The sequence below is a fragment of the Pleurodeles waltl genome, chromosome 3_1, assembly GCF_031143425.1.
Source record: "Pleurodeles waltl isolate 20211129_DDA chromosome 3_1, aPleWal1.hap1.20221129, whole genome shotgun sequence".
Lineage (NCBI taxonomy): Eukaryota > Metazoa > Chordata > Amphibia > Caudata > Salamandridae > Pleurodeles > Pleurodeles waltl.
Window position 1 is genome coordinate 894,121,356 of NC_090440.1, and position 144,179 is coordinate 894,265,534.

Here is a 144,179-nt window from a genome sequence, read left to right on the forward strand (position 1 = left end):
GGTGCTGCTGCCAGCAGCAGCGCCACGCCAGCAAAACACCGTTGACCATACCAGGAGCCATGATACGGTCTAGCGGTGTTTTGCTGGCGGACGCTGCTGCTGGCAGCAATGCTGCATCCTGTCTTCTGCCGGAGGACCCCCTGCAAGCAGGTAAGTCAGGTTATCCGACAGGAGAGGGGGGTGAGACGTGGTGTGTGCGTGTGTGCGGCTGTTGTGTGTGTGTGTGGGGGTGTGTGTGTCTGGATTTGTATGCATGCATGAGGGTGTGAGTCGCGTTGAATGCATGCGTGAATGACTGAATGTGAGAGTATGTGTATGTAGTGTGTTGTGAATGCGTGTGTGCGACAATGTATGTTGGTGTGTGTTGTGTGGGTATGTATGTGTACATGTGTGGGTGAATCTGGGTATGCGTGTGTGTGTGATTGTGTACATGTGCGTGTGCGGGTGTGTAAATGTGTGGGGGTGCAAGAGAGAGAGGGGGAGGGTGGAGTAGGGCCCTGGGGAGAGGGGCGGGGGAGACCCCTATCAGTGCCAGATGAGAAATCCCCTGAAACTGATAGTGCCTACGCCATGGTTTTCATGGCAGTAGGCGGGGTCATAATCCTGAGGGTGGGATTGTGACAGCCGCCTGGCTGGAGAGCAAAGTCTCCAGCCCAGCGGTCGTTACCACCCTGGCAGACGGAGTGGTACATTGGCAGTTTGGCTTGAGCCAAACCGCCAATGTCATAATTTGGGAAAATGTACCGCCAGCCTGTTGGCAGTATCTTTCCCCAAATTACCGCCTTCCGCCAAGGTTGTAATGAGGGCCATAGTTTCTTAAATTTCCTCAATTCATCATAATACCAAAACATAACTGAACATTGCTGAGAAGTACTGACTCTAACTGAGACTATTAACAACTTATCTAGAATAGATAATATAATCGTCCTCCTACAGCTACTTCCCGTGAAAATCAATCTCAATTTAGCATCTACTGAGGCCTCTTCAGCACAAGCCAGATGAACAAACCAGAGGGACAACCTATTCATCTTCCCCTGAGAGAGCATAACTTGGCTGTGCCATTATGTCTCTGAAAACATGAAACAAAGGGGAGGTTGTTTTCTGCTTAATGTAAGAAATGTTTCCATTTAAACGTGGTACACAGTGTGACATACAAGTTAAAGTGCACAAATGAATGCAGTTTCATGTTTGCCATATGTTATCATCATTTTGAAAAAATGCATGTGTTATGGTATTTTAGAAATGTTATTCTTTATAATCATCTTATATTTGACATAAGAGATATATAGAAATTATTTAACCTGAGAGTGTATTTGTGCTTAATTAGTTTGGGCAGAGTGAAGACCCATATATTTTGTCTGTGTTTTAACCTTCAATATGAAGTTTACTTTTGAATGTTTTTCTAAAGCTGCAGGCATCAGGATCTGAGACAGGGTGAATAGGGAGCTCATTGTTTGGGAAGATAAGAAAAGTCCAGAGGAACGCTTATCGAGGACGGGAGGAGTATCATGGGTTAACAGCTGTAACTCTTGTGAAATTCCAAAGCGCAAGGGTATACTAAGGTGGATATTGAGAACGTCAAAAGGTTAAAATGTCAATGAGCAACTTGTGATTTGTGATTATGTTTTTGAACTGGTAAAGATATTTGCCTATGACATCACCCTTGGAAGAATCAAGATTTAAGTGTGGTTTAGTTAACAGTATGTTTCAGATTCCCTCTGTCTTTAGCTAGAATGGGCCTTTTTGAGATATATCCCTTGAACTTTAATTTCTATGTGGCTTCATGCCGCCATACCTCTCTTGAAACTTCTACAGACGTTCTGTCATGCTGGCTACTTTCCTGAGCCAATAGAATATTAGCCTAGTTAGGATTTTGGATCAAGTTGCTAGACTCAATGCATCAACAGTATTTTCCTATTTTCTGCATTATCGTGGCATTAGTGGTCTTTTATATATTAATTAAGTTCCATATTGTGCGACACTTTGATTCTCCTTTGGTTATTCGGTTCATTTATACTATGATTTTGAGACACATATGTGTAATGTTGACATTGAGTCTGAAATAAAGCCCTTTTAATTTTAAGTTGGTCTCTAGAATTGAATGTGTGACCATCGAGTTACACTATAATTAATTTGAATAATTTGATGCTTTGTCTCCTCATCCTTCGAAATAGAAGAAAAATTAATTGAACCCCAAATTTCGAAATAGGTCCCATTGCTGGAACACACTTTAGGAATCATCTTTTACACTAAGCAAATCAACATCAGGAAGCACCAGTCAATTATTAAGCACTGGCCCAACCTCATCAAACTCATTTTGAAACTAATCATTTACACAGCAGAAGCAGATATCATAATCTCACCAGACTCCAAGCCTTTTCAGACTTATATTAGTATAAGATGTTTACAAAAATTGATAACACTAGACAAAAATCATGTTACATCAAATGTGGTCACAATTTTGAGCACCACTGATAGTTTGAAGACTCTGAAATCATATCCAATCTTTAACTCTCTGCCAGGGACACCAGAGTTACCACCCCCCCAAACACCTTAGTTAACATATGTGCCAGCATGAATCCTTCCGCCTTATCACAAAATCAACAAGTCAGTGATGTAGAGGTTGGTAACAACTGTATTAAGATCACAATGTATAGTCAAGTGGTGGCCAACAGCAATAGAGAAGCATCCCTAAGGTAGGAGATCTTAGATACACAGATCCTTGATACTGCCCAAGATGCAATGTTATGCATAGGCAAGAAACCTTCACTACCTGCTAACAAATATTTGAAAGTGTTGACAGCTGGCTTTTGGTAAAGGTCAACAAACTGTGCCACCCAAGCTCAATGGATATTAACCTGTTAGCGGTGTTACAGATAAGCTTGATACACCTAAAAGCCTGTATACAAAGATTGCTTAAGAACCTACAGAGGTCATCACCACAATTCTATCCCTCCCTATCCAATTAAGATCAGATCAGAGAGATCTATCTCAGTTCAGTGGCAGCACATATTCAACAGAAAACTCTCTGCTATGCACTGACACCAAACGTGGAATTATAAAGTCTGGATATAACTCACAATTGATGTGTACACAACAAACTACAGTGGATAATTCTTTAGACTTCATATCAATGTACAAATTAAGATGGTTCTGTGATACCTTATATAGGTAGACCAATCTTTTATACTGTGATTCCCTTCACTGAGCTTAAGGAAATATTATTGTAAGTTTTGATAAGTGTGTGGTTAACGGCAGGAACTCACCCATCAACAGAACAAATCAGGACCACGTGGGACTCTGAGCCCACCAGTTCTAGAATTTGGGCTAAATGAGACTCACTGCAGTTGAGATATCCATACTTAAAGATGAAAAACCAATATGCACACCTATGTTTGAACATCTGAGACAAAGAAATTATCTCATGTCAAATCTTTCTGACAGCCGTATTACGAGTAACACAGGTAGGACCGTGGACCACCACCCAAAAAAAGCATCTCATCAGCCAAACATCAATAGCAGCTATCAACTTTCCTAGCAACAATATTAAGAACTAATGTCAATACTGTATTCTGTTCATGGAACACCAACAGCGTTGCTTGGCAACCTAACCCAAACCGATAGGAATTGAAATTATTTCTAATTCATCAATGCATTATCTCTATACAGGAATCTTGGGAAATAGCAAAATTCAATGCGCCCAATATTACATAATAGGAAGAAAAGGCAATGTAACCCAAGTTTGGCTCATCTATTGAATAGTTTATTACATTTATAAATAATAACTCCAACATGCACAGATTTAAGCTCAACAACTGTTTGAAACATATGTTGGCAGTACTAATACAAACATTTATCTACAGATCAAATACTAATAATTAATATTCATCTTCCACCAATTCTGAAGGACCTGAACATGTCTGCTTCCATCTTAGGAGAAGTTGAGACAGTTATTGACTGATAAAACACGTGATGAAACTTTTTTTAGATCTATCCTGGGAAAAACAGACTGATGTACTTTTTTCAAATCGCTCTACCTTGCTAAAGCAATACTAGCAGTAGAAAAAGAAATCAAAACCACTCTGAAATTTACCTCAGAAGCATGGTTCCATTGTCTTAATGGACGCTTAGGTATGGGCCAACCAACAAAAATGATCTTTGTTGCAACCATAACAAAGTCCATTATTGACTTTACTTTAACACGTCTCTAACTATCAAATCTGTAAAAAAAATGAAATTGTGCCAGGGTCTGTGGCAACTGCCACAAACTCAAGGAGGAACAGGGGGGATGGGAGAACAATAAAATACAAAGTAAATTTAAGGAAAACTTACCTGTCTACCCGTTGCCAGCCACCTTGCTCCTCTCCCGATATTCTTGGTGTCCCAGTAGTCCCTGGGACACCAGCACAGGCTCCCCATGCAAACCTGGCACTACTCTCATGCTATACCTAGCATGAGAGAAGCATCAGGATTGTTCTGAGCGGATTGGTGGAGTCTGTGCATTTTCTCCAACCTGGCTGTGCAACACAGCTGGTTTGGACAAAGCTAATTGTGCATGTCAGTTTGACCGGCCTAAGAAGACCATCCAGACTGGCATGCACACTTAGGTGCACTCACTCCACTCTTCCTCCTCCCTCCCATGGGCCAACCCCTCCCTGCACATGCTGACTCAGAGCCAGCAGCTGAAAAATAAAACGATAATCAAATCTTGTTTTAGCTGATGGCTCTCAGTCAGTGAGGGGACGCTCCTAAGCCATTGCGGAGGAGCCGCCCCAGCCAAGACAATAAAATAATCACAACTCAAACCATTTGTAAGCATGGAGGACGGGATGTTAAAAAAACTCAAGACATTTATTTTGAATTGTTGTTTGACTACAAAATTTGCATAGTTAGGAGTCTTCCCAATTATGACTACAGCGTTCATGAAATTAGAACACTCGATCTCCGGTCACACTGTATGGATTGGAATATCGGAGGCAATGTTATAAGCGTTATACAACTTTCTATCCACTTCCTCTTATTACCAAAGGGAGCCTCTGTTAGAAAAACTTGACACAAACATAACTCCTCAAATACTTACAGAGAGAAGAAAATTCTGAAAATGCTTCAGAGAATTGCTTCATTTGTTATCCTCTGACCGTTTTAACCGCATAAGACACCTGAAGCTGGTTTACAGAAGAATTATGAAAATCATAAAACTCAATAGTCATGCAAAAAGGTGGACTGAACTCCTGAAAGCTATTGTTACAAAAAAAATTGAAGAATTTTGAACACTGATTGGCACAGGCAAATCTACCTACAGGCCAGCAACTGATTACTTCATTTCATTTGAAACCTGGGCAACTTATCTGAAACATCAGATTTGCATCTTTAATTTTTCCTTCAACCCCCATGTTTGTCTTACAACTGTAATGGCTTTGCAATTATTGAGGCAGAAGTCTTATCCCTGATTAGCCAATATAGAAATTCTCACAGGCCAGGATTTAATGGTACTCCAGTTGTGGTAATCAATAATAACCCAACTTTGTGTAACCATCTACGGAAATCACTGCTTAATCATATTCTTTCTTCTAGGCAAGTACCTGCTGCTTGTTAAGGGTCAATAATCAAACCCATCCACAAATCAGGTCCTAAAAGTAAACCAGTGTTTACCTTATTGCTCTTTTTAAAGAAGAAGAAAATTGTTTTGCAAAAACACTTATTAAACATCCTGACTAACTGGGTAACCAACACCAATCTTTCTTATGTTTTTCAAGCAGGGTTTTGTTCTGGGTGTGCATGGATCATCAACATAATTGTTTTAACACTACTTGCCCATAAACTTCAATAGTAAAAGAAGGCAGTGTGTGTGTGTGTGTGTGTGTGCTTTGTCAACTATAATGCTGTTTTCAATAAACTGAACTGCAATCTCCTATGGCCAAAGCTTCAATCTTTAGGTATAACCAGCACTTTATTACATCTTATAATAGACCTGGGGCCTCATTATGAGTTTGCGCCAAACAACCATGCTGGCAGTCCCACAAAGACCACCATGTTGGGGGTCTTTCTGACCACCGTATTAGGAGTTACACAAGTAGGACCATTGACCGCCACCCTAAAAAGGCAGATCCGCAGTGGTGTGGAGGCCCAGAAATAGGCAGTCCGACCTCCAGCACAGACAGCACCGTGACCAATCACTGACCATATTACAAGCCCAAAGTCACAGTGGCAGGCCCCCCTGGCCAACAGCCAATGGCTGATCAAACAAAGGCAGTCTGCGGTCACCAAAGTAATACACAACGGCATATTGGATGGATTTGAAAACAACACAGCTGACACACATTGCCACACTGGACACACCTGCAAAGGGCACACACCCCTTCACACCCACAATCCTCTGCATCTTCACTGCTGGACACAGAAGCCAGAACACATAAAAAATTAAACTCCATAGAATATGTACCACTTAATTTTTTTTTCAACATCACATACCACATCCTGGACACACTTCACTCCATTCATGCCCCTTTGCACTACCCCAGTTTAGTTACTGACTGTCACTCGTTTTTCTTAATTTGTTTCCTCTACACCCTTAAGTCACACTCCAAAAACCCATCTTTATTGAGTTGAAAGTCATTGTGGATGAAATCATTAGAGTAGAGCCACAATTGTTTAGAGCACAAGTCCAGCACACTCCGCTATAAAAAAATGGTAATGTAGAAGATACAGTTGACATAGTCTCTCACGTGGGGGGGTTCACATTTGTATAGTGTGTGTAGTAGAGGGAGTGACAGGACTTCTAAGGACAGGACTCTATGCAGCTGACACTCCAGACACAAGCTCAGGATCAATATGCATAAATAGCCATGTCTTTGAAATCCCATTCAATGTTTACTCACCTGGGAGGATTCCATTTGTGAAAGGATGGGAAGTAGAGGGAGTGACCAGAAAGCTAAACCCGGTGGGCCCTGTCCCACAAACTCCAAAACCAAAATCAGTGTTCACTTGCCCAAACCCATCTAGTAGAGAAGTCCTAAATAAACTCCACACACCTTGGATGATATAAATTGTAAAGTGTATGTAGCGGAGACAGTGACATGACTCTTACTCCCAGGAGGCCCTGTTTCTCCAAATATAAAAAAAACACACCAATGGCCACTTGAGCAAATACCCTTGCCTAATATGTCACATTTGAGTTTCACTCCCTGGGAGTGAACAGCATACAGATCATACCCAACTCTGCAATGTGTCTGGCTACCCAACCAACATCTTGACCTACTAACCCAAGATAAAACAATTGAGGACAGGCATGTCAGCCTGCCTAGTGTGCTAAACAATGATCCCAAAAGCCTCAAGAAGCATAACCAGATTGGTATTGGCAGCACACACATTAACACTGCACTAACCACATGATGCCTATTGTCACATAAACTACAAACTCATCAGTGTTCATGTATCGTATTCAACTAGGCATCACAATGGCCAAAACCTAACTTGCATAGCCGCTGTTTGGCCTGCACTGGTGGCAGGTTGACATTCTCAGGCCATACCCCCAAGGGACAAAGATATGCATATCTCAGTAGCTGTGGCAGGCAAGGGGAGCTGGCATGCTCTACAAATGGCATGTCAAAACAACCATTACCATGTGTACCTGTCACAATAGGATTACCTGCTAAACAACTATATACAAGGTCTTTGCGAAATGTCACTGTGAATGATTAGAGGCAGATCTCACAATACAACCAGTAACATTGTATCTTTCACATCAACGGGTCGTGCTGCCACTGGCCACACAGAGGCCACTGAAGAGACTGCCACTATCCCCTAGAATGAAGCCCTCAGTGATGACAATACCTTTGGACATCTGGACATGCAGGACAGTTCTGGCCCATTTGGGCAACCTGGTCAGATGCCACCAGTCAGTCTCACTGTGGCCACATCAACACCTCCCAGCCCGGTTGCCTTAACATCATGGGCAAACATGTGCCCCCGAACCTGTGCCCCTAGAACACTGACAACCATCTTGTGCCCCCCAGTCCTGGATCATGAGTCGCACCACAACATCTCTGACAATAATGGTCCAGTAACCAGTGGGAGAGAGCACCCTGTGCCAAGGGCACTGGTCCGTGGGTATAGGATGCATGGGAGGGATGCTGTGGGCCAGCGGGTTGAGGCCACTGGGGATGCTTCTGGTCAGGACACCATTAGCCACGTCTTGGGGGTCAATGAGAAGTACCAACATGTGATGACCCTGATACTAACTGAACTCTGTGAAATGAAGCAGCTGCAGAGGAAGATCATACAGGAAGTGCATGCACAGTGGGAGGCACATAATACCAACATGGCCTCCTTAACAGGGGTACTGAGGGACATCAACACCACCCTGAGCAGGGATCAACAGCAAGACTCCACTCCTTCCTTTGGCATGTTTATGCCTTGCACCTCAACATCAGTCATTGGACGAGAGGCCCTGCCAGCAGAAGAACCTGCCTCAGACACCTCTGCCTCTGTAGAAGCTGATCACCCCCTGCACAAGCGGGGACATCCAGTGAAGTGTCTGAGAGGTGTGAAAGACGAGACACCTACCACTGCCAGCAAATGATCTCTTCCCAAGTGACCTCCTTTGTGTGCCACATGTTCACTCTGTGGACTGTTTCTCAACCACCTTCAATTTCCAATGGGAGGAGTACACTGGACTTTTGACTTTCAATGCTGTAGCATCTACTACAATGATTTCATCCACCATGACTGAACACTTCACTTTTCTGTTCCGTCATGCCACTTATTATTCTATGCACAATTTTGCAATCAATATCATGTATCACAAAGTTTGTGTCTGTTTGCCTTTGTTCCAAATGTTGCTATGTAGAGATGTAATCCCACATGAAGCAAATTATGAAGACACAAGATACTAATGCAAGGAGGCATGTGTTACAGGTACAGTGTCCAGCTAAGGATTGCAACCAACACACGCAAACACACTGGTACAAGGGTCTGGTCACACCAAACATTTTATTCCACAGTACAGCACCTAGGCTGGTGAAATGTATGGACTGTCATACCCAAGAATGGGTGACTCAAATTGTGTCAAGGTACACAGACCAAGGTGCAGCCCCCCAGACCATGGAAGGAATGGCCTTGTCAGACATTGTCCTGTAGAATATGCAAACAGAAAAGTGGATGGTGACAACAGCTTGAGCCTTATCACATATCATACCAAAACAATACAACATCACATACACCAAGGTACCCACAGAGGGCAGTATACCAGTCCCTGATTACAGGCACAGCATGATCCAATGACCATGCATCTGGTTGTTTGACATAAACATATGTCAGTGTTGTGACACAGGCACTGTGGCCTGTACTCATGAAACACATCTACAGCTACATACAGGTCATACAAGACTAGGATTTAGCCTATGTGAAGGGTGAATGCCTGGGTTTCTCTTGATGACAACATATTTCATGGCCACATGATCACACACATGATGTTATCGCCCCATTACAACACACTAAACAAGCAAAATGTGCACTTCTAACCCTCCACCCATGCAATATTTAAGCTTCTTTGGCACAGGTCTCGTACATCCCAAATCTGTGACCTACATTACCTGGATCAATTTATATCCACTTCCTATGTCGGAATAGCATCAGATACCTGCCAATGTCACAACTCTGAAATGCCCACAAGAGGATGTCATGGTGAAGGTATCTGTACATAGACAAAAAGGAGTATAGGCTTGAAAAAATTCCTATTACACAATTCACATGGCAGCATCTGGAAAATAAATTACATTGCAATGAGACTGACAACAACGATGTAGCTACAACAAGGTGGGGATATGTCAAGGGCTAACTCTTCAAGCATCCTTTGTCTGAATATTGCAGAGTATTTGCCTCCCGGTTTTTGCACACACACTACTACACACATGCTAACAACTGTAGTTCTTTGTACAGTCATTACATCACATGACATACTTACACTCAAGAGAAGTAGGTATTGATGAGATCTTCCTGCAAGTCAGCTTTTTCTGCTGCACCACTGTCATCCTTACTTGGCATTTCAGGAGGCTCACCTGGTGGCACTGCATGCTGCCTATCCTCTGGGATGTATGGGATATTCCTCTGCAGGGCAGTGTTGTGGAGCATGCCTCATCTGTTACACTTTTCGGAGTGAGAGAAGGAGGCCTCCACCAGTCCGGTCCAGACACTTAGGGGGTCATTCTGACCCTGGCGGTCCATGACCGCCATGGCGGAGGGCGGCGGAAGCACCGCCAACAGGCTGGCGGAGCTTCATGGGCAATTCTGACCGCGCGGTAAAGCCGCGGTCAGAAAAGGGGAGCCGGCGGTTTCCCGCCGGTTTCCCGCTGGCCCAGGGTACCCGCCATGGTGGCGCTGCTTGCAGCACCGCCATGGGGATTCCGACCGCCTTCCCGCCAGCCTGTTTCTGGTGTCACAGAGTGCTCCTTACTAGAGCTGCTCTCCACCTAAACTTGGGAACTACCCAGAGTTCTGAGTGGGTGTGTGAGTGTCTGAGTAGGTCCATGAGTGGGTGTGTGAGTGAAATAAATTGATTGAGAGACAGAAAAAGAGAAAGAAAGTGTGTAGGCTTTAATATTTCATATACTTAGAATGAGATATTCTTGTTGGATTTAGCAAACAAAATTATTTAACAATTTTTAAAAAAGTGTAATTTTTTTATTAAAAACAAAAATGAGTCTATGACCCTCACACTGAGCTATGGTGTCTTCTTATTTTTCACTTTGTTTAGCCTTAATTTATATTGTTATTATAAAGCCTAATATGAGCTTTGTGGGACTGCGAGGGAGCCCTTAAGGGCTCCCCCGCAGTACCTACTTTTATTTTATTTTATTTTTATACAAAGCCCTCACGGGCTACCTGGCACTGCAAAAGAAGCCTTAAGGCTACCCTCACAGTGCCAATGTTTCAGCAAGCACCGAACTGCTTTGATAGCAGCTCCCTGCTTGCTAGAGCACTTCATCTCTGTACCCTGCACGCATGCAGGGGACACGGCGGAAACTTTGGATTTTGACAGCGGGACCTGTTTTGAAGGTCCTGCTGTCAAAACCCCAAAGTGTTTGCTGTGGCTTGGCTGACGTGCTGCATGTAGCGCTTCAGCCAAATCGCAGCAAACAACTTTGTCCCGGGAGAGGGCACCCCTGGGCCATGGCAGAAACCGTCCCTGGGGGGTGGTGGTCCCAGAGCCATCAGAGGCCCCTTGAGGGGTTCCTTCCATCCCCCTCCAATGTTTACATAGCCCCAGGGATGTGGTGGTCCCTGGGGCATGGGGGTCTCATAGAGAACCCCTTTCTTTTGGGAACATTTTCCCAGGGGTGGTGGTCCCTGGGACAGCTGGGGTGCCCCTGCATTAATTATATTATATTTAAAAAAAAATATATATATATATATATATATATATATACATATATATATATATATATTACGAACACACTTTCCAACATGGAAAGAAACGCTCAAATCTCCTGTATGTGTGAAGATGATCTTTATTACGACCTCTCCCAACACGTTTCTGTCCCAACTGACCTTTTTCACCGGTACTGAGAGTAAAGTGACCAACACAGATATACATGTAATAGAAATAATAAAAGGACTCATCCAGTGACAATACCATGGGTGCCGTCTTGGAATAGTATTAATATTAGTAAAAAATGCTTGATACATATTGAAAACACTGTCTGTGCTCTACAAAAATACTAAATTGAACATAATATTGAAAATCCTCAATAATATAGTAATTCAATCCAATACACTAGTGTAATATAATTTTTTTTATTTTTTTTATTCTTTTGTAGGTTGTTGTTTTTACCAATATCCTAAATTAGGTATACCATATATAGCTTAGTCCCAAACTTGCATTCCCACAGACCACAGTCAATATGCATACATTTAGAATGTATTTATTTTTTAAAGAATTATACAAAATAGAAAACATAGAGAACACTATATAATTATAAATTATGAACTGTAAATCCTAAATTACACTTATAATTCGCCCAAGTGGGCTTTTACCACATATGTAAACATGACTGTAGCAGTGATTTGTAGTGATCTTAATCTCACCCAAGTGGGCATGCAGAGACTATGCAATTTTCTTTGGCTATTCTTGTTTGTCCACATTACCATGTACTGACCTGAATGAAAAGACAAAATAAAACTGATTAAAACCATAGGTACTAAACTTCCTAATGAAAGAAAGAGATAAGGAAAACACAGCAATTAATCTTCTATATCAATATAAATGGACAGCCATTTCTTCATCTGAATTCAATCCCTGCGGTATCATGGTGTCAAACTGTAAAATGTATCTTGATTCCATTACCCACAGTTCTTTCTCTCTATTTCCTCCTTTACTGTTGACCCCAACTTTATGAATCACCATCAACTGTAACAAGGTTGAGTTACTTGAGTGAAACTCTGCAAAGTGTCTAGCGTCAGGATATGAGGTGTCATTGTGTGTGATAGCTCTCATGTGTTCAAGTACACATTTCTTAGCTTTGTGTATGGCACTACCCACATACATATGTCCACAAGGCCACAATAAGCAATATATTGCATATTCTGTATTACAAGATGTGTGTTTTCTAATCTCAAATTCCTTAACTGTATTGGGTATCAAAAATGTCTTAGTGTTGTGACTTTTCATACATGCTTTTCAGTTTTTACAACAAAAGAAACCTTGTATTTGCTTAGGGGGAATCTGTCTGTTCTAAAGTTTTTACTTAGAGTATCTCTCAATGAACAACATTGTCTAAAAGTGATCTGTGGAGTAGAGGCAATGTATTTGCTAAGAGTATTGTCTGTATGCAATATATGTCAATATTTGGTCAATATCTTCCTCACTCCAGTTGCTTGATCAGAAAAAGTTGCAATAAACCTCAGAGCCCTGGGCTCTTCACTCTGTGATATTGGATCAGGATAGGATATAGTAAGTTACACCGAGATACCTGATCCACCTTACTTATAGCCTAATTTATTATTAGCTTATTTGAGTAACCTCTCTCTTTAAATCTGTTTATCATGATATTTTTCTCAAACTCAAAAGTACTTTCAGAATATATATATATATATATATATATATATATATATATATATAGGAAGAGAGAGAGAGAGAGAGAGAGAGAGAGAGAGAGAGAGAGAGAGGAAAAAAACTTTTTTTTTAACAACATTAGTGTGAAACTATTTTTTTCAATATTTGTGTACTTACTGTTATAAAGATAGGGACACAATATTTTTGTAAATTATATTTTTGACTCAATATTTGTGTTACACGATATTGTTGATTCCGATATTGTGTCAGTGATCCGAGTAAGGTCATAATTGACTTTCCAACCTGCCTGTAGTTTCTCCTCCTTGTCTTGGTGTATCTGAACTCTGTAATGTCCATGGACTGCATGAGTATGTTATACAACAATAAATACAAATAAAAACTATAATAAACAGTGGGGCTGTGTCTTTAGGTGTCTCTCTTTTTCTCTTGCACAATTATACAATATGTTTGCTACACTATTACTAGTAGCAGTATATTATACTCCAAAATCTAACCGAGCTATTTTGGTAGCTGACAAAGAAACACCAAGGTGTCAAGCAAATATCTGTTACAGTTATCCATATATGCAGCTTAGTTATCCAGCTGAAACGCCCAGTAAAGAAATCTACAAGGAAAACTGAACAAGAAAAACAAATTAAAATCTAATAGTTATTCCTAATTCGGATTTAAGGATGAAGACGCCTAGCCTTCTTCAGTTTTTCCGGTCAGAGATTTTTGTGCTTGACGGGGTCTGTTGCACCAACGCAAAGCAAAGCATAAGAAGCACACAATGTGACAATCGGCCACCCGTGAATGATTCCTGATCTACCTTCGGGCTCTATTCATTAAGGATATTTTCTCCAGCGGCGGAACTAAGGAGAAACCCTTTACTGAATAGGCACATTAGAGCTGCAGATTTTTTCCTATTTAGCAGGGCGCATAAGAATTATAATGGTGCGCTAGCATAAAAGACATTTTGAGCTAGACATATTCTGGCAAGTGTAAAATGTTCCCCAGGACTAAGAGGGGCGAGGAAATTAATCTGCTGTGCCACGCTTTTATATTCAGGCCGTGTAGCTTTTCTTTCTTTATATCAGAATATTGCTGGCAGCGAGGCTTTCAAGTTATAATGTAAACCTATAAATCTGCGCGATGACCTATTCTGAATGGAACGCTTAATGAGAGGTGTAGAGCCCAGCAAGCCATCTGCACTCATGCATGTGCTGGGACAGAATACTTCATCGCCAAAAGGCACTGATCACAGGGGCTTATTTATTTGGGGTGCTTTAAAAAGTTGGAGAGCGGTGGGGGTCAGGTGTAGGTCAAAATATGCCAACAGGGAAAAAACAGGAAAGAGAATGCCAAGGATCTGCTGTAAATGCTGCATCACGTTAACCCTCACAGTTAAATAAACATACTTGCTATCTATTGTACAACAGCAACATTATTAACCAAAGCAGAAATAAATGCATATGTTTAAAAGAAAATTTAAGCGTTAAATGTTCCTTCGAGGCTCTGTCCCAAAACATTAGCGTGGCAGCAATTAGCTGACTATAAATATGCCTTAAGAAAGTCTTAAATGTTTTTAAAGTGGACCTATTTTCTTATCACGTTCTTGAAGTGACACCAATGATTTTCTGTAGTAAATAAAGTAGCATCATTATTCAACTGTAATGATGTATTACATGTCAGTCAGTTGTGCCCCCTGCTAGCTTTCAGATATGATAGGGAGTTTTCAACACCTCCTCAGGGGTAGTAAGCGCTACATAAATGCAACGCAATTTCAAGGATCTCTCAAAGGAGTCTCGCAGTCGATCAGTAATTAAAGGGAATACAGCTTTACAAGATGCATAGAAATTCACTGCCTATGTCTAATAAGGAGATATATCAGGAAGTACACAATTTAAACCACAAAATGTGCTTTCAATTTTATCTAAATGAAACTGCTTAAATATTACAAGTTTACATTGGCTCATTTATTTCCACAGTACATTTTCCATAAACATTCGACAATTATGCAATTGAGTGATATGTTTTATCAGATGGAGCAACTGTTGTAAGAGGAGAGGTAGACGATAATGTAAGTAACTATTAACAAGAAAAACAATACTGCATGATACCTCAGAGTCACACAAACTTATAGATGTATTGGTCTTTGTCCTTGTTCCTCGTTTTAATCTCTGTACTCCTCTCTGAGTTATAATATACTTATAATTTATAATAGTGGTAATTGTACCCCTTTTATAACATTTGGAAGCCCATTGTCGTCCTACAAATTGTTGTTCTTCATAAACCTGCGTTTGAAAATGTGTTTTTTTTAATGTAAACTTTCACTGATGCATAAAACAAATCAGTAGTACATTGGCTTACTTGTCAAGTTAACAGTGAACAAATTGACAGAGAACAAACGAACACAAGTCTAAGTAGAATAAACATATTGGGTCCAATTGGCAATTGAAGCAACTCCTTTATGCACCAAACGATCTTTATATGTGCAAGCAAATTAATACATTCTGCACCCTGTGCTCTACCCTCTTCGGTTTGTCCTGCAAGACATTGTGAAGCCATACATTGGCTATCATTCCTCTCAAGAGGCAGAGAACTTCACTGTTAGAGGACAGAGATTTTAAAGAATTATGTTGTGGGTGAAAGCAGACAACTGCGTGGTCTGCCTCCATACACCCACAGTGCTGTTGAGAAGGCAATCAAGTAGCAGGAGGTCAATAAAAGACTGAGGCCCTCATCACAACCCTGTCGGTTGGTGATAAAGTGGCAGTAATACTGCCAACAGGCTGGCGGTAAATATTGCAAAATTATGACCATGGTGGAAACAGCTCAGACAGACACCGACTGCCAGGGCAGGAGCAACAGGCACCACAGCGGTAACTGCCTACAGACAGGAGGAAAACATTGTTCCGCCCACTGTATTAGGACAGTCCAATCCGCCACCTTTTCTAGGGTGGTACCAACAACATTAAAAGCCTGGCAGAAACACTGCACAGAAGGGAAACAACTCACCTGTGGAGACTCAGGGAAGAACCACGCCGCCATGGAGCCCAAGCTGCATATCTTCCCAATTATGTTCTACGTGCTGCTCCACTACGAACACCAAGGATGGCGAAGACGACCACAGTGAGTACAGCCACCAAGCACACACGGGAGGGGGGGAGGAAAAAGAGAGTGACACACACATGCAACACAACCACCCACAACACCATACACACATACAGCTACAGTAACATAACATATACACCCTGTAAACCTCAGGAATAATGTGTCAGAGTCACCAGATCCTCGGGGTCTGCGCACGTTCTCAACATGTCCACCACAAGACAGCTCCAGTACTCTGATTAGAATGTTACAGAGTCTAAGAGAGTCCAAGTGGGGAGAAGGGGATTAGGTAGTGAACAGCTGGGAAGGAGAACTGTTGGAAGCAAAAGGTTAAAACACACAATATCAAGATTATATCCTATTAATCTTTACTAGACTATGATTCTAAGCATTGTCATACTGTAACCATGGATAACTTAAGCATGAACTAAATAACTAGGCCTCAAGATGTCTGGTTACCTGGGAAGGAATCAAGAATGATTAATACAACTTCTCAATGAAACTATTAATGAAATGTTACACATTGACTAAGAATATAAGAACCCTCTAGAACGATGTTTTCAAAATCAAACATGGTCTTTTTGCATAAGGACAAGAAAACAATCTGAACGTTTTCTGGAACACAATAGGAGTTGGACTAAGGGAGTTATTATGCACATATAATGTAACATCTAGAATTTTAACGTTTAGTTTTAAATGCAGAAACATGAATCGCGCACATTGCTGATTTCAACAAGAATATGCAAATGCCATTAAATGATCACGCACACTGCAAGCGATCTGAAACATCAAGTTTTAATTGCAGGAGTGAATTGCGCGTCTTGCCGATTTGAATGTCACCTTGTAAATGCCAAGAAATGGTTGCGCACAATGAGAATCAAGAGTTAAACGCAAGGAATGAATCGCGCGTCTTGCCGATTCAAATGTCACCATGTAAATGCCAAGAAGTGCTTGCGCACAATGCGTATCAAGACTTAAATGCAAGGAAAATAAATCGCGTGTCTTGCCGATTCGAACGCCACCATGTAAATGCCAAGAAGTGGTTGTGCACAATGAGTACCAAGCGTTAAACACAAGGAATGAATCGTGCGTCTTGCCGATTCGAATGTCACCATGTAAATGCCAAGAAATGCATGTGCACAATGCGTATCAAGAGTTAAATGCAAGGAAAATGAATTGCGCGTCTTGCCATTTGGAACTCCACCATGTAAATGCCAAGAAATGGTTGTGCACAATGAGTATCAAGGGTTAAACACAAGGAATGAATTGCATGTCTTCCTGATTCAAATGCCACCATGTAACTGCCAAGAAATGGTAGCACACAATGAATATCAAGAGTTAAACACGAGGAATGAATTGCGCGTCTTGCCGATTCGAATGCCACCATGTAACTTCCAAGAAATGGTAGCACACAATGAATATCAAGAGTTAAACACGAGGAATGAATCGCGCGTCTTGCCGATTCAAATGCCACCATGTAACTGGCAAGAAATGGTAGCGCACAATGAATATCAAGAGTTAAAACACGAGGAACGAATTGCGCGTCTTGCCGATTCGAATATCAACATGTAAATGCCATAAAAAACCAAGAGCACGTTCACACACACAAGGTAAAATCTCTCAACATGAAAATTAGGCCCAAGAACTCGAATGCCTTTGAAAACGGGATTGGGGGCCCAGCCCGACCTCCATCTTACCGCCCTGATCAAGGATCACCAATGTAATGAAGGGCAAAGGCCTGGAAGCTCAAAGTAGGCCTCCGGAACAGGAGCTCAGGAAGTTGCTGCTGCTCTGCACCAGGACCTCTGAATAGTGAGCACATGGAGCTGGACTGGCTCCCTTATATAGAGTCTGGCCCAGCTCACAAACCACACCCAGTCATGCTGCAGAGAAAGCTTCTAGAAAGCCCTGGAAAGGGACCACACCCTGACACACTCTGAGAGCCTGCAGCAACACATTGCAAATGAACAGTATTTATAAGCACCTTGAATATAAGTCTTCAGGATTAAACTCTGCAATGCAAAAGGTTAAAAAACAGCACATTAGCATACTGCATAAATTACGTTATCTTGGAAGTGCTGTTTTTTTGCATTCCAGTCGCCCGTAGAGCGCGCACTGCCCTGATGTTGACATAATGCAAGGACAACTACTATAGATTAAAAAGAGTGTAATAAGATTAAAAAAAGTAGCAATATGTGCATCCAAATCAAAAGGTATATACATTTTTACAAATTTAGGGACACTGCTCAGTCCTCAATGACTGTGGGCCACAGGGCCACATTACAAAGTCCAAGGCCCCACTTCACTCCTGTACCAACACAGAGAGGACACTGAAGGGGCATCATTTGGAAAATAGGCAGGCACCTCAGGGTGAGGGGGAATGGGGGGGCACCTCCGCCAGCAGATGGAACAACATCACTGGTCCTGGAGGGGGCAACATGCCCATTGCTCTTTGTCCTGGGGAGTGCAAGGCCACAGTCTCTCAAGTGGGTGACTTGCCCACTGGCACTGGAGGGGGCATCGTGCCCTGTGCTTTGTCCTGGGGAGTGTAAGGCCACAGTCTCTCAAGTGGGTGACTTGCCCACTGGCACTGGAGGGGGCATCATTCCCTGTGCTTTGTCCTGGAGAGTGCAAGGCCACAATCTTTCAAGTGGGTGACTTGCCCACTGGCAATGGAGGGGTGATCATGTCCTGTGATCTTCATCCTGGGGAGGATGGGTGAGTGGATGGCATCTCCACTGGTTCTGGAGGGGGCATCATGCCCTGTGATCTTCATCCTGGGGGGGATGGGGTGAGTGGATGGCATCTCCACTGGTTCAGCAGGGGGCATTGTGCCCTGTGATATTCATCCTGGGGGGGATGGGGTGAGTGGATGACTTATCCACTGGTTCTGGAGGGGGCATCGTGCCCTGTGATCTTCATCCTGGGGTGGGTGGGGTGAGTGGATGGCATCTCCATTGGTTTTGGAGGGGGCATTGTGCCCTGTGATGCAGATCTGGGAGAGTGCAAGGCCACAGTCTCTCAGCTGGGTGTCATACCCAGTGGATTTGCAGGGGGCAGGCCGCACAACAGCACAAGGATGCTGGTCTACAGAATGTCCGCTGGCGGCGACGGCTGTTCAGTGGTGGCAGTGGTGCTGCTGCAGCTGCTGCTGGTGGGGGGAGGCTCCAGCCCATCCCCTGCAGCCTCGGACAGCTGCCCACTGGTGCTGCTGCTGCTGGTGGTAGTGCAGGTGGCAGTGCTGGTGGTGAGCTGGCGGTGGGGGGAGGCTCCAGCCTATCCCCTGCAGCCTCAGACGGCTGCCCACTGGTGCTGCTGCTGCTGGTGGTAGTGCTTGTGGAGCTGGCAGTGGTGGGAGGTTCCAGCCCATCCCCTGCAGCTTTGGACGGCTGCCCACTGCTGGTGGTACTGGTGCTGCTGGTGGAGATGGTGGTTATGGGAGGAAGCTCCTGCCCATCCCCTGCAGCCTCGGACGGCTGCCCACTGTTGGTGGTGGCAGTGCTGCTGGTGGAGCTGGTGGTGGTGGTTGTGGGGGGAAGGTCCTGCCCATACCCTGCAGCCTCGGATGGCTGCATCACCATGGTTGGTGGTGGGGTCTCCGACTGAGTCCCAGCACAAGACCTCTTTCCCTTACTGCCTGCTGGTGCAGGCCCCTTGCCCTTCCTTCCTGCAGCACCTGGGTCTGGCTCCTTGCCCTTCATTCCTGCAGCACCTGGGGCTGGCTCCTTGCCCTTCTGCAGCACCTGGGGCTGGCTCCTTGCCCTTCTTTCCTGCAGCACTTGGGGCAGGCACCCTTTCCATCTGGCTGGATGGTGGGCAGGATCCTTTCCCACCTGGAGTTGTTGGAGACAAAAATGTGCCCATGGACTGGGTGGTTGAGGTGCTTGCCTGGATTTTGACTAACCTGGCCTGATGGGAAGAACGGGGTGGAGGGGTAAGGAAGAGGTAAATGGTGGAGAGGAAAAGCTTCTTAGGGACATTGGGGCAGGAAGATGGAGAAGGTTTGGGAGTGGAGGAAGAGGGAGTGGTCGTAGGAGGTCTCAGTCTGCTGTGTTTGGGTGCAGGTGTATGGGCTGGATGCTGTTGTGAGGTGGATGGCTGTTGGGTGTCTGAGTGCTTGCATTTGTGTACTTTGGGAGGAGGGGGCACAGACATAGTGTGAGAGGACACAGGGGACGTGTGCATGGATGTGGGGCTTGTGATTGCCAGTGAGGTGTGTGTTCTGATAGATGTGCTGATGATGGGGGTAATGGATGAGGATGTAGTGCATGCAGGTGTGGGTGGAGACGCAACTGGAAGGGAGGTGGAGGACGAGGAGGAGGGGGCCACAGTGGAGGCAGTGGATGTTGTTATGTCTACATCTGGATGGTGTTTGTGTGAGTGACTGTGGGATGAAGTGTGGTGCTTGTGTTTGCCATGTCCACTCTTGTGTGTTGTCCTGTGTGCATGCGTGTCTGCCTGTGTGCTTGGCATAGGTTGGGTTTGAGGGGAATGGGATTGGGGAGAGGAAGTTGGAGGGTGGAAACAGGGACAATGGCTGACATCCAAGAGGAGGCCAGAGCCTGGATTGATCTCTGTTGGTCTGCCAAGCCAGTGTGAATGCCCTCCAGAAATACATTGGACTGTTGCATTTGGGCTGCCAGCCCCTGGATGGCATTCACAATGGTTGACTGCCCAGCAGAGATGGATCGCAGGAGTTCAATAGCCTCCTCACTCAGGGCAGCAGGGCTAACTGGGGAAGGGCCTAAGGTGCCTGGGTCAGCGGGCACGGGCAACTTGCTGATGGGCTGCTGGGAGGGAGGTGCTGGTACGGGGTGGCGGATGTACCTGTAGCTGGGGTGGGCACAGAGGTGTCCACCACCACCAGGCAACTTCCATCGGAGGAGGTATCCGTGTCCAAACTATCCCCTCCAGACTCTGCTATGGTGCTCCCCTCGCCCTCCGTCCCACTGGTGCCCTCAGCATCGGTGGACTCTGCCTCCTGGGTCCTGTGGGATGCAGCTCCCTCCGTCACAGGTGCCACTGCTCCTCTGCCAGATGATGCTAATGCACATAAGGACAGGTGAAAAAACAAAAAGGGGGGGAAGAGACAAAGGATACATTTGGTCAATGGCAGCACCAACACCACGGTTGGCGTACACAACACACTCACACACAGAGAACAGCCATATGCACTAGGCAATGCACTACCAGTTACAGTGCTCGTCACCAGGCCATGGGTAGGGACATATACCGCCAACTGCAGCATACCTGAGACCCACACACCCCTGCCCAGTAGTGGATGCCTACCAGCTAGGTTCGAGGAATTTCCCATCAGAACCCAGGTCAACATGGGACCTACTCTGCTATGTCAGGCCTGGTCTAGGGGCACCCACAGACACACATCCCCCACCCAGATACCACCCCACCAGGCGTAAGTAGAAATAAAGGGCACTGTTGCTGCTCCTGTGATGCCCCCAAGCACCCATCCAGCTCTGGATAGGCCACTGCCAGTATGCGGGCCATCAGGGGGGTCAGGGTTCTACGGGCACCCCTTCCTCATTGGGAGGCCATCCCCAGCTGGGCCTCCACCGTCTTCCGTGCCCAGCATCTCAGGTCCTCCCACCGTTTCCGACAGTGGGTGCGCCGCCTCCCGTAGACCCTCAGGGTGCGCACGTCCTTGGTGATGGCACGCCATATACCCTTCTTTTGATGGGCGCTGACCAGCAGAGAAATACACACAGGGAAAGGTATTAGTCAGACCGTCCTGCCTGTTACACTTATGGCCCCCCATGCCCCTTCTCATCCCCATTAGCACAGACATGGCCCAACATACATGCTGCACGCTGCCCAGGGACCAACCCCCCCCACACAAGGCCTTCACACACAGCACTCCATGCAATCATGCCCCATGCATCGTGCTCACAGTGTACTCACCTGTTAGTCTGGAGGCCCATACAGCAGTCGGTACTGGAGTTGGACCCCATCCACTAATCACTCCAACTCCGCTAAGGTGAAGGCAGGGGCCCTTGCCCCAGTCACATGTGCCATGGTAGGTTCCAGACGCAGGTCACAGCAGCACATGCAGTGTAGGTCCTCTCCTGTTGAAGGTCAGGTAGCAAGTGAGTGAACAGGTAGAAAATGGTGGTCACGTCTGCAGCAGTGCGTACCATCACTGCCGGCGTAGATCACTATTGGCCACTGGGTCCCATAGGGCCCAATGAAAACCAATGAGGATTTGCAGGCTGGATGCCGACCGCCTCCCACAACGGTGCACAACGTCAGCAGAATTACCTCACTTCCACCTGTCCCTCCATACTGGGCAGGCGGATGCCATTTCTAGGGGGGGTGGGGGGGAGTTCATGGATCCTGACTGCATCACAGTTCACATTTTCACAATCTGGACATATTTCACCTAAATATTGTAACTATCACAATATGCATTGAATTGAAGTGGTTACAAAGTACAGATAATGATCAGCTGCTCACTATTTTACTCCATAGATTGCAACTGCTGTGGATGAATAGGAGATAGAGACATCCCCCCGTGTACAGACCCCTGCCGGACTTGGCAACAATGGAGGACAGGCACATTATCCTCGCCTATAGACTGGACAGGGCCACAATCACAGAGCTGTGTGCCCAATTAGAGCCTGACCTGATATCAGCTGTCATCCCACTGGGATCCCCCCTCTTGTGCAAGTGCTATCTGTGCTCCATTTTCTGGCAACAGGTTCTTTCCACGTGACAGTGGGCTTGGCAGCAGGAATGTCACAGCCAATGTTCTCAATCGGGCTGACCAGAGTGCTGTCTGCCCTGATTAAACACATGTGCAGCTACATTGTTTTCCCCCAGGTGGAGGATTTGGCCACAGTGAAGACTGACTCCTATGCAATGGGACTTACCCCAACATCATTGGTATGATTGATAGGACACATATAGCATTTGTCCCCCCCACCCCTGCTGGCGAAATGAACAGGTCTGCAGAAATTGAAAACGTTTTCACTCGATGAATGTGCAGATAGTGTGTTTGGCGGACCACTACCTCTCCCATGTCAATGCTAAGTATCCAGGCTCGGTGCATGATGCTTTTATCTTGAGGAATAGCAGCATCCCAAATGTGATGGGCCAACTCCAGAGGCACAGGGTGTAGCTAATAGGTGAGCCCAGGTTCCCAACCAGTGGATGTTGGTGTTTGGGTATGGTGTGGGTTAGTGTGTGGCTAACAGTTGTCCCACGATATTTGCAGGTGACTCTGGTTATCCCAACCTCTCATGGCTACTGACCCCTGTGAGGAATCCCAGGACAAGGGCAGAGTAATGTTACAATGAGGCACATGGGCGAACAAGAAGGATTATCAAACGTATATTCGGCCTCCAGAAGGCCAGGTTTTGGTGCCTCCATCTAACAGTTGGAGCCCTGTGCTACTCACCCAAGAAGGTCTGCCAGATCATCGTGCCATGCTATATGTTGCACAACCTTGCCTTGAGACGCCATGTGCCTTTTCTGTAGGAGGAGGAGGCTGGAGATGGCCGTGTGGCAGCAAGGGACCCTGTGGACAGTGAAGACGAGGAGGCAGAGGATGAGTTTGAGGACAACAGAAGTGCAGTAATTTGTCAATACTTCCAATGAAACATAGGTAAGGCAGCATTATTTCACAATTCATTGACAGTTTGATGTGTGACATTGTCACTGGCAGGCTGTGAATTCCTACTGCTATGCCCACTCACTGTAACCATTGGCATTTCTTTTTGCAGATGTTGGTGCCCCACTATTGCTCCTGGTGTGTTCACTGCAGGAAACTACAGGACTTTTCAATGTAAAAATTACAGTTGAATTGCAATTTAAGAACCTTGTTAAACAAATAAATTTTTAAATCATTTGACATACTCCATACTTGTATTTTTTCTAAGTGTGTTTATTGCAGTGCGCTGATGAAAAGGGGGCGGCGCAATGGGCTGGGGTGATTATGTAGGAAAGTCCAGGTTAGAGTCCAGTCTATTTGTAGCACAGGTGCATTGTCCAACGGGGCATAGGAAGGGGAGCAATGGCAGTTCAAGGTGGACAGGGGGACAGAGTGGCACACAAGGGTGACATTCAGGAGAGTCTTATTTCCTGGCAGGGGTCTTGGCAATAGTCTCTGGCTTCTGCCTGGATCGCAGGGAATATTTGCGGGGTGGTTCTCCTCCTACATGGGGAGGGGTGCTGGTGGCCTGTTGTTTCTGTGGTGGGGCCTCCTGTCCACTAGCGGCAGCAGAAGTGGAGGGCTGGTCAGTAGTCTCGCTAGTGTCCGGGACCCGCTGGTGCACCACTGCCTCCCTCATACTGTTGGCCATGTCTGACAGCACCTCTGCAATGGAGACCGGGGTGGTATTAATGACCTGCAGGTCCTCCCTGATCCCCAGGTACTGTCCCTCCTGCAGCTGCATGTTCTCCTGCATCTTGTCCATGATCTGGCCCAGCGTCTCCTGGGAATGTTGGGGTGCTCCCAGGATGGCGGTGAGTGCCTCCTGGAGAGTTGGTGTCCCTGGGCCTGTCCTCCCCCTGGCACACAACAGTCCTCCCAGCTTCCCTGTTGTCCTGTGCCTCTGTCCCCTGAACCGTGTGCCCACTGCCACTGACCCCAGGTCTCTGATCGTCATGGGTTTGTGGGGTGACCTGGGGTCCCTATAGTGGTGGACACAGTGCTGACTGATGTGCCCTGGGGACAGAGGTATGGGCCCACTGGGTGCTGTGGTGGTGTTTCCTGAGGGGGGAGGCTCTGTGGTGATGTGAGACTGTGCCTCGGTAACCGACTGTCCGGAGGTCCCTGATGGGCCATGTTGGTCATCCAGATCCAGCTGAGCAGAGCTGCTGTCATCACTGTGGGCCTCTTCTGTGGAGGGACTGGATGTTGCTGGCACCACTTCTCCAGTGACATTGGCTGGGATACCAGTGGGGATGTAAATGCAGTGTTATTGTTTCTGTGTGTGACATATTGTGCATGAGTGGGTTGCCCTCTATGGATGTTATTGCCCTGGCAGCTTTGCCTTGTATGTGTTGTAATTTGGTGGGTTAGCTGATTGTCTCTAGTGTGCATGCTGTAGTGATAGGTGTCCATGCAGGACTGTGAGTGGTCTACATGCATAGGTGTGGCATGCAGGGCTAGGCATTGGGATGAGTGGGATGTAAAGGTGGGGTATGTGGGAGGTGGTGGAGTGATGGGAGTGAGGGTAAGGGTGGGGGTATGTGATGGCATGCAGGTCGGAGGTGATAGTAATAGAGATTTAACTTACCACAGTCCAGTCCTCCTCCTACTCCTGCCAGGCCCTCACGATACATGATTGCCAAAACTCGCTCCTCCCATGTTGCTAGTGGTGGGGGAGGAGGTGGGGGTCCACTGCCAGTTCTCTGTACTACAAGTTGGTGTCTTGCTGCAATGGAACGCACCTTCCCCCTTAGGTCATTCCACTTCTTCCTGATGTCATCCCTTGTTCTGGGGTGCTGTCCCACTGCGTTGACCCTGTCCACAATTCTCTGCCATAGCTCCATCTTCCTAGCAATGGATATCTCTGCACCTGTGATCCAAATAGCTGAGGCTCCACACAGATAATTTCCCCCACCATGACCCTTAGCTCCTCCTCAGAGAATCTGGGGTGTTGTTGCAGTGCCATGAGTGTAGTGTGAGTGGTGTGTATGAGGGTGTGTAGGGTTATGTGTTGGGGTGTGTGATGTAAAGTGCGTGGGTAGTGTATAGGTGAATGTGGTATGTAGCTCTGGTTGTGTGAGTGCTCTTGCTATCTCTCTCTGCTGGCAATTATTTGTATTCATAAAGGGTTGTGGGTAATGTGTGTGTGTGTTTTATAGTGGTGTGGGTGTGGTGGGTGTATGTATGTCAGGTGTGTGTAGTTTGAATTGTCCAATGTGGTGCTGTTTTGTTAGTGTGTGTGTAGTTTGACCGTTGAATGTCTGCCGTGGTGATTTGAGGGTCATAATGTTGTGGGTGTAGTTCTGTTGGCGTAACGGTGTGGGGTTTACCGCCAATGTCATAATGAGGGCCTGAAATGCTTTCGGGATGGGGGCATGCACATGGCAGGAAGAGAGGAGGCGAATTAAGTACAAGCCTGACAAAATAGAGGTGGCAAAGCCTCTACTTGTTGGCAGCCCAAGATTATGTTTCTCAGCCCTCAATGAGCATGTCATGTCCACCAAGCAACCTAACCTGCTGTGTGGCCTGCCTGTTCCAGTCAATTCCAATGTCAGGCTAGCTAACATCAATAAACTAGTATGCTTTAAATATCTCCTGACACCCAACACAGGTCACCCTGTCCACAAATAGCAGCAGTCTCGTTCACACAAAGGCACCTATCCCCCATGTCAGTGACACATACGTAGCCCCATACATGTAAAGATGTGAATGAGGCTGATGCCGTCTACCTTTTCTTTCTCCCTCTCCCATGTCTGCTTCATTGTAGATGACACCACCTGTAGCAGCACTATTTCCAGTCAGCTCCAGCATCACAAGACATCCCTTTTACCCAGCGTGGTATGCCTCACTGCTATGAGTGTCAATACACAAACCTGAGAAATGTCAAGCTTAGAATGTCCTAGGGCACAACTGACCTAAACATTTTTAGTGTGCATATGCCAAACCATCATCCTCACCACACAGAGAGTAAATATGCCCTAAATATGTGCATCTCCAGCATGTATTATTCTCCTTTACGAAACCTGTGTTGCCCTAAACATTTTTAGTCTGCATATGGCAAACCATCATCCTCACCACACAGAGAGTAAATATGCCCTAAATATGTACATCTCCAGCATGTATTATTCTCCTTTACGAAACCTGTGTTGCCCTAAACATTTTTAGTCTGCATATGCGAAACAATCATCCTCACCACATAGAGAGTAAATAGGCCCTAAATATGTACATCTCCAGCATGTATTATTCTCCTTTACGGAACCTGTGTTCCCATCACATCTTCCACCTGTCACTACTTTAACTGTTCCTGCACTTCCGTCACTTCATTTGGGCTGGCTTCTGAAAACACATAGATGACAGAGCCTGGTAAGTCAACCTCCATGTCCTTTGATTATAGTCTGTGCCTGTCTCCTTCTGCATGCATTTGAGAACAATGAAAATGTATTTCACTAATCAACAGCTGCAATGGTGAAAAGAGGTTGTGTTGTCTGAGTACTTAATGAGAAACATACACCCTAACATTTTGAAACATGGTAGACAAATATATGTACATGTTTCTTGTCATCTCACACAGTGTGGATATTCAGTGACTGTGAACAACTGACATGTTCCCACACCTGCATATTGTATACACTCTCTTTATATCGCTCCCCACTGCTGAGTCTAATCAATGTCCCCTGATTACTATACTAAAAACCACTCATTGGCACACATCAAGAGACATTCTTCAAGCAGCATTTTGGCCCTCTGTAATCCATTGCTCAGGAATGTCTGGGGCCTTCGCCCATGAACTACAATATACATCCATCTGCATCTCACAGATCCTCTTTATCAAACAAATGTCTATCTGTTGGAAATTGGATTTCTGGCAAGCAGAAATATGCATTCTGTACAAGCAGGAACTATAATCCTAGTCAGGGTAAGTAATAACCGCATAATAAATTAGCTTGTGTTGACCCTCTGGTAGCTTGGCACAGGGTAGTCAGGCTCAACCTAAGAAGCAATGTGCTAAGTATTTGTGCAACACTTCAAACAGTACAACTGTGAAAACACCACATAAAAAGATACCATACCAGGTTAGAAAAATAGAATTTAACTTAATAAATAAAACAAGTCGAAAACAAGAAAAGTGAGGCCCACTGAACAACAGGACCTTAATCCTGGTTGCGTCGACATTGAGGATGTGAGGAGCAGACTGAAGTGATGCGTCAGTATCAATTCCTGAAGTGGAAGCGAAGCATCAATCCTTTCCACTCATTAATGAAGATGTGTTGATTTTTTTCTACCCAACAGTCGCAAAGCATTGGGTCCAAGATGCAGCGATTATGATGGTGATGTGCTGAGGTTGATACGTGCTGGAAAGGCAACAAGTCTTCTCTGATCCACATAATGGGGTCTGATATTCTGGATTCTATCCATGCAACAGGGTTGATACACCGGTTCCGATCCACGCCAGCGATGCATTGATTTGACTGGAGCAGCACTTTATACCCACTTCCAAGTGCCCTAGACTGGATTGGGACCACTTGATAGAGCAAGCCTCACAGTTGGCAGAGTATAGGTGCTGTAGCAGATGAGTTAGAAGTTGTTTGTCTCCCTGAGACTTCAGAAAACAGGAGGCAAGCTAGCAACCCCTTGTAGTCACTTTGGTTCTGGGTTGGAGAGATGCAGGTCCAGTTCTTGTCACTCCTAGGAAGGAGGGCAGCAGGCAGCAGGTCAGCACAGCAGAGCAAGAGTCATAATAGTAGCGGTCCAGCAGAGTGGCAGTCGTTTCAGCACAACAGTCCTTCCTTGCAAAGTATTCACAGGTCCAGAAGTGTACTGAAAAGGTGGTGTCAGAGATTCAGTACTTATACCCAGTTGTGCCCTTGAAGTGGGGGAGACTTAATAAAGGCCTTTTAAGTGTACAGATTCCCTGTCCCTCCTGCTCTGACTCAAAAATCACTACAGGGAGTATGCAGCCCTTTTTGTGGGGATAGGCCACAGCCTATTCAGGTGTAAGTGGCAGCTCCTCCCTCCGATCCTGCCCAGCTCCCCTTGTGAGTGACTGTCTAAAGGGAATGCACAAGTCCAGCAGTCACCCACTCTAGACATGTATTCATAGTGAGACAGAAAGCACCAAATGATTGAAGTCAGAAAATGCCAACTTTCTAAAAGTGGTATTTTCAGAATTACAACTTAAAATCCTACTTGACCATATGTTGTAATTTAAATTGTGAGTTCAGAGACACCAAACTCAAAATATCTATCTCTTCCCAATTGGAAATGTCACGTATAAAATGTATTAAGGTAATCAGAATGGAAACCTATGGGTCAGATAGGCCTTACAGTAGTGAAAAACAAATGTAAGAGTTTTTCACTACGTGGACATGTAAAACGTAAAAGTAGATTTTCAACTTTTTAAATACACTACTCTCTGCCCTGGGGGCTGTCCAGGGCCTACCTTAGGGGTGAACTATATGTATTGAAAAGGTAGGCTTAGTACTGGTAAGTGGGTTAACTTGCCCGGTCAACATAACAATTTGAAACTGCACACACAGGCTCCGCAATGGCAGGCTTGAGACATGTTTGAAGTGCTACTGAAGTGGGTGGCACAATCAGTGCTGCAGGCCCTCTAGTAGCATTTAATAATTTACAGGCCCTGAGCACAGATAGTGCACTTTAATAGGAACTTATAAGTAAACTAAATATGCAAATTGTGGAGACACCAATGTTACCATGTTTTAGGGGAGTGAGCACATGCACTTTAGCTCTGGTAAGCATAAAGCCAGGTCAACCAAACACAAGGTCTAAAGACAAAAAGTTAGGGGAAACCACACCAAGGATTCCAGATCTAACACGATTAAATTATTAAATTGTGCATGTGTAACAAAATGTTTCATTCTCCTTTGACCTTTATCAGCATTGAGACACTTTGTCACACTTATCACAATTGTCCTCAGTTACACTGTCAGGGCTATGATATCTATCTCTGTTCATTTCTGCAGTGTCAACAATTACGCCCACAACCACCTATAGGTACTGTAGTCATCAGCTGGCAACACAGAGTAGTCCTTTAAAGCAAGCATCAGTGGAATTGTAGGGTAGGAAGCAAACCTTTCTGTTGTCCATTGCCCAATCCAGGCACCATTTACGAACACATGCCTATGAGAAGACCTGTGTTTCTATGTGAAAGTTATATGTCTGCCATAAAAGTGCAATAGCAAGGTATGAAACAATCCTTTCTACTGTTTATTGGCCCAATCCAAGCACAGTTTTGGTATGACCCATGCTTCTTGCACCATTGTAAGCCACAGCCATCATGCCACTTGCCACCCAATTGACCTACATGTCTGGTCTTCTCTCTCTCCCATGATGTGCCATATAGAATGAACCCCTAGGCATGGCCCCTCCTCTCCCATTCATAAAAATTAGGTAATTACCAAGGCTACAGAAATATCACATACTTCTCAGATATGGTGCCATGTCTCCTAGGATTCCCAAGTCCCTTTCCTGTCACCACCCCTCTTATTGAGGCCTCCTTTCAATCCCATTCTTACCTGCAAAGCAAATCTTGAGATCCTGTGAGGTCTTGAGTCCTTGCGAGATTTGGCAGCCATCTTAGAAAGCAGCCTATAAAGACCACACCCTGACTCCCAGGCCTTGCTTGGCTTCAATGCTTACCAGGGAGAAAGATTTCCTGCTTCAGCTCCTGACTTCCGGTGTCCTCGATGGCCCACCGGAGTACCTTTGCTTCCTTCTAATGCCTCTCTTCAAGGACATCAGCTTCCTGTCCCAGACCTGTAAAGAGAAAGAGAAGATTCCAGAGAAGATCTAAGTGCTGTTTCCACAAAAATGTCCTAAAATAACCAATAAACTTGACTTTCTTTGATTTTCTAAAATAGTACAAAAAGACAATTTGTTAAGTAACACAAAAGACAAGGACTACCAAAGAGACTTGGCCTAAAAGCAAGTTGTAAAGACTATTTGTTCTATGCCATGAATAGGATAGGTCTTGCTTCAAAACTTCCTATAGAGTAAATAGGAGAGCCCGAGATCTCCCTGGAAGAGTCATACGTACAAAGACTCAATGGCTGAAGTTTTGGGGTGCATGTCCATTGTGGGAAGCCGTCCTTTGAGAAAGCAACCTCCATTCCAGAAACAACATTGATTCTGCAGATATTGAAAGTGCAAGAAATTCTCTCACCTTTTCCATCCCTCTCCCATCCTACCACCTTTCCCTCAAAGGCTAATTGCCCAAGCTTGCTTTCTCTCTTCAAGTGTTGAGGATTAGTCTGAAGGTGAGAGGGCAGAATATCTTTGTGACTGTGGAACCTGGATTTCAGGTGAGTGGTACCTTGACACATTTACTCACGTATGCCTACATGAAGACTTGTGAGTCTATGTGAAAGTGTTATGTCTGCTATAAAAATGACATAGTGAAAAGCTGTATCAGTTAGCATGTCAATGCAACCTCTCAAATAGCACAGATTGAACAGTTTCCTTTTTCATTCCATCACTGTTTCAGTGGTGATGATCTTGGACCACTTGATTTTACATGAGCTAAGATACAACAAATAAAAAACTTTGCAGTATACGAAGTTAACCCAAGCGAGAATCAGCCTTTTTTGGCTTGTAATCAAACAGAGGATTTTCTTGCCTCTGTCTCAGATTAGTTTGTCTTCATAGTGGAAGACAGAGTGGAAAACCAAACATGGTCATTTCAACTACACTTTTATGTTGATAATGCCATAACATTTGTGATCAAACATCTGGCCAAGAATGTACTCCTGACAATCTAAACAAATTACTATTCTTGTGCAACAAATATTGCTATGCACACATTTCTACAGAGTCAGGAAACATAAGTCAAAGGGGAGAGGTGAACCTTTCACTCAGACTACATAAAGGCCAAAGAGGCTAATCAGGGCAAGGCTGGCCCTGAGTTGTTTGTGTTCAAGTTCAGGGAGTGTCTGGCCTGGCAGTTCAGGCTAAACTGTTCCTATTGGACAAGAGTAAAGGTTGACTTTCACAAAGCTACATCCAAACTGAGGTAGTATGGTGGCCGTAAAAAATGGCGGGTTAGGGTGATGCGCCAAGCGATCATCAGTGGTGATACAATTGCAGACACTCCCCTATCATCTCTTGTGTGTATGATTGAGTTACTGTCTTTCTTCTGTTGCCCAGTGTGGTCACTAAGGAGGGACCTTATGGATCAACACAAGGTTCAGGCAAGTAGACTCAAGACACCTAATATACTCAGGGGTCTGTAGAGGTTTACAGGTTTTCAGAAAATTTACTGACATTTTATCTTGGGCCACTATAACCAATAAAACATCTCGGCATGCACAATAATCTTTAATAAACACCTTACCCAGATTTGTCATTTCACCATCTTTCACTGTCAAACAGATGAAGAGAATGAAAGGGTAAACCAAGTGATAGACCATTACATTTTCTGTCTGTCCTGCACAAACTGAATTGACATCCTTTATACCTTTTGCGGAATTTATGTAAAACAATCCTTTAAAGTTTGCAACTATGATATTCACCTTTTGCAGCATAAATGATCTATAAAGATTTGTCCTGTTGAGCCCCCTAGGTATGACTGCCAACATAGCTCAGAAATTGTGTGAATTCCAGGCTTCAAAACAGTTACTTACAACTGAAAGATGATATTTAGGGAAAAAAAATATATATGATTACTGTGTTTTGATACGTTTATAGACAGGGTCTGGCTCTCACCCAAGGGCATGCACGCTTTTCATGCATAGCATGTCCTTGATTTCCTCAAAAGGACTAGTAAATTTATTTATTGACTGGTAGGGATACATACTGGGGTAATAGTCTTGAATCTTCACTTAGCTCATGTGGAGTTTTTAACATATCTCAAAAAACATTTAAATGTGTATTGTTAAATACCATGAATTTTGCAGTCACGAAACTTCACACAGTTGTTTTCCACAGGAGACTGGTAGTCAAGTAGAAAATATCTCACTGGAAACAATTCCTTCTAAAAACGGTACTCTTGCAGTTGTCTTCTGTCATTCGATGACTTTATCTAATGCTTGTGAACTTTTCTGAAAGAAAATATCCTAATTTTGCACACTTGTAGTTTTCATCCAACATGCTCATGCACCATAGGTACTTTAGGCATTCCATGTGTGTCATTCTTTCAAACTCCAGACTGTCCCCGTTAAACTGGTTTGATAATCACCAAATACAGGCACTACTGTAGCAGTGTCTACCGCCTGGAACATTCCTTAGATTCTCAGGCACATGCATGAGGTCTGCTTTCAAGAATGGGCAGTGAGAATTGAATCAAAAAAGGGGCTTAGGTAAGTTTCATATTCCACTTATTGGTCGCATAACGTTTCCATAGATTTGATGTTACAAACCGATAACTACCACATCACTGTGCCTACCAGTATTATGCCTTTACCACCAAATAACTGTGAACTCCACATATGCTAACTGACTTGTTTATCAAAGAAGCATGCAACTCAAAAATAGCAATTCCTGGGTGCCTGCTGTTTATATCAGGTGCTTTTGCAAATGGGCATATCAACTCAGTCTGCAATGCCCCAGGAAGCTTCTTTCACCCAGACTGTGTGGAAAGCCCCAGTACGTCTTATATCTATGTTTGTTCCTTAGTGGGAGTTTTTGGAATTAGTAGAGTCCCCCTTGCCTCTTCCATCTGATTCAGTTGTTCACACACCCCAAACTTCTTATCAATCATTAATTCCTCTAGATTCACACAAACAACGTTGAAGGGAATATAATATCTACTTAGCACAGGAGTATCATGCTTAGTTTTTGTTTTTGAACCCTCTTCCCATCATTGACATCTTGAGGAGTTATAAACAGGTTCAATTTGAAGCTGTGGGTACAGACCATATTACCAAATTGAAATTGTTATTATATTGCAGGAGCATCACCAAAGCCCCATAGTGGGATTCTGGGCACCCAAATTCTCTGGTCTCGAAATTGCAGGCCTCAACAGAAATATTAGCAGAGAAAGCAATTTCCACATTAGCTGTTGGCATGGATTATAGTATAGCAGAGTGGCTTCTCTGATGCTTTAGGAAGTATTTGTAGTCATCTCAGAGTGATATTCAGACTATTCAGATCCACCAAACTCCATGCTTCAAGTTGCAACAGCAAGATTAAAAGAAAGACATAGGGCACACCATTGGCTTTATGTTGGGTTGCAGTGGGAAATCCAGTTTCCAGGAAGAATCTATAAAATTGACTCAGCAGTGGGATCCTGAAAACCCGAACCCTGTACAAAACAGCAGGATTCTAGTCACACACTCTTTTCACTTCATTCCCAGTTTTTCTTCGATTTATATTTACTTCGCTCAGTTCAGTGTATCATTGCTCTAGTTTTCTACTTCTTCCATTACCAATTGTTTCCTCTAGCATACTCCATCCAGGTGAACATGTTTTTGTACATTACATTTCCAAGGGCAAACACACTTGCTGTACATCAGTTTTGGTTTTTTTCATTATATAATTTCAGTGCATGTTTGAAAGTGAATTATTCGTAAGGGCAGGTAAGTACCTACACTTAGCAATAGGTCACAAACCCCCACTAGGCCTAGTCATCATCTCAATAAATTAATCCTGGCTCAAGCCTTGATAGCTTGGCCACGACCAATTAGGCTTAATTTAGGAAACAGGTGTGTAAAGCATTTAATAGCAACAAAACAGTAAATAAGTAAAACACCAAACACAGTAAGATTCATGGCAGGAGGCTCCTGCACTGCACATGCCAGTGGCTCCCCTTTCCGCCAGCCTTTTCATGGCGGTTCTTACTGCCATGAAAAAGCTGGCGGGAGGGGGACTTGTAATCCCCTGGGCAGCGCTGCAAGCAGCGCTGCCCTGGGGGATTTAAACCGCCGGGACCAATGTGGCGGGAAACCGCCGGTCCCAGAGGTGCGACCTCAGCGCTTCCACCGCGGTCGTAATGCCCCTGGAAGCACCGCCAGCCTGTTGGCGGTGCTTCCGGTTGTAATGACCCCCATAGTCATTTTCTTGAAGCTTTTTCTTCGACCAGGACGAAGTCACAAGTTGAGGTCGATCTTGCTGGAGCCCTTTTTGGATATGTGTCATTGGAGGCTTCAGTCAAGTGTTCTACGTTCGGACTTAGAAAAGTTTTTGGGACGAACCCCCTTGTCTGGGACCAAGTCGAAAAGTTGTGGCTGACCACGATAGAGACCTCCTTGGATACACTGCGCATAAATCTGTGGCTCTGGAGCTTTTTTCAGCAGGACAAACTTGCAAGTCAGCCCAGGTCATGGTTGACATTGGCTGGCTTGACTCAGGACATAAGGTCGGCCCATCCATTAAGTTCTTTTCCAAAGTTGCTCCAAACTTCTCCAAACTTCTGAATCTTTTTCCAGAAGTACCTTTAAGGTCCTTCAAGTGTCCTCAACTCACCCATACTCCTAGGGGGTTAGTACTTCAACTCCCAGAATGCGCCTGGTCCAAACTGTTAAATGACCACTGGCCACTGGTCAGCTGGGCTATTTTTGCAGGCCTTGATGCAGGGGACTCTGGTCAATTCCTTTCTACCTGTAGCTTACGGGGAGTCCCTTCTTGGCGTTGTAGAAGTAAGGCAAAGTCCTCTTCTTGATGAACTCCAATGTATGCTGCTGGTGCAGTCCTTCTGAGTGCAGAGTCCAGGTGCAGGACAGGGGTCCAGGAGGTCAGTCCTACTTCGTCTTGTTTTTTTTCCAGTAAGGATCTGAAGTGTGGGACAGCCTTGCCATTTTTATCCTTGCTCCTGGAGTGGAACGCATGGGGGTTCTCCTGTCCAATTACATGCAGGACACCACCCTCTTGAATGACCACTTCCTGGGAACTGTGGAAAAAATCAATCCCTCGGAGCAACATTCCTCAAAAATCCAAGATGTCAAAAATTCAATCTTGGAGTTTAGATCTGGCTGAGTCCACCCACTCGTGTGGTTAAGATTCCCTTAAAATACCCCTTTCCAGCCCCTCTCCTAATCTAATCAGGGGGTAGCTGGTTGTCTGGGGCTGCAGGAAATGGGGGAGGTCCAGTTTCTTTCCCAAATGTCCTTCCCTCCTTTGAAGTCCAGTTTGGCTTCTCTCCCCTCATCCTGTTCTCCCATCTGCTGAGTCAGATCTCCTCCCACCAGATGCTTCCTTTATTTCAGCCAGGATACTTCACACCTCATCAAGGCAGTCTGGCTCAGAATGCCAGAGGCTGACCAATCAGAGAAGGGCATTGCAGGGCTGAAGCTGGTAGCTTTTAGCAAGAGTTCTAAAACTCTTTCTCTGTCTAAGGTCTGTTCAATTCAACAGTGGCAAGTTGTTGGATTAATTATAACTTTTAATTTGATACCAAACTTGCCATATTTAGCTCCTTCCTATGGGAAATAAGACCTCCCTCATAAGGTTTCCCTCACCAGAGCTTATATAACAACATTTATAATGTCCCTGCTTATAGTTACACTGCACCCAACACTGGGGGCACTTAGGGCATACCTTAGAGGTGACTTATATGTAAATATATGTAAATAGAAGGCAACGTAGGACTTTGGAACTAATTTCAATTCCAAAATCGAATTTGGGATTAACTTTCACTAAAAAGCAGCCAGCGAGGCAGTCCTACCTTTATAATGACACTGGGCACCACAGCAGTGCGCCTATGGGTGTACTACCTGTGCTGGAGCCCTTAAACCTACATGCCCCACCATATACAAGTGGCTTACAGGTAGGGAGATACAGGCAAAGATAAATAGACTGATTTGCATATACCATTTTATTCAGAGCACAGTCCCTGGGACTGTTGAGCAGTGCCAAGGGCATGGGGGCAAAAAGTGATGTGGCTTCTGCAATCAGACTAGTTTCCCCACAGTGCATTACACATTTAGGGGCCCCTAGCACCACATAGCGCCACCTTGCGCCCTGCTTATTCTTCCAAATCAGAATGACACAATTTATCACTGTCTTTAGTCTGTTCGCACATCATAGCAGTCTTCAGGGGATAACTAAAATATCTGAAAAAGCAGATACTGTATTGCCTTGTGGAATACATGTATGCTCCCCTTGCATTGCATTATGTCATAAAAGGTGATTGATCATACTGTGTTCACATAAGCTTTATTCGGCCAGCAGACCATCAAAGCAATACAATACAATACAAAATAAATAAACATCATAGATAATATCATACCCAAATTTAAAAGGGAGTAAAATCCCTGTTTGCCCAACTTAAAACAGTTAAGATCATTGTAAATAAAAATTACGTATACGCCATGCCGCTACTAAAAACTTGCTTACATTAAAAATTATCACATTTAAATTATGGCTTTTTAAAATTCTCAAAGCTAGAACATGTTTCCTTAACTTCAATTCCCGACAAATGTTGCGAATCCATTTAAACCTTGGGGTTGAGTAAGCAGGACAAAAAAACATAAAGTGTTCTACTGTTTCAGAGGAAATGCCACACGCAGGACAAATATCAGAACTTGAATTGGATCCCCATCTGCTCGTCAAGGCCTTCAAAGGTAATGTTCCAAATCGAAATCTAGCATTCAAACTTTTACCTAGTAGGTCAGGTATTATGTCTAAATATAGTTCGAACTCTGGGTACCATTTAAAATCAATAAGCAAATTAGTTAAACGACCATTAGATTTGTGGGAAATGTAGTTATTGCGTATATGGGACCAGTAAACTCCCTTCAATGCTTTTACATGGGACTTCACAAGTTGATGGGGATTCTCCCAAAAGTCTCTCAATCCCAACATACAAAACCAACTGAATACGTGTTTGATCCATGGGATGGAAATGGAGTTAGGACATTTTAACAATTCTAAAAGTGAAGACTTATATACGGCCAATTCGGGGACTATCCATAGCCTCACCCAATACAACAGAGGGCGTAAGATAATTAGGTCAGCCATTCGTTTTAACCCTAGATCTAGAAATAGGGGAGTTAATGGGGTGCTAATGGGGCAAGCGCATAAAGCCCGTGCAAAGCTATTCTCAATTTTGGTTATTCTGCTGCTATCTGACATGCCCCAAATCTCTGCGCCATAGGCAGCAGCACCCTTTGCCTTAGCCACATAAATCTTTACTGCTGGAGACACAACTTTAGCAATCGTATTCCTATAAAGGCGCAATATGGATGCTGCCCGATGTTGCAAAAGCCCAGCACTCTTGCCGACATGTTCCTCCCAAAGGAGTGAATCTGTAAGCCTCACACCCAAATAATCAATGGAGCTAACCTGGTCCAAAATAACTCCATCTAACCTAATAGTACATTTCTTCCGGAGGCCAGAGCGAAGCACCATCAATTTTGTTTTCTTCAAATTCAACTCTAGACCAGAATTCCAACAGAATGAATTAAATCTGTCCACGAGAATTTGTAAACCCATAGGGGTTTTCGAAATCAATAGGGAATCATCCGCAAAAAGGAGAATAGGAATTTTCTGATTGACTAAAGTAGGAGCATCATTCTGACATGCCATTGGTTCTTGGACCACCTCATTAATGAATAGAGAAAACAGAAGTGGAGCAAGCACACAGCCCTGACGGACACCTCTTTTAATGGGAAATTTGTTAGTCAATTCACCTTGATTGGCACATCTTACTTGCGCATATGTGCCTTCATGCATGCGTTTCAATAGATGAATAATATTAGGTGGTGTCCCTATTTTGTATAACACTCCCCAAAGCTTTTCTCTTGGGACCAAATCAAAAGCAGAACGCAAATCAACAAAAGCAACATATAAAGTTTGCTTTGCCAAAACTACATATTTCCAATGTAGCACGGCCAGCCTAAAGGCCTGGTCAACCGTACTAATTCTAGGCCGGAACCCTGCCTGAAGCGGTGAAAGAATCTGCTGTTCCGTAACTCAGCTCGATAATCTAACTAGCAGCTGTTTGGCAAAGATTTTTTGCAAATTGTCAATTAAACTGACCGGTCTGTAGTTGGTTGGGAGGTTTGTATTATCCTTTTTATAGATGGGGATAATTTCTGCTTCCTTCCAAGTCTCAGGAATCTGTCCTCCTTTTGTGATTTTATTTGACAGTAGGTTGATATACCAGGTCCATATGGAAAGCTCTGATTTATAAAGATCGCCTGGGATTTTATCGGGACCTGGGGCTTTACCTGACTTCAAGGAGTTGATAGCATCTGCAGTTTCTTCTCAGGAGAAACAAATATGACTCTCAGGGTCATATAGACTCCCATCAGGTGAAGAAATGGCAAGGTTAGCATTTAGTAAAATAAGGGGGTCTAATCCCACGTTATCACAGTCAGAAACCCCAGTGGAGATAGTTCCCTTATAAAGAAGAGTAAAGTGCTCCACCCAGCTTCCGGGTTGAATATGGTTCCTTAGATTTGACCTACCCCCTCTCTCATGCTTATTCAGCAATTCCCAGAAAAGCGTATTATTATTTGCTTTTGCGGCATCCAACAACTCCTGCCAAATAGAATCTTCCCAGGATTTCTTTGATTGTAGAATTGTCTTTTTATACATACATCTTGCTTGTTTAATCACCCCCGGGTCCCGTCATTAATAGCCTTTTTTAGGCCGGACTTAGCCCTCATACACGAATCATTAAACCATCTACTGTTAGTCGAAACCCTGCGTCGCCGGCTTGCCGTGGCCTCCTTTTTGTAAAAAATACTTTGAAATTTGACCATCATATCTTCGTGAATATCAAGAAGTGGGATGGCCTCAGAATCAAGATCTTCATAAGCTGACAAATTATCTAAAAACATTTGGTAAATCCCACGTAGCAAGTAGGGGTTCTACATAACTTTGGGCCACCTCACCTTTGTATAAGCATTGTTTAAGATAGGTGGAGGGACCATTGTTGGTTGCGTGTTTGAGGTTCTACCAAAGATATTCCCTGAAAGGGTAAGCAACAGGGGGAAATGATCGCTCTTGCACCTTGAATCTACCCTCATATCTAACAACAACGGCCAAAGACGCACATCCACCAAAAAATAGTCAATAACACTGGTAAAGGAACCTCGTTGAAATGTAGGTGCAAGGTTTAGATCAGAAGGAGTTCTACCATTACAAGCCCTTAGGCAAAACTTTAAACATAATGTAGCAAGCTGTGCAGCAACACGAGAGCGTGGACAATGGCTATCACCATCCAATTGTGCAATCCCCCATAATTCGTCCTCTTCCACAGTTAAATCACTAAGAAACGCAGAGGGTTCAAAAGTACAATTTACATCCCCAGCAATAATTAAATAGGAATTAGTTTGTACAGTGTCTAAAAAGTCAGAAAGTAAGGTTAACCCCTTAGCTGCTGGGCCGTTTCCCCCCCCAGTGCTGAGCCCTTTTTTGGCTATTTGGGGTAGTTCGCGCTTAGGCCCTCATAACTTTTTGTCCACATAAGCTAACCAAGCCAAATTTGCGTCCTTTTTTTCCAACATCCTAGGGATTCTAGAGGTACCCAGACTTTGTGGGTTCCCCTGAAGGAGGCCAAGAATACAGGGAAAATGTCATTTTTTTTTTTTTAAATTGAAAAAGTGGCTGCAGAAGAAGGCTTGTGGTTTTTCCCCTGAAAATGGCATCAACAAAGGGTTTGCGGTGCTAAACTCAGCTTTCAGTAACAGGCAGACTTGAATCAGAAAACCCAATTTTTGCAATTTTTTGTGCTTTCAGCCTCCTTCCAGTCAGTGACAGAAATGGGCATGAAACCAATGCTGGATCCCAGAAACCTAAACATTTCTGAAAAGTAGACAAAATTCTGAATTCAGCAAGGGGTCTTTTGTGTAGATCCTACAAGGGTTTCCTACAGAAAATAACAACTGAAAAAGAAAAATATTGAAATTGAGGTGAAAAAAACATAAATGTTTCTCTACGTTTTACTCTGTAACTTTTCTCTGCAGTGTCAGATTATCGAAAGCAATATAACGTTACGTCTGCTGGACTCCTCTGGTTGCGGGGATATATAGGGCTTGTAGGTTCATCAAGACCCCAAGGAACCCAGAGCCAATAAATGAGCTGCACCCTGCAGTGTGTTTTCATTCTATACCGGGTATACAGCAATTCATTTGCTGAAATATAAAGAGTAAAAAATTGCTATCAAGAAAACCTTTGTATTTCCAAAAAGGGCACAAGATAAGGTGTTGAGGAGCAGTGTTTATTTGCACATCTCTGAATTCCGGGGGTGACCATACTAGCATGTGAATTACAGGGCATTTCTCAAATAGATGTCTTTTTTACACACTCTCCTATATTTGGAAGGGAAAAATGTAGAGAAAGACAAGGGGCAATAACACTTGTTTTGCTAATCTATGTTCCCCCAAGTCTCCCGATAAAAATGATACCTCACTTGTGTGGGTAGGCCTAGTGCCCGCGACAGGAAACGCCCCAAAGCGCAACGTGGACACATCCAAATTTTTGAAAGAAAACAGAGGTGTTTTTTGCGAAGTGCCTACCTGTAGATTTTGGCCTCTAGCTCAGCCGGCACCTAGGGAAACCTACCAAACCTGTGCATTTCTGAAAACTAGAGACCTAGGGGAATCCAAGGAGGGGTGTCTTGCGGGGCTCGGACCAGGTTCTGTTACCCAGAATCCTTTGCAAACCTCAAAATTTGGCCAAAAAAACACATGTTCCTCACATTTCTGTGGCAGAAAGTTCTGGAATCTGAGAGGAGCCACAAATTTCCTTCCACCCAGCGTTCCCCCAAGTCTCCCGATAAAAATGATACCTCACTTGTGTGGGTAGGCCTAGCGCCCGAGACAGGAAGCGCCCCAAAGCGCAACGTGGACACATCCAAATTTTTGGAAGAAAACAGAGGTGTTTTTTGCGAAGTGCCTACCTGTAGATTTTGGCCTCTAGCTCAGCCGGCACCTAGGGAAACCTACCAAAGCTGTGCATTTCTGAAAACTAGAGACCTAGGGGAATCCAAGATGGGGTGACTTGCGGGGCTCGGACCAGGTTCTGTTACCCAGAATCCTTTGCAAACCTCAAAATTTGGCTAAAAAAACACATGTTCCTCACATTTCTGTGGCAGAAAGTTCTGGAATCTGAGAGGAGCCACAAATTTCCTTCCACCCAGCGTTCCCCCAAGTCTCCCGATAAAAATGATACCTCACTTGTGTGGATAGGCCTAGCGCCCGCGACAGGAAACGCCCCAAAGCGCAACGTGGACACATCCAAATTTTTGAAAGAAAACAGAGGTGTTTTTTGCGAAGTGCCTACCTGTAGATTTTGGCCTCTAGCTCAGCCGGCACCTAGGGAAACCTACCAAACCTGTGCATTTCTGAAAACTAGAGACCTAGGGGAATCCAAGACGGGGTGACTTGCGGGGCTCGGACCAGGTTCTGTTACCCAGAATCCTTTGCAAACCTCAAAATTTGGCTAAAAAAACACATGTTCCTCACATTTCTGTGGCAGAAAGTTCTGGAATCTTAGAGGAGCCACATATTTCCTTCCACCCAGCGTTCCCCCAAGTCTCCCAATAAAAATGATACCTCACTTGTGTGGGTAGGCCTAGCGCCCGCGACAGGAAACGCCCCAAAGCGCAACGTGGACACATCCACATTTTTGGAAGAAAACAGAGGTGTTTTTTGCAAAGTGCCTACCTGTAGATTTTGGTCTCTAGCTCAGCCGGCACCTAGGGAAAACTTACCAAACCTGTGCATTTCTGAAAACTAGAGACCTAGGGGAATCCAAGATGGGGTGTCTTGCGGGGCTCGGAGCAGGTTCTGTTACCCAGAATCCTTTGCAAACCTCAAAATGTGGCCAAAAAAACACATGTTCCTCACATTTCTGTGGCAGAAAGTTCTGGAATCTGAGAGGAACCACAAATTTCCTTCCACCCAGCCTTCCCCAAAGTCTCCCGATAAAAATGATACCTCACTTGTGTGGGTAGGCCTAGCGCCCGCGACAGGAAACGACCCAAAGCGCAACGTGGACACATCCAAATTTTTGGAAGAAAACAGAGGTGTTTTTTGCGAAGTGCCTACCTGTAGATTTTGGCCTCTAGCTCAGCCGGCACCTAGGGAAACCTACCAAACCTGTGCATTTCTGACAACTAGAGACCTAGGGGAATCCAAGATGGGGTGTCTTGCGGGGCTCGGAGCAGGTTCTGTTACCCAGAATCCTTTGCAAACCTCAAAATTTGGCCAAAAAAACACATGTTCCTCACATTTCTGTGGCAGAAAGTTCTGGAATCTGAGAGGAGCCACAAATTTCCTTCCACCCAGCGTTCCCCCAAGTCTCCCGATAAAAATGATACCTCACTTGTGTGGATAGGCCTAGCGCCCGCGACAGGAAACGCCCCAAAGCGCAACGTGGACACATCCAAATTTTTGGAAGAAAACAGAGGTGTTTTTTGCAAAGTGCCTACCTGTAGATTTTGGCCTCTAGCTCAGCCGGCACCTAGGGAAACCTACCAAACCTGTGCATTTCTGAAAACTAGAGACCTAGGGGAATCCAAGATGGAGTGAATTGCGGGGCTCGGACCAGGTTCTGTTACCCATAATCCTTTGCAAACCTCAAAATTTGGCAAAAAAAACACATGTTCCTCACATTTCTGTTGCAGAAAGTTCTTGAATCTGAGAGGAGCCACAAATTTCCTTCCACCCAGCGTTCCCCCAAGTCTCCTGATAAAAATGATACCTCACTTGTGTGGGTGGGCCTAGCGCCCGCGACAGGAAACGCCCCAAAGCGCAACGTGGACACATCCAAATTTTTGGAAGAAAACAGAGGTGTTTTTTGTGAAGTGCCTACCTGTAGATTTTGGCCTCTAGATCAGCCGGCACCTAGGGAAACCTACCAAACCTGTGCATTTCTGAAAACTAGAGACCTAGGGAAATCCAGGGAGGGGTGACTTGCGGGGCTCGGACCAGGTTCTGTTACCAAGAATCCTTTGCAAACCTCAAAATTTGGCTAAAAAAACACATGTTCCTCACATTTCTGTGGCAGAAAGTTCTAGAATCTGAGAGGAGCCACAAATTTCCTTCCACCGCATCGTTTCCCCAAGTCTCCCGATAAAAATGATACCTCACTTGTGTGGGTAGGCCTAGCGCCCGCGACAGGAAACGCCCCAAAGCGCAACATGGACACATCCAAATTTTTTGAAGAAAACAGAGGTGTTTTTTGCGAAGTGCCTACCTGTAGATTTTGGCCTCAAGCTCAGCCGGCACCTACGGAAACCTACCAAACCTGTGCATTTCTGAAAACTAGAGACCTAGGGGAATCCAAGATGGGATGACTTGCGGGGCTCGGACCAGGTTCTGTTACCCAGAATCCTTTGCAAACCTCAAAATTTGGCTAAAAAAACACATGTTCCTCACATTTCTGTTTCAGAAAGTTCTGGAATCTGAGAGGAGCCACAAATTTCCTTCCACCTAGCGTTCCCCCAAGTCTCCCGATAAAAATGATACCTCACTTGTGTGGGTAGGCCTAGCGCCCGGGACAGGAAACGCCCCAAAGCGCAACGTGGACACATTCAAATTTTTGGAAGAAAACAGAGGTTTTTTTTGCGAAGTGCCTACCTGTAGATTTTGGCCTCTAGCTCAGCCGGCACCTAGGGTAACCTACCAAATTGTGGATTTCTGAAAACTAGAGACCTAGGGAAATCCAAGGAGGGGTGACTTGCGGGGCTCGGACCAGGTTCTGTTACCCAGAATCCTTTGCAAACCTCAAAATTTGGCTAAAAAAACACATGTTCCTCACATTTCTGTGGCAGAAAGTTCTTGAATCTGAGAGGAGCCACAAATTTCCTTCCACCCAGCGTTCCCCCAATTCTCCCGATAAAAATGATACCTCACTTGTGTGGGTAGGCCTAGCGCCCGCGACAGGAAACGCCCCAAAGCGCAACGTGGACACATCCAAATTTTTGGAAGAAAACAGAGGTGTTTTTTGCGAAGTGCCTACCTGTAGATTTTGGCCTCTAGCTCAGCCGGCACCTAGGGAAACCTACCAAACCTGTGCATTTCTGAAAACTAGAGACCTAGGGGAATCAAAGATAGGGTGACTTGCGGGGCTCGGACCAGGTTCTATTACCCAGAATCCTTTGCAAACCTCAAAATTTTGCTAAAAAAACAAGTTTTCCTCACATTTCGGTGACAGAAAGTTCTGGAATCTGAGAGGAGCCACAAATTTCCTTCCACCCAGCATTCCCCCAAGTCTCCCGATAAAAATGATACCTCACTTGTGTGGGTAGGCCTAGCGCCCGCGACAGGAATGGATCACACAAGGGTCAATGGTAGTCCTTGCTTGAGGTCTACTGTTAACCCTGGAGTGATTCATTCCTGAAGCAGGCACTAGGCGCAGGCACACAAGCGGGGTTGTGTTTTTATCAGGACAAGTGGGGAAACACTGGGTGGTAGGAATTTTGAGGATCCCTGCAGATCCCTGGACTTCTGCTCATTGGAATGCAAGGAAAATGTGTTTTTTAAGCACATAATGTAATTTCAAGGGGATTCTGGGTGAAGGAAAACTGGTGAGAGCCATGCAAGTCCTGCACCCTTGGACTCCCCTGGTACTAGTTTGTTAAAGTTAACCCACCACTCACACTGGTTGGTTTTAGCACCTCCAGAAATTATGGTTTCAAAGCATGATTACTTATCAAAGTATCTGAATATTGAAAGCAAGCCTTCTGAAGGTGGGCCATAAAGCCGCGTCCAGGCACCAACCTCTTTATGGTCCATTCACACACAGCAAACAACCCTTTCATATCGCCAGCCACGGGCCCAATCCAACCAATCACTGCACTCACATTAACTTACCGCTGCCAGACAAGGGCCCATCACATTCACACGCCACAGAACGGAATAAGTTTGACTACATTTTACCACCTGTCAAGTAACTGCCTCCTTCTTCCTTAACATTACCAAATGCATGTGTAACAAATCTTTACTAATGACTCCTGTGACAGCCACCTGAGGCTCAGGAAGACATGTTTTTCATGCGCCTTTAACGCACTCTCTGTGCTAAATCCAACTCCTTCCAGTTTGTGGGTGCAAGTTGGGGGTGTCCGAGTATGCCGTACAAAGCGATTCCTCGAACTGAGTGAGCATATCTGCCTTTGAAACTAAGGGAGACATGCTGGGGATTTCTCATGCTGTTACCTAAAGAGAAGGTCATAGGCTATGGAAAAGGGTAGTGTTTGGTACATAGGGGAGTCCATGAGAATGTAGCATATGTCCCAGCCAACATTATGTGCAGTGATGTGACTATAATGCACTTATACAGCAAACTGAACATCTACTAAGTTCTGATGGAGGATGAACATGAAAAGCAGGTCAAACACTGACCTATACAAGTCATTCTCCTTCAGTGCTGGGATGGCACCAATGGGTTTGAATCGATAGGTGTAGATGATGTACATCTGTACTACCTTTACTATCTGCCTTCTACCTGTGCAATAACCCTGTGAAGGCACTCCCACCATAAGCTTTCTTTACCCATCCATGTCTCTGTTCTCATCAGAGTCCTGGCTAATCCTGTATAATAGCCAAGTGAACCTATACTAGTTTGTGGAAGCAAGTTGGGGGTTTCCAAGTATGCCGTACAAAGTGATTCCTCGAACTGAGAGAGCATATCTACCGTTGAAAGTAAGGTAGACATGCAGGTGAAGAAAGGGTACTCCGTGGCAATGTGGCATATGTTCTGTCCACTAGTATATGCAGTAGGGGGAAGAAAATGCATGTTAATTGAACAGAACACCGACCACGCCAAAAGGAAGTCCATGATGAAGTAAAATTCTGTGGCTCCTTGCCTAACGGAGCAGTGGCCCATGGACGTTCGGTATCCATGCACTGCCACTGAAAGGATTACCCAACAGCAGCTCAACCTCAGTCGATTTCCCAGAACTTTGCTTTAGTATGATACAACGTAAAGCAAGTAGGGATACAGAGGCCTGGTTGTGATGGACACTGGGGACAGTAATACCGACTCTCCTGTCGCTTTCCATGCTTTGAGCACACTTTACAGCGACGACATGGACGATCCTTTTTGGGTGTTTTAGGTATGCGATCAGCAAAGTGTCGCTCCTGCAGCCTTGCCACATCCTCCAGAACATATGAGGTGGAGGCTGCTGCTTCTTCTGTAACAGCAGTGAGGCTTTCAATTACAGACAACTGGAAGTCAAGGAAAGTCATGAGTCTTCCTGTTGTTGTCTGACGGTAAACAACATACGCATTATACGTTGCCATCTGAATCAGGTGGGTAAACAGTTTCTTGTACCAAGTGCGAGTTTTACGACACGCATTGTATGGTTGAAGAACCTGGTCGATCTTGTCCACTCCACCCATGTACTTATTGTAATCGAGTATACAGATGGGCTTGTGGACTTCGGCCATCTGACCCCAAACCGTGATGGGAGAAGTGCTCTCATCATGAATTGTAGTGAGCACGTATACATCACGCCTATCTAGGAACTTGACTGCGAGCAGTTCGTTAGAACGCAATGCAGATTTCTGGAGTTTCTTGCAAACAAGCTCCCGCGGGAATCCTTTGCGGTTGCAACGAACTGTACCGCAGGCCACAGTGCCAGCTTTGTAGAGCTCACTGAACAGCTCTACTCCTGTATAGAAATTGTCCACATAAAGGTTATAACCTTTGTGAAGAAGTGGCTGGACAAGTTCCCATACAATCTTACCTGTGACCCCTAACACGGGAGGGCAACCTACAGGGTTTAGGGTAGAATCCTTCCCTGTATACACTCTCAGGCTGTACACATAGCCAGTAGAGCTCTCACACAGCATGTACAGCTTTATGCCATAGCGAGCTCTTTTGCTCGCAATGTACTGTCTGAAAAGCAGCCGTCCTTTGTACAGGATCAAGGACTCATCGACTGCTATATTCTTTCCAGGAGTATAGATCTCTGGAAACCTGGCAGACAAATGTTCCACGACAGGCCGAATTTTGAACAACCTGTCATGATCTGGATGGTCCCGTGGCAATGCAGCAGAATTGTCATTGAAATGCAGCATGCGCTGCAGTAGCAAAAAACGATCTCTGCTCATGTATGGTGCGAAGATGGGAGTTACCCAAACCGTGCGAGTCGTCCAGTAGGACTGCAAGGTGGGTTTCTGCACTAACCCCATTTTGAGCGTAAGGCCCAAAAATATCTTCAACTCCGCCAGCGAAGTGGGAGTCCACTGGCGTGCCGTAGAACGGGGCCCTAGAGTGCCTCCGCGCTCCCTCAGAAATTGGTCTGCACGCAAATTTGTTTGCTGCACAACTTTCTGAAGAACGTCAACATCCAAAAACAGATAGATGTAGTCGACTGGCAAAAAGTTAGCTGTATCGACTTTACATCCAGCGTCACCAGTAAAAGGTGGAATTTGGGGCTGAACCAAACAGGGGGGCTGCCAAGAGAGCACTCTCTCTGTGCTTGCGGCAGTAAGCACGTGCTCTCTGGGTTCGGCTAACCCAATGTGGTCCCGCTGCCCAGAATGTGCTTGCGAAGGGACAGCACGGATGTCGTCATAGTCTCCTTCAGACTCAGTGGAAGAGGTGTCGTCAGATGGGACTCCGCCGACTGAAAAACCACTCCCAGAATCTGCCCCATTGTCCTCTCCCTCAGATGCTGTCTCAGTGTCTGCTGTCTCTGAGCCTACATCAGAACTGTCCTCCATAACCCGAGCTAGGGCTTGATCAGCAGTCATCCAACGAGACGCCATCTCTGCAACTGGCTAAACTGTCCCTCTAAATTACTAGCCCACGTAGAAGGCAGATAGTCACAACATTGCTTGTGGGTATGTTTGTTGTGTACAACAGGAAATGTCGTCACCTTACCTTCGCTTCTTCTCCAATTCTGCAGATTCTCTGAAAACACTGAAAAAAACAAAAAAAGAATGTATTACTTCACCTTACCACACACCCTGTGCAACAGTCATTTTTGGTGCTCTGCCTCCCATTACCTCCTCTTCTAATTCCCTCAGTACTACCCAGAAAAAGTGCCACTCATATCTCCTTAGTCCCTCTGGCATTACAATTGTTTTAAAGCGCAGGTAACGCTTGCCTTTACTAATCCACTCAGCTACTTTATGGCAACTGCCACTACAGAAAAGACATGCATATATATATATATATATATATATATATATATATATATATACATATATATATATATCTTGTGTGAACAAGATTCTCACCCCACTCCACGAGGTTCAAATTGGCATCTTTTATTGCAAGCAACAGCCATGTACGCGTTTCGACTCTCAAGGAGTCTTGATCACAGTAAATGAGTCCCTCTTTTCTTTCATTGTTTATACTTGCAATAAAACATGTCAATTTGAACCTCGTGGAGTGCGGTGAGATTCTTGTTCACAAAATATTTTCGAGGTTGCTCTCCTCCATCACTGAGCACCGGTAGTGGAGTGCGCTTCGCAAAAATCTTTTTAACCAATTTGTGTTGCATATATATATATATATATATAATAATATATATATATATATATGTTTAGAAACAAAGTGGTTGAAGGGTTGCTGGGCGGCACACTCCACTGCCGGTGCCCAGTGACAGAGAAGACCAATCTAGAAATTATCTAATGCCGAAAAATTTCACCGCACTCCACGAGGTACAAATAAACGTGTATTTTATTGCAGTCAATAACCACCAACGTGTTTCAACTCACCAAGGAGTCTTGATCACGGTCCTCGTGGTGTGCGGTGAAATTGTTCACCATTATAAAACAACACACACACGAATAACAAGCATTTACAATGCAATGGGTCTCGCATCTGCTCGAGTTAGAGCTATTAGCGTTATAAACTCCTAACCCAACTTTTCTTGCCACATAAATTGATAATTGAAAGTTAAACTCTTTCACATAAGAGAGCCGATTCACAGCGCCACGGCCACCATGAGCATCATGTGAAGAGATACACAAAAGGAAAAGAAGTTCGCTCGCAGTTAAACGTAACAGCAAAAGTGCAATTAGCCATGTACCAGGGGCGATGGCCAAGGCGGTAACAAAACCTCCCCAAGGAGGGACAAAGGTAAATCATTTTCCAATGTAATCAAAGGATTTTTGAAGGGTCGTGAGGTGGGCGTTGTTAGAAGCCCAGATACACACCAACAAGTCAGAAAAGCAGCTTGTCCTGAAAAAAAAAAATATATATATATATATATATATATATCTATATCTAAAAATATATATATATATATATATATATATATATATATATGTGTATACATATATACACATATATATGAGAGAGAGATAGAGAAAACAAGACACTCATGTCACAAACCTTTTTTTTTTTTTATACATGTGTGCTTGCCCTTGGCAAAGCACACATGTATAAAAAAAAAAATGGCCCCATTGATGGTCACCCCAAGGGCTGACCACCAACAATTTATTTTTTCTTTTTTACCCTGGGGGGCGATCGGCCCCCCCAGGCAAAACTACATGTTTTTTTTTTCCCCCCGGGGTCGGCCCGTGTTCCAAGGGCCGACCCCGGCATTTTTTTTTCTTTTTTAAAACTTTTTTTTATATTGTGGGGGGGCGCGATCGCCCCCCAAAACCGTGTAAATAAATAAATATTGCCCCCGGGGGGGGGCCGGCCATTTTACAAGGGGGCCGACCCCCCCCTAAGAAGATCCCTGGTGCCTAGGGGCGTTTCCTGGCCATGGATCGCAGCCGCGCTGCGATCCATGGCCAGGAAACGGTGCCAGGGAGGCATCGATGGAAAGGGGAGAGCCTCCCCTTTCCATCGATGCCTCCCTGGCATCTGGGGAGGCCGTTTTGGCCTTTTTTTCCCCACCGGAGAAAAAGAGAACGCTTACCTGCTTCTCTCCTTCTCCGGTGGGGAAAAACTGTGATGTCAGCGCGGCGCGCTGACGTCATAAGGGGGCGGGAGTGGGGTGGGATGGAGACGCGGAAGCTCTTCCGCGTCTCCCACGGTAAAAAAATAATAATAATAAATCCTCCGGTGCATTGCTCCGGAGGATTTTTAACCCCCTCCCTGGTGTCGGCCACTGGTCGTGACCCGCACCAGGGAGGGAGTGTGGGCATCGGCCAGTGGCCGACGCCCGCATTTAAAAGGTTAAAATGTGTGATTCTGAACCACGTGAAACAGATCGGGCGTAAACATTAATAAGAGTTATGTTAAAATTCTGTTGAAAAGAAATTTGTAAACCCATCAAGTCGGGACAATCAAATTTTAAAACCTTATAATCACATTGGAGTTTTACATTTAAAAGAATTAAAAGTCCCCCTTTTGCACGACTGGTTGCTTTCTCTGATGGCTGTGCAGGGATATTAAAAGAAAGAAACCCATCCACACTAATTTGGCCCTCAACCTAAGTTTCTTGGAAAAGACACACATCTTGAGACGTTATGTAAGCAACCCAATCCATGTCATCCAGTTTCCTAGCAAGGCTAGCAAGATTCCAAGTCATAATGGATAAACCATTAGTGTCCATTACAATCTCATAGGTTGAGGGTGAAGCATCCTTATAGTTCGACTCATTAGCGATGGTCTTGTCAAAATTATCTATTGTAGATTCCTCTAAATTGTCCTTATTAAGAGTTTTCTGGGCGGAAGACAGTCATACAGGACCATGGTGCATAAATACGCCTTCCTCCCTAGAGCCTCTCCTATTAACATGGGCAGTGGAACCAGACACAGGAACCTGTTTTGAATCAGTTAGATTAGAAACTAACATAATGCCTCCTCCTTTTAGCCCCTTGTGCTGGCACTTACGTGCAACAGAGTCGATGAGTTGGTCTGCCAAAAATGTGTCCAAAAACACAATCGAAATTACATCGAAATTTGACCCAGAGGGGCTCCATCTTTCAGTTTTTAGTATGTCCGAACGTATAACTGAGAGGCATTCCTGTCGATGGCGTAGCCAGTGAATAACCTTATTAAGCCTGGACTCTTGATCCTCAACAGACCTGGATTGATTGATCATAATTTTAGCAATTAAATAAAAGTATAAGCAGATAACCTCTATCATCAAGAAAGGTAAGCATTCAAATAAGCAAATAAGTATCTCAGCAAAAAATGTCACTGAGATATCAGCTTAAAAAGGTTTTAGTTTTAGATATGCACAGATGTTCTTCTTAAGCATTATTCTTCTGTTTTTACAAAAATAAATTCATTAAACTCATGTTCTCAAGCCCCAGATTGCTATTAGAAGCATATAAATTAGTTTTCACCAAAAATCATCTTAGCTTTGCTAGCAAAGTCAGGTAAACACTCACCAACGCAGGCTCAGTTCACTTACATCACTGAAGACAAAATCTGTGGTGAACGGGCGAAGAATATGCACAAAGCCAGTTAGTCAGCCGCAGAAGATTGTCTGCAAATGCTGGCTGGAGTCCAGGCCTTTGCGAAAAACCCACCACTGCGCACTGTCAAAATGTATGTGCAGTGTTGGTTGGCCTCCATTGTGAGAAGTGAAACGACCTGGCAGGAGGCCAGGGCACTGCAGTTATCAACAACTATCAACAACCCTCTCACTCATTTCCTCGTTTTCATGCACTCTCACTTGCTCTCTCACTGGTTCACTAACCCATCTCTCTGACTCATTACGTTCTCCCACTCTTACTCACTCACACATACAAACAACATATTCGTATCTTCAGTGAACCACTTTTGTTGGTTCCAAAAATCAGCCTATTTGATTTTTTTTTGATTTTTTTTTTTGTTAGTTTTACTTTTTGGTGGAAAACAAAACCAAAATGAAAAATTAACAATTCGAAATGAACTAGGGTAAAACAATATACTTTTTCTAGTGGAGAAGTACTTGATTTTTGCACGTTGTTCCACTTTTCTAACATGCCGACAGATGCAAAGTAGAGATGAATCTGATATTGCTTCTCTTCAGGCAACCTTCTTCCACAAGAGATGACATGTTGCATTGATGAAGAAGATGCACCCATCTCTTCAACATCCATCTTCATCTTTTCAGCATAAAACTGCTGAAAACTCCAAGCATCACAGTTCTTATACATTGAAGATGTTCCGAAGCTGTGTTTTCCTCAACTACTGCTGCACAACTTGTTGCACAAAGTATACATCAAGAACTTGGAAGAATTTATTTTTTACACGGTGGAATGCTGATACGTTTGTAAAAAAGTGATTTTTGTTGCGACTTTCAGTCCTCAGTCTGAACATCTTACATTTCTTCATTTTTGCCCTGTCCAAGTTCCTCTGGATATCCCCTCTCCGATTTTATCTACCTAGAAACGTTTGAAAGGGAGCATAACATTTTGAATCCCGAAAAAAGAATGGCCTGGCAAAAAACGAAAAAATGTCCTTTGCTCCATAGCTCCCATTTGGCAAGGAGTGAAATGATCTATGCAAGAAAGTTAAAAACTATTTAATTTAAATCTGGAAAAAAACATGCCCAGGAATATATCACCCTTCTGCAATGATCACAAGGGTCCCCAGTTCCTGCCAAGTTTCTAAGAAATGGGCAAATGTGGATCCTGCATGGCCAAGAGCAGCGGTTCCAGTTTTCGGGATAGTGCATCCTACAAGGCTTAAAATTAAAATGTACTACCACAGGTGCAACTTTTCAACTGCAGTTAGGGAACGTGTATCCTAAAATCATATTTTATAATCTGTTTACATCCCAAAGTCAACTTTTAAAAATGTAGGGATTTGGTAAAGCGTATTTTTGGCTTTGCAGTGCTTGTAAAGGAAGTCCTCTTTGGGAAGTACAAGATCTGGAGAGCCAAAAAACGAATTTATATGACAAAAAATATTCCTTTGGAACGCCATCACATGCCCCTTGGGATCAGGGTGTGCTCACCAGACCCCCTTATATAATTATCAATTCTTTTTCAGGATGCTTGGACTACCTCTATATCCCCTGTAATGGCTGCTACAACATTTTGTTCAGGTTGTGGCCAGCCAATCAGGATTGACTAATCACCTTTAAAGTGGCTAACTGAGCATATGTGGACACCAACATTCCAGTTATCACTATCATTTTGTTTCCTTTCTAACCAACCTGAACAAGTCTTTAAATTTGAATTCCTCAAAAACGAATGAACAGATTTGCAACAACTAATAAAAAGCATGCTTTCTGAACAAAGTTTGATGTGTGGTGTAATTCTGTTCAGCCATTGTTTCTGGATCCGACAGTAAACTTTCTTGATGGAATTAACATGAGAAATCACACTTTCTGTACCCCTCCCTTTGCCCCCTGCCAAAGTGGATGACCTTTTTTGGAATGTTTCATGCAGAATTGTCATGTCAAAAAGTAGCAATTTACTCAAGAAACATAAAATGATTTTCCTATTGAAACTCTGACCTAACTGCAAGTCCCACACCTAAAACTATATAAAACTACATGGGGCAACCACCACTGCAAAATGTACATGAGGTGGAAATAGCACCTCTGTACACATTGTTATGAAGATAACAACATATGCCTTTCCAGTGAAGGTGGAATCAGTGAAGGCCATTTCTAGGATTTTCCATTTGAGAGTTCAGGGTGAGAATGCTGGTGGGGTGTTGGTAAAGGTCAAGTACTGTCAGGAGGCAAGGGTCATCTTTGTAGTCCTAGATCACCTCAAAGGCCGAACTTAACTACCACATATTCAAACAATGACTTATACAATAAGCCTAGGACTCTGGAACAATACTTTGTTAGTGGCATGGATTCATCTAATAAATTTATTATTTATTTATTTATTTATTATTTTATTTCATTTAGCCTGGCAACAGCAGTTCTTCCACATAGGCACATCCATGTTCCAGAAAATCACAGTCATCCACAGAGTTCTACAAAGTTCCATCTTATTCCTTGTAATATTCAATCTCTAATTAGAACCTCTTAAGACTCAACTCACAGATAACAATAAAATGGATCAGTTAGAAATTGACACACTTGAAAGTTTTTGACGTATATGAAAGATTTTTCTGATCCAGACATCCAGTGCTTTAAACACTGCTTGCACATCATTGAGACATGTATGTCCAGTGCCTACCAGATGAACCCCATCAAAATAGAATTCCTGCTAGTCGCTAAGCACAACTAGCAGCCCAATCCTGGTTCAGTGACATGAGCCTAGACGGATTCACACCTCAACTTTTCATACAATTCCAAATCACACCAATTCAACCAATTCATGTATCTCACCTTCAGGATATACATCGCCAAGAAAGTAAAAATGGCCTGGGATCAGCTGTTTCTACTGAAGGATGTGAAACGTTTACTGTTCACACACTAATCCCATGGAGACAAGAGGTATCTCTCTGCCCTCTACCGCCCTAACTATACAACACACACACTAAGAGGTTGTGGAGGAAATGTAGCTGTCTGGAAATTCCCTTTACATTTGATGAGGGACTCTGTGGGTTCTAAATTATTGGACTCAGCTTCAGAGGACATGCAAATATGCTCAGGCGCAGACCAAAATCTTGAGTGGAGCATTCTTGTTGTTGTTCTTGGGTCCTATCTCCTCCAACCCAAGGATCTGCTACAGCAGTTTGAATTTTAAAACTGTCTTGGTGAGTATCCACTACAATCGTTATTATAAGGTCCCTCTGACAGGGCTAAAAACACAAACCGTCAAGGGGCAGTAATTAGGATATTAATGTCCAGCACCCCGCTCTGCTTCTACCAACGTTTCGGCCTTTTCCTAGCCCATCCAGGTCTGCAGGACTTGTTCAGGGTATCATACCCCTTGTCCCTTGTGCCTACCTCAACCACCACCTATCTTTCAACACCCCCGCCAGACAACTCTGATCATCTAAACTTGCTCTCACCGCCACCCCTAGAATCAGGAAGAGCACAGTAAGAGGCAAATCCTTCTCCTACCTCACAGGACAGACGTGGAACAACATCACCCCTTGTCAGCCTCTTGCTTCCCTCTGAGGTTAGCGGTCTTGTGGTAGTCTAGTCTTAAGGAGACAACGCCCACTATGTGATCCCTTTCTCCTGCTAGCTAACATCCCTCCTAACTTTTGGGGTTGGCGTCAACACATATCTGCCATCTTAGAGTGGAGCCACAGTAACGAAAATGGATTTTCTCCATCCTCATAATCATATCTACGTCTATTTCGGCCTACATAAAAAATGTTTAGACACTATGAGAACTGTCCTTACCTCCATGCCGTCCAACGCCCTAACTCTCAATGTATATCATTCGGTGATGCATAAACAGTGTGATGTTAGGCCTATGCGGGCAGCTGTCACCTACTAATGCCCCCTTGCTGGGTCTTAAAGTAACCCTTATCCCTGCTCTTATCTTCTATTAGTTGTCCATTAAAGGGCCCTTGAGGGTGGGCATTCCTCAATGCATGTGGTCCTAATGCTGGATCCAAAAGTTCCCATAATTTCATTTGAGCTATGAATTTCATGGATTACCATAAATCGGGAGTTGAGGGAGCCCACTGCTCTATTGGTTGTGCCCATGAACTCTTCAAAAAAGTATTTATATCTCAAAGAAACCGCAATATCCACACCAGTTATCTGTCCATCCTCTACCACTCCATTCACTATGATGTGAAACACCTTAAGATGAATGCCCTTATGTCTATGTATGACCTGTAATTAGTGCCCATGCTAGTTCAAGTTCTATTCAGCTGGTTCCAAGGGATATCATCATTCAATCCCTTCTCATAACTTCTTAACCTATATATCCAATGCTGTTCTCGTCAAATCAAGAATAGTTTAGTATCCTGTATGGTAGTGGGTATGTATGGTTTATCAATCACAAACCATTTCAAGTCCTTCACTGACTGTTTCTTCTCTGAAAAATGTTTCATTAGCTTGGCCATTGTTTATCAGCATGTCACATTGCTCATATGTTAAGTAATCTTTGTCTTGACCTTCTTTGTAGCCATGTCTACATAAATTTCACAGGCACCTAATTAAGTAAATTACGTTGTCTGGATTGCATGTAGTGCGGTTGGTCAAATTTCAAGGGTATTTCATTCCTAAATCAACTGATTTGGGTGAGGGGACATTCTTTGCATGTACCACATGGATTATGGCCAGTCGCTGGTGGCAGATTTCAAAATCTAGATTCCGTTTCCATTCTTTTGGGTCTTTGTCTAGTGTGTACCAACAGATTTATAAAGTTTGCACTCGTTCTGAAGGTGAACATTGGGTTTGGCAAACCCAAACCAATGTAACTTAGAATGCACCAATTCCTGTTTATGATTCTTTTCACATAATTAGAGGCTGTACTAAAGGTAGTCACACAAATAGTTCTATCTGTACTTGGTCTTATGTTTTTTTCAAGGGGGGGCCTCATGGTGAGTATTCCGCACCCGCTTATGTGATCTTCAGATCACCCTACCCGGGTACATTCATTCTTTCTGTTTGTCATTAAGTGACTCTGCTTCTCTCTCAAAATCCTCCACCTCCAAGCAATTCCTTTGGAGATATAGGAATTGACTGTATGGAAGGTTTTCCCTTAGGTATTTAGGATGAAAGCTCTCAAAAGACAGCAGATTATTTCTATCCATGGCCTTGTGGTATTCCTCAATGATCAAGCCACCATCTTTTGATTACATTTTCAAATACAGGAATGGGAGGGACTTCTTTGTGATATTAGCAGTAAAGAATAGAAATGGGTTTGTCCTAGTTAACCATCCTAGAAACTGGTCAACTGATAGTGTATCCCTTTCCCAGATCAACAGGACATTGTCAATAAAGTGATGCCACAGTTTGACTGACTTTTGAAATGGATTGTCCTAATCTCTCCAATTCTGATACATTCAAACAGGCCAAACTTGGTGCAAATGTACTTCTCATTAATGTACCAAGGGTTTGTAAGTACAATACCTCCATAAATTGGAAATAATTCCTGGTAGGTGCAAATTCAGCTACATTGTAAATAAATTATCTGTGGGTCTGATCTTGACAACCCTCTTGATAGAATGTCCCCTCTATTACCCACAATGATTCCTCCTGTGGGAATATTAGTATAGAGGGCCTCTATGTCCAAACCAACCAGCAAATTCTTCTCCTTATCAAAAGGAGCATCCTTAATGAGATTTAGTACATCCCTGGTATACTTTAAATAAGGGGGCATCTTTTCAACAAGGTCTAAGAAAAAAATCACAACAGTGTGATAATGGTTCTAACATTGAACCAATCACAAAAACTATTGGGCATCTGGGGGTGGGGCAACCTTGGTTGGGGCTTGTGGGTTTATGTACCTTAGGCAATGTATAAAAGAAGGGAATCACAGGGGGTCTTTACGTACACATTGTGCTTCATTCCTTGTAATTCACCCATTGTCTGGTGTTTCTTCCACAAAGATTCAGATTTCTGTGCTCAATGCCTGTGTCAGATTACTCTCCAGGGCCCTATAATTTCATGCATCAGAGAGGAAGACATTCTGCCTCATAGTATTCCCAATTTTGCATCACTATCGTTCCCTCTTTATCTGCAGTTTTTATTACAATTCTACTGTCCGCACTCAGTTCCTGTAAAGATTTCCTCTACTGTGCCGTTTGATTTTTAAGGGGAGTTTTTTCATCATTGCCTCTCGTTTGCTCCAGATCATGAATTACTGCTTCTTCAAATGCCCCAACCTCTGGGGGTAACTGTGTGAGTTGGGGTGTAAAGGTAGATCTGGGATGCAGACCTGTATTTCCCTTGGTTATGTCTCCTTCTTCCCACTCTTCCAAAAACACCCTGAGTCTAATCTTTCTGAAAAATTCCATCAATTCACATCTCAGAGAGAATGCATCATCCTGATTTGTAGGTACAAACCACAGTCCCTTATTTAACACCTTCTCCCGGTCACTGGTCTGTTGTATCTCTGTTAGAGTAACCACTAGGCTCAATCCTTGCTTTTTCCCAGAAGGAACTCCAGACTCATGCTTCTTGTCACCCTCTGGTTCAAATCTTCCTAACTGTACCCTGGGTCCTCTCCTACTTCCACTTTCTCTTCCCCCTCCTGGAAAAGGGCTCAGATTAGATTTGATAGCATAGTGAAAGGGCTTGATTTGTGGAATCATCAGTTGCCAACTATAACCCAGTCCTGTTAGTGAGGTGAATAAGTGTCCATGCCCCTGACAGTGGCCTCTCCCTTGTGTATATGATCTTGTTACAAAGTCATTGTCCCCTTAGCTAGATGTGTCCATGTCCCTTCTTCCCACAGGTTATGCTGGCATTTTGTAATATAGCCAGAAGCTTCCAAACCAATAAATAATACTTGGTAATGGGGAAATGCTTATAACTTAGAAGGGACAAGGGATCTGATTCCCTGAAGAAGCCCTGCAGGCCCAGATGTGGCAGGAAAGGGCCAAAACATGTTGGTAGAAGCAAAGCGGGGCATAGAACATTAAAATCCTAATTTCTGCCCCTTGATCTATTGTGTTTTTAACCCTGTCAGGGGGAATTTATAATAAAGATTGTAGTATGTACCTAACAAGATAGATTTAAAATTCAAACTGCTGTAGCAGATCCCTGGGTTGGAGGAGATGGAACCCAAGAACAACAAAAAACATTAGCATGCCCCGTGATGAAGCATGCCACTAACTAGTGGGTGAGGGCAATAATTTAGAACCCATAGTGTCCCTCACCAAAATTGATAAGGTGATTTCCAGACAGTTATATTTCCTCTGTACCATTTTAGTGTGTGTGTGTGCTGTAAAACTATTACTCCCAGAATGCAACTTCTGAACTGCTGTTCAAGCCTCTTTACTCTTTTACCAGGATGGTGATAAAGCTTGCTCCCCGGCCTCTAATACACCACAGTGCACCCTACCAGGGTTTTCCACATGCTAGAGTATTCCTCATTGAGGGCCTGAAGAAACAAAGCGCATGAGATGTATCCTGATTCAACTCTACTGGCTATCCTTGCTGACAAACACCTTGTTTTTGGAAGCTCTATATACTGCAGGTTTGGACGAGGCATTAGAGTGCTTTACTTGAGCATTCAAGTGCAGCATGATACAAGTTCAGGATATGTTTTCAGGCACAGGGCGATTAACTGACTTACTCAACATCACAGGATCCTGAGCCAATGCAGGACTCAAACCTGGTTCCCTAGTTCCATTGTCAGCAGCTATGGCTGTTGGCCATACCTACTTCCAACCAGCTGCATCTTCTACAGAGCCGACATAACTGAAACTCCTGTCAATCAGTCTGAGTAGCTCAGCATTTCTAGTTGCTTTTGCCACGCCCACAGCCAGGACACTATAAGACAGAAGAAAAAGAATACAAAAAAGAAAAACAAACAAAGCAATACATCTTCTTCATTGATACACCCAGAATCTGTAAGGACATTCATTGACCCATCAGGACTGTTCCAACTGTTAGACCTGACAGCCTTAGGGTGGTCACCCCTAACCTTTTGCCTGCCTGCTTCCCTCCACTTTTAGGACACTGTTTTTGCTGGGTTTTAGACTCTGCACACTTTACCACTGCTAACCAGTGCTAAAGTGCATATGCTCTCTCCCTTTAAACATGTTAACATTGTATCATACCCAATTGGACTATTTAATTTACTTATAAGACCCTAGTAGTGTGCACTATATGTGCCCAGGGCCTGTAGATTAAATGCTACTAGTGGGCCTGCAGCCCTGATTGTGCCACCCACTTAAGTAGCCCCTTAACCTTGTCTCAGGCTTGCCATTGCAAGGCCTGTGTGTGCAGTTTCACTGCCAATTTGACTTGGCATGTAAAAGTACTTCCCAAGCCTATAACTCCCCTTTTTCTACATATAAGAAACCCCTAAGGTATGCCCTAGGTAACCCATAAGGCAGGGTGCTGTGTAGGCAAAAGGCAGAACATGTTCCTATGTAGTTTACATGTCCTGGTAGTGTAAAACTCCCAAATTCATTTTTACACTGCTGCGAGGCCTGCTCCCTTCATAGGCTAACATTGGGGCTGCCCTCATACATTGTTTGAGTGGTAGCTGCTGATCTGAAAGGAGTAGGAAGGTCATATTTAGTATGGCCAGAATGGTGATATAAAATCCTGCTGACTGGTGAAGTTGGATTTAGTATTACTATTTTAGAAATGTCACTTTTAGAAAGTGAGCATTTCTCTGCACTTAAATCTTTCTGTGCCTTACAATCCACGTCTAGCTGGGTTTGATTGACAGGTCTTTGTGCATTCACTCAGACACCCCCCAAACACAGGATATTCAGTCTCACTTGCAAACATCAGCATTTTGAACGGATCTTCCTGGGCTGGGAGGGTGGAGGGCCTGCTCTCACACAAAGGCCTGCCTCACCCCCTACTGGGACCCTGGCAGACAGGATTGAACTGAAAGGGGGCCTGGTGCAGTTCTAAGCCACTCTTTGCAGTCTCCCCCACTTCAAAGGCACATTTGGGTATATAAAAAGGACCTCTGCCCCTTCTAACTCAGACACTTCCTGAAGAAGAAAACTGGAACCAGAACCTGCATCCTGCTAAGAAGAACTGCCTGGCTGCCCAAAGGACTCACCTGACTGCTTTCTGGTAAGGACTGCTGCCTTGCTGTTGGTCTGATATCTTGCTGCTCTCTGGCTGTGGTGAAGAAGTGTTCTCCAAGGGCTTGGATAGAGCTTGCCTCCTGTTCACTGAAGCCTCAGGGCCAAAAAGACTTCTCTCTTGCAACTGGACTCCTTGTGCGGTGAAAATTCGACGCACAGCTTGCTAAAACCGATGTACAGCCTGCCTGCGGTGAGAAATTCACCGCACGCTGAACCGGAACGATGCAGCGCAACTTTGCACGGAGAGGATCGATGCGACGCCTGCGTTGCGACCGGAACTTTGACGCACGGCCCACCAGATCGACGCACAGTTGTCCTGGGACAACGCAGCCTGACTTCCAGAGGGGAAATTGACATAGAGCCTGCTGTGTGGAAGAAACTTCCATGCAACGCCCACCAGACCGATGCAGCGCTTGTGACTTCGCTCCACAAGCCCAGGTTTCCATGCACAGACCCTGGGGCATCTGAAAACCCCACAACCCGAAGAGGATCCACGACCGAATGCTAGAAATTGACGCACAGCCGTCCCTGCGCGGAAACTAAACGACGCATTGGCGTGTACGCCCCAAGAAATTGACGCACACCACCTTTGTTTCCACGTTTTCCTCCTCTGCGGCCATTTGCAGAGATTTTTCAAGCGAACCAGGTACTTTGTGCTTGAAATAAACTTTGTTTGCTTTAAAAAGACTTAAGACACTTTATATCACTTTTCAGTGATATCTCTACATTTTCTTATTGCATCTTTTATCGTTTTGACCTGCAAATATCCAGATTAATATTATATATTTTTCTCAACATTGTGTGGTGTATTTTTGTGGTGCTATATTGTGTTATTGTATGATTTATTGCACAAATACTTTACACATTACCTTCTAAGTTAAGCCTTACTGCTCAGTGCCAAGTTACCAGAGGGGGGCACAGATAATTTGGATTGTGTGTGACTTACCCTAACTAGAGTGAAGGTCTTTGCTTGGACAGGGAGTAACCTGACCGCCAACCAAAGACCCCATTTCTAACACAACACTGATCCAATTTAGTAAAGAACTGGAGTCAAACTTCTTGAAAGAACACTACACCATGATACAGCAAGAGTGCACTGTTGTTTTAAGAAATCAGCTACAACTACAATCACACATTGAGTAGTTCTTTTCCTTTGACTTTGAAATGCACTTCACTGCCTTTCGGATAGGTGGGGTCCTTGTAAATACCACATGCATACCATAACGCAGATACTGCATTAGGTAGTTAAAAACACTCATGACTGAAGCACTGTTTGCTTAGTTACATGGAGTCATTTGGTGAACATACACATGGAGCTATCAACATTGTCATTGTCCAAGATAACCTGCTGACTACTATTCACACCCGTCAGAACTTTAAACTACATATCTGGTGTTACATTTTATAGATATCTGTGAGTTTCATGAAGCCATGTATAGCTAATTGCACTCAAAATGAAAATTAAAAAAGGAATAATACATGACTTTGATCAAAACGTCTCTCTCACTGAGACACTGTTAAACAGCACAACTCTGCTCAAATTCATGCCCCACTGTTCAATAAAATAAATATTCAACCCACTGTACTTGTGAATACCAGGGCAAACACATTTTATACATGAAGATTTTCAATGTTGGTTCAGTAACTTTTTTGGCAATGAGACAGATATGGATGCAGCATTTAACACAAGCTATAGCCTCAATTACGAAAAGGACCCAATGATGCAAAAGAAAGAAAATGTCAAATAGGAAGTTGTTTGAATGTTGACAGCCATAATGCTGTGCAACCTAAAACCTCTGTACATTTCTCTAGTTATCAAATAATGACATTGGTGGAATATAAGCACCTAATGTTAGCTATCTGTGAAATTATATGTTCCCTTCCCACGTCCAAAAATCTTTAATCTAATGTTTCTGGTTGTAACACACCTAGTCATCAACAAATGGTAGGTCATTCTAGTGGATGGTATTGCTCTTCTTGGTGTTAGAAAGGGATAAAATTAAGAAAAACAAATTATTATGGTAAATCCCACTTACTGCCACGGTGACGCCCGCCAACATACCGCCGCGGTGGCGAATATCTGTTCGCCATATAATGACACACACACATCAATCTGACAGAATACTGCCACAAACACAAATCTGCCAGCCCAAAGGTCAGTGTTTAACTGTCGGTACTAACCCCCATACTGTTACACCAACAAAACAACGCCCACTACATCATGACCCACGAAGCACCACGGCGGACATTTGATGGCACTAAACCATTGGCGGTACACACCGGCGTGCTCAGAATGGACACCCAAATACTAAACCACACAACATTGTCCAATACCAAAAACACACACCTGACACTCTTACACACACCACACCCACCCACAGCACTATAAAACACACACCCACATCACCCACAAACCTTTACGAATGCCAATTATTGCCACCAGACTGACACCAAGACCACTGCGACAACTAGAAACACACACCACATACATCCAAACATCCCTCACACACCCCACTACGCACACCCAACCAGAGTACCCAACACCCACACACTTACACACACCACACAACACCCATGTCCCCACAAATGCACCCCCGTTTCACAGATGAGGAGTTGCGGGTCATGGTGGAGGAAATAGTCAGGGTAGAGCAACAGCTGTTTGGAGCACAGGTACAGCAAATATCCATTGCCAGGAAGATGGAGCTATGGCAGAGAATTGTGAAGAGGGGGAACACCGTAGACAGCATCCAAGAAAAAGTGACAACATCAGGAAGAGGTGGAACGACCTACAGGGGAAGGTATGTTCCATAGCAGCAAGGCACCAGCTCGCCATACAGAGGACTGGCGGTGGATCCCCACCTCCTCCCTCAAAGCTCACAGCATGGGGGAGCAAGTCTTGCATTACTGCATCCTGAGGGACTCACTGGAGTTGCCGGAGGACTGGACACTGGTGGGTCAACATTTATTACTTATCAACCCTCATACCTGCATGCCATCTCACACCCTCACCCTCACTCCCATCATTCCACTCCATCCGAAACACTGCACCCATAGATATGACGAACCCCAATGCCAAGACTTGCATGAAATACCAATGCATGGACAGCCCTCCCAGCCCTGCATGGACACCCATCACTAAAGCATGAACAGCATAAGGGAACTAACAATCCCACAATACATCAACATACACAAACCAAGGTGGCAGGGCAACAGCAACGATAGAGGGGAAGCTAGGAATGTACAATATGTCACAGGCATGAAGCATAATACATCACTGATATCCTTGCAGATGCCCCAGCTAATGTCAGAGGAGAGGAGGTGCCACGACAAACCAGTCTTCAAACAGAAGATGCCCCCAGTGCTGACAGTAACTCTGGACTTCAGGATATGGATCAACAACCTGGCCTGTCAGAGACCACTGGACAGTCGGTCACCCCAGCCCACTCACAGTCCACCACAGAGCCACATCCATCAGTATTCAACACCACAGCACCCACCCAGCGTCCCCATACCTCTGTCCCCAGGACACATCAATCAGCAGTGTGCCCACCTATACAGGGACCCCAGTCCACACCTCACGCCCAAGACAATCAGGGATCTGGGTTCAATGGCAGGGGGCACACTGTTCAGGGGACAGGGGCAAAGGGGACAGGCACACTGGGAGGACTGCTGTGCACCAGGGGGAGGACAGAACCAGGGAACTGACTCTCCAGGAGGCACTCACCAAGATCCTGGGGGCCTGCCAACAATCCCAGATCCTTGACAGCATGCAGGTGAACAAGCGGCTGCAGGAGGAACACCATCAGGAGATCAGGAAAGAATTGCAGGCCTTCAACACCACCATGATCTCCATAGCAGGGGTGCTGGCAGACATGGCCAACATCATGAGGGGATGGACAGCACACCCGGGGGCCCCTACCACTAGCCAGTCTATTGACCAGCCCACCACTTCTGCTGCAGCTAGTGGGCAGGAGGTCCCACCACAAGACCCACAGGCCACCGGCACCCCTCCCCCTGCAGAAGGTGAACCACCCCGTAAACATTCCCTGCGACCCAGACAGAAGCCAGAGACACTTGCCAAGACCAAGACAACCACCAGGAAATAAGACTCTCCTGATTGCCCCCTTGTGTCTCACCCTGTCACCTTGTCCACTTTGAACTGTTTTTGCTTGCCTTCCCATGGCACCTTGGACACTGGACCTGTGCTACAAACAGACTGAACAATACCCTGGACTTTCCTCTACCATCACCCCATTGCATTGCACTTTTCCCTCAATTTAATAGCACTACAATAAACACCCTTGAACACAACTTGACTGATAGTATTTTATGTATTGAGAATATGCATTTAGGGGAGCAGTCACATCTGGTGCAAATGATCTGAACACTGTGATAACATACAATTAATGACCTGTAACTGTCTGTAGTAATCACATCAGGACACTGTTGTTATATCACCAACATCTGTAAAATGACAAGCCATAGGTGACAGTAAGTTGAGATGCAAAGGAAGTGAATGCCATCATGCTACAGTCACACAGATGAAATCAATAGGCAGAGCAATGATCAGTTCCACTGTCTCACCTATGTGTCATTGGAAGAATTGAGGTATAACTGATGTGCTGTTGTCCACATCCTCATCCTCTGCCTCCTCATCCTCTCTGTCCTCTAGGTCCACTGCTTCCAAAGGGGCATCTCCAGTGTCCTACTCCTGCAGAAAAGGCACATGTCGTCTGAGGACAGGTTTTGCAACATGCAGCATGCCACTACTATCTGAGTAGCACAGTAATCCACCTGTCAGATGGAGGCACCTGAACCTGGCCTTCGGGCGGCCGAATGTCCTTTCGATTGTTCAACCATGTGCCTCATTATAACGGTTCTCAGCCCTTGTCCTGGCATTCCTCACAGGGGTCAGGAGCCATGATAGGTTTGGGTAGCCAGAGTCACCTGCAAGTATTGAGGGACAAACATTAGCCTAATGCAATGCTATGAGGATAACACCTGAAGGCATACACTGACATACAATGGGTGGCGACTCTGGCTCACCTATTAGCCACACACAATGCCTCTGTAGTTGGGACATCACATTTAGATTGCTGCTATTCCTCAGGACAAAGGCATCATGTACTGACCCAGGATACTTCTCAGTGACGTGGGAGATGTACTGGTCCGCCAGGCAGACCATTTGCACATTCAGTGAGTGGAAACTTTTCCGATTCCTGAACACCTGTTCATTCTGGCGGGGGGGGGGGACAAACGCAATATGTGTACCGTCAATCGCCCCAATAATATTGGGGATAAGACCCATTGCATAGAATCCTGCCTTCATGGTGGCCAATTCTTCCACCTAGGGGAAAACAATGTAGCCGCACATGTGTTTCATTAAGGCAGAAAAAACCCTTGACAGCACGATTGAGAACATTGGCTGTGACATTCCTGCTGCCAAGCCCACTGTCATTTGGAAAGAATCAGTTGCCAGGAAATAGAGCACTGATAGCACTTGCACAAGAAGGGGGATCCCAGTGGGATGACAGATACCTGGTGTCAGGTCAGGCTCCAATTGGGCATACAACTCTGTGATTGTGGCCCTGTCAAGTCTATAGGTGAGTATAATATGCCTGTCCTCCAGTGTAGCCAATTCCACAAGGGGTCTGCACACAGGGGGTTGTCTTCTCCTCCTATTTATCTACAGCAGTAGGTATCTAAGGGACATAAGAGTGAGTAGGCTGTCACAATTTGAACAATGGAGCCACAACTGCAGTGCAAATACAGCATCAATGTGATGGGACAGACGCAGTTATGGTTAATTTGGTAATTGTCCACCACCATGAGATAGCGACCGCCTGTCCTGTATCTTGGGACAGGTGGAAGTGAGGTAACTCCGCTGACATTGGGCATCGTGGCAGAAGGCAGTCTTGCACCGCCGTGCAATTCCTCATTGGCTAATATGGGGCTTTATGGATTACAGTGGCCAATGGGGATCAGCGCTGGCGGTGACGGAGTACACCGCTGCAGACATGACCGCCATTTTCTATCTAAGTTCTCACTTGTTTCCTGACTTTCCACAGGACAACACCTACACTGTGTGTGCTGCTGTGACCTGTGTCTGGAACCTACCATGGCACTTGTGACCCGGGAAAGGGCCACTGTCTTCACTTCGGAGGAGTTGGAGCGACTGGTGGATGGGGTCCTACCCCAGTATGGACTGCTGTGTGGGCCTCCAGACCAACAGGTGAGTACACCTTGGGCACGATGCTTGTGGGAAGGATGCATGGAGATGTGTGTGCAACCATCGTGTCATCGGGGGAGAATGTCTTGTGGTAGTGTACATGGTGGGCGCCAGGTGATGTGTGTGTCAATGGTGATGGAAAGAGGATTAGTGGGCCATATATGTGACTGGCTGGATTGTATGTGTAATGATGTCCTCCCATCTGTATCGCCTCTGCAGGTCAGCGTTCATCAAAAGAAGGGATTGTGGTGTGCCATCGCCAAGGACGTGTGGACCCCGGGGGTCTACAACAGGTGGAGCACCCACTGTCGGAAAATGTGGGAGGACCTGAGACGCTGGGTACTGAAGACCACGGAGGCCCAGCTGGGGATGGCCTACCAACGAGGAAGGGATGCCCGTTAGACCCTGACCCCCCTGATGGCCTGTATACTGGTGGTGGCCTACTCAGAGCTGGATGGGCACTTGAGGGCATCACAGCAGCCACAAGGGGGTGAGTACAGTGGGCGTTACAACAATAATTGGTAGGTGGCATGGGATTCGGGTGGTTGGTGTGAGTTAGTGGGTGCCCCTTAATGCCAGGACAGACATTACAGCGTGATCTGGCTCAAGGGTAATGGTTATCTGGTAAATCCAGGTAACCTAGCTAGGTTGCAGTCCATGTCAGACAAGGCTTAGTGGGTCCCAGGAGAGGTGCAGTTGGCGGTGGTTGGCCCTCATCTTGCTGTGGCATCTAGCCAATTGAATGCCAGTGCAATGCATTGTGCTCAATTCTGACCCCTGTGTGTGACGGTACTGTGTATGCCACTGTGGTGATGGTGCTGTAATTGACCCAGTGCTCCCATTTTCTCCCTCCCCCCTTTCTCCTTCTGTCATCCTGTTCATGTGTGCATTAGCATTACCTAGCGAAGGAGCAGGACCACCAGTGACAGAGGGAGCTGCGTCCCACAGGACCCAGGAGGCAGCATCCATCGTCACCGAGGGAACCAGTAAGAGGGAGGGCAAGGGGAGCACCACAGCGGAGACAGGAGGTGACAACACTGACTCAGATACCTCCTCCGATGGAAGCTCCCTCGTAGTGGCGGACACCTCTGTGACCACCCCAGCTGCAGGTACAGCCGCCACCTCCATACCAGCACTACTCTCCCATTATCCCCACAGCAAGTTGCCCGTGCCCACTCACCCAGGAGGGTGGGCATCTCCTTCACCCCCGGCACCTTAGGCTCTGCTCCAATGAGCCATGCGGCCCTGGGTGAGGAGGCTATTGACCTCCTAAGATCCATGTCTGTAGGGCAGTCAACCATTGTGAATGCCATCCAGGGGCTGGCATCCCAGATGCAGCGATATAGTGCATTCCTGGAGGGCATCCACAGTGGATTGGTGGCCAAACAGAGATCGATTCAGGCTCTGGCCTCCTCTCTGATGGCAGCCATTGTCCCTGTTCCTACCATCCCTCCTCCAACAACCACTTCCCAGTCCCAATCTCCTCAACCCCAACCCATCCTATGCACACATACAGACGAGCATGCACACAAGACATCACACAAGAGTGGCACAGTCAAACACAGGCACCACAATTCAGCCCACAAGCACTCAGGAAAACACCAGACAGTTGCACACACAACCACATCCACTGTCTCCACTGTCTCCCCCTCCTCCTCTACCTTCCTCACAGTCACATCCACACTCATACCTGCATGCACTGCTTCAACATCAACAACCAGCATCACCACACCAAGCAGCACACACACCTCACTAGCAGACACCACCACAACATCCATCCACGCGTCCCCTGTGTCCTCTCCTATCCTGTCTGTCCCCCCTCCTAAAGGACACACACACAGGCAGTCAGACACCCAACAGCTATCCACCTCACATCAGCACACTGCCCATGCACAGGTACCCAAGTCCAGCAGATGTACTCCTCCAACAACCACTCCCTCAAACTCCAATCCCAACCCTCCTCCCTCATCCCGCCCCATCGTCCTCAGAAGCTTTTCCTTGGCCAACTTGACCTCTTCCCTCCCCCTCCTTCACCCGTCCTGCCATGAAATGGAAGAAGTCCTCACCTCCAGCTGAGACATAGCATAGCAGCCCTTGCCTCCTATGGAGGCTGCCCAGAAGGCCCCTTCCCCTGCTGAGACACAGCAACTCTCACCTCCTGTGGAGGCTGGCAGGGTACTAACACCACCTCCACCAGTGGGAATGGGGGCGCTCATTCCCTGCTGAGACACATCAGCCCTCACCTCCAGCAGAGGCTGCCCAGGAGGCACCTTCCCCAGCTGAGACACAGCAGCCCTCACCTCCTGCAGAGGCTGGCAGGATAACAACACCACCACCACCAGTGGTCACGGAGCCCTCACCTCCATCTGAGACAGTGCCACCCTCACCTCCATCAGAGGAGGGCATGAACGCCACCCTCCAGTGACTGCTGTACAAGGAGCACCCTCCAGAACCAGTGGGCATGTTCCCCACTTGAGACACTGTGCCCTTGCACTCCCCAGCAAAGGATAATGGGCATGGAGCCCCATACTGAACCAGTGGGCAAGTCCTCCACCTGAGAGACTGTGACCTTGCACTCCCCAGAAAAGGACAATAGGCATGGGACACCCTCCAGAACCAGTGGGCAAGTTCCCGACTTCCGCTGGGGTGCACCCCACCCCACTTCCCCATGAGGTGCCTGCCCACTTAAAAAATTATGCCCCTGAACAGTTCTGTGCAGATATTGTCAGGAAACAAGTTGGGCCTTGGTCTGTGCCTTGTGGCCATGTGGGCCCTTAGTACTTTGGACGGGGCATTGGCCCTTTGTGGACAATTGTACATTTCTCTTTGTTATCCAAATGGTTCATTTGGTGGCTGTTCCCATTCAATACATTCTCAGTACTGCCTTATTGTTGTCTTTGCATTGTTATGACGTGTGCCATGTGCCATTGTTTTTCGTCTGAAGCTGGTTGTGTTTTGGTGCGTGTATGTCTGGTGTGTGTTGTGCGTGTTTATGTCACTCTCCTTTTCCTCCCTTCCTCCCTTGTATGCTAGGTGGCTGTACTCACCGTCATCATCTTCGTCGGTGTTGGTGTTCCAGGTGGTGCATGACGTAGAAGAGCATCGGGACGACTTGCAGTTCAGGTTCCATGGCGGCGTTGTACTTCTCTGTGTCTCTGATGGTGAGTCTTTTGTCTTCTGTGCAGGCATTTGATGGCATTAGTACCACCCTGAAATCGTGTCGGATTGCAGCGTCATGATATGGTGGGTGGTACCTTGTCTTCGCATGGCTGTTGATGGCTACCACCGTGGTGCGTGGTGCTAACGCCCTGGCAAATGGTGTGGTACATTGGCTGCCCATTGGAGTTCTCACCGCCATGGTCTTAATTTGTCAGTTATTACAGCCACTTTATCACTCACCGCCAATGTCATAATGACCACCTATATGTTTACACAACGTACTGTGCTACAAGATGCGCACTATGGGGGTGATTCCAACTGTGGCGGGCGGCGGAGGCCGCCCGCCAAAGTTCCCCCAACAGAATACCGCTACGTGGTCAGAAGACCGCCGCGGTTATTCTGTGTTTCCCGCTGGGCTGGCGGGCGACCGCCAGAAGGCCGCCCGCCAGCCCAGCGGGAAACCCCTTCCCACGATGAAGCCGGCTCCGAATGGAGCCGGCGGAGTGGGAAGGGTGCGACGGGTGCAGTAGCACCCGTCGCGATTTTCAGTGTCTGCTATGCAGACACTGAAAATCTTTTAGGGGCCCTCTTACAGGGGCCCCTGCAGTGCCCATGCCATTGGCATGGGCACTGCAGGGGCCCCCAGGGGCCCCAGCACACCCCTCACCGCCATCCTGTCCCTGGCGGTCACGACCGCCAGGAACAGGATGGCGGTGAGGGGGTCGGAATCCCCATGGCGGCGCAGCAAGCTGCGCGGCCATGGAGGATTCCTCAGGGCAGCGGAAAACCGGCGGGAGACCGCCGGTTTTCCGTTTCTGACCGCGGCCATACCGCCGCGGTCAGAATGCCCTTGGGAGCACCGCCAGCCTGTTGGCGGTGCTCCCGCGGTCGTTGACCCTGGCGGTCAGAATGACCCCCTATGTGTTGCATTGCAATTGCATTTATGTTGTGCTTGCTACCCCTGAAGAGGCTTAAAAGCACTTTTTTGGAAGTAGCACACTACTTCATATCCCAAAAGAATTAGTGGTGGATTAATACAGGGAAATATTAGTTAATTTGAGTGGTGGGCATGTAAGTCTGTTAGTTGGATTGAATAAAATTATGGAGGGATAGAAGAACCTATAAAGTTTTAATTGGGATGTCATGATAGTAAGATGAGGTTTGCACTGAGTAAAAGGAGAGGTGGAGGAGGGAAGAGTCTGAAGAAAGGGATTAGTGAGATCATAGAGGTAAAATGAGGTTTGGGCTGAGTCAAAGGAGAGATACATGAGGGGAAAAATGTGTAGGGAAGTTTGGGCGATCATAGTAGTAAAATGAACTTTAGGGTGAGCCAGGAGATATGGGGGGAATAGTTGAGGAAGGGTTATTTAGGAGATCATGGTAGTAGAATGAGGTTTGGGATGAGTCATAAAGTAGAGACAGACGATAGATTGAAAGAGATATATGGTGCGGCAGAGTTGTGCATTGGAGAGAGTGATTTTGTATTCCCTTGTATAGTAGAGTAAAGTAATAAATATATAGATACATGATTACATAGAAAGGAAATATATGCTTAAGGAAGTTAATATATTGAGATTTAAACTTGTATAAGCACAGAATTTTAAGTGTTGCAGTATTTGAAGGTGATTTTGTTTGTGTGTGTTATGATAATATTTAACTATTGTGAGAGATAAATAAAACAGAGACTCATAGGTATCTAATCAAACAACTTGTATAGAATCTATGCAATGACCTATGAACATGTTTAGCGTAGAGATTGTGACTTTACATGTAGGCGTAGTCCGGCAGCAGAGTTCTGAATCCTTTGTAGTCCTTTTATAGTTGATAGAGATGATCTGTGGTAGATGCCTGTGCCGGGCCGACCATCGGAGATTCAGCACAGCAGTGCCCCAGGGGCACCATCGGGTCTGGAGTGGGTGTCCCGGATGTGCATCGTCCACTAGTCAATCCGGTGACATCTGCAGCAAAATGAGGACTTTTTAAACCTACCTCATCCTGCTCCAGAGGAGGGAACATCGGCAGTGACAGCACCGGCAGAGGAATCGCAGCACGAAGCAGAGGAGAACTGCGGCAGTGACACTAGTGGCAGGCTGATCCCAGCACAAAGCGGAGAAGACGCCAGGATGAGGGGGAGCACGAGGGCGACGGCCAGACAACCTTCCCGATATCCAGGTGGAAGAGCAGGAGGTGGCGAAGCCAGCAGACCGGCCACACTCTGGGGAGAGCATGGCCCTGCCAGCTACGGTCCTATAGCAGAATGGGGGAAACTAAGTTCGGGAAGGCGATTGTTTTGTTTGCTTTGTAGTAAACTTTGTTTGAGTGGTTTAATTTATGGTGTTGGGAAAAAAAAAAGTAGAAAACACCATAGCGCTACGGTGACCCGTATATCGGGAGCAGAATCGGGTTAAGGATTTCTGTAGTGCTCTGTTTGGCCTTCAATGCAGATTGTATAAGGGGTATTAGGGGAGTAGAAAGCAATAAAACATAGAGGGCAACCTGAGTTCAAACCTACATGACAAAGAGAAGAGGAACAGCAGAGACAGGAGAAGAGAGAGCAAAGAAAGGGAAGGAGGAAAGAAAATAAAGGAAACCTAGAAAATTGAAAAAGAAGTACAAGAAAAGAAAAGAAGAAAAACCAGTAAGAGAAGTAAAGAAAGGAAAGGAAAGAGAGAAGAGCGAGACAGACCAGGGAAAGAATGGTAGTAATACTTACCTGTCCACCAACGGTCTTATATTCTTCTTTTTCCCCATGCACCTCCTGAGTCACCATCTAGAAGAAGAAGGAAGAAAAAATGAAGACCACATGAGACCTCAGAGAAGATGGTAATCGGGGAAAAATTAAAGCCAAAGAAACGAAAAGACCTATTGAACAGTTATTGATCACCAAAATCTAATAAAGCATATAAACTATAATAATCGCCTGCAAGTCTCCATTACTGTGACAAGGCCATTGGCGTAATCCGTTTTCGACAGTATAAGAGAGATAGTAGCCTGGATCTGGTGTGGAAATCCCAGGGTGGGGGAAGAGTTGTCACATTTTTTTTCATGGTGATGAAGCTTGATCTTACTAATTTGTCCCTCCACTTTGGCATTCATTGTTTTCTTGGAGTTCATGGTAATTCCAAGGTTTAATACTTCTTTAGATACGTTAGGAGGTTATCCCAGATAGTCAGGCCGGTAGCATAGAGGGTAAACATTTTTGCAGTCTCCACATGTGAGTATTTCGGTGTTGGCAGCATTCAGTTTGAGATGGCTTCATGTCATTCACGATCAACAGTTCTGAGGCAACTGAGATTTTTTGAGTTTCCACTGTATTTGAGGCTTTCCATTTTAAGGAGAATTTGTGTGCATCTGCATAGTTGTAGCATGTGTGCTGAAATTCATTGATCACTGCTGGTAATGACTTCATGTAGATGCTGAAAAGAATGGATGAGATGATTGAGCCTTGAGAGATCCCTGCTTTTAGTAAGTGCAGTTTGAATGAGCAAGGTGGAGAATGGATGATGTTTGTTCTGTTTTGAAGGTAGGATGTGATCCAGTATAGAGCAGTCCCCTCTATGTCAGCTTTGTAGATTCTTTGTATTAGGATGTCATGGTCAACTCATGTCAAAGGCAGCTGAAAGGTTCAAAAGAAGTAGTGCAGCAACTCCTTTGTGGTCTACTGTGATTTAAGGTTATCCCAGCTGGCAATGAGGGCAGATTTTGTGCTTCTTTCTCAGCTGAATCCAGTTTGGAAGTCTGAAAGTATAGAGTTAACTTCAATTAATTGTGACATCTGGGTGACTGCTGGTGATTCTATTAGTTTTCTGAGGAAATCGGTTTGTAGTTGTTGGGGCCATGTGGGTCCAGGTTTGTTTTCTTTAATAATGGGCACATGTATGCCTTTTAAAGGTCTTCTGGAAAGATTCCTGTAGTTAAAAAATATTGATGATTCTTCTTACTGGTGTTGTAGGAGAGGTAGATAAATTAAAGAAATGTGAAGTGGACAAGGGTAGGAAGGGCAGCCGGAAGGCTTTCTTGCTTTGCCAGCGACAGGAATGGTTCCAACCAAGGTCAATAGGAGTCTCTACTCAAGCACTTCCATTGTCCTTGGTTTGATCTGTTCCTATTGCGGCACTAGGCCCAGCCATACAAGTGGGGCAACATTTTTATTGGCATAGGTGGGGAAATGCTAGGTAGTAGGAATTGTGTGGATTCCTGCTGTTTCCAGAAGTTTCCATCATAGAAATATAAGGAAAAAGCATGATTTCAGGAAAAGTTGGAGGTTTGCAGGGCATTGTGTGTAAGAAACCCTAATGGGATCCATGGAGGTCACACTGTCCTGGATTCCACTAGGTGTCTAGTTTTAAAAAAAATGCACAGGTTGGCTAGGTTTCCCTAGGTGCCGCCTGACCTAGGGTCCAAAATCTAGAGGTACTCACATCGGAAAATGAGGGTCAGTTTTTGGTTGTAAAAAGCGCTGCATATCTCTTGTGTTTTGGGCCATTTCCAGTTGTGGGCACTATCTCTACCCACACAAGTGAGGTACTGTTTATATTGGGAGACTTGGGAGTGTTGGAAAATGGGTTATTGGTAAGGGCAGGTAGGTACCTACACTTAGCAATAGGCCACTAACCTCCACTTAGGTCCAGTTAGGTCTCAGTAAATTAAACCCAGCTCAACCCTTGGTAGCTTGGCAACGAGCGACAAGGCTTAACTTAGGAGACAGAGTGTAAAGCATTCAGATATCACAAAACAGTAATTAAATAAAACACAGGAAACAGTTTAAAAATACAAAACCAATTTATAAAAATAGATTAAATTTTTATCTTTAAAGTGACACAAAAACGAATAAAATTGGATAAGTGGAACCGGAGTTATGAATTTTTAAAGAATTATTGTTTTTTTAGCGGCTAGAAACAAAAAGCGCTAATCGGGTCATCTGGTTGCACCTCAACCGGGGCAAAGTCAAAGTTTAAGGCCGACCGCGATGGAGCCCGGCCCGGCTACAAGTCACGGGAGGCCTCGTTCAAAAGTTTACCTTTGCACTTAGTTGTTTTTCTGAAGATTTTCTTCATCGGGACGAACCTGCCAGTCCAATCCTACCTCCTGGAACTCTTCTCCAGATAAGCGTCGCGGGAGCCCTCAGTGGAGATTTTTACCTTCGGACTTAGTCGTTTTTTCTAGGTGAAAATCCTTCGACCGGGGTAAACCTGGATCTTGATCCGACGTCCTTGGAGCCCTCCTCGGATACGCTGGCTGGGAGGTCCCGGTCAACTTTGTACGTTCGGACTTAGGCCCTCATTGCAACCCTGGCGGTCTTTGACCGCCAGGGCTGTTTTGGCGATTGCACCGCCAACAGGCTGACGGTGCAATCTTGCATATTTTGACCGCAGCGGAAGCGCCGTGGTCGCACCGCCGGGACCGGTGGTTTTCCGCCACGGTGGTCCCAGCGGTTTTCCGCCACGGTGGTCCCGGTGGTGTTCCGCCACAGTGGTCCTGGCGGTTGGAATCCGCCCTGCCCAGGGGATTACGAGTCCCCTTCCCGCCAGCCGTTCCATGGTGGTAGGAACCGCCATGGAAAGGCTGGCGGAAAGGGGGTCGCGAGGCCCCTGGGGGCCCTGCACTGCCCATGCCTTAGGCCCCCTGGCAGGGCCCCACACAGCTTTTCACTGTATGCACAGCAGACAGTGAAAAGCGCGTAGGGTGCAACTGCACCAGTCTCACGGCCGCAACACCGCCGGCTCCATTTGGAACCGGCTCCCATGTTGCGGCCCACATCCACGCTGAAACTCTATTTCTGCCCACCGGCCCAGCGGGGATGTCATAACGGTTCCGCCAATGTTGTAATGAGGCCCTTAGTCTCTTTTTGGGAGATTTTCTTCACCTGTACGAACCTGCAAATCAGGCCGGGTCGCGGTTAAAGCAAGCCGGCTAGAGTGGCCGTGGCGGGTCGGTCCCTCCATGGAGCTTTTTTTCAAAAGATCTCCAAACTTCTGGATCTTCTCCCAGATGTTCCTTTAAGGTTATTTTGGGGTCCACAGCTCACCCCAAGGTTCCAGAAGCTCTGAGATGATCCTTGGGGGTGTGGACTACAACTCCCAGAATGCACCTGGCGCAAACTCCTTTTTGGCCACTGGACAGTGGTCAGCCGGATGGTTTCTTCAGGAGTTGGTGCAGGGGACTCTGGTTAGCAATTTTTCACCTGAAGCCAGGCAAAGTCCTTCTTGTCGTGAAGCCCAAGTGTGCAGCTGGTGCAGTACTTCAGAGTACAGGGTCCAGGTGCAGGCCAGGGGTCCAGCAGGGCAGTCCTTCTTTTCCTTTGGTTCTTCCTTGTTGGAATCTGATGGGGATCTGGTAGGGAACTGAGGTGTGGGTGAAGGTCTGCCAGTTTTATCCTTGCTCCTGGGTTAAAAACAGGGGGGTCCTGGTTCTCCAATCAGGGGCAGGGTCCTTCCCCCTGTGATGACCACTTTCTGGGAACTGTGGCAAAAATCAATCCCAGGTGACAACATTTCTCAAAAATCCATCATGGCTGAAAGTGATTTTTGGAGGTTACATCTGGCTGAGCCCACCCACTGGTGTGGCTAAAAATAATAAACACACACCTCTCCTGCCCTCTCCTAATCTAATCAAGGGGGCACCTAGTTGTCTGGGGTTGTAGGATGTGGGGGTGTTGCTAGGTTGCTCCAAATGTCCTTCTCTGCTGTTGAAGACCAGTTTGGCAGCCCTCCCCCTTCCTGCCTCACCATCTGCTGAGGGGAGATCCCCTCCCACAGGCACATCTCTTTGTGTGAAGCCAGGCCACTTCACACCTCATCAAGGCAGCCTGACCAGGCTTCCAGAGGCTGGCCAATCAGAGCACAGCAACAAAAACAATGCAGGGCTGAAATTGGCAACTTTTCAGGTAAAGTTTAAAACTCTTTACCTGAACAAGTTATATTAAATCCAACAACTGAAAGTTGTGGGATTTATTATAATAATTAATTTGATACCAAACTCTTTTCATCTGTCACTTAAGGGGACTTTTAAAATTAAAATAAAGTCTCCCAATTCTAGCCTATGCAGGCCATTCACTACAAAGAGGGAAAAACGAATTTGGCTGTTTTTACCTCACCAGGGCTTATAAAACTATTTTTATAAGGTCCCTGCTTTAGTTACATGGCGCCCAGCCCTAGGGGCACATAGGGCACACCTTAGGGGTGACTTATATGTAAAAATAAGGTAGTTTAAGACATTGTAACTACTTTTAATTCTAAAGTCGAATTTGCATATAACTTTAATTTAAAAGCAGCCAGCAAGGCAGGACTGCCTTTAAAATGACCCTGGGCACCTCAGCAGTGCACCTGGGGTCCCTAAACCTACATGCCCTACCACATACTAGGGACTTATAGGTAGGTTGGCTTAGCCAATTATAATTAGCCTAATTGGCATACTGATTTTACACAGAGCACAGGCCCTGGGACTGGTTAGCAGTACCCAGGGCACCATCAGAGTCAGGAAAACACCTGCAAAAAGTGGAAAATGGGGGCAAAAACTTACGGGGCCTCTGTAATCAGCCCTGTTCTCTCACAGGGAGAATGACTAGTGGAAGGAATTTTCCAGAAATTTCCATTGCAGAAATATGAGAAAAATGTGTTTGTTTTGTTACAGTTTGAGATTTGGGCCATTTCCTGTCACGAGCATTAGGACTACCAGCACAAGTGAGGTACCATTTGTATTGAGAGACCTGTGGGAGCATTGCATGGTAGCCAATTTGTTATTACCAATTGGATTTTACTGCATTTGTGCTTTTCAATTGCAGGCCAGTGTATAAGAAAGATTACATTTTAATCTACAAATCATACACTAGTATGGGTACTCACAAACTCAGAGATGTACAAATACCCACTGATCCTAAACTCTATTAGTAGTATACCAGCATACCTTTACTCGTTATCTAAAAAGTGACAGGTGCCCGCTCCAAAAGTGACATCATCAATGACTGAGAGCCCTCCCCAGAACTGACGTAGGTGTAGGTTGGGTCACAAGGTTTGTGACATCATCAGAACAAGTGTTAGTCATGTGCCAGGGCTCAACCAGGGTTATGTCCAAGCCCTCAATGAATCAGAGCCCGTGATGTGCTGTAGAAGAGTACGTTCTTTTTGATCCATAGAATGCATGTAATGAGTCTCCTAAGCAGCCTATGTCCAAGCCAGGAGCCCCATCCTGAAACCTGACTATCTGCACATGGTGCACAGGGTGCACAGGGTTGAAAAGATTCTGAAAAGGAAATGTAGCAGGGCTAACAGGCAGGCATTTGTCAAATGGAGGGGATGACCCAAGAAATGTAACAGTTGGGTGTTGGCCAGCTCCCTGCAGGGTGAGTACAGAGAGGTCTCACTGTAGGCATCAAGATGGAGAAAACACCATTTCTTATTACTCTGCTGCCCAACGCCTCGAAGGACATGTTCCCCGACAATCACATTTTTTATTGTATAGTTGCACTGGCTAAACCTGTAGACCTGAAAGGGGACTGGGAGGTAACCCTAACAGAAATCCCATACCCTAGAAAATGGAATACATTTTTAATGCTCGAGGCCAAATTTACCATAATTCGTGCTTAGAACCCCTTTATCATTCAAGCTGGCTTTCCTCATGCCTATTACCCATCCGTCGCTGTGGTGGTCGAAGCCATCAACAAATCCATAGGCAACACTGAAACATATGCGAATGTTGAGCTAGTGTTAGATATCGCTAGAAGGAAGGCATTTCTTAAAGCTTCAAATCGCATTACCATGTTTAGCTGTACATGTAAATTGAGAAGGGTTTTAGGAACAGTACAACATATAAAAAGCCAAGTAGAACCCATCCCGTTGTGCCCCGATATTAATGGCGGTTTCTATACACTCTACGTGTATATCGACATTGTACAGCCACAGAGGATCGGGGATAGGTATTCACAGTTGCTAAGATGGGTCCAGGTGAAGGAGGAAAATATCATGATGGTTATTATTCGATACAACAAACCCTACTACATCGCAATTTCAAAAAACATTTTTACACTATTTCGATTATGATCTCTGACGACCAGTCTGAGCAGGTATCTTTTAAATATGAGAAAGTTAGTGTTAAGCTTCATTTAAGGCTGCAACACAACAGCGACTAGTGATTATGAAAACATATGGCATCCCCTCTATGTACAGGGATTATTATGGAAACCAGGGCAATTATGGAGGACCACCACCATACTTTCAGGGGACCCGTTAAGCAGAGGGCTCGTTTAGGCTAGTTTAGGGTGTTTCTTCTGTAGTTTGTTTAGAAGAGCCATGCTGTTCTTGAGAAGAGGCTACGAAATTGCAAAACCCAATGTTAAAGCGGCAGCTATGAACATTGCACAGTAGGTGGTGAGTTCTATGACGTCTGCTGTTGTCAACTGCATGAATAAACAACTCCAAGAAGATATATAAGCACATATTAAAAGGAAGCAAAGGGCTTCAAGGCACAGGGTGCCACCTATTTCCTGTAAGAAAGATGTCACTCCTTAAAACGTGCTCACAAAAGAAGATCTGTAAGTCAGAAGAGAGCTTTGAAGAAGTAGAGAACGGACACTAGCGTAAATATTTTTTAAAGCGCAACAACCTGAAACACAGCCTTCCTAAATTGTGCATTGGGTGAATGCGCCAAATCAGTCCGATAACACATATGCATATAGGGTCTGCATCAAGAGTATTCTAAATTACAGTTGTGACGCCCTGGACACCCAGCTTTCAGCAGGACTCCTCTACAAAGATACTTACAAACATTTTGAAGACAAGGAGCTGGACAGGGACAATCAAGGTTTTGTAAAAAGAGAGAGCTTCGCTGCAGGCAGTAGACAGTTTGACCTCCTTGGACGTATGCATTCGGATCCATTCTTCCAATGCCAAGTACGCCATTTAAAGAGCAGCTCTAAAAATATTCAACATCCCAATCGGTACCAGATTAACCCAAAAGCAAAGTTTATTCCTAGGGCAACTACAAAAATGTATTAAAATTGGTTTTGTGGACAATACCGCTTTTAGCGTCCTCTATACCTGAAACCCTTTCAAACACTACTACATCAACTATGCTGTGCTGGTCCATGAGGGGTCTGTGATTCCTGCAAAACCATACACACCTAGTTTTGGAACAGCTAATTTTATCATGGAATATCTTGGTCTGGTTTTGATACCTGGGAAACACCTGCGGGACTTGAAAGTCGTTGTATCATAAGAAGGGTATGGAGCTGGCTACACACTGTTTGCTTTCGATCTGACACCTGACATGGAAGACGCAACCACTATAATTTGATCAAAAACGAAATATAAAAGCTGAAATACATTTTAGTCAAAACTTGGCTACGAATGTGAACATGGTTGTATTCTCTGTATTCAACAGCGTCATTCAGGTCAACCATGACCAACAGATTCTGTTTAACTATCTTTAAAATATTGTAAAATGGACACTGTTCAGATACGAAGGTTCTTAAGCCATCATAAATCCGCTAAGAAATACTTTTTCAGTGTTTTTTCCAAGCAACAGACTAACTGTGGAAATAGGAGTAGAAAGAACTTGCACACTCATCTTTTAACACAGATCCGCATTACAAAGGTGGAACACATTGGGTAGCTCCATTTTTGGATATCAACAAGCTGTCAGTGTTTGACAGTTCAGTGGCGTTCCCCAAACATAGCATCTATACAAAACCTATATTCAAGTATGTAAAAAAGGCTGCTGCTAGGGTAGAGTATAACAAGATGCAGGTACCAGATTCTCTAGCCATCACATATCGGGAACATTGTATATATTTTATTAGTAGAATGTCTAGTAAACCATGACCGTATTGTTGTGAAATATGTAAAAGAAAATGCCAGGTCTACATCAGGCGCTGTTAAAACACAATACGCTGTTTGTCAAAAGTGTAAGGTCATGTAACACCAGTATGTGTAATGATGAATGTCTGCAATAAAAGAAACAAAACTTGAATTTAGGCTATACATCTTTATTCTGATGCCAGGACACACATTTTAAAAGGATTTTAAAGATTACAGAAGTCTGTTGAAAAGTTAAAAGTGTTTATTACAATCAGTTTTTAGTACAAACATTACGCTGATTAACTTACTGAAGAAATAAAAGAAGAAAAATCCTTCAATATGTTATCCATTGCAAAACTATACACACAAACATTGGAACACATATACATTGGATCAAAAGTCAGGAAAAAAAAAAACATCAGTTTGTGAACCACAGGTGCGCTTTGGACAGGATTTTTTTTTAGGTTCCACAGACGTAGCCGGTGTGCTCCAGGAGGGGGATAGCCGGGGAACGAAAGATGCTGCTGGTGACTGGGGATGGGGTCTTTCAAACATCTAAGCATACGTCTGTGGGCAGCATTACTGACGATCGTCGAAGGAATGTGGAGCTCTGCGGCGGCGTGCTGAAACTGGTCCAAAGCTCTTCGCGAATTCTGGAGAGCTAGTGTTTCATTTTTCCCTATATCCCAGGCGTATATCCCAGGCGTCGCCCGTAGACGGACTCAACTGTTACAGTTGCTGGTGGAGCACCAAGTACATCTTTTGGGCGTAATCCATCAGTTCTCTGCTAGGAGGCGTATAACTAATGGTATAGCTATGCCCAACAGAAAACCTATAAATAAAACAACCTGACTGCTTTACCAGTTTCTTCTTAGAAATGAGGGAAGCCCTTTTATTACTAAGCTTCTTGACATAGGGACATTAACTTTTAGGGTGTTTAGGGCGATTTCTAAAAAGGCAGCCATTAAGTCGCCCGAAGCCGTGCACAGGATGGCCTTTCTTTCCTTGGGGCTAGCTATGACTACCATTTTTGGACAGCTAAATTACGGCATAGGCGCGCAGACATGAGTGTAAATATTTTTAAAAGTATTTTTAACAATTATTTTTATAGGCTTTGGGTCTGTTTTTTAAAAAAAATCTGTTTATTAAACGCAAACTGCAGACAATAATACAATAGCTGTTAATAATTTGCGATCCATTAGCACGCTTATATAAATTTACACAGCATTATTACACAATAAGGTGTCAAAAAAAATAATAATAATAATAATAGGGGACGGGGAAGACAAATACAAAGCAACATAAAAGGTGCAAATCCAAGAAGAGCTAAGGAGAAAAGGGGAGCAGCATTCGACATGGAGGCTATGAGTGAACTGGTTGCAGATCTAGGACACAGGTGGTGACTATCAGTGTCACTACTAGTTTAAGTGATCCCTCACATTGCGGGGGGAAAGAGAGAAGAGGGAACGCGGCTAGTATGTGTGAATAAGAAGAAGATGGCCACCTCTGAGGTGTAGTTTATGTCTATGGGATTGACAGGGTACAAGGCAGGTATAACCACACGTGATCTGGGTATAAGCTACATACGTGTGCTATCCCCTAGAGCGTGTCTAAACTTGGTGCAAAAATACCTTGTGGGGGGGGGGTAAGGTTGTTAGTAATGGGTACAGTTGAGAGTGGTTGAGTTTGGGACAGTATAGTTGAAGTGTTGATGATGTTTAGGCAGTGTTGTAATAGGTATGTATAGTATCCTGCTTACGGGGGGTATATATCGTCTCTGGCTTCAATAGCCACCACAAAAGTGTCCCAGACCTCGGGCCGTCTTGGATGAGACCCCTTTGTTGCAGTAAGCGGAGTGTCTGGGCTTCTGCCTGCGCGCGGCTATGTAGCTCACGCAGCCAGGACAAATGGGAGGGGACATGTGGGGCTTTCCAGTGCGTTGCTATTCATCGTTTGTGAACCACGAATGCCAGGTCTATAAATGTATGTGTTTGTTTATCCGTTCTGGTTCGGTGGCGTATGCCAAGTAAACAAGAGTCAGGCGTAGGCACCAGGGTATGGGTTGAGATATCTGCAGTGGACTCTGTCACAGGCTGCCAGGCCGAATGTATTGAGTGGCAACTCCAAACCATATGGAAGAAGTCAGCCCCCGGTGTGGCGCATCTGGGACATGTCAGTGTTGTGCTCAGATATATTCTTTGGATGCGGGCTGGTGATAAATATGAGTGGTGAAGATAATTGAATTGGGTATAACGCAGACGAGGGTTACGGGATACTGTTTTAACCATTGCGAGAGCGGCGGCCCACGATTTTTGTGTTAATGGTGAGGGGAGGACGGAGTCCCAACGTGCCTTCGCATGTGGCAGGGTGGTGCATATCGACTCAAGCAATGCTTTATATAGTTTAGTTATAGTGCCCTTTGAGCTACCTATGGTGAGGATGATAGTGAGTAATGGAGATTCCAGGGGCTCCGCGTCACTGGTGCCCCAGAGATTATTGAGTAGTCGTTTTATGGCGCTGTATGTTAAAAAGGCCCCATTATGCATCATTCCAGCGGATACCATTTCCGCGAAGGTATGCATCACAGACCCAGACTATAAATCACTCAGTTGCAATGTGTTTATTCCACGTGTGTTATGGTACATTGAGAGGGCTTGAGTGCCTGGTAGTTGGAACAGTGGGAGCAAGGGTGAGTAGGGGGGAGAGGAGGCTTTATTCTGGACGTATCTGCACCAGCAAAAGTGAGCTGCTTCTAATAATATTAGTCTAGGAAGTGTGGTGGGAGGGGTGGTTAACATTTTGAGCAGCAGTCCCTGCGGCGCTATATGTGTTTGCAGCTTTATGCCTTCAGCTGAGGGAGTTTCTTGGAGCCATGTGGATACCCATGATAGTTGGGCAGCTGCATGATATCTTTCAAAGTTAGGAATACCCAGCCCTCCCAACTCTTGCGGATGTTGTGTTATGGTCAGCGCCACTCTCCGTCTGTCTTTGCCCCAGAGTAAGTCAGTTAGCATTGATTGTAGTTTGTTAAAGAACGAGCGTGGCAGGCACAGCGGTAGGGCAGTAAAATAATATAAGAACCTTTGGAGGATAAGCATCTTAGCTATCGCCACGCGACCCATGGGGGACAAGGGGAGTGAGCTCCAGAAAGGTATTGAGCTACGAGTGGAGCCAAGCACCCTATCAATGTTGCCTTCTTTTAAGTCTGTGATTGAGTGATAAATCTGCACTCTGAGATATTTAAAGGTTGTATGTGACCAGGGTAGTTTATATTGTGGCAACGCCACATAATGGTCAGCCGGGATAGAAGTGAGGGGGGAAAATGCTTGATTTGGACCAGTTAACATGCAAACCAGAGGCAAGGGCGAAGGAGTCCAGCAACTGCAATACCTCTGCCATATGGGATAAGTGATTGCGCAGGTATATCAGGGCATCATCTGCATACAAGGATATAATGTGATAAGTATTGGATTCCGGGATGCCCCATATGTGTGCATAGCTGCGTAGTTTAATTGCTAATGGTTCCATGGCAATAGCGAATAGTAATGGGGATAGTGGGCAGCCCTGTCTGGTGCCTCTGCCTATAGGGAATGCTTCAGAGATAACTCAGCCATTTTTAACAAGGGCTGTGGGCTTAGAGTAGAGTGTTTTGATCCAGTTAATGAAACCAGGGCCAAAACCGAATGCTTTAAGTGTGCATAGAGATAATTCCAACTGAGTGTGTCAAACGCTTTTTCAATATCTAGGGAAAGGGCCACGGCTTCCGAGTTTGTGTTGCTGTGCATTATATGCAGGAGTCTTCTGATATTCAAAAAAGTGCTCCTGCCAGGAATAAAGCCAGATTGATCATGGTGTATCAAACCCGGTAAGTAGGGGAGGAGCCTATTTGAGAGTACTTTCCCTAGTAGTTTGCAGTCTGTGTTGAGTAAGGAGAGCGGCCTGTATGATTTGACATCGAGAGGGTCGCGTCCTGTTTTTGGGAGGACGACTATCAATGCCTCGCGCATAGAATCTGGCAATTGTAGGTTATGCTGTGCTTCGTTAAATACTTCTATGAGTGGGTGCAGTAAGTGGGTGGCATGGGAGTTGAAATATTCTACCGGTAGACCGTCGGACCCAGGGGTTTTGCTACGTGCCATTTGTGATAGAGCTAAGCGTAGCTCATCTATAGTAATAGGGCCGTCTAGTATGTCGATATTATCAAGGATAAGTTGGTTTTGAGAGACCACGTGTAGTGAGTCAGTAAGGTGCTGCTCCGAGGGATGGGGGGGGCGTGTAAAGGGCGCGGTAAAACGCAGAGAAGGCATCATTTATGCCTGCTTGGGTGTTAACAATGACATCAGGGTTTAAGCGTATAGCGCCAATGGGAGTTGATTGTGATGGCTGTCATGTCAGCCAAGCTAATAGCCTGCCCGACCTGTCTCCCTCAGCATGTTGTCTTGTCATATAGGGGGTCATACTAACCCTGGCGGTCCGCGACCGCCAGGGCTAAAATAACGCGAGCACCGCCAACAGGCTGGCGGTGCTTCCCTGCCCATTCCGCCGCGAAAACCGGGTCCGGCTGTTTCCTGCCGGATTAGCCCCGGCTGGGCTAATCCTCCATGGCGGCACTGCAAGCAGCGCAGCCATGGGGATTCCGACCCCCTTCCCGCCAGCCTGTTTCTGACGGTTTTTACCACCAGAAACAGGATGGCAGGAACGGGTGTCCTGGAGCCCCCTAACAGGGCCCCAGTATGCTTTTCACTGTCTGCTTAGCAGACAGTGAAAAGCGCGATGGGTGCAACTGCACCCGTCGCACACCTGCAACACCGCCGGCTCCATTCGGAGCCGGCTTTTGTGTTGCAGGCCCTTTCCCGCTGGGCCGGCGAGCGCCCGCTGGGCCGCCGGGCGCCCGCCGGCCCAGCGGGAAAGTCGAAATGGCCCCCGCGGTCTTTTGACCGCGGAGCGGCCAATTGGCGGTTCCCGCTTGGCGGGCGGCAACCGCCGCCAGCCAAACTTGGAATGAGGGCCATAGTGTCTATAGTCGTGTTTGCTTAGTCTGTTGTCTGCTTCCTTGTGAGCAACTCTGAGCGAGTGCAGTGTTGTTAGTGTGGGCTCACCGTTGTCAGTCACATTTTCTGCCCTGCGGAGCTTCACCTCTAAGTCTTGTAGTTCTTTAGTAAGTGCTTTTCTAACCCCCACCGCGGCCACGAGGCAGGGTCCGCGTATGACCACCTTATGGGCATCCCACTCTATAGCGCAGGATGAGGTTGTGTTTTTGTTTGATAGAAAATAATCGGCTAAACTTTTGGACATATCTGCTTGAAAGGGGGAGTCCAGGAGGGCTTCTGGCTGTAGTCGCCATGTTGGTATCCGAGTATGCGTGTGTCCCCAAGCCATTGTTATGCATAGAGGGTTGTGATCCGATATCGTGCGTGCTAGGTATTCAGATAAGCATATTTTATGAATGACAGCTACAGATACAAATAACATATCTATTCTGGTATGCAGCTTATGCACTGGATAGTAGAAAGAGTATTCGCGGTGAGTGGGGTGGTTCACCCTCCATATATCACTCAGACAGTTATTTGATGCCCAATGCGCCAAAGCCTGTGAGGCACGATTAGAAGGGGCTGTGTCGAGTGGGGGGAATGAACGGTCTATTTGAGTGTCCAGGACACTATTGAAGTCGCCCCCCCATATACACTCCAAACTAGGATCACTTAGGTTGCCGGTAGAGAGCATGGATAGGAAGTCACGCTGGTTTGCATTTGGGGAGTATAGTGCGACCAGAGCCAAGGGGGAGCCATCTAGGGTGCCTTTCAATATCACATGCCTGCCATCTGGGTCACACTGTGTGCGAGTCAAAGCAAACTGGACCCCCGGTGCAATCCAAATGGCTACTCCGCGGGCAAAGGAGGAAGAGGTAGTGCCATGCAGTGGGCCTTTCCATTTTGAGCGTGCATTTTGAAGCGTGGACTTAGCAAAATGTGTCTCTTGTAATAACGCTATGTGTACTTGGGGGCATATTTATACTCCGTTTGCACCGAATTTGCGTCGTTTTTTTCGACGCAAAACTAACTCCATATTTATACTTTGGTGTTAGACGCGTCTAGCGCCAAAGTTCATGGAGTTAGCGTCATTTTTTTGCGTGAACACCTTCCTTGCGTTAATGATATGCAAGGTAGGCGTTCCCGTCTTAAAAAATGACTCCGATGCTATTTCGTCGGATTTATACTCCCGGGCAAAAATGACGCCCGGGAGTGGGCGGGTCTAAAAAACCCGCATTTGCGCCGGATTTTAGCGCCTGGGTCAGGGCAGGCGTTAAGGGACCTGTGGGCTCAGAATGAGCCCAGAGGTGCCCTCCCCTGCCCCCAGGGACACCCCCTGCCACCCTTGCCCACCCCAGGAGGACACCCAAGGCTGGAGGGACCCACCCCAGGGACATTAAGGTAAGTCCAGGTAGGTATTTTTTTTTATTTTTTTTTGTGGCATAGGGGGGCCTGATTTGTGCCCCCCTACATGCCACTATGCCCAATGACCATGCCCAGGGGACAGAAGTCCCCTGGGCATGGCCATTGGGCAAGGGGGCATGACTCCTGTCTTTGCTAAGACAGGAGTCATTTCAATGAGGGATGGGCGTCGTAAAAAAATGGCGCAAATCGGGTTAAGATGATTTTTTTGCCTCAGCCTGACTTGCACCATTTGTGGACGCCCATACGCCATTTTCCCCCTACGCCGGCGCTGCCTGGTGTACGTCGTTTTTTTTAACGCACACCAGACAGCGCCGGCGGCTAACGCCGGCTAACGTCATTCAATAAATACGGCGCCCGCATGGCGCTTCAGAATGGCGTTAGCCGGCGCTAATTTTTTTGGCGCCAAACTGCGTTGGCGCAGTTTTGCGTCAAAAAGTATAAATATGGGCCATGATGTCTTTTAAGGAAAGCGTAGACCCTTTGGCGTTTCCGTGGGGTTGCCATGCCTCTGACGTTCCATGTGAGTAACTTATATTTTAAGATCACTTGGTGCGTGTGAGTGGCCATAATGTTTCTGTGGCTATTATGGGACCAGGGGGGTAGTTATCTTTCAGCCTCATTGTGACATTGTTGTGACGCTCAGCCGCTATAGTAGATCGGCCAGTAGTTACTGAACTATAAGCTGTGATCTTGTTGCTATAGTGGACATATCCTATGTGTTTGCTGCTCCTTTTACAATTAACTTGCACTTGAGAAAACCAATCACCTAAAATGAAGGTGCACACTAAAACTACATACAACAACAATTGAATTACTAACAAATGAAAAACAATTCCGGTGGTTCCCGGCGTAAAAGAAGGGTCCATATGAAGCAGGGGGGTGCCATTGGGCATTGGTGCAAAGATATGGACTTACCCTGCCCAGGTCTCTTATGGTTCAAAAAACAAGGTGCGCCCGCCGGAGGGCACCCATGAGCCGCATGCAGTTGCGAAGGAACAGTGAAAAAAAAAAAAAAAAACGTGGTGTCGTTCGGTAATCGACGAGCAACCAAAGCGAGGAGGGGACATCACATGGCAGCCAGTCAACAGGAGCAGGCAGAGTTTAGTTACTCATCAGATATCATCCGCTGTGCGTGGTGTGAGAGGAGGGCCCCTTGAGGACTCGTCAGAGTCTGAATTTATATCCTGCTCCAGTTCAGCATCTGTTTGCATAGATAGAGTAGTAGGCGAGGTGTTGACGAATCTGGATGTTGTCTGTAGGAGCCGAGAGCGTTCAGACTGAGTCTGTTCAGGTGAAGGTTTAGTTCCTTGTTTTTTGCGTTGCCTGCGTCTCTGCGTGTAGGAAAGTTTATTGTCGTCCTGTGTACTTGCATCTAGCGGGTCAGCTAGGCCCTTGGCGTGCAGCCAAGTCCAGGCATCCTCTGGAGTAGTGAAAAAAAAGGAGCGAGTGTCGTCTTGCACCCGGAGTTTGGCTGGGAACATCAGCGCGTACTTGATGTCATGTTTGCGGAGGCAAGTTTTAACCCGGTAAAAGGAGTTGCACTTTTTCTGCACTTCTGCTGTGAAGTCTGGATAAGCCGCAATCACAGAATTTTCATAGCTTATTGGGCCAGATTTGCGGAATAACTGCAGGATAAGATCTCTATCTCGGTGGTTAAGAAATCTTACTATGAGAGGGCGTGGGTGCGAACCAGGAGATGGGGGTCTGCCTGGAATCCTATGTGCTCTCTCAACGGAGAAGAACTTCGGGATATTGTCTTTAAGTATTGTGCCTATGAGCCATTGTTCAATGAATAGTTCAGCGCTTAAGCCCTCTGTGCGTTCAGGGAACCCGACCAATCGTGTGTTGTTGCGGCGGGACCTGCTTTCTGCATCTTCCGCTCTGCGTTTTAAGGAATCCACTTCTGTTGATAAATGCGTTAGTTGCAGTTGGAGGTCTTTCATAGAGCGGGGAAGAGTCGTCGCGTCCTTTTCAAGCTCAGACACCCTTTCGGCCAGTGCGTGTTGATCGGTGCGAAGTATATTGAGATCTTCCGCTACTGAGCCAATTTTAGCTTCCATGGTGGTCTTGGTGTCCAGAATGGCTTGCAGTATTTTTTCGAATTGTGACGTGTGTGATTGTAAGGTGGGTTCCAGCTTCTGTAGTGTTGTTTGCGTGGCAGCGTGGTCTTCTGGGGGAGGTAAGGTAGTGTGATCCATTTTTTCCGGGGGCGCCCGTGCTGTCTTTGGCTTAACCATTTGGTAGGTGCAGCGATGCTTGTGCGTTAGCACTGCGCAAGAACACACAGCGGTGGTTGCGGTAACGACAAGTATCTCGGTGATCTGCGAGGTGACTACAGAACAAATAACTTAGGAATTGGCGGTCCAGTGCATTGACTGTTTACTTGCGGGCCAGCAATTTATGATGCCAATGGGGTTTTGTAGTGCTGATGAGGTGTGGAGGTTAGACGAGGATTATAGATGTTCTGGGTGTATGAAATGTCAAAAGAGTAACCAGCACAGTAGCAAACTGCGACCCAGTAAGTGTCGCCGGGAAGCTCACCTTATGAAGTTGATCGTGTCCGATTCACCCTTTTCATCCAATCGTTGGCTGTGCTCCTGCTGCGTTGCCCTTCCTGAGGTGAGGCGAGGTTCAATGCAGGAGAAGAGAAAAAAAACAACAACAAAAAAACAGCGCAGTTTGAGCTCTCTTGCCGGTGGGGTTGGCCCTCCAGGGCCTAGTGGCTGCGGTCAGATTGCGGGCAGCTCTCCAAAATGGCGGCCTCGGCTTGTGAGGCCACCCAGCAGTAGTATTGTGTGTGCGGCCCAGCCTCCGGGCCGGCCACAGTGCCTATTGCCGCTCCAGCGGTCATAGAGAAGAGCCGGGCCTCCGATAGCGCCGGCAGTTGCTCATCCTAGAAGGTGTAGCGCCGGCTAGCCCGTTCCAGCAAAGTCCGGTTAAAGAGGGTCGGCGCCGCCGCAGGAAAACCCTGACCGGCGCCGCCTCGCAGGACAACTCTCCCCGGGTCTGCGCGTAGCTCTCGCGTCCCCAGTAGAGTCGACAGTCTCTCCAAGCGGGCTCAAAAGGAGAGCCGGGCCTCCGCGATATCTAATGCCGCTCCAGCGGTCTCAAGAAGGAGCCGGTCCGCCGATGGCCCCGGCAGGCACCCACCTCCAGAGGCGCAGCGCTGGCCAGCCTGCTCCAGCAGGGCCCGGTCAAGGATGGGAGGCGTCGCCGCAGGAAGGTCTCGGCCAGCGCCGCCCCTCAAGACATTACTCCCCGGGTCCGCTCCCCCGGCAAGGTCAGCGGTCTCCTCACTCTCCAACTCCAGCTGACCCGGGCATTCGCTCCAGGCCAGCAGGTGTCTGGTGAAGCGCCCTCCGAGCGCGCAGGTCCCAAAACGGGAACGGGTCTCGGTCGGCCGGACGCGCGCCGATCACCGATGTTACGGCAGCTCCGGCTTCGCAACTTCGGGCCCAGGTGCGGCCCCCTGGCGGCTTTTCAAGCGGCGTCGGACCTCCGCAGAGGGGGAGCCAGGGCCGCTCTAAACAGGATAATTATTTGGGCCAGGGATCGGAGCTGCAGTTTAGGCTGCCGCTCCGGTCGCCATCTTGGCCACGCCCCTGGCTTTGGGTCTGGTTTTAGGTGTGTATGTGACAGGGAGATCGGGTGGTAAAATACCAGCATGTAGCCTGTGGTCTGGGTACGAGTAGCATGTAGCGAGTACTGGGTTTTAGGTCTACCAGTAAGTGGTCATAGGGTTTCGTAGTAGTGCCATTAAATGTTTCCAAGAAAAACTCTGTATGTTTCCAGGGTCCATCTGTTTAGCTATGATAGATATCTGCTGTTTGTCCTGGGGGGCTTTAAATAAAGCAAGGTATGAGGCTTTGGGAACTGTAGAACGGATGCTCTTATCCTTGTAAAACAAGTTCTGCATGGTGAAGTATATACTTAGATTGCAATGGTGTGAATATTGAGTAAAAGCTTTTTCTATCTCAGGGTGATCCCCACCTTCGCGCATAGGATCATCTAAAATCACCATGTTTAGTAGCCCTGTAGATGACAATGCGTCTTCGTTGAGATCACTAGGTATGCCTTCTATAAACTTGATGTGGGCGGACCTTAGGGATAGTTCCATAAAAAGATCTTGCCAGCATTAATAAAGAAACAAAGTATTGTTCGGGGTTTGGGATAAAACCCTGGGAGCATTTTCTAATAACTTCTTATTAAAAAACTTTTACCGGCGAATGGATGGTGCATTGAGGTGTCTATAGTCATAGAAATCGAGACTCTAATGTACCTTTAATAACTGTATGGTAGGGCTTTGTAGTCTTCAGTCAGGGCCCTTTTATCAAACATTATACGTAAGATTTTCTGCAACGGTTGGGTTGTAATTTCCCACTGCTCTTTGGACTGGACTATGCTAGCCTGTTTTACAACAATTGTTTTATCATTTTCATGGACACTCGATATAGCGTATTCGTTCACCAGATCCTTTAGACTGTCATAATAGATTTTGGCTGTATTGTTAACATTTAATGTGATGCCTTTGACTTTCATACACACTGTATTGTTAGATGTTTCATAAGACTAGGCCTTGGGTCTGGATGAGATGAACTCAACTATGTACTCGTCCTTTTCTAACTCGCTGGTCAAATCTCCTAGATAATCACATAGTAGAGGGTCTTCATCCCCTACTTTGTTCACAAACATAAAAGAGACGGTATCATGATACGAGCACGTGTCCTTAAGTTTATTCAACAACCTGGAAAGCGGTTGTAAAACAGGCTATGAAGATGTTTATATTGTTATACATTGTGAGGGTCTCTTTTGTGTATTTCCAACATAGAGCCGCAGTCTCATCATTGATAAACTCACAGCTGGACATCTCGTAACACAGCTCAAAAAGATACTTAAACCGTTTGTCAGGATCTGTTAAAAAAAAAAAAATAATTTGTTTTATTTACCCTAGAGAATACAAATACAAATTCATCATTTCAGACATCATATTACAATGTACAAAAGAACATTCATCCAATTCTACATCACTTCTGCCATTATATTACCTATTGGCTAACCATCTACCCAATACTCCCCACGTAGCTTGTCCCTTTCGTCTCCCTTCCTTCCCTTTTCGCTCATACAATGCATGTTCCAACTGATATATTGCAAGGAGGAATGTGGGGATGTGGGGGTTGTTGATCCAACCATACAGAGGAGATACAGAGTCGATACACAGACATGATTTCAAAACTAAACTTAGATACACGTGGCTCAATTGAATCCGATAACCCGAGTATTACAACTCCTTGGGTTAATTCAACATCTTGACTGGCAACAACATTAATAAACTGCTCAACCTTCTTCCTCAGAGGCGACAGCTTTGTGCATGTAGCAAACATATGTATTAAATTGGCTCCATATAACTGACATCTTGGGCAATGTATCCCCTCTACCGGACCCCACTTTAATATCTTTGCCGGAGTGAAATACAGATCAAAACAGGATCTGTTATTATGGTTGTGTCTGACAAGTTTGTACTTCAGCATGCTGCTGAATGGAGATGCTTCCTTGTCAGAGACATCCATGACCAATTGGATAGAGGGGGTTGAATAAAGCTTCTGTTTACCGTTATAGAGGTTGGGCAGTACTAGAGCTACGTTTTCAGGTTTAAAAAATATGTGTTTGTACATAGAAATACACATGGATGCCAGCTTAATGTGTTGAAAAGGGTCTATGTTGTCTATGGATTTTGTCATCTTGGGTGTGTTGGGTTTTAAAACCATTTAGTCATCCTCACCATAACGTCTCTAAAGAGATTGCATGCTTTTCTCAAGATAATTACAACCACCTGACAGTAAGCTTGAAAGTCTGTTTGAAAATGAAACTTATTTTCACGTTTTTCACCATACCATTGTAGAAAGCTCTCCTTCTCCGCAGGCATCATATACTCAACACTGTAGCTGTCGGGCAGAGGCAAGGGACACTCATAATTGTGATTTGCCCAGGTGTTAAAAAAGTGAGGAAAATAACCTTTACATCCTGGAAAACTAAAGGCTTTTGGCAACTTGCTAAATTTCATGGGCAGAAAATTCAGGGTATCTATTAACCTTATTTGTAAAGTCACAGCCCTTAACAACATCATTTTGGAGCCCTGGGTGATAAATTCAATGTCCATCTTTTAACTAATCATGTTTTGTAAAATAAAGAATGAGTCATACGCTTTTGAGTTATGCGTCATCAGGATATACCCTTTTGTTTTTGGCTGAATGATAGTGCTGAGGAAATCATTGAAGTATGAATGGCCTTCAAACTCCCAGTTGTCATCGAAAGTTAGACGATTAGAGTAAATACTGTTAGATCGGTGTACACCTGTGTCTTGTGTACAATCTATATCAAACACTATGTAGTATTCTGTTTTGGTCTGGAGTCGCCCTTTAACCATCTAACACTTTTGTTCTGTTCCCACCTGAAAAGACGCCTTCCACCTTGGATATTTCATGCCTTTGCATTTGGGATCGTCAGCTATGTAGTGTCCACACCCCCTACAGTCTGTTTTAAGGATGCACCAAACAAACCTGTTGTGTATGCTCAAACTGTTTTGTGAGCGACAAAACAGATTACATGTGCAACATCTCACCTTCTGATCGGCGACTACGACGCAGCATTCTTTTTGACGAGTTTTACATTCATTTCACAATGGTGAGTTGACTGAGTGTTGTAGATGTGTTTGCTATGGGCGCACACTTACTTGGCTTCTAGAAAACCCTTCAGGTTTAAGATGCCATAAAAGTGATTTTCATGATGGAGAACATAAACAGTCATGTTTTTCACATGCTCCCCAGTTGTGAAGTGCTTTTGAGATCTGTTATGGTAAAGAACTTTCACCATAATGGCAAAATTGCTCTAAAAAAGCCCTAGGTCCCCAAACCCAACCAGTCTGCTGTGCGGTATTTCAAATGCCACATGGGCTTCCGCTTCTCTAGACATAATATCTGCATGGGAGGTTCTGCGATCCAGCAGTAATCTGGTGATGCTAGCCGCCAGACATGTGTTAGACATTCCATTGTTAGAGCTAAGCAACCAACACTTTTTGTTTCCAAAGAGGTTATTGTACAAGATACTCTTTAAAGGTCTGTAAACACCACCCTCACGTCCCCAAACAACAAACGTGATGACTCTGAAGGTCCCATATGCTACTATTTCTGCCTTACTTTATAAAAGATTAGAGAGGTTTTCTAGAAATTCTCTAGCATCAAACACATTGCAGGGAGTTCATCTGGTAAACAAGGGACTGTCAATGCCCTGCCCCTGAAAGCATAGTTGGAGGAAATCATTAGGCCCCACAGCACGTAACAACTGCTCTATAAGCGTTTGTACTGCATGGTGGTTAGCTAAAACCCGTTTGATCAGAGGAGTTTATGCGCTGAACCTGAATTCTTTGTAATGCTCTGTTGCGTTAAATCTCTCTAGAGTATGCTTGTACCTTCTAGCACTTTCTAAAAACAGTCTCTGAATCCTCATATTGGAGATTTGTGTTGGATGATGAGCTTTCAGGAGAATCATTTTGGGATGGCTGACTTTGGTTCTAAGCAGGCATATTTGTAAGCCTTCATGTAGCACATATTTTGGCTTTTTTTATTTTACTTATTAAAAGCCTGTGCTGCTTAGCGCTAATAGTCCACTTTTGTTTCTTAGAGGCCCACCTGATTTTAGGTAGTCTCCCGTTGTCTATGTGAATGGTCATGTTTTTATTTGCCAGCTGTGTCCTCGCAGGTTCCCCTACTGCAGAACCATCAGCCTGAGCTTTTGGGTGTTCAAGGTATTTGAATCTCTCACGTTTACTCCGTGAGCGCCTGAATTGTCTGGAGCTCGTGATGTTCTCTCCTAAATTTATGTTTTGAGGCCTAACAGGGGCTGATTTAGATGGCACTGTCAATTTGTTTGGAACTTTTAGGCCTTGGTTAAGGGGTTCTAGCTGTTTTTTGTTCTTGAGGACTTGTAAGAAAAGAAGGGATTTAGTAAGTATATCTTGGACCTTCTTTTTATATTTTGACCTCTGGGCAGCTTTATTAATCAATGTGGTACAGTCACTCTTCAGGGACTGCCGTGGGCCTAGTCATGTTGGTATAACACCTATGTATCCTCCGGCTGATTCACAAGCTTGTTACACCTCTCTTCTATACCTCTCTACCCTCTGAATTATCTCCCTCTGGGCACCTCTCAAGGGACTGTTCTCACTTACCATAGAGTTCAGCTTGGACTTTAGCTTTCTGACAGCTTGTTGTATGTTTTTGATATATGTCTCTAGTACAGTTTATTTGGTCCAAAATATTTTATTCTGAGGCATTAGCTGCAGCAGTTGGGGTGGGGTGTATATTACCATGAAATGCACCTAGTACAGTTCTCTAGTTACCATCAATAGCCCAATTCTGAAGGTCAGGACTTGGAGGATCTATAAAACAGGGTTCCAATGCAAGCAACCTGGTGCTCCTGAGGACTGTTCCCCTCTAGGTGCTGTTTCAAAACTCTGATTTTTGAACCCTCTCCATCCTCTGCTACTGTTGGGGTATGTTGAGATGGGTGATGGTGGATTTACACTTGAATGGGGCCTGGTGGGATGGTATGTTATCTAATCGGTGACATCAGATATGGGGAATTTAAATGCTGGTCGTAATAGCTCAGGGTCGCAAAGGTGTAGGAAGCACAGGGACTGGGAATAGGTGATTACAGAACAGGTGATTGCGGTCCCTCAGGTCTACACTAGAAGGCACACTGTGTGCAGTGGCTGCTGGTGTTTCAGACCTCTCCAACACCCCTGTCAGTGCCCTGACAAGTCCTATACATGCAGAAAAAGGGTCCTTGATGGGGGTGATCATCTTCAAGCCTTGAGTCCCAAAGAGTATATGGGATAGTTATAGATGGTTTTGGGAATGGTCCTCTGGGGAGCACAGCTACATTAGACACCTCAGATGTTAAACATTTAGAGACTTGCGGATTGTGGGGACCTGCCTGAAGTGTAACAATAGTTTGTGAAGGATAGGTCTAAAGGAACTGTTTGTAGCTCTGGGACCACCGGCTTCTTGTTCCAATTCTTTAAGGAAAGGCGATTCACTTTTAGGTTTTTGCATAGCCCCTTCCTTGGTTTTGCACAGCCCCTTCTGCTGTGTGTCTGCAGCTGGAAGTGCACACCCTTTGTGGTCACCAGCCCTAGGCACAAATGGAGTTCCTGTAGGAGTGTTTAATGTACTCGTTATAGGCTTTACTTGGGAAGTGCTGTACAGGCATGCATGTATAGGCCTTGCCTGTCTTCACAGTGCAACTCTCACCGGCTGTTGACATCTGGGTGTTTTGAAGGGTCTTGGTGATGTTCTTTAGAGGAGTTGACGTCCGCTTACGTGGGACTCCTCCAGAGATCTTTTGTGGCGGCTCTATGATGTAAGCATAAAAATGAAAATATTACACCCCTTCCTATATGTTAGAGGAACAAGCTGGTTGAAAGAGAAAGGCATTGGGATTCTTTTGACTCTGCATTTTGTAAAAACACACCTGACATGTTCCTTTGCGGTATCCCTTTCATCATAGGTGGACTGTCTTTAGACACTGACAACTTCCTTTTTTAGGCCTCCTTTTTTACTCATGGTTCTACTTTTTGCGGTGGTATGCCGCATTTGTATGCCTCCAGGGGAGCTGTAAAGAAAAAAGGAATAAATGTCACATTTACACTATAATACATGGACTTGGTACGCTCTCTGAGGGCCCCACCTATGTGGCCTCCATGGGTTTTTTGGACTGTCAGGGTTGATGCTTACATATCGTTTACCCCAGGACCCATTTTTATTTACCTTCAAGAGCCGTATCCTGATGCACAATGGGTGCTGCATCTTGAGCCTCTAGGATTTGCTGTAGCACATCGAACTCCAGCTGTACTTCCGCATCATGACCTGTAAAAATCACACATACGTAGGAAAACATTTTTAGAAAGAAAAAAAATTAACACATAAGACATTGTTGTTGGGACTGGTAGGTTAACAAAGGTGTCTGAACTATAGAGCCCTAAATAGAGGTACCTTGCTGAAAGGCAGCCATGTTAGCTCTGGGAGATCCTGCATACAGAACAGACAAATTTGGCTTTGAAAAAACAGCTCTAACAATCACAGGCAGCTTTAGGCCATATTTCATTTTGCGCTACATTTTATAAATACCTGACAATAACTCATTTTGAATTATGTACTGGTCAAGAGTAATATACTGCTCAACACCATAACACAACAACCTGGAAAAGCAACCACTTCCAGGAGACTACGCAGTTAAGTAAAACACATGAAATATAAACATAAAGGCCACTGATTACCATCACATTTTTACACTATTTTTTCGGAACAACAACCATGTATTTTGCATGAAAATTAAGCATATGAACACGACCATCAAGAAGTCTTGTTTAATGGCTCTTTTAAATTATAATCCTGGCTAGACCCTGCACGGCACTTACTTTTCTGTTTTAAGAGATTTACTGTGCGTACAACACACATATGAAAAAGACTATGAAAATATAAAAAGGTTTTAAAACCGTTACACAGGGGTACAAGCAGAAAGTTACCAGCAGGATCTGAAGTGGGGGGCTGGGATTGGGTGTAAACTGTATTAAAGATGGCTAAGGATTACCAGGTCTTAGGGTTCTGTGCACACACATTGTAATTATGTGTTTCAGATGGGAGTTTTGGACTCTGACACATTTCTACATTGGGCATTTACTACAAAAAACAGGCATTTGCAATGCAATGGATCTCGCATTTGCAAGGGTAAATATAAAACATGCTATAGTTATTAACCTTATTTAGGAGGTGGCCTGCACCAACACTTTGCACAACAAACAACTGCAATGCAATGGGTCTAGCATTTGCAAGAATTAGACTTGTTGGCCTTTAAAAAATAAATAAAACCCTCAACAGATGCCTCACTACTGCCACACCTACAACCAGAGACTACCTTTGAGTGTGCAGCAGCCACCCTACAAATAATGACAGCTTTGGGTGAGTACATGAAAGCATTGTTTTTTATATGTAAATTGTTTAGTATGTTAAGACAACACTAAACTATCACACCACATGCTCTGAAAAGCCGCTTTAAGGAGCTGTAAAGGCCTTAAGGTTACAAGCAGGGGTGCCACCCAAAACCTCCAGCAAAAAGGTGCATGATTAGTCACAATAAATACAAACCCAAACTGTGTTCTAAATTACATTATAAAAATAAAACATGACATAGTTATTTACCTTTAGTTGAAGATGGCTTGTACCAACACTTTGCAACCTGCCCTTATGAGCCATACTTTTCTCGTTGATGTCCTTGGAGTAGCCCTGCTCTCCACAAACTTCAAATAAGTAGTTCCAAGTGGCTTGTGAATTTGGTTGTGTGTATGATCCCTGAGTGGGGCTTTTATACTTGTTACACCATGCTATTTATGCATAGGCCTCACTTTGTGGAGAGGGTGGGCGCAGATATATATTTGTTTGTGTTTTGGGGTTTCATTTCATAGCCTCTGTCTGTTTCAACCAATGATTGTGTCACCCTGGGTTGTCACTTTATACTTTGACATCTGCTAATCACATTTGAGCCCTCTCATGGAAAGTTTAGAGGTAGCATCTGTGTTTTAGGGTTTCATTTCACAGCCTCTGTCTGCTCCAACATTTGTATGTGTAAGCCTTTATGTTAACTATTAACTTTGACATGTGCTAATCATGTTTGAGCCCTCTCATGGGAAGTTTGGAACAAGCATCTGTGTTTTTTGGGGGGGGGTCATTTCACAGCCTCTGTCTGCTTCAACATTTGTATGTATAGCCTTTGTGTTCACTTTATACTTTAACATCTGCTAATCTTCTTTAGCCATTCTTGTGGGAGGTTTGGAGCAATCATCTGTTTTTAGGGGTTTCATTTCACAATTGACTAGTTGGTTCTATCAAAAGTCACATTTGACCAGCCACCTTTGGATTGGGCACCAATGGGGAGGTTGGATGTGTATTCACACAGACCCTTGCTCTGATGAGCCAGACAGCTGGCACGGACCTATGACTCTCTGAACATGCCCAGGCATTCCCTCTTAGACTCAGAAACACTCCGCACACTGGTAGGGCTACACATGTACATACCCCATAACCCTAAACACTATGGCAAGGACCATGGCATGTGACTAACAAGTGTTTAGATGATGTCACAAACCACGTGACCACACCTACACCTACGTCAGTTCCGGGGAGGGCTCTTAGTCATTAATGACATCACTACTGGGGCAGGGCATCTGTCACATTTTAGTAAAGGTATCCCAGTATTCTACTTCTATTTCTTGTGCCCATTTCAATATTAAATAAGTTTTCTTGATACCCATTTTTCACTGTGCCTATTTTGCTATGAGAATTGGTCTATACCTAGTACTCAATAAAAAACATTGTACAATGCAGCTCAGTTTTTGGCTCTGAGTACGTTGGGTTCTTGGAGAACCTACAAACCCTATATATTCACCCAACCAGAATGGTCTAGTAGGGGAGAACCTACAAACCCTATATATTCACCCAACCAGAATGGTCTAGCAGGCATAATGGTCAATCAGCCACTCTGAAAAAAAGTTGCAAACAAAATTGCTGTCACAAATGCCCATTTTGTTTTCTACTCATTTTTAATATTTCTTTTATCAACATTTTTTTTCCTTGGGAAAATCTTGAGGGATCAACACATCACCCATTGATAAATTCAAAATTCTGCCTACTTTTTAGAAATGTATAGCTTTTCTGGATCACATATGGGTTTTACACTAGTTTCCACCACAAATTGGAAGTAGGTTGAGAGTGCAAAAAATAGGGCAAATAGACTACCTTCTAGAAAAAATGCTAAAACTTTTTTTTTTATTCAGCTCTGCATGTTCCTGAAAGCTGGGAAGATGGTGACTTTAGTACAACAAACCATTTGTGAATACCCTTTTTAGGGAAAAAAGCAGAGACTTTTATCTGGAACATGGTTTCCCTATTTTTCTAAAAAAAAAAAAATCTTGCTATATGTTGCATATTTTTGCAGTCCCCTACAGGGGTATCCACAAACCCTGGGCATCTTTAGAATCCCCAGGATGTTGGAAAAAAAGGAAGCAAATTTTGCATGTATGTCTTATGTGCACAATACATTATGGAGGCCTTAGTACAAACTACCCCAAATAGCCAAAAAAGGGCTCAGCGCTGGTGGGTGGGGGGTCCTAGTGGCGAAAGGGTTAAATATCCAATTTTTGTTGTTTTCAATAGAGACTGACTTTTTCAGGTAACTACAGAGCAAATGCTGTTGTCAAAAGGTGCACCGCTGAACTTAACTGATCACCAGCTGAGCTTAGGAGGGCTGCTGTGCTCAGAGAAGCTGCCTTCACCTGTGCTTGTGGGCACTGCCACTGATGGACTCTTGTGGTTGGTACAGCACTTAAACTGTACTGTTGCCTGGAGTAGACTGGAACAGGTGTACAGAAGGCACCAGATGGTGAGGTCTGGGACCGATGATTGTTTTGTTTATATTTTTATAAGGAACTGGATATTTACCAGGGGTGTTACGGCTAAGCCTGGAGGCTACAAAATGTAGTTACAAAGTAAACAACTTTTTCTGTCCCATGCCGTCTTTTATGGCACCATATCAATAAGTCACCTCTCCTAGACTTGAGCCCGGGTCATATTGACTAAACAGCTTGGTACCCCAAAGTTAGCACCTGTGGCTGTTTCCTGTCTCCTCCCGCCCCCTGTACAGTACCTGACACCGTACTGTATAGTAACAACAAGGCTGCAGCCGAGGTGATTCAGCAGGGTACGGGAGGCATTAGACTCCTATAAGCTGGTTGAGCCCAAGGTAGGTTTTGGTGTGTGTTGTGGCCAGGTAAAGCTCCTCCCCTTCAGACTCTCACCTCCACACGCAGACTTGTGCAACTCAATCTAAACATGTAGCAGGTGCACGAAGCATGTGTGCGCTGCTACCCCCAAATAACCTTGGAATAGTACTCGGTAGAGCTCAAAAGAAGGAATATGAGATCTGGCAAAAATTGGCAGCCAGTTATAAACAAGTCATGCAAGAAGCCCATCTAGAAGCTCCATCCTGCAGAAAGCAAGAGAACAATTGCAAACAACATCACCCGGATGGAGTCCCCATCACCAAGGATTGGTACACCAAAACTGCTCCCCTTCTTGAAAGATCCAATGGCTGTAATATACGCAATCCCAGATGACACCTCAGCCCTTCCCAGTCCTAGTATCCCTCTTAGGAGGAGCACCACAGTGGAAACAAGTCATACAAGTGGTACACATCAAATGCAACTGTCAGTCACGAAACATAGAAATCCATCAGCATCTAAACAAGACCTCACATCTCACAATCATTTTACCGCTGGTTCTGTAAAAACTCTAGAAACGGCAGCAGAAGTCCATCGGTCTATCACACCAACAAACAAAGACATTTATTTTCTGTCCTCAACTTATGGTTCTGCCCAGGATCCAATAGCTGCTTGTCTCCTGCTAGCAACCCCAGTTAGGCACGTCTCGCACATAGACAAACTTTTGTCTTGCTCTCTTTTGCTCTCAAATAATGGTGACCGGATACAAGCCGTAGAAACCATCCATATTGAGGACACCCATCCTTTAAAGTACTTGGGAAGTCCAGTACCAGGCAACACAACCCAAAAACCGGCAGTACAATCTTATAGTGCATGTGAAATCAAGCTGGTACCATTACCACCAGAGCTCGATAGAGGACATTGTGCACTGGAGATGTCCCTGCCTAGGGCAACACAGATCTCCCCGGATATTAGGACCTCTCCAGCTCATCACTCAGTGCAGTGCACACCTAGGCAGGACTGTAATGAGGTGTGTCCAAGAAACCTTCAGCAAAACTCTTACCCCTTGTGGACAAATGACCAAACTAGTGGGAACGACCCAATCCAAGTATTTAATCATGCACACAATCAAAAATCAAACATGCTGTAGTGGTGGGATAGCCTACTTGCAACCCTGCAATCATCCTTTGAACTCCTAAACTTACAGTCAGACAAACTGGACACACAGATCAACATCATGAACAAATTGCAGGAATAAAGCAAACAATGGAGATTCTATCATCTCTAATAGTAAAACCCCAGGCAGGTTCACAACGAACCAAGGGCAATGTTCCTGTGGCCCAATCATTGATACACTATTGGTACTTCCAGATATACTGTCAAACATTTTTAAATCCTTACAGCCGGCCTGTAAACATGAAGCAATAATGACAACATCATCTGCAAGTTTTCCTCAAAACTTTGAAGTGAAACTCACACAAAACAAGCTGATCTGCAACTTACAAATACCCACTACCCAGATCAACCCAGCCACTCAGTTATGGTACAAGGAAGCTTCACTGGAAGGGCCAACCCCAAACAGCAACGCATCTGCTTAAGTAAAGCTAGGAAGAAACAAACTGAACACAAGGATGGAACACGCAAAATAATATATCCCATATTCGTTAAACAATCTGACAACCTTGCCCGAAAGAAGGCCAAAAAAAACACTAGCGTTCAGGAATGTAGCAGCGTCTCAAATTTGGCAGAATCATCTCTGTCAGTCTCAACATCAGACACAACTATCCCCCCCTAATGCGTGACAACTCAGGAATAAGAACAGGCCGGCCCCAGCCCGCCACCAGACTTGGGGCGAAATAGAGTTGCAACAGGTCCAAAAACTATCGCTATCTCAGTCTCAATCTCGAGCGATCTGGCCGGAACCACATGGAAGAAACTCAAAACACAAGATCAGAGACCAAAACTATATTGATGGTCAATTCGCCTCTGCCGTAAAAGGGCAACACTTCCCCCACAATGCCATCCAGGACACATTTGACTTGAAGAATCCGACTAACTACAGACTGCAGCAGGGACAGAACCCATTGCAGGTTCATACTTATCCTCTAGCCTTCTGGCAGGAGCCAAGCAATGGAACCACAACTAAACAACCCAGGTGCCTTTCTCTGGACAGGTATTCTGACCAACAAGCCAATAAATGAACAAAAATCACAAATCCACTGCCTCCTGACTATACACCTGGCCAAAGACCCCATTCACCAACGTGGATGCTACAAGAGCTAATACCGTAAAACAAGAAATTGCCCCCATAAACAGCAGGCTAATAGTAAAAACAGCAGGAACCCTTTGTCGCTCGGTTGTGGCAAGGCCAGCAATGGCACTTACACAAGATCTACCTTCGTACACAGCTACTCCTCCCCAGCTGAGTCAAAGCCCCTTATCCCAAGCCCCAGGTAAACCTGATAGGGCATCAAATACAGAAGCTCACAGCCTCTGTCCCAGCTCTTCTCCACACCTCAAAACATTAGGAAAGGCACTGGCTCAAAATGCATCGTCACGGCAACCACCGCCTTCAAGGTACGAAGGATCCTACCTTAAGATGCGATTACAAGCACACTATACCTCACAGGGGAACCTTGACATCCTTAATAGAAGGAACATAGTGAGTCTCCTAAAAGCAATTCAAGAGCTTAACACCTTGTCCTCAGCAGAATTAATTACTGTACAGTTTCAATCAGCTAAGGATAACAATCAACCAGAAGCTACTCTAACAATCTGGGAATCAGCAGAAATAGTAGACCATATTCTGTCCTTTGCGCCACGCTTCGAGACCTGGGGGATCTCTATAACCAGGCCAGAGTTGGACAGATACCCATTTCCACTTTTAAGCTCTAATGCTCCTTTGGTAGCAGACGCACAACCTTTAACGGTTTTGAGGGGTGCTCTAGGTGCTTCCTCCACGCATCCAGGTAATCAAAGAACCGATCCAATTCAAACTCAAACACTATTTGCTGGTGCCAGATGGGAGCGTCTTCCACAGGCTCTTAATGCTCTGTGTCTCGCATGACACAACCACCAGAGGCATGCTCAGCTCAGAAACACCTACGGCTTCTATCCTGGAATATAGCAGGTGCCAAAACACTGTTGGAGACTGGTTCCCCACCTAAAGCTTGGCTCCACATGGGCATAATTGCACTCCAGGAAACCTGGTCACAACAGGATCTTCCACTGTTGGGCTTCATGTCCTACCAAATAAATGCAATAAAGCATAAGCCGTATGGGAAGCCAAATGGGGGGTCTAGCAGTCTACTTCTCACTAGACTTGAAAATGGATATAGAAGAGCTGCCACAAGAAGGTTCAGACTGCCAAGTGATCAAACTATGTAACTGGACCTCTAACGATAGGCCACCAATGTTGCTGGTCAACTCATACATTCAGCCTGGCCCCCCTCACAAGCGGGCTGCAATAAAAATGCTAACAGCCATCATCTCGCTCCACAGACAAATTCATCCAGGCTGGGACATCATCCTGACCGGAGATTTCAATTCAAACTTAATTAAGGTGCAAGAGGATGATGAAATACTAAGCACTGGCAACTCCTGCTGGAACCTCCCTACAAAGATGTCATCGAACTTTAGACGCCGTGAGCAGCAGGGAGTGCAGCTGGTGACGTCATTGGAATACCTCAAATTACAGGTCCTAAATGGAAGGTTCCTGGGTGACTCTCCACCAAGCCACACTTTCCACGGCCCTAACGTACAGTCTATCCTAGATTACACCTTAGTTACATTGCACTAGTCCCCCTGGTACGGCAACTCAAAATAAAATACACCACGTCCAGCAACCATTCCTACCAAATACTCATTTTAAGGTCCTCCTCACCTGTGCATCACCAATTCTCGGTACGGGTGGGATTTATAGAGTCAACGAGCATGAAGAAACTACACTGGTCATCTGACACAAAAGTAGCCTTATCTTTATCTGCAAAGTTACAGATGACGGGAGATCCTCAAAAACCGCAGACACATATTGGACACCTGGGAGGATTTCAGACAGAAAATACTGGACCAGCACTCTTCCCGCAATCTACCATGGCCTGCTCGGCAATTCAGCCAATTCACTCCTGCCCGCCATTCAAAATCATGCTACCGCCTTAATAAAGCTCAACGGAAGCTGGCAAGATGCCTGAAGGCACACCCAGGCAATCAGCACCTCTGGGAACATCTGAAGTACACAAAAAAAAGAATATAAAAGACAAATATGGAAAAAAAAGGCCAATTGCAAGAGCATTTTTTGGTTAAAACTAATACATGCCATGAAAGGAAAAAAAAACAGGAAATTCCGGAAAATCATCAACCATTTAAATACTCGAGAGAATGTAATTAACAACTCAAACATCCTTGAAAAAGACTGGGTGAGCTACCGCAAGACAATTATTTCAATTAAGATCCAACCATGTGGAAATAACCATAATTTCCATTATGGACACCTGAAAGGGGAAAAATCCACACGCTGGAAGACGGGAAGACGACGGGGGACACGTCCTCTACGCTGACTTTTTTATAACGAAGTCCTGGTTAACGAAAGCGGAACAACGCTTTCTTTAACCACGACTTCGTTATTTTGTGCCTTAACCACGCATGTCCTGAACAACGAACATGCGTGGTTAAGGTACAAACAAGGGAGTCGGCTGAGGACGACGCGGATGACGAGGCGACGACTCAGGTAAGTGGGGGGGCAGGGGTTTTATGTTTTGGGGCGGGGTTGGGGGGCGGGGGATTTTAGGTTTTGGAGCGGGGGTTGGGGGCGGGGCGTTTTAGGTTTTGGGGGGGTGGTGGGGGGTCGGCGGGTTTTAGGTTTTGGGGCAGGGTGGGGGGTCGGTGGGTTTTAGGTTTTGGAACGGGGGTTGGGGGCGGGGCGTTTTAGGTTTTGGGGTGGGGGATCGGGGGTTTTAGGTTTTGGGGCGGGGTTGGGGGCGGTGCGTTTTAGGTTTTGGGGTGGGGTTGGGGGGTCAGGGGGTTTTAGGTTTTGGGGCGGGGCAGGGCATTTTAGGTTTTGGGGCGGGGGTTGGGGGACGGGGCATTTTAGGTTTTGGGGTGGGGGTGGGGGGTGGCGGGGTTTTAGGTTTTGGGGTGGGTTTGGGGGGGTGGGGCGTTTTAGGTTTTGGGGTGGGGGGGTCAGGGGGTTTTAGGTTTTGGAGCAGGGGTTGGGGGCGGGCGTTTTAGGTTTTGGGGTGGGGGTCGGGGTTTTAGGTTTTGGGGTGGGGTGGGGGGGTTTAGTTTTTGGGGCGGGGGTTGGGGGCAGGGCGTTTTAGGTTTTGGGGCAGGGGTGGGGGTGAGGGGGTTTTAGGTTTTGGAGCGGAGGTTGGGGGGGCGTTTTAGGTTTTGGGGTGGGGGTGGGGGGTCAGGGGGTTTTAGGTTTGGGGCGGGGGTTGGGGGGCGGGGCGTTTTAGGTTTTGGGGTGGGGGTGGGGGGTTGGGGGGTTTTAGGTTTTGGGGCGTGGCGGGGGTGGGGGGGTCAGGGGGTTTTAGGGTTTGGGGTGGGGTTGGGGGGGCGGGGCTTTTCAGGTATTGGGGTGGGGTTGGGGGTGGGGCATTTTAGGTTTTGGGGCATCAGGGGGTTTTAGGTTCTGGGGTGGGGGGCGGGGCGTTTTAGGTATTGGGGTGGGGTTGGGGGGTTGGGGTGACGCATGCAGGATCAATAGGTGCCTATTACTAATGCCTTTACCAAAAATGCCTTTACAACGAAATATCGTTGTTAAGGCATTCGTGGTAAAGGCATTAGTAGTAACAACAAGGTCGGTGTTCCAACCTCATTTTTCAGGCACTCGTTGTTTCGGCAGGCGGCGTTCCGACATACAACCAGACAACGGACCTCACTCTGTCCACTGACAGGACATACAGAGTACTCCTTAAAGCCCACCGGGAAGGAGCCCCAGGCCAAATGATCTTTCTCAAGCAATCTTCAGGGAAGAGGCAGTCTTCTGGTCAGAAGTGCTGACCTCCGTATACCAGGGAGCAAGACTGGGAGGAGCCAACCCAGAGAGCTGGCGACGCTCTAGAATCAATTCTACCTTTAAGGTAGGCAACAGAGGCAATCCGGGTAACTACAGGTTAATTTACCTTATTGAAATTGAGGCAAAAACTATGCCTCCCTGCTCCTCACTGAACTAACAGCATTGTCAGAACACCACAAAATTATTCCACCTAACTAAACAGGCTTCAGGAAAGGGGTGGGCACCACTACGAATATCCTAATAACCTCCTTTCTCGTAGAGCAGAGAGTGACATAGAAAATTACACCTTGTTTTTTTTTATTTTAAGCCCGCCTTCGACCCAGTGAACAGACATCTGCTCTGGAGCAAACCTAAGTACTGGGGTCTCCCGGCCCCCCTCCTGAATGCAATAATGTCTTTATACTCTGACACAGGGGTACGAATAACAATCGGAGCTGGCACGAGGCTCTCAAGGAAAAATATCACAACCCTTGGTCTGAAACAAGGCTGTGTGCTTGCCCCGCATATGTTCAACTTGTTTATGGCAGACCTAACTTCAGTTCTGGATGCTGGAAATGTTCACCCCCCATGGTTGGGAGTGATTTCACTTACACATTTATTATATGTGGATGATCTGACACTGTTCAGCTGCACCAAGGTGAGTCTACAAAGATCTTTAAGCATTCTGGCCACTTACGTTCACTTCAGCCAGCAGGAAATTAACGTGTCCAAATCTGAAAAAATGCTGGTAGGATGCAGGCAGACTTTCAGACCAAGGATGGCTTTGAACAATGTCTTGCTAGAGGCTGTGTCGTATTACAAATATCTAGGAGTAATTTTAGATGCTCAGGGCACCTTCACTCAACAAAGGAAATACATTGTACAAAGAGCTTCAGCATTAACTTCTGCTTTCTCCCTCCTGACCAAAAGGCTACACTGTCTATCATTCTGTCCACTGCTAACTGTCATCTCACCTAGAATGCTTCCCACACTAACCTATGCTAGAGTGGCTATGCACAGTCTGGAAGAGCCCATGATAGATAAAATCCAGCACAAGGTATTCAGGCGAGTTTCCAAATTAGCAAACCCTGCCTCACCAGCGCAGCTATGTCTGGAATTCCGACTCGTACTGCAAGATCTGGCAGCAAGAGCAGAGGCAGCAAAAACTTGGTATAAAATCAGCCACTAAGCCGACAAATTGAACGGCGTACTCTGGCTGGACCTAAAAAATGACCAGCAATCAGCCTATAATAAGTACCCTCGTCATCTATTGGCCAACTACGGCTCAAAGATCTGTGGGAGGAAGCACCAATATACAAATAATTTACAAGAGGTGTTAAAAAGGCCAGCAAATTGCATCTTTCACTCAAGACAAAGTCAAATCTAGTGCTTGCGCACGTGTGGATGATCATAAGGCATTATTCCAAACTAGAACCGGCTGCTTACCTTTCTACTCCTTATGCACCACACATAAAACACCAGTTAATGATAATGCGACTAGGAAGCATGCCAACCTCGGCCAATGCTCCGTCATGGAGGAACATTACTTTGCAGCTCTGTAGGCAATGTTTATGTCAAAAGGAAGATCTCGCACACATAATCTGCACTTGCCCGGGTCTGCTAGACCTTCGAAGGAGGCTTCTTGAGAGAATGTTCAATGACAGAGGCATACAGACCTGTGAAGGAGCCACAGTAGAAGCTTTCAACCTGCACGAGCCCCAGCTAAATTTTGAGTTTGTCAACTATTTTACACTTGCGTTGCAACAAAGGGGATGTTTAGGTCTGCAGCTGACGCGATCAAAATAGCACGGCTTTTCACCCCTCCCAGGGGATCATTCCAACAGCACCCAGCTCAAATGGATCAAGGTATTTGTCTAACGCGCAAAGCATCACATGTTAAAAGCTTTTTAAAGGTGAGTTGCGTTACTCCCTGGGGGTCGGGTAAGTCTCATATTTTGGAGGATTCATAGGTTTTCTATTGCACGCTTAAGCCCAATGACAGTAACTGAATGATGTATCACACTTAAACACTTTGAACTCCCATACTTGACTAAATCTGTATATCTTTTATTATGAGCTGAAACATTTTAGACAATTTTATAGATTGTTATGGCATGTTCTTAAATCACAGGTAATTGATAAATGTTTTGTCACATTTAAGTAATTCTGAACTTTTGGACAACTAAACCGGAGCACCCCTTAACTACAAGCTGAGAAAATACTAACTGTTTATTTTTGATAAATTGTCTTAACCCTAATGCACATGGGTCCTGTAGCCTTCTTAAGACCAAGACCTTTGTCCACCTTATACAGTGCAAGAGGCTCCCCTCCAGTCTCATGACCAAAGACTTGGAGCTGTGAGGCCTGGGAAAGCTAAAATGCTAAATTGGTTTTCTTTTTATTTTAATATATAATTACCCTGTAACAGGAATTTTTAATCACGCTGGAATGCCTTTATTAAGTAAATGGAAAATTGTTATGGTTTTAATTAACTGAAATAATAAATCAAATCTACGCAATCGACTCCCACCAGCTGCATCATCTACAAAGCCACATAACCAACACACCTGTCAATCTGGTTTTAGAAGTTCAGCATCTTCGGTGGCTGAAAGCACTCTGGCTGCTTTGTTTGCCATACTCCACAGAGCTGCCTGCTGCACCTCGTCGACCATATAAAAACAATTAAATGCGTGAACCAGAACCCAAATGTGTTAATTTAACCCCTGATGCATGGTACATGGCAGGGCTGCAGCACTACCAAGCTTTATTTCTCTTCAGCTGCGATCATGAAATCCATTAATTAATAGGTCTGTAATTTGTAGAATTGTCTTTTTAGAATTAGAAGTATTAAAATCTTTATGTTTTCCTGAAAATACTTCCAAGTCAGGGGATGCGTGACGGCTTTGCGTCATTATCATTTAGAGTTTAATCACTAGAAATTAATTACGATTATGTGTTTTTGTTTATCAATGTGTTGTAGTATTGTTAGTTTAACTGTCTGTCACTGAGTGTGCATTATGTATGTATGAGCATGTCACCCCAGTGCTCCATACATGTTTACCATAGAATGTTCCTAGTCATTTGCTGTTGTGGTGCCGGTCCTCATGGTGTCACAAGGTTTTCTCCTGATTAAAGTTAATCTTCCTCTTTCCTGGGATTACAACATGTATGTATGCCAGATTTTCAAGATCGACGCTGCAAGTGGCTCCTGTCACCAGCAGACTATGCCTGGCATTTGTATTGGCAGCCATTTTTCTACGTTCAGCCACATTCTACTAGTCTATGCTACTCATGGGTGCCATCTATGTGAACGTGACGAAAGCTTTTTGTGGGTACATAGTCATGGCACGCATGAAAGAGGCTGCCAATTATTATAGCTGACTTCTTACACATGCTTATATCTTCACCAATATAAAATTTCCTTTCAAAAACCTGTCTTAAGCAGTGGTGGCTACCACAAATCTCAAGGGGAGGGGTGCGGGAGGGAGTGAAAAGGGAGGAATAAAAAATAATAATGAAAAAAACATACCTACTGCCGTCATCGCTGCGTCCTGCCACCTCAGTCCTCTTCTAGTGTTCCAGCATTCACTGGGACACCAGCACAGGCTCCCCAGAAATCCTGGCGCTGCTTTCCTGCTAAACCTAGCACAAAAGCAACATCAGGATTGGTCTGAGAGGTTTAGATGCCGCTCAGACACAACCCTGGGGTCTGTGCAGTTTCGCCAGCCCAGCTGTTAAACACAGCCGGGCTGGAGAAACCTATGTGTCCATGTGTGTTTGGCTGGCCTAAGACAAACACACATGCACACTTAGGTACACTCTTTCCTCATCCCCCTCTCCCACCTCCTGTGGCCCAGCCCTGCGTCCCCCACCCTGCACTGCTGGTTGAGCCAGCAACTGAAGGATAAAACAATAAACAAATATATTTTTATCTTTCAGCTCCTGGCTTACCCAGAGGGCGACGCTCTGCCACTGAGATGGAGCTGCCTGTGGTGTGTAGTTGTACTAACCTCTTGAGGTAATTTTGATGAGGTTTGGAATTATTGTGATCGAGACAATGAGTTTAACTCATCAGGACGTGCCTCCGCTTAGCTGTTGGTAGCAGAATAACATATCCATTCAGCAATCAGTTTTCTGGTTCACATCTGATACTCTATTGGATTTTATTAATCTTTTAAATTGTGACTTGTTTTCTTGAGCTTCTGTAATAGATCCATTGATGAGGGTTACAGTAGAAAGAGCTCATAGAAAAAATAAATATAAATGCAGATGATTAAGCACGGCAGCAATCACCGCTAAAAGCAATATTACTATTAGGTATAGCATGTCCATTTCTTCTAACAAAGTAACGTACACATTGTGAATTATAGTCTTAAATCAATTGTGATCAAAAGTCAATCAATCACCTCTAAATTGCCAATGCCAACAGAATAATACAAGCAGTTCAATTTCCGGAATTTCAAGGCTTTTTGGTATGTGGTCTTTCATTATATCCCCCGTTTACAGAGTGTGTCGAATTTGTTCTTGAATAAATCCAAGGCTTCCTTCTCCTTGGCTCTCTATGCAGCATTTTAACACATTTTTATAAACCTACTCTCACAATTTCATATTTTCGCCCAACAGTTCGAGCAAGACTTTTTCTTTTCAAAGTTTTATGTTATGTGCCAGAAGCTTAGCTTATTAAATCCTCTGCTTTGCAAACCCTGCATTATTATCTGGCTTTTATCTGATTAATAACACATGTCATCATTGCAGTTACATCCGCTTCATGAGCCTATACATCTGCAGTGTGCTTGTGAACTGCAAAAATGAAGAATTACTCTATTCAAAGAAATCTTTAGTCAAGTTAATAACACCTCTCTCCCTCACGCTTGCTTTCATTTCAGTTGAATACAATGAACGATTTCACTTTTCAATTACAGTTCAAAATATGTTTTTTTAATGGAGATTCACAATGCACAGCCCAAGCCAAGACAATACACATCAAGAGCAGTTACCGACTGAGATCAGGCAGTTCAGATTAAAACACTGGAAAAGATCAATAAACATTAATGAGTGACAGCCATATGATTACTCTGAAAGCATTTGATAACGCATCTGGCCCATTTTCTGATTTCTCTGGTTCTGACGGATCTTTCAGGAGTTCTGAGGGGGTAAGGAGAAATCAGATCAACACTTTTAAATCATGGAAGGTCAGTGAGGCAGAAATAAAGTTCAAACAAAGGTTTATTACAAATATAAGGCCAGACTTGTGTGAATGAGCGTCAGAAACATACTATATAGGTACAGAATGGCCAAAGGTGAAGTAAAGCGTCTAATCAAATTAAATAGTACAAGCATAATGCACACAAGTACTTATGTTGCAGAAATTCCAAAGCTAAGAAGCAACTCTTGGTATCAGAGTCCAAGTTGTGATATTGTCTAATCATTTGTAACTAATTAAATCTAAATATTGCAATTTAACTATGGGGAAACATAAAGATTTCTGGGGAAACAGAAAGATTTCTTCAGAAATGGATAATAGTCAGAATCGTCAGCATAGCAGACGCCTCAGTAGAGGTTCTGCAGGAGAGATGTGTGTAGCATAAAGCCACTCTGCCAAAGTAAGAATAGAGAGATATTTACCCATCTAAGTGTCAAGGGGATCCACTCTAGTCAAAGGGTAGAAAGGATCTGCCTCAATTAATTGAACACCACTTTAGACCTTGCAGAACCTTTGAGAATCTATGTCATCATCACCAGGATTATCCATCTTCCATGCACAGTTTGGAATTTTCAGCTCCCATCAGACTTTCATCCCAAGAACCAAACATCGGGTACCTCTTTTATCCAGGAGCTCACAAAAGAGTTCTTATTTCTTCCATTCATTGGCGCTCCTCAGCCGTGACAACATATCCTCCGTACCCCTTTATCTCAAATTCACAACATGCCTTTCATTAACTGTAGACCTGTGCAGATGAGCCTGCAAATAAACAATAATGCAACGTGAGGAAAGCTCTATGTGGAAGGTTAAGCATAGAAAACATTTCAGGCCTTCACTTGAGTCAACTTAACAAGCAATTCAATGGACATTCAAATACATGGTTATACGTGCATATCTCCTTATAAATATAATAAATGGCAACCAACTGTGATTACATAACCTTTAACTGTAATATCATAACTCAAATACATTGACTATCAACGCATTCATGTATACATTTCAGTCGGTTAATGTAATTATCAAAACATGCAAATAACTTTCTACATTTCTGCTTTTGATACACCACTTTAACATTAATACATTAAGCACATGTTACATATAACATTGATTACATTGTTATGCCCATTCTGGAATGCATAATGGGGAGGCCTATTATGTTCTCTCAACAGCTCCTCTGATGACCTATTCAGTCATCACAATCTTACTAATCTTCTTGAATGCGACCAACTAAAACCTTTTCATTTTCATCAGCTTTCATCTTGATTTTTCCAGAAACTTCATGTTATCATAATATTTACACTGACTATCTTCTAGCTCAACATACACTCTCTTTCTCTTCTTTGCCTTTTCAACCTTCACTCTCTGATAAACCTTAAATCCCACCATCAGAACTATTGCACATACAGCAATAATCAGCAACAGCTTCAACACAAAACCTACAACTCCAATTCTTTCAAATCCTTTGTCAACCAAGAAATGTTTTGCATACACTACTCCAAGTCTTTACTTTTGTCTGAGAAGTAAGTACAGCATTGCTGAACTTTTAGCATCTGACAGACTCTGCCCTATTCTGTGATCAAAGTATATAACACAGGTTTACTCTGTAAAATCATAGATCTTATCGCTACCATCTCCTTGTTTACAATGAATAAGGAATTTGCTGTATTAGTGAAAAACGTATCCACTATGGTAGACAACTTCCTATCCTTCATGTCATTCAAAATCACACCTACTGATGGAATCAGTGCACCAAATATGTCTCCTACTACCTCTCCAGCACTAAAACCTTGTTTTGTTTCCCACACAGGGTCTTCAAAATCCTCCATATAATAAATCTTAGGGAACCCTGTGCTAAAATAACATGTGCTATTCTATCACCTGGAAAATTTGAAATGAGCACGATGTCCACAAACAAAATACACTCCAAGAATTACAGGATCTTTTCCATCTAAAAATAATTCACTCCTTCCCCTGACATCAAAACATGCACACAGTCACTCGTCACTATAAACAATGGTTATATATAACTCTGGTCAATGTATATGCACACCTTCCCTTTTTGTTGCCAATCTAAAGTCAAAGATGGTAGATTCCCTTCACTTGATGTTCAATCTCCTCTTTATTCCACCTCTTTTGTGCTTTTAAATCTTTATCTGTTTTAGAATTAGACTCCAAGGCCCTCATTATGATATTGGCGGTATAAGCCGCTTACTGCCGTGCAGAAGACCGCCACCACACCGCCGCGGAATTCCGCCACAGCTATTATGACCCACAGCTCGGAATCCGCCAAAATTCAGACACCCACACAAGTCCGCCGCACCAAAGGTCAGTGATAAACTGGCGAAAACACAACCTCCACCGTCATGCCAACAGAAATATGCCCACACTATCACGACACACGAATCCACGCAGCGGTCTTTCAACCGCGGTATTCCATTGGCGGTACACACCGCCGCGCTCAAAATACACACACATCTACAAAACCCTACCACATTGGACAATTCCAAATACACACACCTGATACACATACACACACCAATCCCACACACCAATACAAAATAAAACACACACCCACATCACCCACAAACCCTTACAACAACAAATCACGACCGTAAGCCAGAGAGAGACACCACCATCAACAACACTAGCACAGGCACACAACACCATCACCCACATAACTTCCACGCACCTCACACAACACCTCACTACATGTCAGCACACTTATCACCCCACACACCACCCCACACATCACCTACACCACCCCATGGCACGGCAAAGACACCCCAGGTTCTCGGAGGAGGAGCTCTGGGTCAGGGTCATGGTGGAGGAAATCGTCCGGGTAGAGCCACAGCTATTCGGATCACAGGTGCAGCACACCTCCATTGCCAGGAAGATGGAGCTATGGCGAAGAATAGTGGACAGGGTCAACGCAGTTGGACAGCACCCAAGAAACGACCTACGGGGGAAGGTGCATTCTGTGGTCTCCAGACACCACCTGGCAGTTCAGTGGACTGGTGGCGGACCTCCTCCCCCACAACTAACAACCCCTCTGGAAACACCAGCACATCACCCACCCAGAGGGCCTATACCTCCGTCCCCAGGACACTTCAATCAGCAATGTGTCCACCACTACAGGGAACCCAGGCTAACCCACCACCCCAACAACAACAGGGACCTGGGGGCAGAGGTAGTGGGCACACGGTCCAGGGGACGGAGGCCCAGGAACACAGGGGAACTGGGAGGGCTGCTGTGCGACAGGGGGCGGACAGGCCCAGGGAACCCACTCTCCAGGAGGCCCTCTCCTCCATCATGGGAGCCTACCACCACTCCCAGGAGACGATGGCAACGGTACTGGCCAAGTTTCAGGAGACCCAGCGCATGCAGGAGGAACAGTATATGGGCTTCAGGGAGGAACTCAGAACCATCAATTCCACCCTGGGCACCATCGTAGGGGTGCTGAAGGAAGTCCTTAACACCAGAAGGGACACTGTGACACTACAAGGGGCCCCTGACACTAGCCTGGATGATGAACTGCCCACCATCTCTGCCGGCACTAGTGGACAGGAGGCACTGCCACAGGACCACCACACCAGCACCCCACCCCCTGCAGAGGGAGAACCACCTCGCAAACGGTCCCTGAGATCCAGGACAAAGACAGAGAACGATGCCAAGACCCCCTCCAAGAAATGAGACCACCCTGATTGTCATCCTACTGTTCCACTTTGTCACCCTGTCCATCCTTAAACTGCCCCAGCTCCACTTCCTATGCCCATTTGGGCAATGCACCTGTGAGACAAATAGACTGGACTCTGCCATGAACATTCCTCCACCATCACCCCTCACCATTTTGCTACCCCCTCCAATTTTGAGCACTAAAATAAACACCCTTAAAGCACAAAACAATCTGGAGTCTGTCTGTGATTTCGGAATACTGTATTAGCATTAACTGTGGAAAAAAGCTCTTTCATTTGTAATGTCAACATACCTATGTCACACAGCTCTAGTCCATGAGGAATCAAAGCAGATGTCACACTGTGGGACCCAGATCTGTGAAATCGTAAGGGAAAGTGACAACTCAGTGACCATACAATGGGTGAAAAAGACAGACAGTAGAGAGGTAGTAGTGTATAAGTACATGTAGTAGGCAGGTTTGTATTCTTACCTGTGTTTCACTGGAAATATTGCTGGATCACTGAGTCCCTGTTGTCCATTTCTTCTTCCTCTGCTTCCTCGTCTTCACTGTCCACAGGCTCCACAGCTGCAACAGCACCGCCATCTGGACCATCCTCCTGCAGAAAGGGCACCTGTCGTCGCAAAGCCAAGTTGTGAAGCATACAGCAGGCCACGATGATCTGGCACACCTTCTTTGGTGAGTAGAATAGGGATCCACCTGTCATATGGAGGCATCTGAACCTCGCCTTTAGGAGGCCGAAGGTGCGTTCGATCACCCTCCTAGTTCACCCATATGCCTCATTGTAGTCTTGCTCTGCCCTTGTCCTGCGATTTCTCACTGGGGTCAGTAGCCATGACAGGTTGGGGTAACCTTAGTCACCTGAAAATGGCGAGGGACAACTGTTAGACACACACTAACCTGGAGGGATATCCCCAGACAACCATTCCCACTGACTAGTTTCCAGGTGCTCACCTAATAGCCACACACAGTGCCTCTAGAGTTGACCAATCACATAAGGGATGCTGCTATTCCACAGGATGTAAGCGTCATGCACTGAGCCAGGGAACATGGCATTCACATGGGAGATGTACTGGTCTGCCAAACATACCATCTGTACATTCATTGAATTATAAGTCTTCCGGTTTCTGAACACCTGTTCACTCCTGTGGGGGGGGGGGCAAAGCCACATGTGTCTCATCAATGGCACCGATGATGTTGGGGATATGTCCCAGGGCATAGAAATCACCTTTCACTGTAGGCAAATCCTCCACCTGAGGGAAAACGATGTAGCTCTGCATGTGTTTCAGCAGGGCAGACAACACTCTGGACAACACGTTGGAAATCATAGTCTGGGACATCCCTGATGCTATGGCCACTGTTGTTTGAAATGACCCACTTGCAAGGAAATGGAGCACTGACAGCACCTGCACTTGAGGGGGTATTCCTGTGGGATGTCGGATAGCTGACATCAGATCTGGCTCCAGCTGGGTACACAGTTCCTGGATTGTGGCACGGTGAAGCCTGTATGTGATTATCACGTGTCTTTCCTCCATTGTCGACAGGTCTACCAACGGTCGGTACACCGGAGGATGCCGCCATCTCCTCACATGTCCCAGCGGACGGTGCCTATGAAGGACAACAGCGAGCACAGAGTCAAACAACTCAGAGGTACGTACCCACAGCTTACACAGAACACCATTCATACTCAAAAAGTGGCCTGTATGTGTGTTGAGTCTAGGCCTAGGTATGTGTGATGCAGTTGAAAATGAAGGCATGTGGGCCCCTGAAATGGCGGATGCCTGACCTCTAAAGTGGGACAATGGGAAGTGAGGTAACTGCCCTGGCGTTGTACACCGTCGCGGTAGGCGGTCGAAGACCGCGGCACAATGCTGCATTGGTTAACATTGGGCCCTATGGGTCCCAGGAGACAATGACAATGTACGCCGGCGGTGACGGAATGCACCGCCGCAGATGTGACTGCCATTCTGTATCTCTTCAATCACTCAATACCTGATCTTCGACAGGAGAGGACCTACACTGCGAGTGCTGCTGTGACCTCGGTCTGGAAGAGACAATGGCTCGAGCGTCTGGGGATAGGGCCCATGCCTTCACATTGGAGGAGTTGGAGAAACTCGTGGATGGGGTCCTCCCCCAGTACACGCTACTCTACGGTCCTCTAGACAAACAGGTAAGTACACTGGGAGCATGATGTATGGGCTCTGCCTGTGTCTAGAGGGGTGGATGTAAGAAGGTAGGGGGGAGAGTGCAGCGTGCATGAAACGAGGGTGAGTGCATGTGCCACATGGCAAGAGTAGGGATGGGGGCCAATCACTTTGACGGTGCAGTTGGTAATAACTTTCTCTTCCCCCTGTACAAATCATGTAGGTCAGCGCCCACCAGAAAAAACATATTTGGCATGCCATTGCCAAGGATGTCTGGACCCTGGGGGTCTACCACAGACAGAGCACCCACTGCCGGAAAAGATGGGAGGACATTCGCGGCTGGAGCAAGAAGACGGCGGAGGCTCAGCTGGGGATGGCCTCCCAACGTGGGAGGGGTGCCCGTCGCACCATGACCCCACTGATGTTCAGGATCCTGGCGGTGGTGTACCCGGAGTTGGATGGGCGCTTGAGGGCATCACAGCAGCCACAAGGGGGTGAGTACACTCACATTCTGCTGACTTTGCGCGCAGTGGAGGGGTCTGGGTGGGGGAGGTGGGCTGTGGTTTTCCCTAGGCCAGGGCGAGTTCCGTAGGCAAGGTCCCTCCGTAAGGCAGGCCATGTGGCACCCCACCCCACCTCTGTAGAGTGACAACTACACCTAGTAATGCCCCTGTGTCATCTATGTGTGCATATGTCGTCGATATCCTTGTAGGCCATTTCCCAGGAATTGAACAGCGGAGCCCAAGAGCGCGGTGTAGTGCAGGGTGCTTCTGTGTCTGTCGTGTCCGCCAACGGTAGCGGTAATGCATGCACTCAACATGTCTTTCTTCTGTCATTCCCCTCCCTTTTTGTGGTCTCCCTGTTCTTGTGTGCATTAACATCACCAGGCGGAGGAGCAGTGCCACCGGAGCAGGAGGGAGCTGAATCCCACATGGCCATGGAGGGCCACACTATGGACTCGGAGTTCACCAGTGGGACGGAGGGCGAGGGGAGCTCCACGGTGGGGACAGGAGCTGAGACCAGTGACACAAACTCGTCATCTGATGGGTGCTCCCTTGTGGTGGCGGCAACAACTGTGCCCCCCCCCATTTACAGGTACAGCGGCCACCCCCCCTTCCAGCACTGCCCTCCCAGCAGCCCCTCAGCCTTCGACCCGTGCCCGCTCACCCCGGAGGGTGGGCATCACCTTTGCCCCAGGTACCTCAGGCCCTGCCCCAGTCACCCCTGCTGCCCTCAGTGAGGAGGCCATTGACCTCCTCAGGTCCCTCTCTGTCGGGCAGTCTACCATTTTGAATGCCATCCAGGGTGTGGAAAGGCAGTTGAAACAAACCAATGCACTCCTGGAGGGCATTCATTCTGGTCAGGCGGCCCTTCAGCGAGCTTTTCAGACTCTGGCCTCAGCACTAATGGCAGCCATAGTCCCTTTGTCTAGCCTCCCCCTTCAACTTCCTCCACCCTGACCCAATCCCCTGTACCTCAGCCTATCCCAAGCACACCTCTAGACCAGCATGCACACATGTCAACACACAAGGGAAGCTCAGGCAAACATAAGCACCAATCATCCCACAGGCACTCACGCAAGCATCACACACATGCAGACACACCAACATCCACTGCCTCCACTGTGTCCCCCTCCTCCTCGTCTCCCTCCTCCCTCCCTGTCTCGTCGACACTCACACCTGCATGCACTACCTCTCCAGCCACTACGTCCCTCTGCAGCACAACCACCACCACACTCCGCTCACGTGCAGTCACCACCCCCACTACCATCCACACATCCCCTGTGTCCTCTCCCAGTGTGTCTGTGACGCACCCTCTGAAGATACACAAACGCAGGCACACACCCACCCAACAGCCGTTCACCTCACGACAGCCTCCAGCGCATGCACCTTCACCCAAAGTCAGCAAACGAACACCTCCTACAACCACAACCTCTTCCTCCACTCCCAAACCCCCTCCAGCTACCCGTCCCAGTGTGTCAAAAAAACTTTTCCTGTCCAACCTTGACCTCTTTCCCACACCTCCCCCACCCCGTCCGTCTCATAGGTCCCGAACTAGCACCTCAGCCACAACATCTCCGGGACCAGTGGTGCCTGTAGTCACCGGAATCTGGAGTGCACCGACCACCGGGGCAGCCAGTGTGGCACGGAGCCACAGCACAGACAGTCCCCCACCTGTGAAGCATCAGAAGTTGGCCAGTGCCCGGAGGGAGAGGGGGAAGACTCCAGCCACCAAAGCCGCTCCCAGGGGTCCCGTTGGGAGTCAGCTGTGACACCTTCCAAGGTGGGGAAGGGCCACAAGAAACCCGGCAAGTCTGGGAAGAGCAGCACGGCAGAGAAGATCGCCATCATCCCCGCTGCCCAGGAGGCCACCGCCAGCACCAGCCCAGCTGCCCAGGAGGCCACCGCCAGCACCAGCACAGCTACCTAGGAGGCAACCGCCAGCACCAGCCCAGCTGCCCAGGAGTCCACCACCAGCACAAGCCCAGCTGCCCAGGAGGCCACCGCCAGCACCAGCCCAGCAGGCCACCGCCAGCACCAGCCCAGCTGCTCAGGAGGCCACCGCCAGCACCAGCCCAGCTGCCCAGGAGGCCACCGCCAGCACAAGCCCAGCTGCCCAGGAGGCCACCGCCAGCACAAGCCCCGCTGGGCCATGAAGGACCGCCAGCAAAAGCCCCGCTGGGCCATGAAGGACCGGCAGCACAAGCCCTCTGGGCCATGAAGGACCGCAGCAGCTAAGTCCCTGCAATGGAGACCACCGTCTCAAGCACCGCTGAACAGGGCACCGCCGTCTCAAGCACCACTGAACAGGGCACCGCCGTCTCAAGCACCGCTGAACAGGGCACCGCCGCCTCAAGCACCACTGAACAGGGCACCGCCGTCTCAAGCACCGCTGAACAGGGCACCGCCGTCTCAAGCACCGCTGAACAGGGCACCGCTGTCGCAAGCACCGCCAAGGGCACTGACGCTACTGAGTCCGTCACGGGCAGAATGAAGAACTCTGGGCACAAGGCCCCCTCCAGAACCAGTGGAGAGATCCATCCACTACCTCTGTCCTTAGCAGGATGAAGCACTCTGGGCACAAGGCCCCCTCCAGAACCAGTGGAGAGATCCATCCACTACCTCTGTCCTTAGCAGGATGAAGCACTCTGGGCACCATGCCCCCTGCAGAACCAGTGGAGACTGTTATCCACTTGAGAGACTGTGGCTTTGCACTCTCCAGGATAAAGCAGTGGGCAACCCACCCACTGTATAGACTTGAGAGACTGTGGCTTTGCACTCCCCAGGATGGAACAGTGGGCAAACCACCCACTGTAGAGACTTGAGGGACTGTGGCTTTGCACTCCCCAGGATTGAACAGTGGGCAACCCACCCACTGTAAAGACATGAGAGACTGGCTTTGCACTCCCCAGGATATAGCAGTGGGCAAGCCACCCACTGTATAGACTTGAAAGAATGTGGCTTTGCACTCCCCAGGATAAAGCAGTGGGCAACCCACCCACTGTATAGACTTGAGAGACTGTGGCTTTGCACTCCCCACGATGGAACAGTGGGCAACCCACCCACTGGAAAGACTTGAGAGACTGTGGCTTTGGACTCCCCAGGATGTAACAGTGGACATGTGGCCCCCTCGTGGATTTGGCGTTGTGCACTCAATCGGCTGTGGTGCCCCCCCTTTCCCTCCCCCTGAGGTGCCTGTTTAGTTGCTCTCTGATGCCCCTGCAGTGTTCTCTCCGTCATGGTCGGGGATCTTGTGTGGACCTCGCCCATACCGTGTGGGCCCAGTGTTCCATGGACCTAATTGGAGCAGTACCTGGACTACTATGCTTGATATATATTTTGTAAATGGTGTATATATATATTTTTGCCTACTAGATTTTAATATATTACAATGGTTACACTCATTTTCTATTGTCTTTGCATTCTTCCGGGGGGGTTGAGTGGTGTAACTGTGATGCATTAATATGCATTAGTGTGTGTGTTGTAGTGGGTGAGAGTGGGGGTGGGGGTGTTGTGTGTGTATGTCCCTGTTTTTTCCCTCCCCCCTCCCCTGTGTCGTAGGTGCAGTACTCACCGTGGTCTTCGCCGCCGGCGTTCGTGCTCCTGGTAGAGGAGCAGGAAGACTATCGCAGGTAGAATTTGGAGTTCCGGGTCCATGGTGCCATCGTTCCTCGTGGGGTGTGTAGAGGTGAGCGTTTTCCCTTCAAAATTCCTGTTTCCGCTGTGTTTTTATCCGCGGTGAATCCGCCCCGGAAAAGGTGTTGGATTGTCCTGTCATAATAGTGCGGGCGGTACATTGTCTCCCGCCTGTCTGTTGGTGGTGACCGCTGCGCTGTTTATTTGTACCGCCGTGGCGGTCGGAGTGTTAAAGTGGCTATCTTTGTTGGCGGTTTCCGCCACGGTCGTAATTGCAAACTTTTTACAGCCGGGCTGGGCTGTTGGCGGCTTTAACACCGTCCGCCAGGGTTGTAATGACCACCCAAGTCCTTTCTCATGTCTTTCACTAAACTTCTGAATTTCTTTTCCACATCTGTGATTGAACAGGTTAATTTATGTCTGAGTGCATATGCAGTGGCTAAAGACTTTAGTGATAAAAAATGTTTCCCTGCTGTTTCTGCACCCTTCAAATACTGATTCTTGTTCAAATGTTGAAACAAAGGAACTTCTGGAATTACTAGATCATACTTCGAGAAATAATTTTGGAAACTCCCCTCTGTATAAAATATGCTCAACAAAAAACTACAAGAAACTCCATTTGTTGAAGGGATGTGATGGTAAGTGATGCCCTCTGAAGATATCATACAGTACATTTCTAGAGTGTCTGTCATCGCAGTTGACTCCCCTTCTAACTCAAAACGTCCTACTATGGGGGGACTTTAATTGTATAGCAAACCCTGAGTTAGATCACTCCCACCCCCCATTGTGCGACTTGCCATTACATTGTTGTGCATTCCGAGAGTGGAAGGAAAACCGTGGCCTTTGTGATTTCTGGAATTGCACATACCCCTACACCAGAGACTACTCCTTTTTCTCCCCACTCCAAGAACTCCATGTTCCCTGTGCTTTGCTGATATTTTTTCCTATATGCAAGAAATGGAATATCTTCCCTGTACCTACTCAGACCACAACCTAGTATTGCTCCACCTGAATTGGCACAGACCACCATCCAATATCCCTACCTGGAAGTAAAAGCCCAAATCTATAGAAGGCCCCCTGTTTCGGAAGGCCATTAGGGAGAAAATTAAATCCTACTTTACTGGAAAAAAAGGATCGGTCTTCTCCACGCAAGTGGAGTGGGACACATTTAAAGTAGTTATCCAGGGCCACTGTTTAGCTGAGTCAATGGGGGTTAGTTCAACTCTACTAGGGTAACTTGCAGCCACGGAGGCACTCCTCAGGGATGCCAAGTTGAAATGCCCAGAAAACCCAGATTTACTTCAGAACCTACTGACTGCCAAAGAACAAGTGGCGGAGCATACTAAAACACCTCTGCTCATTTGATTATAGAGCTTACATGGAGTGATTCCATGTTGAGCATGGCTGCAGTGGTCGCTTACTAGCTTGGCTAGCTAACCCGACTGGAGGGGGAACATCCATAGTGGAAATAACCACTCCAGCAGCAGTGGTTCTCCACTCCCAAGCTGACATCAGTGCCAGCTTCACGTCATACACACCTGACATCCAATTGGGATGACATCACCTGTTCAATGTCAACATTAATAGATAAGGAAGTCCCCACAACACTGGTCCACTGCCTCCAACATAGGTTTCCCCACACTTTGAAAACAAAAGAGACCAGCAAATTTCAGGATCTAGGACTGATACTGGCCAAACACGAGATCACACAGCACTGGAAGTATCCTAAGGGTCCGAACCTACTGGTATGGTGCAGAGAGCTGGAGCGATGGGCAGGCTATGAAGGCACATTACTCCTGAGGGAAGTGCAGAGGAGGATCGGACAGATGAAAGTGGCATAGGCATAGGGTATAATAGTTGATAACATGAAGCACCCAGAACCTCAATTTCAGGAGGTGTCTCCTACGCCTCTCATGGCTTCCCACTCACACAGAGGCATGGCTCAGTGTTACTGGAGCTCTCTTTCCAAAATTGTTCTGTTAACACACAACATATCTGTGTCACAAGGCTGGCTTCAGCCATCAACTCTAATATATCTGGTCTCAGTTTGGTGCATAGTTCTGTAACATCGCGACAATCATGATCCACTTCACATTCATCATTGTCATGATCAGGTCCAGGCAACGAGCTGAAAGGATTTAGAACACCACAGCACTTGACTGTTAAATTTTCAGTTGCAAGAATGATCTGTTCGTACTTGGTAAGGCAGCTACTTGTCAGGTGCTGGGTTTTAGTTCTTGTCAACAACAACTCCACAGAATGGGGAAAATACACAGTTAGTTGGTGACCCATAGCTATATTTTCACACCTCTCTATTCTGACACAAACAGCCGCCACTGCTTTAAGGCAACCAGGCAGCGCAGAAGCTACGGAGTCAAAAGTAGCAGATAAATAGGCCATAGGCCTTCTGGTGTTTCCATGTGTATGTGTAAGCACTGTAAGCACTGAGAGGGCACAGCCCTCCCTCTCACTGCAGAAAAGTGCAAGTGAATTGGTGTAATCATGCATTCCCAGTGCTAGGGCATGACAGAGACTTTTCCTCAGCTCAAGTGAGGCAATGAAGCAATCATTATCCCAGGGTACTGGATCAGACACATCCTTGTATGTCAGCCTCTGCAAAGGCTTGGCCACTAGGGAAAAATTGGGTATCCACTTGCAACAGGAGCCCACCATTCTTAAAATCATCTTGACTTCTCCCTGTGTAGTTGGTGGATTCATGTTCGCAGTCACTGATATTCTCTCTTGTGACACTTTTATTTGCTCTTTTCTCAATGTGGTATCCAAGATTTTGAGTCTCTTTCTGATACTACTGCAACTTTCCTGGGGATGTTTTATGGCCATTCTCAGCCAGGTTCAACAATGCAATAGTAACTAATTTGCAAGCTTCTTGAGTGTTCTACACCACCAATCTGTCATCAATGTATTTTATTAAGACTGAGTTACAAGGCATAACCAGGGACTCCAGATTTTTCTTAAGACTGGTTGAAATCGGAGGGGCTCTCAGGATACCCCTGTGGGACTTGGTACCATGCAAAAACATAATTTCCAAACTGAAATGTGAAAAGGAACTCAACATCCCCATTTAACAGTATCGAGAATAAATCTTCACACAAATTGATGACAGTGAACCACTCAGCCTCACATGGAATCTGAAACAATGTCACAGCTGGATTCAGTACCACTGGACAACAAGGAACTACATTGTTGTTCAACATTCGCAGGTCCTGCACAATTTGGTACTTCCAACTCGGCTTTTGAAAGCCCATAATGGGTCAATTGCAAGGACCTCCTAATATTTCTTTCAAGGTCCCCTGTTGAATCAGGGAGTCAACCACTGGAGTTATTCCAGCACCAGTTTTATGTGTCAAATTGCATTGGGGCATTCTGGGGTACTCGGCATTCTGTTTGACTGTGATTCAGACAGGCTCAACACCTTTAATCAGTCTGATGTCTTTTCCTGAGAAATCCCATAATTCTGGTTTAACTGTGTCAGTAAGATCTGGTGGTAAATCATCAATTATCAATAGAGTAAACACCGTTTTATAAGATCCATAGTTTGCCAATTTAAAGGCAACTTACTCACCATGAGTTGGCATCTCATGCCTGTCAGTGTACAATAGATGATACAGTTCAACTTGCAGAGAGGTCCCGTCCTAGAAGTCTCACTGGGCTTGAACCACACATCAGAAATCAATAATTATCTTCAAAAGATCCTATTTTCAAAGGTGTTTCTGTTGTTTCTTGGGTTATCATTTGTTTATTCACCACTCCTATAACTGGAGCATTTTTCCTGAGATGGGTAGGTTTGGGACTTCTACTGTTCATAAAGTAGAAATGCTAGCACTAGTGTCAATCATGACACAGGGTGGCCATTCACTTCAACATCTACAAATGGACAACTCTGATCCACCTCCAAGACTGCCCCAAGTATGCAATCTTCCACCCCTCTCCGGCACCATCAGGCAGACTGATTGGAGCCATAGTTCTCCATAGTCTCAAACATGGGAAACTGTTGAAAAGGATTACTGTCTTGAAACACATTTGTGTTCATGTTCGGGACTTCGTTTGAATTCAATCTAGGGCCATTAGTGTTTTGCTGTGCCATCGGGGGTTGTGGACCCTGCATCACTGGATCTTGTGGCACATTAAAATTCTGTTCTCTCTGCCATTGAAAATTGTGCATTTGTGCAGAGTTATTACTGTGAGATGTTACAAACCCTGAATTCTGAAGCTGATTAGTTGGGTTAAGATGACATTCCGTCTTCCAATGTCCCAACTTGTTGCAGAAATGACACAAGGTTGTCTTCTTCAAGCTATTGACATCCATCACTGCACTAGGATCAATTGGGACTCCGCAATCACTACCCTGCATTTGATTTGGTCCCTGTTGATATACTCCTTATGTAGCAACCACATTTCTTACAAATGGCTGAACCTGACTACTACTCTGAGCAGCTTTCATCTGAGCAACCATCAACTTCTCCTCCAACTTCTTCTGCTTCATCTTAAGTTCATCCCTGCAATACTTTGCATACCTCAAGATATCATCATCTGACTTATTCTGCCAACAATCCAAAATTTCCTGAATCATCTTGCTAATCTCAGGTCTCAACCCTGTCACAAACCTTGACCCAAATGTCCCATATCTGTGGGTTCAAGCATCTCCATCCCATTATACTGCTTGAATGCCTGCAACAATATCTCATAGTAAGCATGAATCAATTATTTGGGTTCCTGAGTCATTCTATCAATTTTAATCCAATCTATATCTTGGATGGGTACCATCAACTGCAAAAATGGCATCACCTGCTGATACTTTTCCATCACCAATGGCGGAGGGCCTTTTGTCACCTGGCTTCAGGCCACTGAACAGACACCTTACATTCAGCCAACAAGTCACTAGTAACCACAACATCAGAGCGTGCAAATCGACTCACAACAGCTGCAAAATTTTGACAAGCCTCTCAACTTGTTTATACCACTCTACTGGCTTTTCTTTCAGTTCTGGGAAATCATTAGTGAATGATCAAGATCAGTTCTACTCCAAGGCACATGTACATAACCTCCACCAGGGACTTTTCTCAAAGAGAAATTTGTTGCAGCCACTTCTTCCTCTAGGTGGTTCCCTTGTGCGTTTCTTTGGATCTTTCTTTCTCGCCCAGCGGGCTTCCCATTTATCCAACTCATTCAATTTCCAAACATTCTGAATCAACTCTTTAATTTGTATTTTCCGTTCCTGGGATTCTCATATCAATGATAGACTCTTCCTTAAAACATACACGGTAATTCCTTTTTATGGTTTTGGTCTTGTTCAAACTTACCTCATATCACTGAGCTAACACTGTTAGTTTGTCATAAACTTGTCCTGCATATCTAGTAATGTTCTTACACATGAATACAAGTTCATTTTCATGATAAGTATCTAAATAAGTAATTTCAAGATTCCCGCTAATCATCTCATCTAGTTCTAATTTTAATTTTATCACATCTACCAAATTCTCTCTCTTAAGAGACTGGATTGTTCCTTCACTCTACTCAATTCTCACGCTTTCCCTTGAAGGGGGATCACCATTGAATGCTTTCACCTACTCATCTATTTCCTTAGCACTAAGACTCTGTGTTACTACAGGGATTTTAGGCCTATTTCCATTGCTCCGGGCACCCCTTCTAAGATTTAAAAGCGGTGCCCATTTAGGTATTCCAGTAGTTGGCATTCTTTGTTATGTATATATAGAACTACACCTTGAACGGTTAAAAGTCAAATCTGTACTCACCGCATCGAGAACTCATGTGCATTGGAACTGAGGGAACAAATTCTCTCTTATTAGAACTCGAAGCAAATTTACCTGATCTACCTACTGCACGTGGGGGGGAAATTAATGAGTTGTTTTTCCTTAAGGCGTGTACATGGGGACCACAGGACCCATTGTAACTGAGATGGTAAGAGCATTGACAGTGTCTGGGGCAGAATCAGCTGGAGCATGAATTCCTGAAATCTCTCCTCTTGGTTCATAATGTACATTCACCAGAGTGACCCCCACAGGACCAGGAGTCACATTTACCAGGGCAGTAGGGAATGCAAGCTTTCCACTACCATCTGTGCCATTTCCATCCTCCTCTCGAGTCTTATTATATGGGGGTGGACGTTCGGACAATAGCACATCTAGAAGGCTGTCTTCAGAATCACTGTCACTGATCTCACTCATATCATCTTGTTCCTTTTACTTTCCCTCTTTTTGTTTCTTATCTCTCTTATTTTCTTTCTCTCCCTCAAATGTTTCACTCATCAAAGTTGGGTACAGTGTAACTTCCTCTATCATACCAGTCCTCCATCTTTTCTGTTCAGCATACCACCTAACATCCGCATTGGTGCGCATAGCTCTTTGGGCTCTACCCTGATATTTCTCCTTCTCTCTAGTGTGAGCTGCACATTCCCAAGCATTAAGTGCCTCATGCTGTGCAGGTCTAGAGAGCAGTTTCATCTCGTACAACACTCTCCTCAGATTCTCAATAATTCTCAAATTGAAGGTGCTATAGTGTGGAAACTTCAATGCCCCTTTGTTTTCTGTGATCTTGTGCCAATGACAATTCCAATCACCTGTATGGAGCCCTACATTTAACACTTAATGACCTGGGATATCTACAAGAGGTGCCTCTTCTCCCTCTCTACTAGGTATAAGCACATCTCTTCTAAACAAGTCTTGTATAACGTTGAAATATTTCATTTTTCCCAATCAAGTATCAATAATTACAGACAAATGTTGTTTCAAATCAGGAAGCAACACCATATTCACAATTCCGAATTCAGAAGTTACCACCAATTGTAGCACAACCCCTTATGAAGTCCACAACCAACAGCAGCATGATAACACATCAAACAACCTATGCCAGTGGGGCACACAGTGCCAGTAGCCGTAGTGGTTAGCCCTCCTTTACAATTTAGATACACACACTCTCCTCAACATCATATGCATTTACCAAAATACAATACAATAATGTTTGTATTCTCCACTAAAGAATTACAGTTTCCAGTCACACAAGAGTATCAACACTTTGAATGAAACCTCGCCTTGAGGGGTATCATCCAGATTAGTATAGGTTGACTCTGTGCATTAAGGTCCTCTACACCATTCTCCTCACATTCACACAAAGATAAAGTCCCTATCTCAATTGTGCCATCCACAACGTCTCACGACGAGCATCCCAAAAGTTAGCATACAATCACAATGTGGTGTCTTCTTAACCTTTTAATACTATCCCAGGAACTTAAGTCACATTGGATCTGATAAAATTTTCAACTTATTTCCTAAACACCACACTCACACAACACTCAAAACATCACTGCAGAACATCATCCAAATTCACAAACCCCACATACTAAAAACGAACCGCTGCATTTTGCAACCCTACTGATAATCACTCCTCCACTGCTGATACGACTCTCTATCGAATCTCCAAAGCTCCCCCAATTCTAGAAAAGCCCAGGCATGGACACTAGAGACTGGACACTGTGGACTAACTAATCTAAAATATAGGGATTTAGTTATCCTTACTTTGGGACCCTAACCATCCTACTCTGCTCCAATCTGAGAGTGCATCTGGACAATTTTCAAATTTCTGACGGATCCTTTTTAAAGTGCAGAGGGGTAAGGAGTAATCAAATCAATACTTTTCAATCAAATAAGAGTGTAACCTATTTGGTCACACATTAAATCTCAGAGGCGGAGACCAAGTTCAAAAGTTTATTTTAAATTTAAGGCCAGACTTGTATAAATGAGTCTCAGAAACATACTATATAAGTACAGAATGACCAAAGGCAAAGTAAAGTATCCAATCAGATTAAATTATGTAAGCATAAGGCATGCATGTATTTCTGTCACAGTGTTGGAAAATGGCCATCTCTGATGGGTCACCCCAAACTTTTTGCTTTCCTCCTCCTCTTTTTCTGACCTTGTTTTTGTTGGCTTTAGCACTCTGGGCATTTACAACTGCTAACCAGTGCTAAAGTGTATACGTTCTCTATCTAAAACAAGGTAACATTGGCTCATACCCAATTGGCATATTTAATTTAATTGTATGTCCCTAGTAAAGAGCACTACATTTGCCCAAGGCCTGTAAATTAAATGTTACTAGTAGGTCTGTAGTGCTGATTGCGCCACCCACATAAGTAGCCCCTTAACCATGTTTCAGGCCTGCCATTGCAGAGGCTGTGTGTGCAGTTTCACTGTTATTTCGACTTGGCATTTAAAACTATTTGCCAAGCCTTAAACTCCCCTTGTATTACATGTAATTCACCCCTAAGGTAGGCCGTAGGCATCCCATGGCAGAGTGCTATGTAAGTAAAAGGCAGGACATGTACGTGTAACTTTTCAATGTCCTGGTAATGAAAAAAAAAAACCTAATTTTTCACTATTGTGAAGCCTGTTCCTCTCATAGGCGAGCATTGGTGATTCTCTTATATATTTTTAAGTGGTAATTTATGATCTGGGAGAAGTGGTGCTGTCATGTTTGGTATGTTTGGAATAGTAATGAGAAATCCTGCTAACTAGTAAAGTTGAATTTAATATTACTATTTTAGAAATGCCAGTTTTAGAAAGTAGGCATTTCTCTGCTCTTACTGCTCTCTGTGCCTTACAGCCTGTCTCCAATCCATGTCTGGTCTGTGCTAGGTGACAGCCCCCCAGATGCTTTCCATCCAGACAGCAAAACAAACACTGGATATTCAGCTGCATCTGCATTCATCTGCATACTGATTGGTCTTCTTGGGCAGGAAGGGTGGGGAGACTCTCGCACTTCAAAGGGAAATGGCCTGACCCAACACAAATGACTGATAACATCCCACAGATATCCTGGCAGACAGGACTGGGCTAAAGAGGGAACTGGTGCACTTTAAAACCACTCTTTGAAGTCTCCCCCACTTCAAAGGCACATTTGGGTATAAGTACTGGGGCTCTTACCCACTCAAATCAGACACTTCTGGACCTACAACTGGACTCTGTCAGAAGGACTGTGGTGCTGCTCAGAGGTCTTATTTTCTGGAAGAACTGCTTTTCTGCTTATTGCCCTGCTGTCTGCTGCTCCCTAACTCTGCTGAAAGGACTCTGCCTTCCCACCACAAGTGATCTCCATCGGCTTGTTAGCTTGCCTTCTGTTCCCAAGTCTCAAGGACATACAAGACTTGAACAATCTGCACCTGGACTCTGCATGCTGTGAGTTTGCCCTGCCTTGGAAGTGGGCCTAAGGTACTCTACCTTCTGTGGCGCTCTTCAGAACTGCCCAAAAGCTATGCAAAGCCTCGCCACGCAGCTGCTAGCCTCACCAGACTCAACATAGGGCAGTGTAAATCATTAGACTCAACGTTGGGTGGCCCTAAGCCCCGCAAAGCTTCACCAGGCCGCAGCCAGGCCATCAGGACCACCGCACAGCGATGCCAAGCCCTGCAAAGCCTCTCCACACAGTTTGCCAGGATCAACGCAAAACGTGCCAAGCCACACAAAGCCCTGCTGTGCAGCTCCTCGAGATCAACGCAAAGTGATGCCAAGCCCGGCAAAGCCTTGCTGCTCAGCTTCTCCGAACTGATGCCAGACCACGCAAAGTCACGCAAAGCAATGGCACACAGACCGCCCACCAGGATTTAAGGTACTGTGTTCAGCGGGCCCATGTGGGTCCCTGTAGGCGGACCCCGCTCCATCGCGGTTAGCTCAGCCGGCACCTAGGGAAACCTACCAAACCTGTGCATTTTTAAAAACTAGAGACCTAGTGGAATCCAAAATGGGGTGACTTGTGGGGCTCAGACCAGGTTCTGTTACCCAGAATCCTTTGCAAACCTCAAAATTTGGCTATAAAAACAAATTTTCCTCACATTTCGGTGACAGAAAGTTCTGGAATCTGAGAGGAGCCACAAATTTCCTTCCACCCAGCATTCCCCCAAGTCTCCCGATAAAAATGATACCTCACTTGTGTGGGTAGGCCTAGCGCCCGCAACAGGATATGCCCCAAAACACAACGTGGAGACATCCCATTTTTTGACAGAAAACAGAGGTGTTTTTTGCAAGGTGCCTGCCTGTGGATTTTGGCCTCTAGCTCAGCCGCCACCTAGGGAAACCTATCAAACCTGTGCATTTTTTAAAACTAGAGACCTAGGGGAATCCAAGATGGGGTGACTTGTCGAGCTCTCACCAGGTTCTGTTCCCCAGAATCCTTTGCAAACCTCAAAATGTGGCTAAAAAACCACTTTTTCCTCACATTTCGGTGACAGAAAGTTCTGGGTTCCCCCAAGTCTCCCGATAAAAATGGTACCTCACTTGTGTAGGTGGGTCAAGTGTTTGTGACAGGGAAGAGCCAAAAACAAGTAGAAATTGAGGGGGAACCAAAGTGGGTGAAAAAGGGCAGTTAGAAAAAAAACATTTTTAGGTTGACAAGTGCAGCAGAAATTTTATCGGTATAGATGAGACAATGCTGGGTGGTAGGAATTTTGTGGATTACTGCAGATTCCGGAAGGTTCCATCATAAAAATGTGGGAAAAATGTGTGCTTTCCAGCAAAGTTGCAGGTTTGCAGGGTATTGTGGGTAAGGAAATGGTGCGGGGTGCATGTGAAGCACACCACCCTGGAATCAACTAGATGTTTAGTTTTCAGATATGTCTAGGTCTTGTGGATTTTTCTAGATGGCAGCGTCCCAAAGTAAAAAAAAAAAAAGTGCAGCCTTCACCATTCCAAGTGGGACGATTCTGAGAGTTACCAAGCTCTCATGGCCCAAATGTAAAACAAAAAACAAAAATATTCAAATGTCCTCTTGCTTGCCATGGGATAAGATGTTTTAGTGTGTGGGGGAGAGCTGAAAGACTGTTAGCCCCTTCAGTTCGGGTGGGGGCATAACAGGCCCATACTGGTTGTTAGCCACCACCAAACTATTTTCTTTTATTTTTTTTATTCCCTGGCATTTAGTAGACTTTCTGTCCCCCCGGGGTGTGGATCGGGGGTAATTGCCCAATCTGCCCTCTGGTGGGCAGAACAACTTTGGCCCCATTCATTTGGGGTGCGGGTATGGCCATACCCCCAACCTCTTATTTTGAAAAAAAAATCTTCTCTGGTCTCTGGTGGGCTTTCTGCCCCCAAATATAGGCCAGTCTGCCCCCAAGGGGGGCAGTTATGGCCAACAGTATTGTGCCCCCATGGGGAGTGATCAGTATAGGGAAAGGTGCAGAAGACATTGTGACGCTAAGGGTTAATTAGCTTGAGCAGTGTAGATGAGCGTGATGCCTGCTGAATCCCCCGAACAACGTGGAAAAGTCCACGATATTATTTTCAAGCTTGTTTGTGTAGAAGACTCCGTCTCAACCTTGAGAACGAGAGTACAGGGAGAAGATGGAATGAAAACAAAGGCTGGGGAAGGGCAGAGCAGCCAAGTGCTGATACCATAGCTAGAAAATGCCAGAAAGAGATAGAATCCAAGCTTTGAGTCATTTAAGCACTGAAGAGCGGGTGAGGGATTTGAAGCTCGCAGATGGGGTTGTGAAAGCTGTCATGGCCCAGCGCTGCCTCCCTGTTTTGCTGTTCAGAGACAGTGACACTTGAGGGGGAGGGAGGTCCAAGCAGGCGGTAGAGGGCTTCCCAGCATTTCGTGGACTAAGTTAAGTTCTACACAGGGATGAAAGGCCTTTGTTTCTCTGTTCTATTATTATGATTGATTGTTATGCTTGCACTGTGTTTATAATCTGAAGTATTCAGCTCGTTTATATTTTGCTTTCTGAACATCGTAGTGTGAGCTTGCTGCAGTAATTGAAACATGCATTTTGGTATGCAGTTAATCAAAGCTAATCTGAAGTATTCAGCTCGTTTATATTTTGCTTTCTGAACATCGTAGTGTGACCCTGCTGCAGTAATTGAAACATGCATTTTGGTGTGTGGTAAATCAAAGCTTATCTGAAGTATTCAACTCGTTTATATTTTGCTTCCTGAACATCGTAGTGTGATGCATTTTGGTATACAGTTAAGCAAAGCTTATATCTGTCAATGAACTCTTTGCTTATATATATGCATAGATGCTCTTTGTAGTGTACTCATATATAAATAGATGTTTTTCATTGCTATTCTTATTCTACTATTGTTGATGTGCTAAATACATATATTCACCTGAAATTCTAGTAAAGCTAAATTGTATTCATAATTGGCGTGTGGTCCTTCATTGAGCATCCTTATTGACTTATACCGAACAGGTGTCAACCAGTCACCTGGATAAGACAGGGAGAGACCCTAGCCCAAGGGGCTGCCCCCTCCAAACAAAACACACACATACACACACACCAATCCATGGTGTCTAGAGGTTTCTGCCCCATAGGGGGCAGATTGGCCTTACAAAATTAGGCTGATCTGCCCCCAAGAGGGGCAGGAATGGCCTAAATAAAATTTTCCCCCAGGGGAGCGACCCTTGTCTAAGGGGTCGCTCCCCATACATAAAAACATAAAGTAAATAAAAAAATATCTGCTTTGCATTTCTCCTCTGAGCTGAGCTTCCAGCGCCGGAGGAAGGCCTCTGATGAGGTCAGCGCGTGAAAGCGCATTGACCTCATCAGACGCCACAGTGGGGTCATGGGGAGGGGTGTGCCTGGCCATCGGGGGAGTGCTAGCGCTCCCCCCTGCGGCCCATAGCAGGACGAGGTGGTCTCGTACCCGGTGCCGAGGACGAGGCCACCTCGTCCAGGGCACACAAGCAGTTAAGTAACAGATACCTCAAGTTTGGTATCAAATTCATTGCTAAAATAAATCCCACGACTTCCAGGTGTTGGATTTAATATAACTTTTTCAGGAAAGCAGTTTTAAACTTTACCTGAAAAGTTGCCAACTTCAGCCCTGCAGTGATTTTGCTGCTTTGCTCTGATTGGCCAGCCTCTGGCAGCCTGGCCAGGCTGCCTTGATGAGGTGTGAAGTGGCCTGGCTCAACACAAAGAGATGTGCCTGGGGAGGAGATCTTCCCTCAGCAGATGGAGAGGCAAGAAGAGGGAAGGGTTGCCAAACTGTTCTTCTAAGGCAGGGATGCACATTTGGAGCAACCCAGCACCTCCCTCACATCCTGCAAACCCAGACAATTAGGTAAGGAGAGGGAGGGAGAGAGGTGTGTTTAGGATATTTAGCCAACCCAGTGGGTGGGCTCAGCCAGATGTAACCTCCAAAAATCATTTTCAGACATGATGGATTTTTGAGGAATGTTGCTTCCTGGGATTGATTTTTACCACTCTTCCCCAGAAGTGGTCATCACAGGGGGCAGGACCCTGCACTTGATTGGAGACCAAGGATCCCCCTGATTTTCACCCAGGAGCAAGGATAAATCTGGCAGACCTGCACCAATACCTCAGATCCCTACCAGGAAGAACTACAGAAGAGGAAGGACTGCCCTGCTGGACCCCTGCCCTGCACCTGGACACTGCACTCTGAAGGACTGCAGTAGCTGCACACTTGGACTTCACCACAAGAAGGACTTTGGCTGGCTTCAACTGGTTCAAGAAGTGACTCCCTGTTTGCTACAGGTGAAAACTTGCCAACCAGAGTCCCCTGCACCAAATCCTGAAGCAACTGACCAGCTGACCACCGTCCAGTGGCCAATTTGGAGTTTGTGCCAGGTGCATTATGGGACTTGTAGTCCGCACCCTCAAGGAGCATCTCAGAGCTTCTGGTAGCTTGGGGTGAGCTGTAGGCCTCAAAAGAACCTTAAAGGAACATATGGAAGAAGATCCAAAAGTTTGGAGAACTTTTGGAAAAAAGCTCCATAAAGGGACCGACCCACTGCAGCAACTCTAGCCGGCTTGCCTCAACCGCAACCCGGCCTGACTTGCAGGTTCGTCCCGGTGAATAAGAACTCTGAAAAAGTGACTAAGTAGGAAGTTGACCAGGACCTCCCAGGCAGTGTATCCGAAGTGGGTTCCAGGGACATCGGATCAAGATTCAGGTTTGCCCCCGTTGAAAGATTTTCATCTAAAAAAAATGACTAAGTCCGAAGGTAAAAATCTCCACTGAGGGCTACTGCGACGCGTATCCAAGGAAGAGTTCCAGGAGGTCGGATTGGACTGGCGACTTGGTCCCACTGAAGAAAATCCCCTGAAAAACATCTAAGTCTGAAGGTAAACTTTTGACCAAGGCCTCCCGCGAGCTGTTGCCAAGCAGGACTCCATCGCGGTCGGCCTCAAACTGTGACTTTGCCCCAGTCGAGGTGCGACCAGATGACCAGATTGGTGCTATTCATTTCTAAGCGCTAAAAAGCATTTATTCTTTAAAAATTCATATCCCCGGTTCCCCTAATCCGATTTTATTTGTTTTGGTGTCATTTTAAAGATAAAAATATATTCTATTATTATAAATTGGTGTTGGATTTTTGTTGTGTTTTACTTATTTACTGTTTTGTGATTTATGTCTCCTAAATTAAGCCTTGTCGCTCATTGCCAAGCTACCAAGGGTTGAGCTGGGTTTAATTTATTGAGACCTAAATGGACCTAAGTGGAGGTTAGTGGCCTATTGCTAAGTGTAGGTACTTACCTGCACTTACCAATAATCCATTTTCCAACAGTCACCCATAAAAGGGATTATGTTAGATGTTGGGATGGGAATGTTCCCTTATGATATGTTGACATGCACAGCTTCTAGGAGGTGCCTAAAGACAAGTGAATCTGGTATCTTGATTTTATTTTGGCTCATCACCGACAAAATCTTATGTGGAGAGACCTAGGCTCAAACTGACCCTAAGACCAAGAGCCTGGCTCTGATGTTAAGTGAGGAGCATCAAAGGTCTGCCCCTTTACAGACACAAGACTACCACTGTGTTCCTTGGATTTGTACACTGGAGGCAGTTTACCATTTTTAAATCCTTCTAAAGCCTTTTTCCTGATTTCAGAACTGAGCAGAATGGCTTGCTTATGTAACTTCCATCAATGTGTCATACCCAGATCCTGCATTGATATTCGTGTCTGTGTGTAAGCATGGTGAATGTTTTGTGTTTTGGGCCTTAATGGAGGACCTCATGTTGGTTATGAATGTATGGATGCCATAAGTCAGTGTGATCCATTTTCCTTGTGTTTGATACAACAAATGATGGGGTTGATGACACAGCTCCTACTCCCTTCACCCCCTCACAGTGGAAATGTAGTGTATGCATTATTAAGCTGGATGATGTAGGCCCAGAAACTGAAGTGTGGAGTGATGGACACATGACTGTCCCTAGAAATTTAATGTGACCTATTTGACAAGGGGTTGCTGATTAGTTGTTACTGAGCACTGCGGTTTGGTTGATTTTAGGGAATTGCGGATGAGCCCGTAAATTCAGTTTTTAGAGGGAGAGAACTTTCTAGGCAGGGCATATGCCCTTTGTCTTGCTTGAATAGGCTATCTAACAAGGCTGGTGGCCAGGCAGATGCAGAGCTTCGCACTCATTTTGCTTATGGTATGGGCACTCCTGCTAACAGTAGGCATTGTTATTACCTGCTGTGAGAGACATTTTCTTACACAGAAGTGTCTGCATTTCAGAAAAGATATGAAGTTTTGAAAAGAAACCACTTAAATCAGTTCCTAAAATGTAGACAATTGACCCACATTCCCCTCTCTGGGAACTCTGTAGAAAGTGGGACCCAAGTGGTCCCACTTTCAACCTGATTCACTGACATGTTACAGTGTACTCTGTAGATTGCTTGTTAAACCTGGCATCCTTGGTGTGGTCTCCCCTAACATTTTGCCTCTGCTTCCCAGGTTGTTTCTGTGTGCTGGACTCTGTTTTTGCTGTTTTGTTTGCTCTGGACACCTTACCACTGCTGACCAGTGCTAAAGTGTAAGTGTTCCCTGTGTAAATTATATGTGTAATTGACATTCCATGATTGACATATTTGATTTACTAGTAAGTCCAAAGTAAAGTGCACTAGAAGTGCCTAGGGCATGTAATCAAATGCTACTGTTGGGCCTGCAGCACTGGTTGTGCCACCCACATGAGTAGCCATGTAAACCTGGCTCAGACCTGCCACTGCAGGGTCTGTGTGTGCAGTTTGTAAACTGCCAATTCGACCTGGCAAGTGCACCCAATTGCCAGGAGAAAACCTTCACATTTTATACATGTGAGGCAATCCTAAGGTATTACCTAGGTAGCCCTATGGGGAGGGTGCAGTGTATGTTAAAGGTGGGACATGTACTTGTGTGTTTTACATATTCTAACAGCGAAATACTGCCACATTTGTTTAAATATCTTTCAAGTGTAGTTTCCCTTTGAGAGCAGAGAGAAATGAGGAGTCTGGTGTTTTCTGGCCTCATCATTTTAAAATACAACTTTTAGTGAGGGTGGGTTTTATATTGCTAGGCCCATATTTATACTTTTTTTTTGCTGCATTTGCGTCATTTTTTGACGTAAAAGCGGCGCAAACTTGCAAAATACAATTGTCTTTTCTAAGTTTGCGCCATTTTTGCGTCAAAAGCGGCACAAATGCAGTGCTAAAAGTATAAATATGGGCCTTAGATTGAAAATGCCAGTTTTGGAACGTAGGCATTTTCTTGCTTAAACCATTCTGTGACTCTGCATGTCTGTGGATTCCCTATCTAAGGCAGACTGACAGTTGGGCTGTATGTGAATCTCCTCTAGACAGTGAAACAAAGGGAGCTGGGGTGTAGGCTGCATATCCTGATGAGCTGATGAGCCGTCTGGGCTAGAGTGGAGGGAGGAGTGGTCACTTATACCTGAATGGGCTGTGCCTGTCCTCACACAATGCAGTCTCCAACCACCTGATGTGTGTTGGGGGCCTGGCCTGGGCAACGCAGGATCCTGTAAACAACAGAGACTTTTCCTTGAAGTTGGGCAACTTCAAAGGCAGAAAAGGATATAACTATTGGACCCAAAACCCAAGACTTTAGATTTCTTCAAGATTCGCTTCTGAAACCAAGAGGAACCTCTGCCAAGGAGCTGAAGAACTGAGGAGAAGTGCTGCCCCTGCCTCTGACTGTGCTTTGTTGGGCTATCCAGCAGTTGCTGCTTCTGCCTGTGAAAAGGGACAAAGACTGCACTTTGTGGTATATTCCTGCTTGAGAAGAATCTCCAAGGACTTGGACTGACCTTGCCCCCTGTTGTGAAGTCTCAGGTCCATCAGAGACATCCTCTGCCAGCACCTGGACTCTCTGATGAGACTTCTGCCCTGTCAAGTGGTGCCTAAACCAATCCCTGGGCCCTTGAAAGGAGAAGTTGGTGTAAAAACCAAGAAAAACCAAGGAAACTGACTTCAGATGACTCTGGACTGACGCCACTGAAGAATCCTGTGACGCCGCCTGCAAGCCATGGTCCTCGCTGGAGTGTGACAACCCTTCCGGCCCCATGCAGCTACAGCATCGCTGAAGTCCACGACTCCATGGAAGTCGCAGCACCACTTTGTGACTGCTGAATACCCACTCCACCAGAAGTGCGTGGATCCAACGCTTCACATCGATGCAGCCTCACCTCCACCGCTCCGCAGCAAGGACCCAACACCTCTTCATGATGCCTCTGCTTCTTCGGTCTGCAGCACCGGAACTAATGCCACCTCAGATCCAGCGACGCTGCGATCCCTGACTCCATACCCCGGCTTGCTTCCTCAAATTTTACAAATAACTGTACCTGGGGGTCCGTGTGTCTCTGTGTCCAGCTCCATTGGCATTGGATTGTTGAGAATGATTCCCTCACAATTTGATATCACCAAGTCAAAGCATTTGTGTTTCTAAATGCTATATTGAAGTTTAATCTTTAAAAAATCATAACTTTGCCTGTGTATTTTGGATTTTTGTCATTTTGGTGTTGTTCATATAAATATTGGCTATTTTTCTAACCTGGTGTTGAGTCATTTTGTAGTATTGTCACTGTATTGCTGTGTGTGTTGGTACAAATACTTTACACATTGTCTCTGGGTTAAGCCTTTCTGCTCGTGCCAAGCTGCCAAGGGGATAAGCAGGAGTTAACCTGGTGTGTTTCTCCTTTGCCCTGACTAGAGTAAGTGTCCTTGCTTGGACAGGGGGCAACCTGACTGCCAACCAAAGACCCCATTTCTAACAGTATTCAAAGCATTCCTGTGATCCAAAGGTGGTTTCACTGTTAGCCAGACTCCCAGAGGGGAAAGGGCATTGCCTGAAACTGCATGTCTTGCTGGGGATACTCTGAGGCTGCTTTAGATCTGAGAGCCTACCTGCCTGCTGCAAGGGGAGGAGAACACCTTGTCTTTCACGAGTGGGGTTCCTGAGGAGTAGAAGCCCAACAAGAATGTTTGGGAGAGGAGCGGCACACAAGGTAAAGTTTACCCAAGAGAGTGTGCCTGGACCTAACCTATGTGAGCTCAAGAGTCTCCTGACCACACTGTTGACCCCAATAGCTCATTCATCAACAAAGATTCAGCACCTGCTTCTGCGACCACCATAGAGGAAGCCACAGAACCTTTGTTGACTCTACCTTTGTGGAGGACTACATGTCAGCACCTGAACAGCAGCAAATGAGTTGTGACATTGGTGACAGCTATTGGAAGAATGGGGAGAGTATGAGGCCCACTGTGACAAAAGACATACAATTTTTTAATGACAAGCAGTAGATATGTTGGTGCAATAAGTGAGTTTCAAGAGACATTTACGTTTATCTAACAATCATCAATGATGGTCTGCTTCAAGTCCAAATAAGGATTAGTCTGATGTGTTGAATTAAGATACCCTATGGGTTCGTACATTGCAGTCCAAAGTACTCATTAGCAAACATTTGTAGATGATATTGGGCATACATCAGTACAGTCTTGATTCTTGTCATCCATGTTCACAAATGCAAATGTGTACTGTGGCTGTGCAAACTAAATATATCTGTTCACACAAGATGTCTTTTGTATGACATTTAGCTAAGGCCAAAATGCATTTGTGGGACACGGACAATTGGTGGTGGGACCGTTACCTCCAACATTGAAATCAGGCCCTATATATTTGTAGCGGTAGATTCCACTTTACTCTCTATGTGAGTATGGCTACAGCACCAGGTTACTGCTTGTACAGTCGCAAAAGGGTTGCATTTACCTCTAGAATATTGGCAGAAGCACTCGCTGAAATGGGATTAATTCTCCAATTCTCGAATCCCTTTAGGACTAATTTAAATAAAGACATCAGAAAAGCTGACTGTATGCTTAAGAAAGCCTTGACAGTTAGGGTCTTATGTAATTATACATCCTGGTTAAACAACCTATATAGTTCACAAAGGAGTTTTAAAAATCCTGTCAGGCCATGTTTTGTTGAACTGTACACCTTAAGAAAGGTTATGTGGATTCATAGTATACATATCAGGCCTTCCAAAATGGGAGAACACAGATGTTCAGTGATATCTTGCACTGTTCCAGGTGTTACAGATCATCAGAGGAAGTGTAGATGATGCTGTCTCAGCCCCATCTTCTTCTATTGTAATTGGCTGGTTAATACAGGTTGGAATCTAATTGGAAGCCTGTGCTAGTGATGAAAGGAACATGGACAGTTATTCTACTACCATTTTCTGAGAAAAAGAAGAAGCAACACTTTTCCTTTGATGACGTGAAACCACAATATGTGTTCCATCCTTTATAGCCAACCAGTGATGGGGTTGGAGCTCCAGCAAGCTGTACAACTGATGACGACATCACAAACAGTGCCCCAGTCAGAATCCCCTCTGATTACATAGCAACAAATCAGTAAGCACTGGCCTTACTGAAAATACTATAGTACCACCATTAACGTTAAGGATAGAGCTTACTCTAAGTTTGCTAACTACAAGGATCAGGGATTCAATTGATTCATATCCAAAATTGTCAGATTATGAGACATTTGCAGTGAATGCGTAAGCCACAAAATGAACAATTATAATTTAAAAGGGATTTTTTCAGTAAGCCAACAGAAAAATAGATAGGGAGGGTTTAGCGTACCTTAGTGGTTTACACAAAACCTCATTGAACATATGTCTGGATTGCATCAATGTTGATCACATTTGTATTTCGGCTGACAATAGTGGTGTTCATAGTAAGGATGGCCATGGCAAGGATGCACCAGGCATTGAGGATCCTGACCTAAAGAGCCACTAAGAGTGTGTCAAATAATTTTCAAGGCGCCAAATAGGTCACTCGCTGCAAGATGGTGTCTTTTGATTGACATTGACCTTCATGGATGCAATAGACAAGACAAGAGATTATGGGGGTCATTCTGACCCCGGCGGTCTCAGACCGCCGGGGCCAGGGTCGGCGGGAGCACCGCCGGCAGACCGGCGGTGCCCCGCAGGGCATTCTGACCGCGGCGCTTTGGCCGCGGTCAGTGCAGGAAAACCGGCGGTCTCCCGCCGGTTTTCCGCTGCCCGTCAGAATCCTCCAAGGCGGCGCAGCATGCTGCGCCGCCTTGGGGATTCTGACACCCCCTACCGCCATCCTGTTCCTGGCGGTTCGCCCGCCAGGAACAGGATGGCGGTAGGGGGTGTCGCGGGGCCCCTGGGGGCCCCTGCAGTGCCCATGCCAATGGCATGGGCACTGCAGGGGCCCCCGTAAGAGGGCCCCGCTTGTATTTCACTGTCTGCATAGCAGACAGTGAAATACGCGACGGGTGCAGTAGCACCCGTCGCACCTTCCCACTCCGCCGGCTCGATTACGAGCCGGCTTCATGGTGGGAAGGTCGTTTTCCCCTGGGCTGGCGGGCGGCCTTTTGGAGGCCGCCCGCCAGCCCAGGGGAAAACTCACAATACCCGCTGCGGTCTTCCGACCGCGGTACGGTATTTTGGCGGCTCCCGCCGGGCGCACGGTCACCGCGCCCGGCGGGAGTCAGAATGACCCCCTATGTTCACAATTCTCATCCAGAATGGCTGTTGCATACATGTTAGTATACCAAGCTTAGGACATTCTGTTTTGCCCATTCTGCCCAAGTGTGGCACATACTACACATTGAGTACAGGGCCATGACTACAAACACTTCCCAATCTACAGACCTACCCTCCACCATGCTCAGGCCCTGCACAGACTAGGTAGCTCAAATGACATCTTGTGGGACATGATCTAGCAATATGACTGAGATCTGAGAAACCATGAAGCATATCACACCTCTGTGCCTTCAGAACGGTGGACTCCTTAGGCATGAACGCATAATACTGTCCCTACAGGCTACTGCCTGGATACAAACATTACACCTGGTAACAAAGAAGGGATTGGCATGGTGGGTACAGAAAGACTCTAGGCCATCCATGTGTGGACATGTGCAAATACAAACGCAGACTCATACCACTTCAAAGGGGGGCTCTGCGCGTCTTTTCATCAGTACATAACACACTTTTGGACATATGTAGATATTATGTAGCTTGCACTTAAAACTACATAGGCATGCATTGTCCATTTACTTCAATGTGACTAG